The sequence below is a fragment of the Cyprinus carpio genome, chromosome B19 (assembly GCF_018340385.1).
Source record: "Cyprinus carpio isolate SPL01 chromosome B19, ASM1834038v1, whole genome shotgun sequence".
Lineage (NCBI taxonomy): Eukaryota > Metazoa > Chordata > Actinopteri > Cypriniformes > Cyprinidae > Cyprinus > Cyprinus carpio.
The window spans coordinates 2,082,706-2,226,884 of record NC_056615.1 but is presented as its reverse complement, the minus strand read 5'-3'; the positions used below and the strand labels follow the sequence as shown (position 1 = coordinate 2,226,884).

General features: G+C 38.6%; 5 protein-coding genes and 3 pseudogenes across 5 annotated transcripts in view; 4 read left to right on the top strand and 4 right to left on the bottom strand.

Annotated features, from left to right (window-relative positions):
• Positions 1-8,949: 8,949 nt before the first annotated feature.
• On the top strand, positions 8,950-10,370 carry LOC122140641 (annotated as a pseudogene).
• A 19,034-nt stretch (positions 10,371-29,404) lies between these two features.
• LOC109062755 lies at positions 29,405-32,815 on the top strand (annotated as a pseudogene).
• Positions 32,816-47,392: 14,577 nt separating this feature from the next.
• Positions 47,393-50,467, bottom strand: LOC122140639. The gene is made up of 5 exons (XM_042745028.1): positions 49,597-50,467; positions 48,891-49,081; positions 48,645-48,738; positions 47,972-48,171; positions 47,393-47,717 (listed from the first exon to the last, which is right to left on the bottom strand). Exons 1-5 carry the CDS (start codon positions 50,052-50,054, stop codon positions 47,686-47,688), a joined length of 975 nt encoding a protein of 324 aa, XP_042600962.1. The 5' UTR covers positions 50,055-50,467; the 3' UTR covers positions 47,393-47,685.
• A 20,821-nt stretch (positions 50,468-71,288) lies between these two features.
• On the bottom strand, positions 71,289-102,176 carry LOC109081335 (annotated as a pseudogene).
• An 8,673-nt stretch (positions 102,177-110,849) lies between these two features.
• On the top strand, positions 110,850-115,204 carry LOC109068498 (tripartite motif-containing protein 16-like). Its single transcript, XM_042745041.1, has 6 exons — positions 110,850-111,635; positions 111,807-111,902; positions 112,013-112,246; positions 112,340-112,490; positions 112,630-112,677; positions 113,306-115,204. Exons 1-6 carry the CDS (start codon positions 111,060-111,062, stop codon positions 113,830-113,832), a joined length of 1,632 nt encoding a protein of 543 aa, XP_042600975.1. The 5' UTR covers positions 110,850-111,059; the 3' UTR covers positions 113,833-115,204.
• Positions 115,205-125,021: 9,817 nt separating this feature from the next.
• LOC109098458 (sterile alpha motif domain-containing protein 3-like) lies at positions 125,022-127,235 on the bottom strand. The gene is made up of 5 exons (XM_019112049.2): positions 127,157-127,235; positions 126,169-126,355; positions 125,627-125,785; positions 125,366-125,453; positions 125,022-125,138 (listed from the first exon to the last, which is right to left on the bottom strand). Exons 2-5 carry the CDS (start codon positions 126,306-126,308, stop codon positions 125,022-125,024), a joined length of 504 nt encoding a protein of 167 aa, XP_018967594.2. The 5' UTR covers positions 126,309-126,355; positions 127,157-127,235.
• Positions 127,236-134,545: 7,310 nt separating this feature from the next.
• Positions 134,546-137,735, top strand: LOC109094659 (tripartite motif-containing protein 16-like). Its single transcript, XM_042745024.1, has 6 exons — positions 134,546-135,189; positions 135,362-135,457; positions 135,568-135,801; positions 135,895-136,042; positions 136,181-136,228; positions 136,976-137,735. Exons 1-6 carry the CDS (start codon positions 134,614-134,616, stop codon positions 137,494-137,496), a joined length of 1,623 nt encoding a protein of 540 aa, XP_042600958.1. The 5' UTR covers positions 134,546-134,613; the 3' UTR covers positions 137,497-137,735.
• Positions 137,736-143,619: 5,884 nt separating this feature from the next.
• LOC109063815 (splicing factor 3a, subunit 3) overlaps positions 143,620-144,179 on the bottom strand; it is a 7,078-nt gene continuing 6,518 nt past the window's right edge. The window contains exon 17 of the mRNA XM_042745025.1: positions 143,620-143,986. Coding sequence (XP_042600959.1) covers positions 143,909-143,986 — 78 coding nt within the window. The 3' untranslated portion in view covers positions 143,620-143,908. The remainder of the gene's footprint in view (positions 143,987-144,179) is intronic.

Below are 144,179 nucleotides of genomic sequence, written 5' to 3'. Positions count from 1 at the left end.
ATAAAAAATTATCTGTTCCTTGGCAGGTCTTAAAATTTGGAAAACAAAACATCAGGTGAATAACAACACATGACATATAACACTGTGTCATTGTTTATTTAACAAAAATAAAACCAACATGGAAAAGCCATGGGTAACGATCTAAGGACACCCTTCCTGTTAACATCGGAATAAAGAAGGTACAGTAAGTAACATTCAGGCACTGCTAATCAAATGTGTTTGATTAACTGATCATCAGCAAGTGTGAGCTCCTCTATAAAAGCAGAAGTTTTGGCAGTTTGCTGGTCCGGAGCCTTCAAGTGTGTGTTAACACAATGCCAAGAAGGAAAGACATCAGCAATGATCTTACAGAAGCAATTGTTGCTGCCATTAGTCTGGGAAGAGTATTACGGCCATTTCCAAAACAATGAACTCCATCTATCATTCCACAGTGAGGAAAAATATTCTCAAGTGGAAGACATTCAAAACAGACACCAATCCTCCCAATAGTTGACGTCCCAAGATCATATACCATGTAATGCTCAGAGAAATGGTAGACAGCCCCAAGAACTTTACCACAGACTCTACAGGTCTCATAAATAATAAAGTTCATGACAGTACAAATAGAAAAATATGGGACAAGTATGGCATGTCTCTCTAAAAAAAATATGGCAGCACAGTTTAGGTTTGCAAAGTTGCATCTGAAAAAACCATAAGCCTTCTAGAATAATGTCCTTTGAAAAGACGAAACCAAAGTGGAGATGTTTGGTCATAATGTACAGTGCCATGTTTTTTGAAAACCTAAAGAGCATATCAATCAGCACAAACATCTCATACCAAATGAAATGTTTGTTGTTGATTTTTTCTTCAAAAAAAACAAAACAAAATCAATGCTACTGATCAACCTTTACATCAGTTTGTCTGTTTTACAAATGTTTAGCCAATGAAAGGTATTATAAAAAGGGTTTGCCTCCTAACCCTAAGGTTGTGGGTTCGAGTCGGCAATACCATGAATGAGGTCCCCGGGTGTGTGTTCACGGTGTGTGTGCGTGTGTGTGTGTGTTCACTGCTGTGTGTGTGCACTTTGGATGGGTTAAATGCAGAGCACAAATTCTGAGTATGGGTCACGATACTTGGCTGTATGTCACTTCACTTCACTTCAAATAGCTTGTGACTAAATCTTTTTGGATTTACCCAAACTGCCAGTAAGATGTCATAACTCCACCCCCTGTATCTTGACTGAAGTTTCACAGCAGCTAAACAAAGTTTTGCAAGGGTAAATAAAGATTTTGTTGTTTGAATAAGAACAGCATTTACTTTACGCAAGAAACACTATGTCTATAAAGGCTCATATTTTGTGCATTTGAGGTCTGAGAAAGGGCTACCATTTGCCATCTAGTCATAGCCAATAGCCTACACTTAAATTGCCTGTGCATACACTCACCTAAAGGATTATTAGGAACACCTGTTCAATTTCTCATTAATGCAATTATATAATCAACCAATCACATGGCAGTTGCTTCAATGCATTTAGGGGTGTGGTCCTGGTCAAGACAATCTCCTGAACTCCAAACTGAATGTCAGAATGGGAAAGAAAGGTGATTTAAGCAATTTTGAGCATGGCATGGTTGTTGGCGCCAGACGGGCCGGTCTGAGTATTTAACAATCTGCTCAGTTACTGGGATTTTCACGCACAACCATTTCTAGGGTTTACAAAGAATGGTGTGAAAAGGGAAAAAAAATCCAGTATGCGGCAGTCCTGTGGGCGAAAATGCCTTGTTGATGCTAGAGGTCAGAGGAGAATGGGCCGACTGATTCAAGCTGATAGAAGAGCAACTTTGACTGAAATAACCACTCGTTTCAACCGAGGTATGCAGCAAAGAATTTGTGAAGCCACAACACGCACAACCTTGAGGCGGATGGGCTACAACAGCAGAAGACCCCACCGGGTACCACTCATCTCCACTACAAAGAGGAAAAAAGAGGCTACAATTTGCACGAGCTCACCAAAATTGGACAGTTGAAGACTGGAAAAATGTTGCCTGGTCTGATGAGTCTCGATTTCTGTTGAGACATTCAGATAATAGAGGCAGATTTTGGCGTAAACAGAATGAGAACATGGATCCATCATGCCTTGTTACCACTGTGCAGGCTAGTGGTGGTGGTGTAATGGTGTGGGGGATGTTTTCTTGGCACACTTTAGGCCCCTTAGTGCCAGAGCATTGAGCATTGTTTCTGACCATGTCCATCCCTTTATGACCACCATGTACCCATCCTCTGATGGCTACTTCCAGCAGGAAAATGCACCATGTCACAAAGCTCGAATCATTTCAAATTGGTTTCTTGAACATGACAATGAGTTCACTGTACCAAAATGGCCCCCACAGTCACCAGATCTCAACCCAATAGAGCATCTTTGGGATGTGGTGGAACGGGAGCTTCATGCCCTGGATGTGCATCCCACAAATCTCCATCAACTGCAAGATGCTATCCTATCAATATGGGCCAACATTTCTAAAGAATGCTTTCAGCACCTTGTTGAATCAATGCCACATATAATTAAGGCAGTTCTGAAGGCGAAAGGGGGTCAAACACAGTATTAGTATGGTGTTCCTAATAATCCTTTAGGTGAGTGAATAGTAGCATTTCATGTTTTATAAAATAAGATTTTGGCCAAACAGGAAAAACTGAGTGCCCATATAGCAACAACAAACTGTCAAGTCTTTTGACATCCTTGAAATGAGGAAACATTTGTAGTACATCAGCTCATCACTGCGGGCCGAGGAGAATCTGTAGTGGAATTTACGTTACAATTTACATCCTTTTATACAACACTCAAGAAAGGATTTGTTGCTGTGAATGTCATAGAAATGTAAATATAATCTAAGAGCTGTGTCAGCAAAACTATCATATGTTCCAAGGTGGGTATTCCCAGGGTCAGACAAAATAATTACATACAACTCTGCTTACCAGGAGTGAGTATAACATCTTCTGTCTGATTTGAGGAGGCACTAAACTCTGTCAGGTCTGAGAAGTCAGCAGAGTTCTTGGATGTTTCAGCAAATAGAAGTTCGGAAATACAATTTGTCTCTGAGTCAAGATACAAACTCTGAAAATATCTATAAAACAAAACAAATGTTCTTAAATGTCCTACCGCCATCAGTGTGGATGATAAAACACATTTCTTTGGTTGTTGCAAGTTTTGGAAAGACATCCTCATCCACCTCTATGCAGTGGTCATCTGTGACTTTCAATGTTATATTCTTTTGTATCAGAAACTTCTGCTGGACTACATCATAATATCAACATGTTATTTACAAAAGAAATTACAGAATTACTGTAACTTGCTCTTTATTAGCTGAATACTAAACTAAATTCAACTATAGCCAGTGCATATAAAACATAAGGCTGCATTACTGGATAAAAGATATTACCTTGAGTTTATGGAAGCTGAACAGGATGTTTCTTGAGCTGAGTCATCACTTCAATTTGACGGCAAAACACTCATTTTCAGAAACACAGCGAATGGAAAGATAGTTAGCTAATGTTAGCTCATTCACATCGACAACAAAAAAAAAAGAAAAGAAAAAGCCCACACTAAACACAAGCTCGGAAAAACAGAGAAACAATGAGTTACGTTCCACACCAAGTTCGCCACGATCATTGACAGTATATAACGTAACAGCTACGACAAAACTTGTTTCTGTCAGAAAATAATGAACATTTTGAAATAGTATCAACATTTAACTCCAGACGTGGTGTTAAAACACGCTCCTGAACACCAATTAATGAACTCCAAAATAAAACACAGCTGGAGGGTAGTATACCATTACATAAACCATAGTCAGAGTTACAAAATAATTTTCATACTTCTTTGCCTAACTCCTGATTTTTTTTAAATCCACAATAGTTTTCTCTAAGCTGGAAGCTACTGCTGGATTCTGGCAGATTCCCTTCCATAAAGATCCGGTCTGGCTCACTACCTTCATCATGGCTTATGGAAGATACTGTTTTCACCGCCTTCCATTTGGCATTTCATCAGCAGCCAAACACTTTCAGAAGCACTAAACACAGATGCTCGAGGGCCTGGAAGGTACTCTGTGCCACGCAGATGACATCCTGGTGTTCAGCGCTACACGCAAAGAACAAGATGCAAGACTTGTCCAAGTACTTAACCACCTAGAACAGAAAGCTTTGAAACTGAATGACAAATGTCAATTTGCAGTGCCTCAAGTTATGTTCTTAGGACATAACGTCAGTGCAGAGGGCATACGAGCTGACTCAGACAAAATTAAAGCTATACAAGAGATGCCAGAGCATAAAAATACTGCTGATGTCAAGAGATTCCTCTGCATGGTGTATTACACTGAAAAATGTTCACCCAACATCGCAGAGCTGACTGACCAATCAGAGACCTGCTTAAAGATGAAAACTTGAGAATTTGAAAAGAAGGCGCTAGCAATCACTTGGGCCAGGGGTGGAATGGCCATCGGGAGCACCGGGACATTTCCCGGTGGCCTGATGGTCATTCTGGCCTGCCGGCTGCCGCTGTGCAGTCAATCAGGCTGACGTGCAATAGCTGGTATGCAACCGCAAATTAATTGACGGACTGTAAATCTACGAATCAGGCGATCGCGGAGTGAAAATGACACCACCACATGACCCAACATCAGCGAAGCACTGCCTAGTTGGCTATTAGTGATGGGCATTTCCCTGGCCACAGACGCAGCAAGTTGATGCAAAATCCCAGACATGTTTGCCAGTAAGGTAGCAGGTCGGTCAGAATTACATAAAAAAATCACTAACGCTCTGAAACCTCACTTAAAAAAAAATGAACTGTTTGGTTCTCCATGGAAACAACCACGATTACAAGAATAGAAGTAAATAATAGAATAAATAACTAATATAACTACTTAGATAACTATCTAGATAATAAGTAAATATAAGTAAATATAACTCGCAAACCTGGAGAAGCAAAAGAAGATTGAGAAAAAGGCCATACCGAGATAAACTCAATAAAGATGCCAGGGACCGTTATTTGGAGAAATTGTCATCCATTCATAACATAGATCCATATGAGCTGACTGCATTAAGTTGGAGTGCTGACCCCGCATTGCTACCTTCATCCTCATACTGAGACATTGTAAATTATCTTGTTTATGGTATAAGCGCATATAACAGTGAACAATTTAAAAACTATAAATCTCTGGAAGCCCACGGACATTTCACCAATGACTGGGTACAGGGTTTATTTACATTCCGACTGAAGGACTGCGACAACACAGTAGTAACAGCAAAGGTATGTTTGCTGTAATGATGATGATGATGATGATGATAATGTCATGTTAACTGTTTATGACTGATTAAGGATGGTTTGTTTAGTTTTAGTTTGAACGTGTCAAATAAATTGTTACAAATAAATTGTTATACTATACTCTCTTTCATGAATTTGTTTCTTTATTGTATAAATTACACAAACCAATACCTAATCCAATAAAACATGTTTTTGCGTCACACAGCTCCAACCCAGGCCATCCGACGCCTCTTTGTTACGTCCACTACAAGCTGTCCATGTCCTTTCTTCAAACAGGGAAAACTAAAAAACCTTACCCCACTGTTTAGTTTGTGACCCGTTCTGTCATGAGACTTACTATTGCAGCCTATCACACAACAAGAACGTACCATTTTACCACAATTAAGACCAACACAATCCTCCCAATTGAACACACTAGCATTGATACCTTACAAATGGCGGCTATACCCATAATGCATTTCGTGTTCCACGAGTGTGACGTCACCTGACAATGAGCGATACGAATACGAACACTGGATCAGTGCATTCTTTTAAAGTGACAGTCTTTATATTAATCAAACAGCAACAACAAACAAATCACTCACTGCTCTTGATTGAAAAGCTTTTGGAACTTTAATAAAGATTTGTAGTCCAAAATGCAATGCTGTTTTACATTTGATTACTTTATTCAATTTCTGTACCTAAAAACTATGCTATACCTACCTAAAAAACCCTGAAAGTCAGTTTATTTTATTTGTAGCTTTACTCTATTGTATTTATTTGTGCTGTTGCTTGTAGTTAGAATATTCTTAATAATATGATAAAATATATATTTTTTGAACGTATCGTTTTTTCCATAAACATAGCACATACAACGGTAGCGAAACAGTGACTCTAAAACTGTGAAACAAACCTAACCGTGAAAAAGTTGAACTGTTCCACCCCTTATATTTACGTAATCATTTGGCAGACGGACGCTTTCATCCAAAGAGACTTACAATAGATACAAACTATTCTAAAAAAAAATACAAATATATATAATGATAGAAGTTTTAAAAGAGCATCTTTATGACAAACTAGCACACCAGATGCGTGTTTTGAATGAGAAACCAGAAACGCGCGCCTTAACGGAGTGGATCGGGAGAGTATTTTCAGCGTTTAACAATTTAGATTATTCCCTGCTCCTCGCACTACTATTATATTCTGCCAGAGAGGACTACAACTGCAATGTATCGTCACTTGGACTACTGTGGTACTGCTCTTTGACACACCTGTAATAAATTATTATGATTAAGTTACATGTGTCTATCTGTTACGTTTCTCTTATAGAATGCATTCTTTATATACTCACTCTTTATTGGTTGATTTGTTCTTTATAAAAATAAATAGAAAAATCAATGCAAAAGTTTTTTTTTTTTATTTATTTATTTAATTGCACAGTTACATGATGTGTGAGTTTTAAGTCTGATTTTCTATTCAGTTTAATGTACTTTATTGGCATAGTTTGTGTGTACATTAATGTACAGATGTGGGCCGGATCTGGGCCAACACTATGTTGCTGTCTGGTTTACCAAAGCATGTCACAAAATGAATAATTGTGATTATAGTAATATACAAGGCAATAATCTGAAATATTAAGATTCTGTATTCCCAGACAGCAATATACAGGTCCTTCTCAAAAAATTACCACCGTGCACAGGCGTGTGCTTTTGAACCAGAAACAGCGGCAGAAGCGCCTGACCTGGGCTACAGAGAAGCAGCACTGGACTGTTGCTCAGTGGTCCAAAGTACTTATTTCGGATGAAAGCAACTTTTGCATGTCATTCGGAAATCAAGGTGCCAGAGTCTGGAGGAAGACTGGGGAGAAGGAAATGCCAAAATGCCTGAAGTCCAGTGTCAAGTACCCACAGTCAGTGATGGTCTGGGGTGCCATGTCAGCTGCTGGTGTTGGTCCACTGTGTTTTATCAAGGGCAGGGTCAATGCAGCTAGCTATCAGGAGATTTTGGAGCACTTCATGCTTCCATCTGCTGAAAAGCTTTATGGAGATGAAGATTTCCGTTTTTCAGCACGACCTGGCACCTGCTCACAGTGCCAAAACCACTGGTAAATGGTTTACTGACCATGGTATTACTGTGCTCAATTGGCCTGCCAACTCTCCTGACCTGAACCCCATAGAGAATCTGTGGGATATTGTGAAGAGAAAGTTGAGAGACGCAAGACCCAACACTCTGGATGAGCTTAAGGCCGCTATCGAAGCATCCTGGGCCTCCATAACACCTCAGCAGTGCCACAGGCTGATTGCCTCCATGCCACGCCGCATTGAAGCAGTCATTTCTGCAAAAGGATTCCCGACCAAGTATTGAGTGCATAACTGAACATAATTATTTGAAGGTTGACTTTTTTGTATTAAAAACACTTTTCTTTTATTGGTCGGATGAAATATGCTAATTTTTTGAGATGCCAAAATCTTCAGTATTAAAACAATAAAAGACCTGAAATATTTCAGTTGGTGTGCAATGAATCTAAAATATATGTTTATCATAATTTTTATCATTACATTATGGAAAATAATGAACTTTTTCACAATATGCTAATTTTTTGAGAAGGACCTGTAGTGTTGGTCCAGATCCGGCCCACATCTGGCCCTCATGAAAACCAACAAACTGCTTGCTGTCTGGGTTGGGTCTGGGCTATATAAGGCTCAGGTGTGGCTCAGATTGGGAGATTCTGGTTTACTTAAGGCTGAGAATTGGCACCAATAATAAAACCTGTTTTGGCCCAGTTCAGGGTGATCAACTGGCTGAGATTCGGCCCGGTTATGGCCCATGTGTGGCCCTTGTCTGTAATCCAGTTCTGGGCCACTTCAGGGCCGTCATTCTTTGCGGCACTTGGACTGAGGGAAAAGTGATTGTGTGGCCCGGATCTGGGCCAGAAGACATTTGCTATGTGGGTCCATGCACACTGAGATTCTGTCTATGACTTCTGCGGCTCTCCTACAAAATCATGCATGTCACTGAAAAAACATTTGATCCCAGCAGACACACTCTCTAGTGCTCCACTCAAAGAACACCTGTCTGAAGCAGACCTGAAAAGAGAAGCTTGCTCAAATAAAGAGGGCTCAGGAAGAGGATGAAGTGTGCAGACAGGGAAGTTATCTTGTTCGCACAGGGTTGGAATGAAAAAAGAGTATTTCACCACACTTAGCATCATTTTGGCAACACATGACCTGCTCATCGCAGAGAGCTTGCTGATGAGAAATAGACTTGTGATACCTGGCAGAATACAAGAAGAAGTCCTAGAGAAGATACATCGGGCACATCGAGGCATCACTAAACTCTTGGCAAGAGCATACGTCAGTATGGTGTTCTGGTATAACAAAGAAAATCAAAGACAAAGTGAGTCAATGTGAAACTTGTGTCAAAAACAGCTTCAGTCACCCAGACCCCTGCTGACTACTCCTTTACCCTCCTGACCGTGACAGAGAGAGACAGCAGATCTTTAGCTTTCTAATATTCCTGAGTAATTTGGATGCAGTATTGGTTTTATTTTGTAAAGGTGTTTATCCCACTTTGTGTTCTCACTAACTCTAAATTAACTCTGTATGAGACTGACACCTAGTGGACATTTTAGGATGTGAGTTTACAGACTTTCAGACACACTTGTTTTGCACACGTCTCTCAAACACAGAACCAGGAAACTCAGTTCAGAGAAACTGAAACTGATCTGCTGTTGAGCTGTTGTTTGTGTGTCTGTATTGCTGTAGACAGTGAAATGGCTGAAGCCAGTGTTTTTTCAGTGGAACAGTTCAGCTGTCCAGTGTGTCTGGATCTCCTGAAGGATCCTGTGGCCATTCCCTGTGGACACAGTTACTGTATGAGCTGCATTACAGACTGCTGGTATCAAGAGGATCAGAAGAGAGTCTACAGCTGCCCTCAGTGCAGACAGACCTTCAGTCCAAGACCTGCTTTAGGAAAAAACAAACATGCTGGCTGAAGTGGTGGAGAAACTGAAGAGAAGACCAAAAACTAAAAGCTGCTGTTCCTGCTGGACCTGGAGACGTGGAGTGTGACATCTGTACTGGAAGAAAACACAAAGCTGTCAAGTCCTGTCTGGTGTGTCTGGAGTCTTACTGTCCAAACTCACTTTGAGCGTCATGAAGAGTTTCATTCAGGAAAGAGACACAAAGTGACTGATGCCACTGGACGACTGCAGCAGATGATCTGCCAGAAACATGAGAAGCTTTTGGAGCTTTTCTGTCGTACTGACCAGCGATGTGTTTGTGTACTTTGTATGACAGATGAACATAAAAACCATGAGACTGTATCAACTGCAGCAGAGAGGACAGAGAAAGAGGTATGAACTGAAACAACATTGATGTATTAATGCTGACACTTCAAGTGTTTCTCCTCACTGCAGTATCCAGCTGTATCATGAGTGCATCATGTGATCTACTCTCTCATTGGGAGTTACTACATGACACCTCTGTGCATTAGAGCATGAGCTGAACTTTACTCGCCTTTGTCACATCGCTCAAGATTTCCACTATAACTGTACATGCATCAGAGTTATTGTTTTTTCTGCAAACTGCACTCAGTTTGAACATCTATTTCTTCACATTAATTCTTAATTGCAGAATAATGATGATAGTAAACATATGCCCTCCTTCATATGTGAGGACTTCATGGAAACTAAATTCAATTAATGATTTTAAAACTCTGAGAAACACAGTAAAGATTTTTTTTTTTTTTAATCAAACAGGCAAAATTTTACATGATCTTGTGATAGTTTTGTGTAATATGTGAGGTTTGCTGTTTTTAATGTCTCCTCCAGAAACACTTGAAGGAGACACAGAGTGAAATCCAGCAGAGAATCCAGCAGAGACAGAAAGATCTTGAACAGCTGAGAGAGGCTGTGGAGTCTCATAAGGTGAGTTTGGAGAAGAAGAGAAGTTTGAGACTCAGTTTGACTCCTCTTTCAGTCCCACTGAAGCCGCTGTGAGGAAGCAGTAAGAGCTGATTGTGATGTGTGTCTAACAGCGCTCTGCACAGACAGCAGTGGAGGACAGTGAGAGGATCTTTACTGAGCTCATCCGCTCCATTGAGAGAGAAGCCGCTCTGAGGTGACACAGCGGATCAGAGATCAGGAGAAGACTGCAGTGAGTCGAGCTGAAGGACAAATGGAGCGACTGGAGCAGGAGATTGAAGATCTGAAGAAGAGAGAAACACTGAGCTGGAGCAGCTTTCACACACAGAAGATCACATCCATTTCCTGCAGGTGACAGAGATCTAGAAGAAAAAAGTAGTGCAGGTAATTGGGGGACAGTGTGAGATAATGAGGTCTTTGAGTCGTGTGTATTTTTATTCCTGCAGAGTCTCAGTGTCTCTCAGCTCCTCCTGAATCTACAGAAAACATCTCTGTCAGTTTTCCTCTTTTCTTTTGATGGTGTGAGAGAATCTGTCTGTCAGCTGAGACTCAAACTAGAGGATTTCTGCAAAGAGGAGATGAAAAAGATATCTGGTAAAATATTAGAGATTCATCTGCTCTCTGTAACGAGACAAACATCATCTCAATACTCATAAAGAAAATGTGAGAAATGTCTAAGGAATAGATACAGGTATGATTTTCTCTTCTCTCTGAATGTTTATATCTGTTATTTTCACAGTCACTCACAGTAACATTGTTCCAGAACCCAGAGAGGTGGACTCTCCACAATGTAAGTCACTAACAAACACAATGACACACACTATGATACTTTAACAAGAAAGTGTTAGTTTGAAGTTGACAGAACTGAAAAAAACATAAATTAATATACTATATCACATTCATTATGAATCATGTGCAGTGTAGGCAAAGACATAAAAAAATATTCCAGTTTAAATTGAATTATTAATTACTTCTTTAAATTTGTAGTCAGATTACTTTATCAATAATTTTTATAGTAGTTTAATAATTAATACTCATTTAATTGTAAGTTACTTTCTTAAAACCACTATGAACCAACATACAAATACATAATGTGATAATAATTGATACCCAATAGTTCATTTTGATACTTTAATACTTGCTGATCACCATAGCAACCAATAAAACAACAAATCCAAAACAATTTCTAAAAATACAACTTGATATGTTTTGTCCAAATATCTACAGCTTTCTGTGGTTTGTGTGTGAATTGTAGGCCTGCATGTGAATGTGTTTGCATTTGTGTTTATGTAAAAAACAATAAATGAACTCTGATAGATCAAACCAATTTTTTTAAATAAATAAATAAAAAAGCATAACTTTTACAACTCCTGATTACTGTTTTTGTTTGTTTTTCATCAGATTCGCATCAGTTCACTCTGTTCTCTTCAGACAGAGAGAGCTGTTTATAGATCCAAACACTGCATATAAACAGCTCTCTCTGTCTGAAGAGAACAGAAGTAGTCGTGACTTACACTGACACACCTCAGCCGTATCCTGATCATCCAGACAGATTTGATTATTACCATCAGGTGTGTGTGTAGAGAGAGTGTGAGTGGACGCTGTTACTGGGAGCTTGAGTGGAGTGGGAGTGATGTGTTTATATCAGTTGTCATATAAGAGCATCAGCAGGAAGGGAATCTGGTGATGAGTGTGTGTTTGGATGTAATGATCAGTCCTGGAGACTGGACCTGTCCTCGCTCTCTCTCGAGTTTCTCATTCTCGGCACAATAAACAAAGAGATTAAACTCCCTGTTTCCTCCAGCCTGCAGGAGAATAGGAGTGTATGTGGATCACAGAGCAGGAACTCTGTCCTTCTAACAGCGTTCTCTGACCACAATGAACCTCATCCACACCAGTCCTAGACCACATTCACTCCAGAACGCTGTATCCTGGGTTTATTGTTTGTGGATCAGTTCAGACTCTCTGATCTGACAACATAAATACAGACTGTGATTCTCTGTCAATATTGTGGCACAGTTTTGATTTACAAAATAAGAGCAGAGGGTCTAATTACAACAAGTATCGTTATAAAACACAGAAAAAACACTCAGCAAACACCAAGAATACTCTGGTGAACAGAAAAAACCAAACCACATACAGATGAACAAACAGGGCAGAAAAAAAATAAAAGGAATGAACCAAATGGGGAATTTAAATATGCAAGACAATGAGAGATAAAACTAGGCCACAGCTTGGACTGATCAGTCGACTAATTAGAAAACAATAGCAAACAAAAACACAGACTAAACGCAGGGACAAGAAACTAAACTCAAATGAACCAAAACAGACAATAGACTGGTCTCAATTCAGATGCTGTATCCTTCGAAGGCTTTATCTGAAGACCGACTGCATCACAGCAGCAGGAATTAAACTCGGGTCAAGGCTATTGACGCAGACACCATAGGATTTTTTAACAGAAAATTCAGATTTAAACTTACAAATAAAGTGCTGGGTTTCCACCTAATTGAACATTTAATGTTACAAAAACACTTAAATGTTGATATCTACTAAAATATCTAAATGTAGTTTAGTATGTACATAAACAGATCAAGGTGCACATATTTAGACAGGTTGTGTTGTGTTCAGACTGTGGTGAATATCACGTTTTTAAAAGTCCAGTACAAACATTAGTCACTCATCAACGGCAGCTGTCACACGTGCTAGACGACAAGAGTGATCCCTCAGCGTATGTCAGACTGACCATTTAACAACTCGTGTGGCCTGAAAAACTGTTTTAAGGATGCAGCACCTTCCAACTGGGATCACACAAGCAAATATTGTGACACTAATGTTGTTCGATCACATCTTTGATATGCTATACTGATATTGTATATCTAGGTACTAAATGACTTTAAAAGATTTTATAAATAGTTGGATACTATAACTGATGGGACCAACCAGAAAAAAAACTTTAAGCAACAGCTGCTAGAAGAATATTATGGCACCGGCGTTGTTTTGACTTTTATTTAACGTGAACATTTAGGAAAAATGCGGCTCTCTGATTGTACTGTAAAAAACGTCTGTCTGCAGGAGAATAGATGATTTGTCGTAGTAAGAAAATGTTGTTTTAAAGCTTGTGGCGTTGTAACTGTATCTGTTGATTCATTTCATGCCAAAAGCAACCTTTCTCCTGCTTTTTTGAGACATTATTTGTGTACCTTTGTTCAAATGACATAAATTATCTGTTTACACCATCCTCTTAACTGTTGGGCTAAGTGATGTGTATGTGTATGTGATGTTTATGTAACTGATGCTTAAAGTCCCAAATTACAAAACTAAAATACGTTGATGTTGTTCAGTTTCTATGTGCTCTATGAATTAATGCTTTTTGTATGTCGTCTTTTATATCAGTGTACTGACACACCCCAGCCGTATCCTGATCATCCAGACAGATTTGATCATTATCATCAGGTGTTGTGTAGAGAGAGTGTGAGTGGACGCTGTTACTGGGAGCTTGAGTGGAGTGGGAGTGATGTGTTTATATCAGTGTCATATAAGAGCATCAGCAGGAAGGGATCTGGTGATGAGTGTGTGTTTGGATGTAATGATCAGTCCTGGAGACTGTCCTGCTCTCTCTCTAGTTTCTCATTCTGGCACAATAACAAAGAGATTAAACTCCCTGTTTCCTCCAGCTGCAGGAGAATAGGAGTGTATGTGGATCACAGAGCAGGAACTCTGTCCTTCTACAGCGTCTCTGACACAATGAACCTCATCCACACAGTCCAGACCACATTCACTCAGACGCTGTATCCTGGGTTTATTGTTTGTGGATCAGTCAGACTCTCTGATCTGACAACATAAATACAGACTGTGATTCTCTGTCAATATTGTGTCACAGTTTGATTTACAAAATAAGAGCAGAGGGTCTAATTACAACCAGTCTCGTTATTAAAACACAGAAAAAACACTCAGCAACACCAAGAATACTCTGGTGAACAGAAAACCAAACCACATACAGATGAACAAAGGGAAAAAAAGGAATGAACCAAATGGGAATTTAAATATGCAAGACAATGAGAGATAAAACTAGGCACAGCTTGGACTGATCAGTCGACTAATTAGAAACAATAGCAAACAAAAACACAGACTAAACGCAGGACAAGAAACTAAACTCAAATGAACCAAAACAGACAATAACTGTGTCTCAATTCAGATGCTGTATCCTTCGAAGGCTTTATCTGAAGACCGACTGCATCACAGCAGCAGGAATTAAACTCGGGTCAAGGCTATTGACGCAGACACCATAGGATTTTTTAACAGAAAATTCAGATTTAAACTTACAAAAGAAAGTGCTGGGTTTCAACCTAATTGAACATTTAATGTTACAAAAACACTTAAATGTTGATATCTTACTAAAATATCTAATGTAGTTTATTATGTACATAAACAGATCAAGGTGCACATATTTAGACAGGTTGTGTTGTGTTCAGACTGTTGAATATCACGTTTTTAAAAGTCCAGTACAAACATTAGTCACTCATCAACGGCAGCTGTCACACGTGCTAGACGACAAGAGTGATCCTCCGTATGTCAGACTGACCCATTTAACAACTCGTGTGGCCTTGAAAAACTGTTTTAAGGATGCAGCACCTGAACTGGGACACAGCAAATATGTGACATAATGTTGTTGATCACATCTTTGATATGCTATACTTGATATTGTATATCAAGGTAATAACTGACTTTAAAAGATTTTATAAATAGTTGGATACTATAACTGATGTGACCAACCAGAAAAAAAACTTTAAGCAACAGCTGCTAGAAGAATATTATGGCAACGGCGTTGTTTTGACTTTTATTTAACTTTAACTGCTGCTCTCTGATGTACTGTAAGCGTCTTCTGCAGGAGAATAGCTGATTTGTCGTAGTAAGAAAATGTTGTTTTAAAGCTTGTGGCGTTGTAACTGTATCTGTTGATCATTTCATGCCAAAAAGCAACCTTTCTCCTGCTTTTTTGATGACATTATTTGTGTACTTTGTCAAATGACTAAATTATCTGTTACACCATCCTCTTAACTGTTGCTAAGTGATGTTTATGTTTATGTGATGTTTATGTAACTGATGCTTAAAGTCCCAAATTACAACTAAACGTTGATGTTGTTCAGTTTCTATGTGCTCTATGAATTAATGCTTTTTGTATGTCGTCTTCAGCTGTATTTGAAGAGCAACTGTGTGTGTTCAGATACTCTAGATTGTGTAAACACACACACACACACACACACACACACACACACACTCTAAGATGAACTCTCTCTGTGTTTTAGATACTCAGTCCAGGTAATCATGGTTTTGACCATACATCAGTTAATAAAATATTAGTTGTTTTTATCGCAACTCAAATATAATCATCTGAGTCAAATGAGAGTCAGTGAGTGTGATAAATATCAGAGTCACAGTACAGCAAACCTCAAATACAGCTGCAAGAAAAAGTATATGAAGGTCTTGAGATTTACTTGTAATTCTTCATAAATTGGTCTAATCTGTTTAAAGGAATATCAAAATTACATTTTCATGTCTCTATGGACTACTTGTGCAACTACTTCTGCGTTCTACTTAATACGGCTCAGGTGTTTCTAGTAACTCCTGCATACACACACAATTGCATACACATCTACATACAAACAGTTACACAGGAGATTATTAAAGCATCAGCAACGTGTACAAAAATGGACTGCTAAGGTGAACAGACTGTACAAGATACCACGAAGCAAGCAAAGTATGTGGCAGATGTGGAAAGAGACAAACTGAACAACTGTCCAGCGAGGGATGCTTTGTGTCAAAAGTGGAAGACAAAAGGTCACTCCGCAGCAGTTTGCAAAACAAAGAAAGAATGGATGAAATATATCAGAGTGATGAAACAGAGAGCATCAGGGAGAAATAATAACTCGTGACCCCTCTCCTTGGACTACCTGCCATAAAAGAGCTACAAATTCTGCACACAGTGAATATAATTCAGACATCATAGCCAAATTACAAAGACCTTTTCAGAAAAGTCTTCATAGGTCTTGGAATACTAGAAGGAGCTTACAAAATCAACTGAAAGGGTCAACCACTGCATTTGCTCTGTCTGTCCCCCGTGGAGTGCCCTTGCCCATGATGAACAAAGTCAAAGAGGAGCTAAAAAGAATGAAAGAACTGCAAGTCAAAGCACTCAGCGAAGAAGTGACAGAGTGGTGCTCAGGTGTGGTTATAGTACCAAAACTAAATGGCAAGATCTGAATCTGTGTTGATTTAACACATCTGAATAACAATATCTGAGAGAGACACATTCTTCCAGCAGTGGATGAAACACTGGCTAATCTGTCAGGTGCAACAGTTTTCTCTAAGCTGCACTTTAAATCTCAAACACACATTTCACCAAACACAATATTACACATTTAATTTGAACTTTTTAAACATTCTTGAGGATCACAAACAATTTGTCATCAGCAGAGTACGTGTCAAGGGCCTGAAAGTCCATCTCTTGCCCTGGTTTCATAAAACTCCATTCAAAGTCTGCTTTTACTGCGTATGCATGGAAGTGTGAATCATACGACACTGGTATTAAAAACTTGCCACACAGAAACCATACAGTATTGACATTTAAAATGTATTTAATTTGGAAAAACAGAGGAATTTCTTCTGCATGGACATAGTCAGCTATGAATACATCTTTTAAAGCATACTTCACATTGTCAACAATCACATTTGAAACACGCTGAATGTCGAAATCTTCATTTTCATGTATATTTGAAATAATTTTCTGTAGGTCTAATGGGAGCGATGACAACGGAGTCTCTATACTCCTACCTACTGCCATCTCAAACTCATCAAGGATATTGGTTTCATCTGGTGCCTCTCACTTAAGGTTTTGGAAATGTTAATGAAATTTCTACAGCTGCTAGCAACAGTCTTAAAATACTGATGCTTAGCCTTGAAACGCATGCACCAAAGTAAACGCAAAGGTCCAAACATTGATGTTAGTCTCGAGTAGTGTGTCAAAAAATGACACTTGGGTGTAACAACATCCCAAAAAAACGTCACTTAGCTGTGTCAGAAACTCAAAAACAAGTGTATCTAACATTGCTAGGTTTTCCCTTTTCACTCTTGGGGCAATCACAATGTCAACAATGTCACGACATAACAGGAAAACATTCCAGTGTTTACTATTGGGAGGAATACGGTGTGCCATTAAAATGGCAAAATCCTAAACAAAAACCACTTTTGTGAAGCAGACCCAGCAATTCCAGATTTGTGTAAAGTTCGCTCTGACAACTGCACTGGTTTGTTTTTCTTTGTCATTTTGACCAGTGGAGAGTTGCTGAAGTTCATCATTTAACTCTCGAATAGTAATGTGTTTTTCTTTGTGAGCCCAGCTCAGAACTAGTTTTATTATAAGAGGAATGACTCCCTCTAACAAATCGTGCATTATATCAGGCGGAAATGCCTGTGTCACGTCCAAATAGTTCAGCTCATTAAATGGTGAAGAATAGTTTATACCATACATTATTTGATCCTCTGTGGTTTCAATGCACGTTAGATGGTATTGATGTACCTCTGGGGTTCTTAAAACAAAATCACTCTCTCTGAATTTCTCTTTTATTTCTTTGTGGTTTGCCATACAATAGCGACAAACTTGAGCAGAGTTAAATGACATTATAAAACCAGCTAACATATGTGCTGAAAGATTGTCTGCTGAAAATGTTGCCAGTGCAGCATGAATAGTCTGCTCAATCCCACCTACAGTTACCACAACCCCTTCACTTTCAAGTTTTTTTTAAGATCGTCTAACATTGGTTTTAAGATGGTTGCTAAACCACAGCTTTTTACAAATGTTTGTCATACTAATAAAGCAAGATTCATGTGCTTCAGTTTTAAGCAATGTTTAAGGTTGCCTACTGTATAATAAAAAGCGCAAAGCTTGTGCTTGGTTTTCTTTGAACCTAGAGGGTTCACAACTTCAAATTCATCTTCGTAAAAATGAACACGTAAGGCGTGCGGATTAACTTTAAAGAAGGGATGTTCCTTGAAACATGTACCATCTGTGTAGTCACTTAAATAATCTGGATCTCGTTCTAGATAGTTGTTAGCCTGAATTTCATAAAATATGTCCTCATGTAAGCAATAGTTACTTAAAACCTCAGTGATGGCTACATATGAATATGTATGTAGGGTGGATAAGCCAAGTTGAAAACATAGTAAGCACTGAAGGCTGCAATTATCCCTTCTTCAACTCCTATTCCCCTGCACACCCTCCACACCATCCACTTTGACAAGGACTTGAACCCTCTTGGAGAAAGCCATTTTCCAGTCAGTTTCTACCAACTGTATGGTTGGGTATGGAGTATCTGCATCACACTGTGAAAAGAAAAGAAAGTGTTAACATCTATTAGTAAAACAATGTATCAGAGTATTACAAAGTAAGAATTTAACAAATAGTTTGATACTTCTCCCCATCTGATAAAGCTCTCAACTTTCTCTTTGTAGGGCAGCAGAATCAGTGCTGCATGAAAGTCAGAATCTACTGTAAAATAAAATAAATAAATAAGTCCTGGGCAACGATTACATTTTTAAAAAATTGCAATTAATTGCATTATTGTCTGTGTGATGCCCACTAAAGTGTTATCACATTTGTGGTAGTTTCTGTAATTTTATAATGAATGTTTTTGAATATTTGTTCAGGGGTAATTAACCTGGTTCCACCATCCATGCACTAAAATATGTTAAATAGAGGTCAGGAGAAATTGTGGAGTTTGCCAGCAGGGGTTAGTGTGGTGCTTATTGTGCTTCACGGGGCTTTACGTCAGTTTTGTCCGCTTTGCGGTTTTCCTCTTTCTGCTGAGCGAGATGAAAAACGGATGCAGAGTTTGCCCTGTCTCATTTATTTCTCCTGTTTCCATGTTGGTGGAATAGTAAATTAAGCTAAGTACCTGAAGTGTAATATGTTGACATTTCGCTGAATGTCCGCTAATAAGGCTGTGTTATTAATATGTGGACATACATGTACATATAGCAGTACCCGCATTTTCGCGCCTGTTAACGTCACCTGTTGCTACCAAAGTCACGTCGGACGGAGTTTTATTTTTAGCTCCTTGAACATTTTTGTAAAGTCTAAATACTTTTGAAATGTATGATATTGTGTAAAATGTTAAAAGCTTATGTTAAAAACTGAGTTTATGTAATGGTTAAAAGCTAATGTTAAAAACAAATGTGATATATTTTAAAAGTGGTTAAAAATAAGTTACAAATCTGTCAGCTCATGCATTTTGGGAAGAGTAAAAAGGACTTTAGCTGGAAATGGAAAATGCATTTAGGAACCATATGTAAGTGGTAACATGAGCTATGTTTTATATGTAAGTGAAAAGCTATGTTTTATTATTTATTATTTTATTAACTTACAAGGTAACAGTGGTTATTGTCATTTTGATTTATTTAATCACACAAAACTTATAACTCAGTTTTTGCTGAAAGATGAAAAAAGACAAATTGTATTTTATTTTGAAGTTGTGTTTATTTCATAGTGAACATTGAGTGTTTGTAACAGAGGAGGATTTAAATTGTAAATGTCTAATAAATCCTCTCTCCTCTTTCTGCTGAGTGAGATGAAAAACGGACGCAGAGTTTGCCCTGTCTCAGAGCATATAAGCTGTTTACGTGGTGCCAGCCGGTACCTGTAACAGTTTATTGGGGGCTCGTCCGGGATCACTCCCACCTTGTGGTCGGAAGCTGATCCAGTGATACTGCAACCTTGGACCAAAAGTGACCTGATGCAACCAGCGAGCTGCAGCCAGTGAAACAGATCTCCAGATACCATCAATGATGTCTACGGATGAAGAGGTTACCTGTAATGAATAAAGACTAATGATTGTGCCGTGCTGAAATCACCACTCATCAAGAACAGAGCGTGAACTGTGATCCTGGACTCTTGTGACCAAGTGCGAGGAATTGGGAAGCAGTATGGTGGATGGTGAGAGGAAAAGGTTGGTGTGGGCCATCAAAAAGACCCTTCTCACTCTCTCTATAGATTAACTGTTCCAGATTGCCAAGTCAGTGGGTCCAGTGCCAGGAATGGATGAGTCTCGCGTCAAGTCGACAGATGAGGAGGGTTGTTTTGAGTACATTTGCAGTTTCATGTCCAGTGAGCCTTTACTGCAGTTAGAGGATTCTGGGATGGCACATTTATTAAACTTAAGGGAGTTAATCGACATTTTAATCATCATTCAGGGTCGTGCTTCACAAGTTGCTGTAGCAATTGATGTATCGGGCAGTGGGGATGTAAGTAATGCTAATGATAATGCTAACCCAACTGATGATAGTGATACTACCGGTACTGGGATTACTAATACAACCCACATGGCACTATCTACGGCTAGTGACACACATGACACAGAGCTGCAGAAAATACTTACTAATTATGAGGAGCTGAGTAAGAAAATTATGCAGTGCAAACATACACCCACTCCACAGTCTGTACCTGTGTCATCTGTAAAGATAGGATGCACCACACAGAGTAGTAACGTAGCAGGCACCAGAGGTTTAAGTAAACACTCAACACCATTAACACATGACAAGTTGCTCTCCTTAAGAGAGTTGTCTTACCTTCATTGCAGGAAACTGAAGATCCAGGGGGGTCAGATTGGGGACCGGGGTCAGATCTCAGCTATAACAGTGTCTGTCGGCAGATGGAAGATGGTTTAAAGGAACAGTTCAGTGATGCAGAGGTTGTAAGACCCGTCCTCAAAGTCATCAAGCCAGGAACTTTTAAAGACATGTTGATGAATAAGGATGATCTAACTGTAGAGGAGCTAAAAGCCTTCCTCCACTCCCACCTGGGTGAGCAAAGTAACACCGAGCTGTTCCAGGAGCTCATTTGCACCAAACAAAAAGACAATGAGACACCCCAACAGTTCCTATACAGAGTCATAGGACTTAAGCAGAAGATCATGCTGGCCTCCAAACATGCTGACACCGATGTCAAGTACAGTGCAAGCACAGTGCAGGATGTGTTTCTCCACACCGTATATCAGGGCCTAGGTCATAAGCATGATGATGTCCGCAGAGAGCTGAAGCCATTGCTTGTGGACCCCAGGGTATCGGATGAGTTAATCTTAAAACAGATGAAGAAAGTGATGTGTGATGAAAGTGAAAGGCAGCGAAGGCTAGGTCCCGCCACCCGCCAAAGACTAACAAATGTGCACAGTGCTCAGTCTGAAGTTAATGCTGCACAGTGTCCTAGTGTAAAGGAGAAGGCGCCAAAAACAGATGTAATCCAACAGTTAACGGAGAAACTTGAACAGCTTACAAGTACAGTTGACATAAATTTTTTTTCCATATTTTGGTAGTGCACAAAAAAAATTTATCCTATCGTTTAACCCATTCAGTGATTAACTGTTTAGTAACAGACAATTATGATTTGTAAATTGTGCAGCCCTAATTCAATTGCTCTTCAGATGTCAAATTTCAGTTGGCTCTTGACTAATAAACCGTTTGAACTACAGGAATCCACTTGCTGGAGGTTGTTCAGAGTCTCACTTTTTTGTGCCCAAACTTCTCCTTACTCTTTCTTACCTCATCATCATGGACCAGAGGTGCACGCTCAGCTTTAAATTTGCGTTTGAGGGACTGGTGCCAAGTGTGCTAACACATGAGGGAATACAGTATAGTTCAGGGAAAACATCCAAGAGATGTTGACATGTCATTTTTGTGAACGCATATAAACAGAACCACCAATTTTTGTCAATTAAAATTGTTGATGTAAATTTATGACCATATCATTAACGGAACAATGGCCTTATGTAACTCTTATTTACACTGGTAAAGTCATTTCACATGATGTAAAGTCCATTGCTTGTAAATTATATAGCCATTCCCTTCAAGATCCTTTAGGAAAGGGAATTTCATGATAAGTGCTTTTGCCACCTGCACATATTCTGCATTGGTTGGATACCTGAAAGATTTAATTAAAACCAGCTGGCCTATTAGAAACTACTTTAAATGATAAAATTATCTTTAATTTGTATTACTTTTAAGTAACAAATACTTCAAATGCATGTCAACAAAGCTTTGCTTCATAGATATGCATTCAAAGTATTTATCTTGCTTTACAAGTTGCTGACTTACATTGTGTGTTCTATCACGGCTTCATGAAGAACTCTAATGATTCTGTGTCTTTCCTTAGAGGACTTCTGGCATGGTTCTTTGTTATCAAGCTTGGCCTGAAGATCTCTAGGAAATAGTGGAATGGCAAATCCAGAAGGCAGTCTACCACTAGTTGCATTTCTGCAGTGAGGATGGGGTAGTAGTTAAGAACTTGCATTAGTAGTAATACTGATGATTAGCCACTATGCTCAACATATATTTTTTGTAATAACAGCTGAATATAAACAGTGTGATGAACTGATGCATTTCTTGCAAGTCGACTAATTTACGTATAACTGATTACGTTGACACATTGTTCCAGCCCTACTTTACTGTATCATACAGTATATTATAAATATAAAAACTCCACATTTTGAATGTTTAGCACAGTATGTTAACTGAGTTTCTTTGTGTGTGCTGCTTGGCCACCCTGCTTTCTAAGATATCGGCATCAGGCATAAAAAATCAATATCTGTCGACCACTAAACATAAGACCAATGTAATACACAATACTCAATGTTATACTTACATTTCTGTAGTCGAAGTTTGTTGATAGGATTCTGCTGGCACTGTTTCTAGTGTTATTGTTACCACCTCCTTCATCTCGTGTACAAATTTGTTAAACTTGGCCTGTTTTTTAAAGGAGCCTTGAAAAATGAGATCATGTTCTCTGTGAGGCCATATTCTATTGTTTGCCCATCAACATCATTTTCTGAAAAAAAAAAAAAAATAAAAAAAATAAAAAAACTGAATGATCAGTGTGAGCTCGAGGTTTTAACATCAACAAAAAAATCAATGTATTTTTAAATTTACAAATATAAAAATAAAAATAAAATTAAAAAAAAAAAAAAAAAAAAAAAAAAAAAAAAAAAAAAACAACAACAACAACAAAAAAAACTTTTAGTCTATACGTATACACCAGGAGTTCTCACCCCTGACCGCCAGATCCATTTTCCTGCAGAGTTCAGCTCCAGTCCTAATCAAACACACCTGAACAAGTTAATCAAGGTCTTTAGGATCACTAAAAAGTTACAGGCAGGGGAGTTTGATCAAGGTTAGAGCTAAACTCTGCAGCAAAATGGATTTCATGGGCCAGAGTTAAGAACCTCTGGCATACACTCTCAGAAAAAGGTACAAAACTGTCACTGGGGCAGACAGGCGTTCACTCGCTCCTGGAGTGAACACAGGTAACGTAACGTTAGCGCAACTTAGAAAGAAAATTCTGGGAAAATTAATTTATAAATCTGTGGTAAAAGCTGCTTCACACAAAACGCGACAGGTTTGAACAGTTTCTCTGGCCGTTTCACTGCTACTTTAACATATAATTGGTAACTTATAAGTTATGCGAAAAGTTATATCTTAATTTCTGGATAAATAATTGTAATACTAACAATAAGCTTAAAATGTAATAACAATGGTTTGGTTTTTGTCTGTTCAGTGTTTTCGAAGAAAGGTTTCCCTCACGCGCCACAGGCCTAGCTAACGTTGCAGACGCAATATCAATTAAACATGAATTGAAAGGGAACCAACGGATTTTCGCAGTACTTAAAACTAAACTTACCTCTGAATTTCTGTGCTTCGTCTTCAGTGACATGTATTCCAGCTTCTTTTAGTTTTTCAAGAAACTACATCTCTTCTTTTTTGCGCGCATTAAATGCACCACGCGGGCTACAATCCCATTGGACGACACAAATTTAAAGATTGCCGGCAGCGAATATGCGTATTTGAAAGTACACAATATAAGTTTAAATAAATGTCAAATAATTTTGTCTACATTGTGCTTTTGCTAAGAAAAATGAGTAAGTTTTCTCTAACTCTAAATTAAAAGCAAAACTTAAAACAGCTCTTATATAAGTTTAAAATTAAAATAAAAAATACAGGCATACACTAATACATTTGCTTTATGTTTAAAAGTTATTATCTTGATGCTCTGCATAATCAATAAAATGCATGTGCTTGTGTACTGTTCAGAACTAGTCAGTGAAGATGGGTGGGCTCTTAAATATATTTGGTTATTTTGTGCATCTCTTCCAAATAACCAACATCTCATAAAAATGATTATCTTGATATGTTTTATTTTGGGTTACATTTTATATACTTTGAATTACTACTTTTGTCACACAAGTGATTGTACCTTTGTTTGGGGAGTAAATGGTCCAAACATGGGCCCTTTGACAGTTGGAAACATATTTGTACCTTTTTTTATCTTTAAATGAGTACCTTAAGGTGTAACTATGACCCACCGAGGGTACAAATTCACCATTTGTACCCTAAGTGTTCACAAACGGACCCCAACCGTACCCTTTTTCTGACAGTGTGGATGCTACTGCTGGATTCTGGCAGATTCCCTTCCATAAAGATCCGGTCCCGCTCACTACCTTCATCATGGCTTCTGGAAGATACTGTTTTCACCGCCTTCCATTTGGCATTTCATCAGCAGCCAAACACTTTCAGAAGCACTAAACACAGATGCTCGAGGGCCTGGAAGGTACTCTGTGCCACGCAGATGACATCCTGGTGTTCAGCGCTACACGCAAAAAGAACAAAACTTGTCCAAGTACTTAACCACCTAGAACAGAAAGGTTTGACACTGAAATACATACGTCAGTGCAGAGGGCATACGAGCTGACGCAGACAAAATTAAAGCTATACAAGAGATGCCAGAGCCTAAAAATACTGCTGATGTCAAGAGATTCCTCTGCATGGTGAATTACATTGGATTACATTGGTGTTGTTTTTTAGTAGTTTTTTTTTTGTGATCAACTTTAATTCAACAAAACAACATCCATTCAAACAGACAAGACAGGGAAGGGGTAGCAACCAGAGGTGTGGATTTGAGTCATGTGACTTGGACTCGAGTCAGACTCGAGTCATGAATTTGATGACTTCAGACTCGACTCGACAAAATGTACAAAGACTTGCAACTCGACTTGGACTTTAACATCAATGACTCATGACTTCACTTGGACTTGCGCCTTTTGACTCGAGAAGACTTGCTACTTCCCATGAAAACCTGGGGACAAATTTTTTTCACACGGCCGCGCCGCTCTCAGTGTATCTGCATCTGTGAAAAAAAATGTGCACCACCTGTATGCATGCAGAGAGCATGCGCGCTGCCTGCACAACCTCCAATCACTGTAGTCCCATGTTAGTTGATTCGACAGCATCTAAGCAGGCACATTGCAAGATAACCACTGAGGCGCAACAAGCAACAATGCGCCAGTTGGCAAAATGATACCAAAGATAGTTTCGTTTGGCTATAAAAATTATGAGGTAGTCGACAAAAAATGAGTTGCAATTTGCAAAACATGTGGGTCGAAGATTACAGACGGACCTGCCACAACGTCCAACTTTGTTTGACACCTGAAGTTGCACAAAGAAAGGTAAGTTTTGAAAGAATGCTAAGCACCTTATTGGATGTACCGTAACTTACTAGTTGCTGCATATTTACTGTATCAACAATGCATCATCAATGCATCAATTTTTGAACCCGGATTATATGAGGTACATGAGCGTAGCACACTCAGATGGAAAACCTCACCAACATCATGTCAACGTCCGTTTTAAAGTATTATTTCTACCTTGCTGCTAGACAGATAAACACAAATGTATATCTCAGTCTCTCCAACACACATGAGACAAAAACAGACTGATGCAAAATTTAATCCAATTCAGACGGTCAAGGTGTAATAATATGTAAATTTATTAAAAAGAATATAGAGAACAGAAACCACAAATCATAACTTGGAAATAAAGTTCTGGATAATAATAACAACCTTCAAATATAAAAAATGTAAATCCAATGTTAGTACATTTTTAATAACAATCCATTTATGATGGACTGAACCCAACCAGTATTAATCAAAATATTAATACAATTGTAATTAAAACATAAACAATTATTCTGTTCGAATCAAAAGTACCAAAATATTAAATATTAAAATATTAAAATATCAAAGTATCAGAGTATCAAAGTATCTGAATTTCAAGGTATCTGAATTTGAATAAAAACCTGTAAGAGTTCTAAGTCTGAGTCTAAGAGTTGTCGAGTGAAGCCAAAGAAGAGGAAGTGAGCTGAAAGGATAGAGAGACCAGAGTCTCAGAAAGTCAAAACAAAACCCCCTCTATTTTGCAGAGTCTATCTTATATACTCTTGTTCTAGACATAAGTCGTCATCTGGCTATCACTAATAACACCTGACCTTTAAAAATAGTCTAGTCAATGTCTCGATTTTGGACTTCTTCCTCTTTTAGATTCAAAGTATCATACTGATAATTCTAAGAAATATTGATACAAAAGAACAATACGTGCAGTTCAACTTCATATGCAAAACAGACTCATGTAAGGGAAACAGGTCAATTTAGCTCAAAGGGAATCATTTAAGATTTTAAAGGGAATTTGAACAGAATCACTGTTTCACGGCTGATCACTGAAACGGCCAGCGATTCACTGAACGAGCCGTATAACATCAAATCTGCGCTGGATTTTAATATCCAAAGTATAGTGAAAACACTATTAATTAGCACAGTAACAAGATCGGCAGTTTAAGACATTAACTTGTAAGCACAAAACACAAGATACTTCTCTTTTCAATATAAATAAGGCTTTATTAGATAAATCTAAGACATATAAACTAATCTAACACATAAGCACACGCACTCACACATTCACACAAGTTGCAGTAGGATAGAGAGTTAGGAAAGGATGAGTTTAAGAGAATGAAAATGTGAAATCCCAAGTTTACAGCAATACGTGAAATTGCATAGACATGAACAACCATTAATCACTTAATTAACCCTCGCACTGAGTTCCTCAATGAGGTTAAAATTATATTAGATAACACCAGTACAGATGTAAGTCTGGAGGTTACTTGCGTTGCCTGTTTAACGGGGTTCCCTTTGTTGTCGCTGAAAAGCGGGTTTCCCGAAGTTGCTGATTGGCTGGAAGTTCAGTAGTCGTTGAAGTGACGTCTTGGGAAGCCCGTGGTTGGGCGTTGGCTGAAGATGTGGAGTTGTGGGCTGGTTGTAGTTTCAGACAGGGCACTCGAGGTCAGACTCGGAGACACGGCGTTACAAAACTTAACTCAGAACACGAACTCTCAAACGGAAAAGAAAAGAAACTAAAGTAAAAGAACAGAAGTAAAGTTTGACGAGACTAGGTGGTGTTTCTTCTCATCGTGGCTAAGTAGCAGCAGGCGTGCAGGCCGAAGCACGCTGGAACGGCGCTCGAAGAACGCTAAAAGTGATGACAAAGCATGACTAAAAGCTTAAACTACAAGCAAAGCTAAAAGCAAAATTTGATGGTGTCCTGAGTATTTAAACTGGCATTTTGGCCACAACTCAAATGTTGTCTTGACCAATTAGATATTGTCTTTTCTCGTGGTGTTGCATTGTTTGTCCCACCCATTCATAAATCATATGTTATCTTATCAAGCACATGGTCCGAATTTTCCCGCTCTTGCAGAGTATAATTTGGACATGATTCCTATAACAAGAATATGATACATTTGACAAATAACTGATGGTCAGAAACGTTTCAAGCAAGAAGATTCGAACACACACATACTAAACATGAATATGATCCCTTAAGCTATTCAAGAGTTATTTAAAAAGACATACACAATAAGTGATTAGAAACATTATAATCAAATGTGTGGGTTCATGTATGATATGGAGTTAAGCAATGGACTGATATCCATTTAGAAGTCTTTTTTGAGTTCATTTTGGTGCATATATGCATTGGAAGGCATTCTCTGTGCCATTCTGGGGAGCAAGGATATGTCCTGTGAAGACCAGAGGGGTTAACAGGTCTCCTTAGGAATTTCAGTCTGGTTTTGCTAGGTTGGGGGAAGTCAATCCAACGATCTTGTTTACTCTCATGGCTTTACATGTGAGGGTCAGACTGTCCATTTCTTCGATTACTTGCCCCAAATTAGACAATCTCTTCTTCGAATTGAAATTGTCAATAATTGTTCTAATGGTGTGTTAATGTTGAAAGCTGTTCTGTGAAAGAGTTGGTTGGTTATCAGACTGTGGTGCTGGGAGTTGATTTACAACATCCTGCCTTTCTGTGGAATTCGGCTCATGTTTCAACCAGGCTCCCGATCGAATCTTTAATTTGTCTGGTTCACGCTACATATCCCCCCTTCGATCAGCAAGGTGTTTAGCTGAAGACATCGTCGATCGCTGGAGAAACAAAGGCAGAAGAAGCAGACAAACACAGCAAACAACAAGACAACACCTCCATGACAGTTACTGTACTGGTGCAGGCATCAGGTTATTTAGGTACACGTGGTTAAGTTTAATTAGTCCATGTAGTTTAGTACATTGAGGATAGTTTAGATCATTTTGGAAATTGTTGTTGTATTTTGATTCGCCAATCAAATTTGTGGATAACTTTGTTTGGTTCTTCTACAGTAGGTTGTCTTAATTTAAACGTTTACCGTTAATTTTCTAGTAACATCATTTGCAATGAAATGAGTTGACCTATCGTGCATGGAGCTCTCTGGCTTCCATTCAGTTTAGAGTGGCTGGCGGATATTAGGTGTGAGTCAATCCTAATATCAGACCTTCGACCCTTGCAGGGTGTCTAGGTGTTTCACCTACTCAGGAAAGAGGGGAAGGAGAAGGATAGGTCAGAGAAGAACAAAACAAAACAAACAAAACAAAGCTGCTGTGGGCTTTCCTAGCATGGCTTACAACTGCTGTTGAGCTAGGATGTCATGTGCAGCTAGTGTGTCATGTACCTTAACTTAGTGTCAGATGTTATAAGCTATTGTGAGGATGGCTGCATGTTTCTTCATGGAGGGTATATGTAACTTTGTTACACTAAAATTTGGACATTCTACCTGTGGGAAGAATATATTTGTTGAATGTGTTATCAGTAGATGTGGTTACCTCTGGGTGTAGGTAATGTTGTGTGTGTTAAAGGTGTAGTGTATGTGTGGTCAGATCTGTTTCAGTCTGTGTTGTCTCCCCCCTTTGCTTGTATGTCACTGAAGACTGGATGCAGTTGTTTACTCACCAACTCTGTGTTTTTGTATGAGACTGACACCTAGTGGACATTTTAGGATGTGAGTTTACAGACTTCCAGACACACTTGTTTTGCACACGTCTCTCAAACACAGAACCAGGAAACTCAGTTCAGAGAAACTGAAACTGATCTGCTGTTGAGCTGTTGTTTGTGTGTCTGTATTGCTGTAGACAGTGAAATGGCTGAAGCCAGTGTTTTTTCAGTGGAGCAGTTCAGCTGTCCAGTGTGTCTGGATCTCCTGAAGGATCCTGTGACCATTCCCTGTGGACACAGTTACTGTATGAGCTGCATTACAGACTGCTGGGATCAAGAGGATCAGAAGAGAGTCTACAGCTGCCCTCAGTGCAGACAGACCTTCAGTCCAAGACCTGCTTTAGGAAAAAACACCATGCTGGCTGAAGTGGTGGAGAAACTGAAGAAGACCAAACTAAAAGCTGCTGTTCCTGCTGGACCTGGAGACGTGGAGTGTGACATCTGTATTGGAAGAAAACACAAAGCTGTCAAGTCCTGTCTGGTGTGTCTGGAGTCTTACTGTCAAACTCACTTTGAGCGTCATGAAGAGTTTCATTCAGGAAAGAGACACAAAGTGACTGATGCCACTGGACGACTGCAGCAGATGATCTGCCAGAAACATGAGAAGCTTCTGGAGGTTTTCTGTCGTACTGACCAGCGATGTGTTTGCATGCTGTGTGCAATGGATGAACATAAAAACCATGAGACTGTATCAACTGCAGCAGAGAGGACAGAGAAAGAGGTATGAACTGAAACACATTGATGTATTAATGCTGACACTTCAAGTGTTTCTCCTCACTGCAGTATCCAGCTGTATCATGAGTGCATCATGTCATCTACTCTCTCATTGGGAGTTACTACATGACACCTCTGTGCATTAGAGCATGAGCTGAACTTTACTCGCCTTTGTCACATCGCTCAAGATTTCCACTATAACTGTACATGCATCAGAGTTATTGTTTTTTGCTGCAAACTGCACTCAGTTTGAACATTTATTTCTTCACATTAATTCTTGATTGCAGAATAATGATGGCAATAAACTTATATGCCTTCCTTCATATGTGAGGACTTCATGGAAATTAAATTAAATTAATGATCTTAAAACTCTGAGAAACATAAATAAGATTTTTATTTTTTTTAAATCAAACAGGCACAATTTTACATGATTTTGTGATAGTTTTGTGTTATATGTGAGGTTTGCTGTTTTTATTTTCTCCTGCAGAAACACTTGAAGGAGACACAGAGTGAAATCCAGCAGAGAATCCAGCAGAGACAGAAAGATCTTGAGCAGCTGAGAGAGGCTGTGGAGTCTCATAAGGTGAGTTTGGAGAAGAAGAGAAGTTTGAGACACAGTTTGACTCCTCTTTCAGTCCCACTGAAGCCGCTGTGAGGAAGCAGTAAGAGCTGATTGTGATGTGTGTCTAACAGCGCTCTGCACAGACAGCAGTGGAGGACAGTGAGAGGATGTTCACTGAGCTCATCCGCTCCATTGAGAGAAGCCGCTCTGAGGTGACACAGCGGATCAGAGATCAGGAGAAGACTGCAGTGAGTCGAGCTGAAGGACAAATGGAGCGACTGGAGCAGGAGATTGAAGATCTGAAGAAGAGAAACACTGAGCTGGAGCAAGCTTTCACACACAGAAGATCACATCCATTTCCTGCAGGTGACAGAGATCTAGAAGAAAAAGTAGTGCAGGTAATTGGGGACAGTGTGAGATAATGAGGTCTTTGAGTCGTGTGTATTTTTATTCCTGCAGAGTCTTCAGTGTCTCTCAGCTCCTCCTGAATCTACAGAAAACATCTCTGTCAGTTTCCTCTTTTCTTTTGATGGTGTGAGAGAATCTGTCTGTCAGCTGAGACTCAAACTAGAGGATTTCTGCAAAGAGGAGATGAAAAAGATATCTGGTAAAATATTAGAGATTCATCTGCTCTCTGTAACGAGACAAACATCATCTAATATCATAAAGAAAATGTGAGAAATGTCTAAGGAATAGATACAGGTATGATTTTCTCTCTGAGTGTTTATATCTGTTATTTTCACAGTCACTCACAGTAACATTGTTCCCAGAACCAGAGAGGACTTCCTACAATGTAAGTCACTAACAAACACAATGACACACACTATGATACTTTAACAAGAAAGTTTAGTTTGAAGTGACAGAACTGAAAAATAATATTATATTCACATTCATTATGAATTATGTGCAGTTACATTAAAGACATTAAAAGACATTAAAAAATACTCCAGTTTACATTTAATTATTAATTACTTTAAATTTGCAGTCAGATAACATTATTGAAATTTTTTATAGTAGTTTAATAATTAATACTCATTTAATTGTAAGGTACTTTCTTAAAACCATTATGAACCAACATACAAATACATAATGTGATAATAATGTGATACCCAATAGTTCATTTATACTTTAATACTTGCTGATCACCATAGCAACAATAAAACAACAAATCCAAAAAATTTCTAAAAATACAACTTGATATGTTTTGTCCAAATATCTACAGCTTTCTGTGCTTGTGTGTGAATTGTAGGCCTGCATGTGAATGTGTTTGCATTTGTGTTTATGTAAAAAACAATAAATTAACTCTGATAGATCAAAACAATCTTTAAAAATAAGTAAATAAGGATAGATAAGATATAAATGAGATAAATAAGATAGCATAACTTTTACAACTCCTGATTACTTTGTGTTTTTTTTTTTTGTTTGTTTTTCATCAGATTCGCATCAGTTCACTCTGGATCCAAACACTGCATATAAACACCTCTCTCTGTCTGAAGAGAACAGAGTAGTGACTTACACTCACACACCTCAGCCGTATCCTGATCATCCAGACAGATTTGATCGTTATCTTCAGGTGTTGTGTAGAGAGAGTGTGAGTGGACGCTGTTACTGGGAGCTTGAGTGGAGTGGGAGTGATGTGTTTATATCAGTGTCATATAAGAGCATCAGCAGGAAGGGATCTGGTTGTGAGTGTGTGTTTGGATGTAATGATCAGTCCTGGAGACTGTACTGCTTTCTCTCTAGTTTCTCATTCTGGCACAATAACAAAGAGATTAAACTCCCTGTTTCCTCCAGCTGCAGGAGAATAGGAGTGTATGTGGATCACAGAGCAGGAACTCTGTCCTTCTACAGCGTCTCTGACACAATGAACCTCATCCACACAGTCCAGACCACATTCACTCAGACGCTCTATCCTGGGTTTAGTGTTTACGGATCACTCAAACTCTCTGATCTGACAACATAAATACAGACTGTGATTCTCTGTCAATATTGTGGCACAGTTTGATTCACAAAATGAGAGCAGAGGGTCTAATTACAAGCAGTTTCGTTATTAACACACAGAAAAAACACTCAGCAACACCAAGAATACTCTGGAGAACAGAAAACCAAACCATATACACTGTACAAAATGAACCAAATGGATATTTAAATATGCAAGACAATGAGAGATAAAACTAGGCACAGCTTGGACTGATCAGTCGACTAATTAGAAACAATAGCAAACAAAAACACAGACTAAACGCAGGACAAGAAACTAAACTCAAATGAACCAAAACAGACAATAACTGTGTCTCAATTCAGATGCTGTATCCTTCGAAGGCTTTATCTGAAGACCGACTGCATCACAGCAGCGGGAATTAAACTCGGGTCGCTGTGAGCGCAGATGCGCTGCATGTCAAGGCTATTGACGCAGACACCATAGGATTTTTTAACAGAAAATTCAGATTTAAACTTACAAATAAAGTGCTGGGTTTCCACCTAATTGAACATTTAATGTTACAAAAACACTTAAATGTTGATATCTTACTAAAATATCTAATGTAGTTTATTATGTACATATGAAGATCAAGGTGCACATATTTAGACAGGTTGTGTTGTGTTCAGACTGTTGAATATCACTTTTTTAAAAGTCCAGTACAAACATTAGTCACTCATCAACGGCAGCTGTCACACGTGCTAGACGACAAGAGTGATCCTCCGTATGTCAGACTGACCCATTTAACAACTCGTGTGGCCTTGAAAAACTGTTTTAAGGATGCAGCACCTGAACTGGGACACAGCAAATATGTGACATAATGTTGTTGATCACATCTTTGATATACTATACTTGATATAGTATATCAAGGTAATAACTGACTTTAAAAGATTTTATAAATAGTTGGATACTATAACTGATGTGACCAGCCAGAAAAAAAACTTTAAGCAACAGCTGCTAGAAGAATATTATGGCAACGGCGTTGTTTTGACTTTTATTTAACTTTAACTGCTGCTCTCTGATGTACTGTAAGCGTCTTCTGCAGGAGAATAGCTGATTTGTCGTAGTAAGAAAATGTTGTTTTAAAAGCTTGTGACGTTGTAACTGTATCTGTTGATCATTTCATGCCAAAAGCAACCTTTCTCCTGCATTTTTTGATGACATTATTTGTGTACTTTGTCAAATAACTAAATTATCTGTTACACCATCCTCTTTACTGTTGCTAAGTGATGTTTATGTTTTTTGGCAGTTTACACTTTATACTTCCTGCTGGTGTTGCTGTTCTATCAGTAACTGATGCTTAAAGTCCCAAATTACAACTAAACGTTGATGTTGTTCAGTTTCTATGTGCTCTATGAATTAATGCTTTTTGTATGTCGTCTTCAGCTGTATTTGAAGAGTAACTGTGTGTGTTCAGATACTCTAGATTGTGTGAACACACACACACACACACACACACACACACACACTGAGATGAACTCTCTCTGTGTTTTAGATACTCAGTCCAGGTAATCATGGTTTTGACCATACATCAGTTAATAAAATATTAGTTGTTTTTATCGCAACTCAAATATAATCATCTGAGTCAAATGAGAGTCAGTGAGTGTGATAAATATCAGAGTCACAGTACAGCAAACCTCAAATACAGCTGCAAGAAAAAGTATGGAAGGTCTGGAGATTTACTTGTATTTCTGCATAAATTGATCTAATCTGTTTAAAGGAATATCAAAATTATAAATTTCATGTCTCTATGGACTACTTGCGCAACTACTTCTGCGTTCTACTTAATACGGCTCAGGTGTTTCTAGTAACTCCTGCATACACACACAATTGCATACACATCTACATACAGACAGTTACACAGGAGATTATTACAGCATCAGCAACGGACAGCTGCGAGAGACAGACACAGAGTGTGAGGGAGGCCTGGGAAGATAAAAACACAGAAAATTAAACAGAAATCAGCACCAAGTAAATATTTAAGATGGATACATTGTTCTCAATAACTTCACCTGAACATTTCGACTAAAGCGATTTTGGCAGCTGGCCAAATTATATTAGATGATTTGAGCGGGGATCAATGAAAAAAGTCAAGAATATCAAGTTAATCCACTGTATAGAGCAATACTCTAGAGGAATTAGTGGGCTAAAGTCAGTCACACCTCGACTTTCTTCCAAATAACACACATTTCATGCATAATATTATAAATACAGGCCTGTAGTTCCTGCACATTTTTGTTTTTCTGAATTATGTGAAATGGTTAATAAAAATAGGTAATACAAAACGATTATGTGGTCACCAAGATGAATTGGTTTAGTCTTGACTTCTGGTCGTGAGTGACAGTGTTGGGGGGGGGGGGATCTGTTGATTGTCGAGTGCCAAATAAACACAGAGATGGACAGGAAAAGGACAAAGCCATCAAGTGCCCAATTTAGAAAAAAAAAAAAAAAAAAGAAAAGAAGAAGAGGAGAAACGATGAAAAGATAAAGGTATGCAACTATGTTCTCTCTGTATGATTATTACGGTATCCATGTCATGAATGAAGGGCTAATGTTAATTGGTGTGTATAAGTTTGTTAGCATTTTTGCTATGATGCTTATACAACTGGATTCTCTTAGGTGTGTTTTTCAAATGTTCTAATGAAGGATTTGTGCAATTGAGAAATATAATTTTCTCTTTCACTTATGTTGTTATAATAAAATATAACTGTTTGTGCAGAATTTTTGTCCCCCGCTCGAAGCGGGTCTCCCCCAGGCTGTAATTCAGTGTAGAACCGCCACTGATCATGTGCACACTGGCTTTGTCTGAAGCAGACAGGAAAGAATATGACAAAGTTAAAGAAGCGTTCGAGAAACACTTTATTCACAGGCACAATGTTATCTTTGAGAGGGTTAAATTCAACAGAAGGTGCAAAGAACCGTGTGAGTCAGCAGAAATGTTTATTACTGCAGCTCATAAACTATCAGAAATTTGCCAGTGACTCAAGAGTAACATATTGTAGACACTGTATATCCTGTACTTACTGCTTATTGCCCTTTGGTTAGATGCTAACTGCATTTTGTTGCCAAGAAACTAACATTTCAAACGACAATAAAAATGAATCTAAAATAAAGAATAATAAGAGACAGACTGTTAGTTGGAAATAACACCCAAAAAAAACAACAAAAAATAAATTAAATAAATAAATAAAAAAACAAAGTGAAGAAAGAAAAACCCAGCAGACACTCATAACCTTACGAAACAAAAATATATGTGAATTTTGATATATGGGACTATATTTTTCAATATTCTGCAATGTATGCATGAACCATGTATAGCCATATAGTGATACATATAAAATATATATTTAGTAATAAGAAACAATACTGTAGTCTACTACATAGCTTCATTGAAACACTCATTCCTTTTTATTAACACATGGGTTTACATACAAAATTAAGTGTCTCATTAATACATTCCCAATATGCCTACAAAGGTCCGCAATTCTACACAGATTCAGGCAAATTAATGTCCACATTTAATCATTCAGCAGACACTTTTATCCAAAGCGACTTAAATGAGGACAACAGCAATCATACCAACAAAAGAGCAATGATATGTAAGTTATGTGATAAGTCTCGGTTACATAACACAGTACATGAAGCAAGTTTATATATATATATAGTACAAATGTATTTTCACAATACATTTAGTAGACATTACCAATATTATATTTATTATATATTACACACATATTTATAGTCATATATTACGGGATATAAACATACATATATGGATATTTATTACAAAATATATTTGTCAGATTTGGTTACATATAAATGTAACTTACATGTTCCCATATAGATGTTAATATACACACGTGGTCAGAAGTTGGTACCATGGTAAATATGATCAAAGAAAGCTGTGGAAATAAATCTGCATTGTTAACCCTGTTGATCTTTTATTTTAAACAATCACAAAAATCTATCCTTTCACTGGAGAATAAGAATTCAAAATGGGGGAAATATCATTATGAAATAAATGTTTTTTCTCTAACACACATTGGACACAATTAATGGTACCCTTTTATTCAATACTTTTTGAAACCTCCATTTGCCAAAATATTATAGGAGTTTTCTCCTGTAAAGCCTGATGAGTTTGGAGAACACCTGACGAGATCAGAGACCATTCCTTCATCCAGAATCTCTCCAGACCCTTAGATTCCCAGCAGGGCCGCATTAAGACCTCACTGGGCCCTGGGGCTATGACTTACTGCAGGGCCCCCATCACAATAATGATATATATATATATATATATATAGCTTAAAATAGTATTTTTATCCAATCAAAAATTTTGATGCATTGAAATTTCATAAATTTTACCAATTCCCATATCTCAAAAAAAAGTACAAATTAAAAAAATAATAAAAATACTAGCCTACCTAAAAACAAACTTAGTGAAGACAAGTAAACAGTGATGAAGAACACAGAAACTGACCTACAGACACTTAAAGCACTGAATAAGAAATATTATATTGTATAAAATAAATAGACAACAAATAGACTGAAAGTGATTCGGTCAAGAACAGTGAGTGATTTTCTTTCTAATGTTTAATTTACATTATTGGAACAAATGGCAACAGCAGCTATATTAGGCTGCCTTGGAGGAACAGTCCACCCAAAAATTAAAGTTATGTTGTTGTTGTTCTAAACCTGTATGAGTTTCCTTCTGCTGTTGAATTCAAACATATATATTTGGAACAATACTGGTAACCAGACAGTTTCTGTCCCCCATGACTTCCATAGTATGAAAAAAAAAGAAGAAAAAAAAACACCCTCTTGGAGTTAACAGGGACAAGAAACTTTCTGGTGGTTAAATTTCTGGGTGAACTATATCCCTTTAAAATCTCATCCTATGCCAGGATCTCATAATAGCCAACTAGTGCACATGCTTTATAATTTCCTATGCCAGGAACTATTAACGGTCATTTAAGTCACAAATGACTGTGTTGACGAGGAGACACGTAACTATGTGTATTCTAATGTTTCAACACAAGGCATGAAAAATAACTCTTAGTTTAGTCAGGCGCAGACGAGCAAGTGCACTCCACGCGTATCAGAAACCGTCTTAATGTGCACATTTGCCAAAATGAATTCTGCCTCACTGCATAATGTCCCTGAACAGTTAAATTAGTTTTTAAACCACAATGCTTAAAATGTGTTTAAATGAAAAGCTTACATCATGACGCGCAAAATGAATACTAGGCCTATAGAGTTGGCTCAAACACAAAAAGCAAGATATATCTATCAAGTTAATAATCAAACTAACCTAAAATCTGTGTGGATGATGACGCTGTGTTTTTATCTGCTCCATGTGTCCGGTCCATTTGCGGTTCCACAACTCCCACTCCATCATCAGCTTTAGTAGGCTAATATAAACTAGCTGTGGATTATAGTGACTAACTCATGTTTTCCCCTCTCTCCTCATTTTTTTCTCTGACTATTTATTTATTTATTTTTGAGTAGTTGACATTTTTACTTATCGAAAATTGTTCTTTGCATGACCATTTCTAGATTACACCAGAACAAATAAAGAGAGGTGAATGCAGACATTAGGCGCAGCGATCACCTGATAGATAGGCTACATGCACAGTTCGTTCAAAAGTAAAATATATAATAAATGCATTTGATTGGTAAAACAAACTCAAATGTGAAGTTTTAATCTCTAAAGGTAATGCATGGAATTTATGGAAAAGCTCCACTAAATAATAGCACTTAAAAAGTGAGGGGCGTGGTAGGGCTTTGGAGATCGGCGCTACTGATGTCCGTCAATCTACTCCACAGCCAATCACGAGCCCCCTCCTTGCTCGGGCCCCGGGGCTTCAGCCCTGCCTAGCCCAATGGTTAATGTGGCCCTGATTCCCAGCTCCATGTTGGTGGTGCTTCTCTTCAGTTCAGCACACTCCTTGTCTATAGGGTTCAGGTCAGAGGACTGGAATGGCCATAGCAGAAGCTTGGTTTTGTGCTCAGTGACCCATTTCTGTGTTGTTTTTAAGGTTTGTTTTTAGATTATTGTACAGTTGGAAGATCCAAACATGGTCCATTATAAGATTTCTAACAGAGTCAGTCACTTTTTGATTTTTTATCTGTTGGTATTTGATAGAATCAAAGATGCCATGTATCTAAACAAGATGTCCAGGACCTCCAGCAGAAATATAGGCCCACAACATCAAAAATACAGCTGTATATTTCATTTTACACACGGGATACTTTTTATCCCTGTGTTCACCAAACCCATCCTGAGTGTTTGCTGCTAAAAAGCTCATTTTTTAGTTACATCTGACCATAGAAGACAATTATCTTTTGCTGCACATCAGAAATATATTCTTTGGTTTTTCTCATTGTGATGGGTGATTAATTTGGAATTTGGCCTTTGTTTTGTTTTTCCACCTATTTATATTTCTGTGAAACATGAAGCCATGGCTGCATAATTTCATGTTCATAATCACACTGGTGGGCTCACAAATGTGAATATGAGTGGGAATATATTTCAGATATATTTTACTCATAAGAATTTCTAAGGGTACCAGTAATTGTGTCCAACATGTATTTGAGAAAAAAACAAAAGAAAAAAAAAAACCTTTATTTCATAATGATATTCCCCCCATTTTAAATTCTTATTCTGCAATGAAAGGTTAGATTTTTGTGATTTTCTAAATAAAAGATCAAAAGGATTAACAATGCACATTTATTTCCACAGCCTTCTTTGATCATATTTACCACGGTACCAACTTCTGACCACGTGTGTATAGTAGGGGTGGGCGATATAGCCTCAAAATTATATCACGATATTTCAAGAATATTTGCGATATTAATATTTATGACGATATACAAATAAATATGGAACAAGGTTGATTGCTGCAGGGAGGCAGCAGCATTTATTAGTGCAAACACAATGAAGGGCATTTTTCATCCTTTTCCAATGAGCTGCTGTCATTAATGACAGACGACCTAATTCAAGTGTAAATCTATTGTCATAAGGTGGCAGAAGCAGCATTTTAGTGTTGGGCAAGTTACTTAAAAAAAAGTATTTAGTTATAGTTACTAGTTACTTCTCACAAATAGTAACTGAGTTACATCATTATAAAAGTAACCAGGGAAAGTAATTGCGTTCTTTAAAAAAAAATTACCTATGTCAAATAACTTGGATGCCTCCAATATTAAATGTTAAATGAATGAAATGGACACTACATGGAACAAATTATTATTTTTAAACATTGTACACTAATACAAAACAGCAATTTAAAAAAATACTTAAAAAATAACACTGATGATTTTTTATTTTTATTTTGTGGCCATTTTTGAGACCCCCTTCTTGAATCAGACTTGCAAATAAATGTAACCTTGCTGAGCAGAAGGGCATTCTTTTAAAACATTAGAAAATATTACAGAGTTATAATAAATGTAGCCTATTAATAGAGCTGTTGTAATTATTATCATTATTATTGTCTTACTTTTCAATTTTATTTAACAGAACAACAGTAATATTACAATACTAACATTAATTATGAATGTTGATGGAGCTTTTATTTTGACGGAAGCCCGCAGGAAGTCCTCAGTTCTTCTTTTTGTTGACAGCAGCAGATTTATAAATTATTCTCATTACTAATTTGGGAAGATGCATGTATCACATTGTCACATGCCTGGAAAAAATTCATAAAAGTGTTGAGCAGCTGACGAGTAACACAGTTTCAGCGTAGATGTCCCTCCCGGTTTGAACTCTGAACCCTGGCTATCAGACAGCGTCGCGAGCTCCTGCAGCTGTTTGAATGCAATTCATGCGTGAATTAGAAAACATAACGTTCTGCAGCGGTTTTATATGCGGTTTTAAATAGGGGGGGGGGGGGGGGGGAGGTATGGGGTTACAGGATGTAATAGATCATGCGATCGACAGTCGATTGCTCATGCCTTGTTGTTGATGGCTGTTCTATTGTGAATACAGTGACTGAGTTACACTCTCGTGTCTGCCTTTTATTTGATGCTTATCCAGACACATAAACATGGTGTCAGAAGATGCCTAGCGCGTGTTCTTAAGTTTACGTTGTGCTGATTTCAACCTAAGGAGTTTATCGATTATGGAATGCAAACATGTTAACAGGTGTTACACCAAATTCTGTAACCATCGTATTCTGTGACCCTAGTAGGCGCTGTTGTCACTGTTTGGCTTGAACTCGATCAAACAGGAGAATTGGGAACGCAAACAGCGTACAGGTTCATGGCGCGCGTGCACACTGAATGAGCGCGTCTGTACAGTCTGGTCGCGTCAATATAACGTGCAACCTCCTCTACTGTATAGCAGCCTATCCAGGAAAGAATCTGGGTCTAATATGAACAGTACAGCTGTCACATTAAATTTTTTGGATTTATTTATTCATTTTCTTATACTTTTAAATGGATCAAAACCAACTTTTTAAATTTTTTAATAAAAAAAAAAAAATCCTCTACTTATGTTTTAGCCTTAAGTGTTATGTAAGCTAATGTAGATACTCCTGAATGTTTTTGAATATGTTTGTACAAATTCTTAACCACTTCTTAAATAAATAAAAATTAAAGTGACTGTGTGGAATGTTTATTTAGAAATGCTCGTTATTCAACAGACTTACTAAACCAATTAAAATGTCATGAGAATAAACACAATCCTGTTGTTGCAGAGTAGCCTATTTTTGCATTTTGTATGCAACTTAAATGTTTAACAAAGTTCATGAAGCTGATGTCACAAAAACAGGCTACTAATGTATTTAAAGGGGGCATCAGAATATGTGACCCCATTGTTATTTACAGTCCCCACGGGTAAATTCCATTTCAGGTAAACTTATCTGTCCTTCCAAACTTATTGTCCCTTTTTTTTTTTTTTTTTTTTTTTTGTGGTTTTACCACAAATACTATCTATAATCTATATACATACTCTACATACATGCATGCATACATATATATACACACACATGTATATATGTGTATATATATATATTTAACCAATGCTTTAATTTGCAATGAAATGCTTTATTTTTCAAACAATGTGAGGTAATATCAGTATATATATATTTAACCAATGCTTTAATTTGCAATGAAATGCTTTATTTTTCAAACAATGTGAGGTAATATCAGGTTAACAGTATACCTTTAACTAAACAAAAACTTAAACACTCATAATATTAAGGCAGGGGAGGTGGAGATTTAAATAGACACGCTGCACAGCTGTAGGCTTTCATGGGGTCAGGCTCTTGTAATAATGCTTCCAAGATATTTAGGGTGAATATCTGAGATACAGTAAAACATATAGCTAGCTGTGATACATATACTGTGTATATCCTCTGAAGAAAGATGTACCATGCATTAATGAGGCCTCAGAATGATCAGAGCACTGAGATGGACCCTCTTATTTTAAAATTAGCCAAGGTATAGATTGTTTTTGTTTTTTCCCTGTCTTACCTTGTTCCTCCATAGTATTCTTCTCCCCACAGTGTTGGCACAGCTCGCTAAGGTCAGTTGGTCACCATTGGACCCAAAAATATACATATTGAAATACAACACTAAAATGTATCAAGAACTATATGAAGAGTTTATCATTTAAATAATGTCTCAGTCATGGGAAAAAAATAAGTGGTTCCCATGAAAATAGTCTATGAATTGGAACATTTTGGAGAAATTTGCACAGTTATACGACAAAAAAAAAAAAAAAAAAAAAAATTCAATAAATGCTTGATCTGCATTTATTCTATTAATTTTCTGACTTATAAGGCGAAGGCTTTAACTGCTTCTTGTGTGATGTTAGCTTCATGAACAATTATAATCGTTGTTGCATTTTGAAACAAAAATAGGCTATTCTGCAAACAACTGCATTGTTTATTCTCATGATATTTTTAAGTTTAATAAGCCTGATGAGTAATAATCAGCATTTCAACAGAAACATTCCACACAGTCACCTTGTATTTTTTTAACAAACGGATAAGTAATTGTACAAGCAAATTTGTAGGAGATGGATAGTTTTGTTTTGAAGAAATATTTTTTTTTTCTCCTGTTTTGGAACAGACAGGAAGACAGGGAAGATGCCTGCATTTTTGTTCATTTTTATTTTGTTAGGCTATGATAGTGCTTAAAGTCAGCGCTGTTTTGTGCTTGTGATGTGGCATTTAGGTGAAAATGAGCGGAACGCTCCCACAATAAATGAAAATGAATTGTACTCCTTGTTGCTGACATTCATCTGTTGCATGTTGCTTCTCTCTGCTCCTTCACTGGGCCGTAGCAAAACTGAACAAAAATATAGGTGTCCTCCCTGTCTGTTCCAAAACAGGCGCCCATCTCATACAAAGCAATTTATGCATGCAATCAACACATTACCTTTTAAAACTGATACTATAATAATAATAATAATAATAATAATAATAATAATAATAAAGAGAAAAAGGAATTCTACTACAAGCATTGTCTCTCTTTACAGTTTACCTTTTAATACTGATAGAATAATAATAATAGTAACAACAGAAAAGGTAAAGAGACAAAAGCAAACAAAATGTTGTGTGTAAAAGTTTCTCGACTAGCTTTGAAACAATGACTGCATCCTCTCAACACACACAGCCATAATCTCTCAGGATGAGACTTTTAAAAGATGTACACGTGCAGAGAAGCCAATCCACTTCTCCAGTCAGTTATGAGCAGGAACCTGGAGTAAAGGAGAGAGAGCAACTGGACAGAGAGAAGAGAGACAATGCACAAAAACACAATTTCACACCATTATTTTTAAAATAGAAAGTACAAATATAAAACCTAAAAGTATTAGAAAATTAATAAACAAATGCCAGTTAAATATTATAAAAGCTGTAGTTCATATTAAAAGTTAGGGTTAGGTTTTTAGTGTATTTTTTTATTATTATTTATTTATAAAGTACACAGTGCATTTGGAGTACATCAAAGTCTTTCTGTGTGAAATTCACTTAGGCTATATATATATATATATATATATATACAGGTCCTTCTCAAAAAATTACCATATTGTGAAAAAGTTCATTATTTTCCATAATGTAATGCTAAAAATTAAACTTTCATATATTTTAGATTCATTGCACACCAATTGAAATATTTCAGGTCTTTTATTGTTTTAATACTGATGATTTTGGCATACAGCTCATGAAAACCCAAAATTCCTATCTCAAAAAATTAGCATATCATGAAAAGGTTCTCTAAACGAGCTATTAACCTAATCATCTGAATCAACTAATTAACTCTAAACACCTGCAAATGATTTCTGAGGCTTTTAAAAACTCCCAGCCTGGTTCATTTCTCAAAACCGCAATCATGGGTAAGACTGCCGACACCCTCAAGCGAGAGGGTAAGACACAGAAAGAAATTTCTGAACGAATAGGCTGTTCCCAGAGTGCTGTATCAAGGCACCTCAGTGGGAAGTCTGTGGGAAGGAAAAAGTGTGGCAAAAAACGCTGCACAACGAGAAGAGGTGACCGGACCCTGAGGAAGATTGTGGAGAAGGACCGATTCTAGACCTTGGGGGACCCGCGGAAGCAGTGGACTGAGTCTGGAGTAGAAACATCCAGAGCCACCGTGCACAGGCGTGTGCTTTTGAACCAGAAACAGCGGCAGAAGCGCCTGACCTGGGCTACAGAGAAGCAGCACTGGACTGTTGCTCAGTGGTCCAAAGTACTTTTTTCGGATGAAAGCAAATTTTGCATGTCATTCGGAAATCAAGGTGCCAGAGTCTGGAGGAAGACTGGGGAGAAGGAAATGCCAAAATGCCTGAAGTCCAGTGTCAAGTACCCACAGTCAGTGATGGTCTGGGGTGCCATGTCAGCTGCTGGTGTTGGTCCACTGTGTTTTATCAAGGGCAGGGTCAATGCAGCTAGCTATCAGGAGATTTTGGAGCACTTCATGCTTCCATCTGCTGAAAAGCTTTATGGAGATGAAGATTTCGTTTTTCAGCACGACCTGGCACCTGCTCACAGTGCCAAAACCACTGGTAAATGGTTTACTGACCATGGTATTACTGTTCTCAATTGGCCTGCCAACTCTCCTGACCTGAACCCCATAGAGAATCTGTGGGATATTGTGAAGAGAAAGTTGAGAGACGCAAGACCCAACACTCTGGATGAGCTTAAGGCCGCTATCGAAGCATCCTGGGCCTCCATAACACCTCAGCAGTGCCACAGGCTGATTGCCTCCATGCCACGCCGCATTGAAGCAGTCATTTCTGCAAAAGGATTCCCGACCAAGTATTGAGTGCATAACTGAACATAAATATTTGAAGGTTGACTTTTTTTGTATTAAAAACACTTTTCTTTTATTGGTCGGATGAAATATGCTAATTTTTTGAGATAGGAATTTTGGGTTTTCATGAGCTGTATGCCAAAATCATCAGTATTAAAACAATAAAAGACCTGAAATATTTCAGTTGGTGTGCAATGAATCTAAAATATATGAAAGTTTAATTTTTATCATTACATTATGGAAAATAATGAACTTTTTCACAATATGCTAATTTTTTGAGAAGGACCTGTATATGCATCTAGTTTTGTTTCCTTTCGTTACTTCTTTCACCATACAAACTGTGGCATAAGTCCTAAAACATTTTGTTATCAGAAGCATTCCAAAAACATTTAAATGTTAACCCTGCAAGAAAAGAATGTTAGTGAAATATGATTACTTCAAATTTACTTCGTAGTATTTGCGGTGGAACTTAATTAAATATAACCAGCATTTATAAGAATTATCTTGTAGCAAAAAACTTTCTGTAAATACATAAGCTATGGGTTCAAGAAGCCTGCAATAATCAAATGTTTCCCCCTTGTTTAGGGTGCACGTAATCTTAACCCAGTCCCATATCATGCCGAATATATGGGCCACAAACTACACCTTGATCAAAATGAGAAGCTTGTGATGTTCGGTGTAACGCACATTTTGGCAGTTGATGGCTACAGGAGCAAAATTATTGCCAATGCTACAATGCCGGTGAAAAACAACCTCGTAATTTATGAAGAAGTTTACAGGTGAGCATGCTTAGAGGAAGTAACAAGCAGTGATTGGTGACATTTTAAAAATGGGGACCAATTCTCACATTTAACTAGTTGCTTATTAGTTTGCATATTGGCTGTTTATTAGTACTTAAAAAGCACATACTAAATCATCATACTCCACGACCATAAACCACACCCATTAACACTACCCCATACCTAAACTTAACAACTACCTTACTAACTATTAATAAGCAGTAAATTAGGAGTCAAAAGTCATAGTTAATAGTGACTATGTGTTTGCCATACTGAAATGTTACCCAGTGAATATGCATTGCTGTCAACATAAAAAAAAAGCTAAAAATTGTCTTTGCATTTCTCAGAATTGTCATGTGCACATACAACAAATTTACATATTTTTATTTCAGACCTGCTGTAGTTAACTATGGCATGTGGGACCAGCTCAGGGTTGACCGTGGTAGGGAATTTTACATGTCCCTATACATGCAAGAGAAGCTGTCAAGACACAGACACAACCTCAGCAGACAACCATACCTCCAAACAGCTTTAACAATGGTGAGGTTTTTGCAATGCTGATAACAGTTATAAGACTACTACAACCAATATAAAAATATGTAATTAATAATACATATGTGCATTTCAAACTGGCAATTTATTTTCCTTATTAGTTCATACATTCTTCACTGTGTTTCATATAATATGAAACATTGTTTTTCAGAATCTTAGAAAGGATTTGGCCTGAAGTGAACAATTGGGTGAACTACCCATTGAAACAGGCCCTGGTGCACCTGCTAGACCAAGAAGTCATCAAGATGGAAGACAGTATGACTAAATTCTGCACTTCAAACTTGGCATATCAGTTAAGCCAAATTGGACTAAATAGAGTAGTGCAGGCATGGAATGCTCATAGGATCCCAGGTATGCTCTGAGGACTTTACAATATTTTTCTGAATAGGCACTTTAAAATCACGGCACATTCACTTTCAGGGCCCATTCACTTTGATAGCTGCTGTTTGCCATGCTTAATTGTTTTAGGCCGTAGAATACCCAAAGAACTTGCAGCAAGTGGATGTCCATCAAAAATTTCAGATGAGCTGCTGCCCAATGCCTCTGTTGTGGCAAATATATACGAGCGGGAGTTGGGATCGTCGCTGACTTGGATGTCTACCTTTGGAACGGACCCCTTTTCCTCTGAGGAGGACAGATGTCATGCAGAGCAGGACTTTGTAGAAAAGTATTCAGACATCTCTCTACTTTTCAATCAAGCAGTGAACAGTGAATATAGCCTTTTTCAGGATGCATTTCTTTACCTCATAAATGTAACCCAAAGATATGTATGAAAAGTGACATCAATTCTCTATTTTTTTTTTTTTAAGCAGTGAAGTCTTAATTAGGCAGTATTAATTAGGCATGTAGTAGACTTCTGCTGTGAAGTCTATAAAATCAGCCAGGGTATACAAATAATGGATTAAATTTATGTATGCATGTATTTAGCTGCCACCATGCCCAAATCTCAGTTGAATAAACAGACGTCTATTTTTGCCAAGAACTCTGTTGTTTTTAAAATTTCTTGTTCAAACTCTTCAATTCAAAGACATAAATATATTAAACATTTTGCTTCAGTTTGTATTTTGCAAAAAAAAAAAAAAAAAAAAAAAACAGTTGTGTAAAATTGTATTGGATAATACAATAAACAGATTGGATGCAAAACAAAATGAAATAACCATATGGAATGATGCACATCTAACTGTGCACTAGAACTGCATATCTTGAGATGAAGGACAAAGAAACAACAGTAAAACGCAATTGTGCAACGTTTGATAATACTAGTACATAGTATTAATCCAAGAGTATGTTTCTGAGTGCAGCCAATGCATCAGATAGGCCCATGAGTCTTTGTATGTTGTTGCCAGAATCACCAGCACGGCATTTTGGGCAGGAGGGAGAATTTGTTTGCCATTCATCAATGCTAATCCTGCAGCCAATAAAGCTTTGGCATCATGATGAAACCATGGGCTCGTTCATTGGACCTGCAAATTTGATTCAGTTTTAAATACTACAGTTACAGTATTTGAGAACTATTTGATACATTTGTGGAACACTGTTGTCTTTGTGGAAAGTGGTAAATCAATTGTATTCATAAAGTTTAGATTAGCACAAACAAATTATATATTTTTTTCTTATTACATAAAATGGTAGGTTCAGTCACTGCTTGATGATTTTACACAATTTAATAATATTTTAAAATATTATTTTGAAGAATAAAATATTAAATTATACAAACCTTTGCAGATTATACACGCAAAAGCATCTCTGACAGCTGTGGTTTCTGCATCTGTAAGGGATACTGTCGTCCTCCGATTGGAATTGGCAAATTCCATTAGCTCTTTCATCGTTGTGGACACTGCTTGCAGTCCCTGGGCTGCTGCCACAACCTCTTCAATAGTGTCCACAACCTCTTGGAGGCCAGTATCTTCTCTTCGACTGGAAAACATTTAAATCATACAAGGCAAAAATTATTACATTTGTTTTCAACAGATAGTGTATTCACAGTGAAAGTAAGCAGATACAATCATTTTAACTATACTTTGATCATTATAAACCTATTAAAGTCTCAAGGGCTTCATGCAGTCTAACTGTAATCCTATGTATTAACCTGTGACTTTAAATAACATGTTAAGTAAAGTATTCGTAATAAACAGAAAATATTATTACAACAATTACAAAAGTAATTGTTGTAATAAACAGAGTAATTAAGGTCCCAGTCTATCAACCCATCTGAATTTAGTGGCCCCAACTGAGCCCAAGTGATGCTGTGCATCTGCACTAGGACCTGAATTCTCAAATATACTTTTAAGAAAATACTGAATATGTAGCAAATTTAGTTGACAATCCATACAAATGTGATTTAAATTGTAATGAATTTAATTAATAATGAAATGCAGCAGTTTCTGTACCTCAGTCTCCTCCTTTTACTTTCTCGTAGCTGCAGGAATTCTTCCTGCAGCACAGCAAATACTTTCCGTGCATTCTGCTTCCAGTATGCTGATCCTGTATAGTAAATAATTTATAAAACAAAAGATTTGGAATAATTTCTAACATGATTATGAAGCATTTAAAACAAAGTATGCTGTATTTATATGTTGTGTTCTTGAGGTAGTGAAAATGCTGCTGTAATAAGAAATACAAAATGTTAATTATACCTCTGGTTCCTTCAGAATCCAGGATTTCCTTTCCTTGGCCATCAGTCAGGATCAGTGAGTCTTCTTGTCCAAGGGCCTCTTTAACTTTACTCAGAATACCCGAAACAGAAGACTCAAACTCAGAAAAACGCACCGTTAACGTTTTGCTGGTCTCCAACTTGCCATCATGAGGTTCAGCAATGAAAATATTCCTAAATAATTATAAAAACAAAGGCATTTTTACACATTTGATATTAGAATCCTCTTCCTGTACATTATGGCCTGGTTTCACAGACAGGGCTTATATTAAGCCGGGATTAGGCCTTAGTTCAATTAAGGCATTAAAGTAGCTTTTATAAATGTTCCGTATAAAAAAAAAAAAAAAAAAAAAAACATTACTGCTGAGCATCTTGAGACAAAACAATGGCACTGAAACATTTTAAGATATCTTAGCTTTCAAAACATCTCAAACAAACATTTTAGTCCGGGACTAGACTTAAACCTTGTCTATGAAACCAGGGGTATATTGTTTACATGCATGCAGCATTTTTATGTTTTTGGCAATTAACTTGTGTGACTGGATGACAAAGTAACTAATGCACTGAAAGCATGTAAAGTCTTCAATTGTTTTATATACTATTATACTGTGATGCTTAAATTATGTACTAGGTGTAACATATTCAGTTGTTTCAAGTTTTTACAAAGAGGAATTGTTTAATTTGGTTACCTTTGGAAAGTTTTTGGCATAGTTGCTCTTGGAACTGCAGAAGAACCAGTTGCAGAACCCGCTGCTGCACTGACTGGCTGGTGGAAGGAAAAGCGAGTAGGGTTGGGCGTTACAGGTGTATTAGGTGAACACTCCACGGTGATGCTCTCACCGTGCACCTCATAATGCCCCCTTACTGTGAGGTCAAGAAGACTGAAGTGGCCATCAGGCGCAGGAAACAGAGCCACATTGTTGTCATCAGTGATGTACAAACTGGGGCCATGGACCTTAAAGATATTTATTTTCAATATAAACAAGTTCAGGATATTTATCAGGCCACTGGAATTTATGGTGTAATTTAACAGATGGCATCCAATTGTTTTCAAAGACAGTGGGCCTCCCTTCTGACAGAACATCAAAATGGTGTATTCTGAACAAAAGTTTTGTAAAGAGCATAGTGATTTTTTTTTAATAGACATAGAGAGGTACCCTACACCGACAGACTCCGACCACGGTCTACAATCACCAAATTACCTAAACAAATGCTAACAGAGCCAACACACTGATCCGACGAAACCAGGCAAAGTGCCTTGGTCCGTGCAGTGTGAAATGGCATTTGTAGTTGAATCTACAGTAACTTTACCTGAAAGATCCTGCCGATCTTGTCAGTTGCAAGGTCATTTTCTTTTAAAGTGATTCGCTTGTTACCTCTGAAGAACACAAAACTTTCCATTGTGATTGATTGTCAGACAGTGATGGTCGCATGCGCTCTTTCATCAGTGTTGCCAGGTATATGGTTTCCCGCTTGAATGTTCCTCCTTCCCTCCCTGGAAGTGGAACGGAATATTTACCACCCAAAAACGCTAATTTTACTCCCCGGAAAGTTATTACATTTTTTAATTTATTTTTTTTAGAAGGGGAACACCACTGGAATTCAGTTGGGATAATGATGGCCGTTTTGTGGCTAGATTGATCAGCAATTGGAAGGGTGTTGTTATGCAGACTCGGCAACCCTGTTTCACAGCTACATCCGGGTCAGGCCAAATTGGATAACTAAATATCAAAATCAGATTTGTGGTGGAGGCGTTTTTCGTATTTCCCATTTTGAGCATGTAATCGAAAATAAAAAAAAAAAAAAAAAAAACAGTCATTATTTGTTTTTTAAATATTGTATTTGTAAACGAATAACAAGACCCACCTCCCGATCTAGTCCAACTCCTTACCACATCAGCCAAGGTCTGGCAGGCCATCCCCAGAGTGTCAGCCTGGGTTTTGGGGAAAATGAATCAAGGTTATACATTTCGGCTCACTCGAAGACCCCTGCAGTTCCGCGGCGTGGTTCCCACCTTGGTTCAGAGCAAAGACGCACACGTCCTACGCTTTGAGGTGATGAATTTACTGGTGAAAGAGGCCGTAAAAATGGTTCCCCCAGCTCAGAGCAAGTCAGGGTTTTACAGCCAATACTTCCTCCTCCCCAAGAAGGATGGCAGCCTCCAGCCCATCCTCAATCTCACCTCTTTTAGGAGCTTAGATGGAATAGGGTCTAGCATACATGTTGTTGGTTTAGATGATTTAACAACTTTATAAAATTCTTACTCTTCTATAGTAGAGCATGAGTGGAATTGTTCCTCAGGGGATCTATAGCGCACTATATCTGATGCGATACTGTAGCATGGTTACAATTTTATCTCTAATAGTATCGATCTTGGAATTAAAGTAGTTCATAAAGTCATTACTGCTGTGTTGTTGGGAAATGTCAATGCCTGTTGGTGCTTTATGTTTCATTAATTTAGCCACTGTATTGAATAAATACCTGGGGTTATGTTTGTTTTATTTTAAAAGAGACAAAAAGTAATCAGATCTAGCAGTTTTTAATGCTTTTCTGTAGGATAGGGTACTTTCCCGCCATGCAATACAAAATAGCTCTAGTTTTGTTTTCTGGTCTCTTTAGGGCATGAGTGTGCTCATTATAACACAGTGTCAAACTGTTTCCTTAACCCTCTGGAGTCGGCTAACACGGATACGCATTTTGAGGCAAATTCCCATGATAAGACTGAAAAGAACTTAAATTACACTTTCAGTTTTGATCATACTGATAAAAGCAATACATCAAACGAATCTGTAAAGGGTCTACTTTTAATTGTATACACACATGATATCAACAAAACTTTGTGCATTTATAAAATAAAGAAAACAAACAGAGTGCGCTGTCTGCAGCCTTGGTCTGCGGTGATCTTTATTTAGAAACGCGTCATTGAAATGAACTGTAACTCAGTGAATACTCAACACAGAGACATGAGAGATATATCTATAGAAAGCTGTCTACTTTTAAACTAAGCAAGTGCTACCAAACACAAATATTCTTTGATAAAGTAATCAACATGAAAACAACGCGATGCCCAGTCTTTCACATATCCCTTCATTATATCTAATACGACCACGCCCACGCGCCGAGCGCGCTATTGTTATTATAAGCATCCACGTGAAGCTCGCGGCAGGTAACCGCCCTCATCAGACTGCACTTCACATTTTTTAAATGTTACTGTTTGCTTCGCGCTGAGATGAATAAGACATAATTCACCTCAATAAGACTGCTGAGAGGAATAAGATTTGGATTACCTCAGAAAGAAGAACGAAGCGGCTTGATATTACTAATCTCAAATCATACAAAAAACAAATATTAATCTACTTGTATACGTTTTAATATAACTTGTACACATTTTACTAGTTAGACTTCTTCCAAACTAGAATTCCTGACTAAATGTATAATCAGGTGAAACATTATGAAGTTTCATTTACATCATCTCAATGTTTCACGATGCCAGGACGTTTTTTTTTTTTATGTTCTATAACATAGACAGCTCTGGTGTAAATATTTTGAATGTATTATACCCCGTCATTGGTGTTTGCCATCGTCTGTGGTAAAAAAAGTTTATCAAGTAAGCTGTAAATATCACTGACAACAAATGTGCTTTGTGGTAATTCTGTTCTTTTTTCCCTATAAATTACTAATAGTATCAGGGATCATCACAATAATGTTAATAATGCAGTTTATTTGCATAAACAGCATGCTTACTTTTTTTATTTCAGATAAATAATAACCTGTTGCAAAGCGAGCAAATGCAAATAAGCAGCCCACTCAGGAACCTGGAACACAGCTAAGACCAAGCAAGGCACACACTCCCATCTCTTCAAAATCTCTTCAAAAAAGTATGTCCTTCAGAGCACATAAACAATATACATTTTGGAAATGCCAGGTATGTGATGTTCATTTAAACATTTCAACATGACACATGAGCCTGCATTTATTTGATCCAAAATACAGAAAGTTGCATTTGCTAAAGCAATAATATTGTGAAATATTTTTACTATTTTAAATAACTGCTTTCTATTTGAATATATTTTAAAATTTAATTTATTCCTGTGATCAAAGCTAAATTTTCAGCATCATTACTCCAGTCTTACTCCAAGTGTAACAATATACACTATACCATTTATATATAAACTTATATATATAAATATTATATATATATATATATATATGTGTATATATATAAACTTTATTTAGCACACAAGTGATAAATACAATAATCATGTTAGAAACGATGCTGTTCTTTCAATTAATAAAAAAAATAATCTCTTCAAAATTAATAATAATAATAATAATAATAATAAATGTTTTTTTTTTTTGAGTAGCAAATCAGAATATTAGAATGATTTCTGAAGGATCATGTGACTGGAGTAATGATGCTAAAAATTCAGCTTTGAAAGTCAGCTTTGATTGTTCCTAATAAACTCTTTAACTGCAATCACAAGTGAATCTCAGGTTATTATTGGGGATAATTAAATATATTCTAAATAAACTACAAACATAAAAATATATACATTTATTTTGTCCTCACATTCTTTCTTGTAACTCTTCCCTCTCGGTCACATACCTGACTGAAAGGCTCATTATGCAGCTCATTATGCAGGCCTTTGTATTCTCAGGTGTGAATCACACAAATATTCATGATAGTTGACGCCTACTCGCATATATGCTTTTTTGAAACAAAAAGTGTCTTAGAAATTTTAAATCAATCTATTGTTTTCTGTGAGTGAGTAAACAAGATGATTTTCACATCATTTTGAAGCAAAAATTCTAGGCTACAAGCTCCAGGTTTTACAGTCTTGTGAACAAATTTTCTCTAGGTGTTTTATGACCTTATATCAGTGACTTCAAAATTGTAGTTTTTTTTACTAACCACGCATAAACATTGTTTTCTCAAAAACACAATCATGTACACACATGCTATTTGCATATTATTATAGCCCAGTTTGTACTGATAACAGTGTTATTAGACTTTAGCCATGTATCTATTTATAAGCAACTGAAAAAAGCACAAAAGTCAGGGGATGTCAAAACTTCTCCAGGCCCCCAAAACCCCCTAGACCTCAGAGAGAACCTAGGCGGCCACCAACCCCTATAGCGGTTATTTTTAGATAAAACCTATGCTCCCTTTCACCCTCCCATCTTTCCTCTGTAGTATCCATCTCTCTAGAGAATTTTTAGGCTGCATTAATTAGGTAAACCGGAACCGGGAACACTTCCCATAACACCGATGTACTTGCTACATCGTTAGAAGAATGGCATCTACGCTAATATTAGTCTGTTTCTCTTTTATTCCGAGGTCACCATAGCCACCAGATCCAGTCTGTATCCAGATCAGATGGTCACTGCAGTCACCCGGATCCAGTACGTTTCTAGCCCAGATGGTGGATCAGCACCTAGAAAGGACCTCTACAGCCCTGAAAGACAGCGGAGACCAGGACAACTAGATTAGCCCCAGATCCCCTGTAAAGAACTTGTCTCAGACTACCACCGGGACAAGACCATAGGAAACAGATGATTCTTCTGCACAATCTGACTTTGCTGCAGCCTGGAATTGAACTGCTGGTTTCGTCTGGCCAAAGGAGAACTGGCCCCCCCCTGAGCCTGGTTTCTCCCAAGGTTTTTTCTCCATTCTGTCACCGATGGAGTTTTGGTTCCTTGCCGCTGTCCCCTATGGCTTGCTTAGTTGGGGAGAATTCATTAACAGCGATATCGTTGACTTTATTGCAAATGATTGCACAGATACTATTTACACTGAACTGAGCTGAACGATGACATCACTGAATTCAATGATGAACTGCTTCAACTGTCATTTTGCATTATTTACAACCTGTTTTCCTAATTAATGTTGTTCAGTTGCTTTGACACAATCTGTTTTGTATAAAGCACTATGTAAATAAAGGTGACTTGACTTGACTCTAATTAGAGCAGTCTCAGTACTATGATACAGTCTAAGTCCTGACTGGAAATCCTCACAGATACCATTTTTCTCTTAAGAAGGAATATAATTGTGAGGATACTACTTTTTCTAGTATCTTGAACAAAAAATGGATATTTAAAATCGGTCTGTAATTAACTAGTTCTTTGGGGTCAAGTTGTGGATTTTTGATGAGAGTCTTAATAACAGCCAATTGAAGGTTTTGGGGACATATCCTTATGAGAATGATGAATTAATAGTCAGAAGAGGATCTATGACTTCTGGAAGCACCTCTTTAAGGAGCTGAGATGGAATAGGGTCTAACATACATGTTGTTGGTTTAGATGATTTCACAAGTCCATAAATTCTTCCTCTCCTATAGTAGAGAATGAGTGGAACTGTTCCTCAGAGGATCTATAGTGCACTGTCTGATGCGAGACTGTAGCTGCCGTCTGCATTGTTACAATTTTATCTCTAATAGTATCGATCTTAGAAGTAAAGTAGTTCATAAAATCATTACTGCTGTGCTGTTGGGAAATGTTAACACTTGTTGATGCTTTATTTTTAGTTAAATTAGCCACTGTATTGAATAAATACCTGGGCCCGTATTCATAAGGATTCTAAGAATCCTCTCAGAAAACTCTTTATTTAGCTTAAAAACTTTTACGTAGGAGTCTTAGCTTAAGAGCGATTCAGGACCGATCTGAGAGCAACTCTGAGTAAGGAAAAGACAAAAACTTTCATCTTAGTGAGGAGGCGGGGTTGACCCCGTTGCTATGTGTGACACAATCTTTTGAAGACTGTGATTGGTTGGTTGTCCAAGAAGGAAAAAAAGAGAGATTTTAAGTATAGGGTCTATTCTAATCCTTCACTTTGTATTTACATGCGTAATTTTTCCTATTTGACCATTCTCTCTCACACACACACGCACACACATTATGTGTGTGCATATAAATCCTTTTTTTTTTAATTTACCATGTTTTTATTTCCCTTAAACGTATTTGATTGGCTTAGAATGATAAAAATTGTTCCACTCTTTCCAATTGCACTGATTGCTGTCTATTTAAGTGGTGGTTTGAATGTTGATTTTAATGTATTAAACATGGAATCAAAATCAAAAAGGGCAAGAAAGCCCAACTGGACAGAGGAACAGTGTTTACTGTTAGCCCAGTTAGTGGATGAACACAAGGCCATTCTTAAAGGAAAATTTGGGCCGGGTGTCACAGCACGGGAAAAGAAGCAGACATGGGAGCATATAGCACAAACTATTAACGGTTCATTCCCCCTGCTTGTGTGCACCAGGGAAGATTGCTATATTCATAAATGCAGTTTTTTGAGCCTGCAAGGTGGAAATGTCCAGTGGAAACTAAATGAACTGCGACACAATAAGAGGTTCTGAAAGTGCTGTAATTGTTTGTGTGATCACTCTGCTTACAGAAGGTTGTGACAGACCCAAATCATCACTACTGCATTGTTGCATTTTCCCAGTTGCCAAATATCGTAATGTAGTGATTACTTTCAGTTCTGGCGCTATGGCATTTCTGCGCTGTGTCGGAGATGTTAGCGTGTCTCTAATAAGATCAGTCACAAACATGATCCCTGCACGATCTAATCTATAGCGTCTTATTAACTCCCTGTCATCCATTGTCTGCAACACATTTCTTCACCCTCTTCGTCTTTCTGCCATTTTCTCCTCTGCTAAAGAAACTCTTAAGCCTCTTAAAAGTCCTCGTCCGTGCTCCTAACAAGTTTGACCTTAAGACCTCTTTTAAGGGTTAAGATGCTTTCTGAATTACTTTTTTCTTTACTAGGATTTTTTCTTTAATTTTAAGAGTAAACGCCCACATTTCTAAGAATTTTCTTAGAATTTTGTCACTAGGAGCCACTTTTTGCATTAAGATTCTTTATGAATACGGGCCCTGAAGTTTTGTTTGTTTTCTTCTAAAAGAGATGAAAACTAATCAGATCTAGCAGTTTTTAATTATTTTCTGTAGGATAGGTTACTTTCCCACCAAGCAATACGAGATACCTCTAGTTTTGTTTTCCCCCAGCTGCACTCCATTTTCCGGGCTGCTCTCTTTAGGGTGTGAGTGTACTCATTATACCACGGTGTCAGTCTGTTTCCCTTAATCTTCCCTAAGCGTAAAGGAGCTCGCTTTGTGGTAGAAGTGATGGTTCTACTATACTTGTATCAAGGAGTAGAATTTACAGTTTTATCTATATGAAGTTTGCACAAGACTAAATAATGATCTGAGATATTATAGCTTGGCTGCATAATTTCAACACCATCAACATCAATTCCATGAGACATTATTAAATCTAGAGTATGATTTTGACAATGAGTAGGTCCTGAGACCTGTTGTCTAACCCCAATAGAGTTCAGGCCCCGTATTCACAAAACATTTTATCTTACCATTGAGAGTTCTCTTAAATAGCAGTAAAAGTTTTTAGCTAGGATTTTTTTTTCTTAAAACCTATTCACAAAGCTGCTGAGACAAAATTTTAATAAGGAATAGACAGAAGTCTTAAGCTAAAAGTAAGGGCGGGGTTGACCTCGTTGCTATGGATGATGTCAGCATACTTACTAACTATTTACACAGTGATTGGCTTATAGTCTCTGTCAGAGATTTATTCATAGAAATATTGTACAGCTCAATATTATGTTGCCATATTCAAATAAAGGTTTTAAAATAAAAATGTTAATTGCCACATTCAAATAAAGATTTTAAAATGTAGGCTAAGTGTCACTAATTAAACAAGTAGGCTTTATATTCAGCTGATTGACAGCCTCTTATATGTATGCGTCTCCTAAACAATTAGTCAATATGCATTAGGGCTGCCCTTGACTAAAGATTTTTCTGGTCGACTAGATATCGTTCATTTTAAGCATCAGTTGACTATTAGTCACACTTTTATTAATAACCAATATAAATCATAATAATGAGCCTTTAATTGCCTACATAGCCTAATAAGCACTCAAGCACATGCAAAAAAGGCTTGTAACAGCGCACCGGCAAATATAATAATTATGAATTTGTTAGGGAAAAACAGTAAGTAAACTGCATTAACGTTTTAATTTATTGTAACGTCGTAATTTATTGTTACTCTAGTGCTTTCTGTTCTCGGTTTAAGAGATGAAGCCTGCAACACTGACTCAACTCCACAGCATGTGTATGCATGTTTCATACGGATTATATAATATGAGAATATTTGTTTTCTGTTTGAATTGGTTCATTTAAAAGTTTCACTCTCTATAGATATATTTTTCACGTCTGTAATAAGACAAGCATACATGGAGTTTCAAAGTGACACGCTCAAGTTCACAGAGTCCAAGACGGCAGAAAGGGCATCATGTTTGCTTTAATTATTTTACAAAAGTGCAACATTTCATTGCTATTCTGAGTGCACACTAATAAATGTAGAGTCTTTACAGATACAAAAGATGCATCACTCTTATCTGTATGACCAAAATTGACAAAGTATTTTAAGAGCAAATGATCGCACCTGTGCCTCCATCTGTCATGCAGTAGCCCAAGCACACTACTGTTTAGCTTCCACACTCCGCTCAAACATGCACACCTTTTTTCTAGGCTAACATTAGATTGAGCTGCCATGTAAAGTTGCTACTACATACATATTTCAGATGATAAGCCACATTTGAGGTTGATGAATGTTAGGTAAGCATGTGGATGTCCTGCATTGTACTATTACCACAAAGACCAGCATATAAACAGCTTTTTAATTAGCAGAGTAGAATAATCATGGCTGATAGTAAGACATGCAAACATCCTGGTCTCCGCATCCTGGTCTCCGCTGTCTTTCAGGGCTGTAGAGGTCCTCTCTAGGTGCTGATCCACCATCTGGTCTGGATACTTACTGGATCCGGGTGACTGCAGTGACCATCTGATCCGAATACAGACTGGATCTGGTGGCTATGGTGACCTCGGAATAAGAGAGAAACAGACTAATATTATTGTAGATGCCATTCTTCTAACGATGTAGCAAGTACATTGGGTGTTATGAGAAGTGTTCCTGGTTCCAGTTGACCTAATTAATGCAGCCTAACAATAAACAGCCTTTTAATTAGCAGAGTAGAATAATCATGGCTGATAGTAAGAGATGCAAACATAAAAGAAAAGCAAACTGGACGCAAGAAAAGCTATATATTAAGGATATGAATCAAACATTTGGAGTTAGGATAACCTCCAAACCAAACCAACCCATTTTTTTTTCTAAACTGTTAATATTCAGAGGAAGATTGCTGGCAACAGCCATTTTAGGATATTTCAGATTTGGTCGTAGTGATTTAGTCCTCTTCACTACTCCTAACGTTTCACAGATTTAGGAGCTAATTTTAGCACTAAAATGTTTTGTGAAATACTCTTAGAGCAAAAATTTAGGAGTCCAAAATTTAGGACTGACACGCCCACTTTTTTTTAACATTTTCTCCTAAATCGTCAAGTTGGGAGCTTATTTTAGCTTTAAGATGTTTTGTGAATATGGGCCCAGAATGTCTATGAATGCTGATCCCAATGCAACTTTTTAATTATCAACATGGATATTAAAATCACCAACAATTAAAACTTTATCTGCAGCCAGCACTAGTCAAGTCATCTTTATTTATATAGCGCTTTAAACAAAAAAGATTGCGTCAAAGCAACTGAACAACATTAATTAGGAAAACAGTGTCAAACAGTGTCAATAAAGCAAAATTGTTATAAATTGAAGCAACACCTCCCCCTTTACCTTTCGGACGTGGCTCATGTTTATAACAGTAATCTTGGGGTGTAGACTCATTTAAAATAATGTAATCATCAGGTTTTAGCCAGGTTTCTGTCAAACCTAGCACATCTAGATTATGATCAGTGATCATATTATTTACAAAAAGTGCTTTCGTAGAAAGGGACCTGATATTCAATAAGCCAAGCTTTATCATTTGTTTATCCGTATTGCATCTGTTTTTTATTTGTTGAACCTCAATTAAATTGTTACTCTTAAATTGGTTTGGACGTTTTTTGTATTTTCTAGCCTGGGGAACAGACACAGTCTCTATAGTGTGATATCTAGGTGAAAGAGTCTCTATGTGCTGAGAATTAACTGACTTCTGTGACGTGAGGCAGCTAGCAGACGGTCGGGTTTAGCCAGTCTGTCTGCTTCCTGACCTGGGCCCCAGTTAGTCAAGTACAAACTCTAAGACTATGTGCCATATTTCTAGAAAGAAGAGTGGCACCACCCCAGGAGGGATGAAGACCATCTCTTTTCAACAGGTCAGGTCTGCCCCAGAAGCTTGTCCAATTGTCTATGAAACCTATGTTATTCTGCGGGCACTACTTAGACATCCAGTCATTGAGTGATGACAATCTGCTATGTATCTCATCACCACGGTAAGCAAGGAGGGGACCAGAGCATATTACAGTGTCTGACATCATGCTTGCAAGTTCACACACCTCTTTAATGTTATTTTTAGTGATCTCCGACTGGCGAAGTCGAACATCATTAGCACCGGCGTGAATAACAATCTTACTGTATTTATGTTTAGCATTAGCCAGCACTTTTAAATTTGCTAAGATGTCAGGCGCTTTGGCTACCGGTAAACATTGGACTATGGTGGCTGGTGTCTCTATTTTCACATTCCGTACAATAGAATCGGCAATAACTAGAGAACTTTTATCAGGTTTCACAGTGGGTGCATCAGAGTGGGGAGAACCTGTTTAATGTTTTGATCGGAATGGAAGAGCGGTGTTTTGACCCGCGACTATGCCGCCTCACAGTCACCCAGTTGTCCTGCTGCAAAGGCCCTGTTACCAGAACCGAACAATGTACAGTACTCCCTGAGCTAGACGCATCCAAAGCCGTATCTAGAGCCCTCACATTCTTACTGTCCTCAATTAAAGTTTGGATGCGTGTCTCTAATTCTGAAATCTTCTCTGTCAGCCTAACTATTCCCTGCATTTATCACATGTGAATCCCTCGTCACCGACAGAGATAGATAAACTATACATGTGGCAAGTAGTGCAAATAACAATAGCAGGAGAAGCCATTACTCACCGTGCTTGATGAAAGATTCTTACCACAGTTGTTTGATGAACTTGTGAAAACCGGAGAGAGAGAGAGGAGGAAAGAAAACAGCGATAGGCACGAATGGAAATGCTAATGACAAGCTAACGAGTGCTAACGCGATGCAGGTGCACTGCACTCGCGGATTTAAAAATAAAAGTAAACGATCAAATTAATCAGATTAGATTGATAGTTAATATCAGAAATATGGTGGGAATTAAGTTATATTTTATCACTATACAGTAGCCAGTACAAACATCACAGGGTATTTATCATTAACACTTGTTTCTCTTGACAATGTTATATGAAGCACCATTACTTCAAACGAGTTATACTTGAAGCCCACCCTCTGAGAAATACTGAAAACATTGTTATAAATTGAAGCAACACCTCCCCCTTTAACTTTTGGACGTGGCTCATGTTTATAACAACAATCTTGGGGGGTAGACTCATTTAAAATAATGTAATCATCAGGTTTAAGCCAGGTTTCTGACAAACAGAGCACATCTAGTTTATGATCAGTGATCATATCATTTACAAAAAGTGCTTTCGTACAAACTCTTACACTATGTGCCATATTTCTAGAAAGAAGAGCGGCACCACCCCAGGAGGGATGAAGACCATCTCTTATCAACAGGTCAGGTCTGCCCCAGAAACTCCTCCAATTGTCTATGAAACCTATGTTATTCTGCGGGCACCACTTAAACATCCAGCCATTGAGTGATGACAGTCTGCTATGTATCTTGTGGAGTCGTCTGCCGCTGATCTGAAGAAACACACTCAGTCTGGGGGTTTCATTTCCAGATGAAAATACTTTATTTCAAGGAGAATAAAGCCGAGAGATCTTTGCAAAGAATATCTCCCGATTCTTATGTGGCTTCTCCTTTTATATGCTTTTTGTTTATACAGGGTGAGGAGTGTTCGATATATTTCATAGAGTTTTCCTTATGTATACAATTTGATTCCTCCCTAGAGAGAAGGGGCCCCCAAGACTTGTTATGGTATGTTTCCAGATGTTTCTCATCTGAAGGTCTGGACTATTCTGCCAGGCAGGCTCTTTCTTTTTGCACACAGTAGGGCTGCACGATTAATCGCATGCATTTGTCATGCGTGTCTCATCAGTAAAGCTGGTTCCGTGATTAGCGGTAAATATCCGTCACCTGTTTTCAAATGCACCAGGAGTTCATACACAGAGCCGTAGTTCACTGACAAGCTACGCAATATCGTGTTCATAATCGAATGCGATTAATCTCAATTATGAACAGAATATTGCGTAGCTTGTCAGTGAACTACGGCTCTGTGTATTAACTGCCGCTCCCGTTTGAAAACAGGTGACAGACATTTACCGCTAATCACGGAACCGGCTTTACTGATGAGACACGCATGACAAATGCATGCGATTAATCGTGCAGCCCTAGCACACAGGCTATATGATTAAAATGCAATAATAACTGTATATATAAACAGCTAGATTCATCTTGATTATACTTGATTAATAAAAATCTTATTAATAAAAATCTTCCACAATCTCATCACCACGGTAAGCAGGGAGGGGACCAGAGCATATTACAGTGTCTGACATCATACTGGCAAGTTCACAAACCTCGGTAATGTTATTTTTAGTGATCTCCGACTGGCGAAGTCAACCATCATTATTGCCGGTGTGAATAACAATCTTACTGTATTGTCATTTAGCATTAGCCAGCACTTTTAAATTTGCTAAGATGTCAGGTGCTCTGGCTCCTGGTAAACATTGGACTATAGTGGCTGGTGTCTCTATTTTCACGTTCCGTACAATATAATCATCAATAACTAGAGCACTTTCATCAGGTTTCTCAGTGGCTGATCGAAACGGTAGAGTGGTGTTTTGACCCGCGACTATGCCGCCTCACAGTCACCCAGTTGCCCTGCTGCAGAGGCGCTGTTACCAGAACCGAACAATGTACAGGACTCCCTGAGCTAGTCTCATCCAAAGCGGTATCTAGAGCCCTCAAATTCTTACTGTCCTCAATTAAAGTTTGGATGTGTCTCTAATTCTGAAATCTTCTCGGTCAACTATTTTCCTGCATTTATCACATGTGAATTAGGGATCGACCGATATGCATTTTTCAGGGCCGATGCCGATACCGATTATTACAGATCAAGGAGACCGATAACCGATATTTTGAACCGATATGTGTCTAGTGTAAAAATGAAAATTAATGTCAAAATTAAGAATAAAAAGGTCTCTGACAAAGACTCTCTTTAAATTATTTTAACACATCTTTAATTCTGAGAAACTGTTCATAATAACAACATTAATATTAATAATAACAACAAACATAAAAAGTGCTGGGAGCATCCATCAGCAGCATTCTGTAAACTAAGTAAAACTTGCATCCATCAGCACCATCCTATAAACAAAGTAAAACTTAAAGCAAATTTAAACAGCGACAAATGAACAAATATTGGAAAATAAATGTAATCTCTCTCTCTCTCTCTCTCTCTTTCTCATATATATATATATATATATATATATATATATAGATATGTGTGTGTGTGTGTGTGTGTGTGTGTGTTATATTTAGCGTTTTATTTGCAACCCAGAATTGCATTAAAATCACACACAACCCATATTGTAATAGTGTTTTTTTTTTATTTTTGATGTGTAAAATGTTTGTTTGACTGTTTATCACGGCGATAATACTAGGAAGTATACAGGACAGCGTCATCCAGAAACGTGCAATGTGAGATTATTGACAATTTACGTTATTAGCATAGGGTTATTATTAGCAGGGTGCGATTTGTGAAATAAACAGAGGGGGGGATGCTTTTGAAAAATTGTATGAAATGTTTTTAATACGACGGAAATTGTATTTAGTGTGATCTCAGTTTAATAAAAAACATTGTAAGCCTAAGTTAGGCCTATTAATTGTAATGATTTAATGTCCACGGTTATTCAAACAACAAATTACATTGAGAAAGCGAGCAAAGAACACAACGGAGCTTTTTGAAACTCCGAATCAGTTAAAACCATTGCGTCGCAAAATGATTCACTGTTTCGATGCGCTTCAATCGGATCGCGTATCGCGAATCATTTGATTCAGATCTGGACGTCAGAGCGGGTTTGAATGATGTTTTTATCCCCACCGGGGATAAAAGTTATTCAGCAGAGGCAGGGATGCATAGACCAGAAGGGGGGAAATCCCCCCCATCAAATCGCATGCCCGGCTAATGGTTATTAGTCAAATGAGAGAGCGCGGCCGCGGAGATAACTAAATCAGGAATAGGGAGCTCGCGTCGCGTCAGGGCGTCAGAGCTCGCGCTTGATGCCCTTTCAGCTCTTCAAAATTGCATAATGGTAATTCTGAATCTGTATGATAAATTATTTTCAATTATTTTCATTCTTAGTCACAATCATGTTAGAATAAAGCAATATTTCTCCAAATATGCGCATTTTTTTTGACTAAGAGCCCTAACGGAACGGACGCTGTTCAGTGAAGCTATGTGAACAACACAAAAAAAAAAACCCGCAGCAGACGTGAGTGAATTCATTCGTGTTGATAATCTATTCACAATATAACGTTAAGTTGGCCGAATGGTGAGAGAAGTAGGTTTTAGTTTCACTATCTCAGCACTGATGTGATGATCCGTTAAAACATATCACTGCAATGACGGACATTGACCGGGAATTCACAGTATAATAACTGAACGGGGCTTGTCATCATAAATCGATTATATTTAGGTGTTTTGCAACTTCAGTGTAGTGATTTATTGCAACTTCAGGAACGTTTACTGCATTCTTACCTTCGAGAGATAACTTAAACCCCTTTCACACTGCACGTCGGACCCGGCAAATTGCCGGAACATTGCCGGGTCGACTTCTGTGTGAAAGCAAACCCGGATTGAACCCGGGTCGGGGACCTAGTAACATTGCCGGGTTCAGTCCCGAAACAAGTGCTGTGTGAACAAAAGCCAGATCTAATGCCATGTCGCAGTGATGACGCGCGTTATCGCGCGACTCTTTTACCGTGTTTGGAAGGCAGATCAACGTTCGCGATGAAACAAATATGTGCAAACTGTAGCGAAGCAGAGATCAGTTAGTTCCTTACTTTCCGCGCTGAAGCTGAGATTGTTCGCCAGCTTCATTGAAAGGTAACGTGCCTAGCGTTTTCGACTCGTACAATACACGTCACACCCTGATATCACGTGTCTTTACGGGACCTTTACGGGTTGTGTGTGAACCGGTGTGAACGCACGCACATATTCCGGGTAATCACTGGCAGTGTGAAAATGCAAAATCTAGCGACCCGGGTACAAATGCCGGGACACATTACCCGTGTATTTGCCGGAATCGCAGTGTGAAAGGGGCTTTATTGATGTGTGATGATGATCACTGAAGCAGCTCCTCTGCTTTCGAGCGGAACATTTTCCAGCCGCGCCAGCCGTATTGATTGGCCAGGCTCGTGACTCCCAACAAATCAGACGGACGATGGGCGGGGCTTAGTCTAGGCCACAGAGCGGTGCGCTCTGACTGAGGTGGCTGGATCAGTGCCAGATCGCGCATTTCAAAATAAAATGGTTTTATCGGCAAATCGGTTTTGAAAATGGCCGATGCCGATAACAATAAAAATGCTTAATATCGGCGCCGATAATCGGCCACGCCGATAATCGGTCGACCCCTAATGTGAATCCCTTGTCGCCGACAGAGAGAGATAAACGATACATTTGGAAAGCGGTGCAAACTACAATAGCAAGAGAAGCCATTAATGATTCTTACCACAATTGTTTGATGAACTTGTGAAAAAACGGAGCGAGAGAGAGAAAAAAAGAAGAAAAAAGAAAACGAAAACAGCAATAGGCACGAATGGAAATGCTATTGACAAGCTAACTGGCTAATGAATGCTAACACGCTGCAGGTGCGCTGCACTCGCGGATTTAGAATAAAAGTGAACGATCAAATTAATCAGATTATGTTGATAGATAATACCAGAAATATGGTGGGAATTAAGTTATATTTTATGACGATGATGAAATAAACAAAGAGTGATAGTAAGATAGAGATTCTACAGAAAAAGAAAGCTACACGGAGCTACGATCACAAACCTGCACAAACTCCAGTAGTGGCAGCAGTAGGGGACAGCAAGTGAATGTTAATGAGTGAGTCATTGAGATTCAACCGATTTATTCAAATGGCTGATTCATTCAATTAGTAAACACTGTCCATCGCTCAGAGACTCAAACCAGTGCTGTGATCGTTGTTTGGAACTATTCTTGTTGGTAAAGTTAAGCAAAAACAGGCAACATTGTGTCTAAAATGTAATTTACTTAATGCTAACTTTGTTAAACTTGTAGAAAATTATTATTAGATTTGTTATTGTGCTGATATCTGGAGGAAAAATGGCACTCTTTGTTTGATATAGATTAACTATATTAAATTATACAAATATAAATAAAACATATAGAGGCATTTTTGCCATCTACAATTTAGAATGCCTTGAATTTTGAGTTTTGATAGACTAATAAATCACGTGCTTGCACTCTCTGTGTGCGATTTCATGATACACTCAATAATGTAAGATAGCAAATCATTTCAACAACACTTACCATATTATCACAGAAGATATACTTTATATCGCACACCCCAGACTCGACTTAAAAAAAGTAAAAAATGAAATCATCTGTGGTTGTGCGCACACTTGTTTAGCAAAAGTGTTTTTTAGGAGTCTAAATTGCAAACGCTAGACCACTGACTCGTCAAACCTGCTTTCCTGCAGTCTGTGTTCTTCCAACTTTATTTTGTAGTAAGTAACGAATATGCTTCGAGGAAATGTAACGAAGTGAAAGTATGCATTTTAATTAGGAAATGTAGTGGAGTAAAAGAGAAAGCTGACAGAAGTATAAAAATTCAAGTAAAGTACAGATACTCACAAAAACATACCCAAGTACTGTAACAAAGTATTATTACTTCGTTACATTACACCACTAGCAATAAATACCATTTTGGTGCTCTTTAATGTGGTGTGATAGATCGCTGTAGCCACCTCAGATCAAGAAGATCCGCAAAGTGCATGTGAACTGATCATCTCTTTTGCTTCAGGCTACTACTACCTGTGCTTAATCAAACGCATAGCAAAATACCTGTTGACAGTTTTATTTTTGTTCTGGAGGCTGATGATCCCGTGCTCGGCTTAACTCAGGATCAGGAGCCCTCCGCAGGCTTAGCTCGGGAACAGGGCTGACACTGGAGCAAACTCTGGGGCCTGGGCCAACACTGGAGCGAACTCTGGGGCTGGGCCGACATTGGAGGGTGCTCTGGAGGAGCGGGCACTTGAGAGCACTCTGGAAGTTGCTTACGAGGAGTGGGCACTGGAGTGAGTTTAGGGGCTGGCAGGATTGCCACATTAACATCCGGTGGGCTTACCACATTAACGTCCAGTGGGCTTGCTATATGAATGGCCAGTGAACTTGACTCGGGACTGCCAGTGGAGGGGTTCGGGATCGGAGACTCTCCAGACACCGGATGACTGTCTCCTTCCAGTCGAGTTCGGTGGTGTCTGGGAGCTCAGCGGGATGATGGAACGTCAGTCCAATGCGGAACAGAATCATGAGGGTTTCCTCCTCGAGGGAGCTGGCGAGGGCAAGCGGCACAAACACCCTCACATAACTGACTGGGTCAGAGCTCGCCTGAGCTATGGTGATAAACATCGCTCGTTCCTCCATTTCAACAGAGAAACAAACCGGGAGAAAGAAACACTTGAAAAAAAAAAAAAAGCGGGGGGGGAGGGGGGGGGGTTTTCTGTAGGTGCCGCTTACTTTCTGTATTTGTCCGGTATTCTGTCATGGTTTTCTGTTACGGTGCGGGAATACGGGGCGAGGAACGAGGAGACTAGGAGACCAGTAGTACATCAACAAGGAATTTATTCACATCAGGGGGAATCACACATAGCACAAGGAGTAGACATTACCAATACCGGACGAACACTAACTGAAAGGACTGGGGCTTTTGAATATAGGATAACGAGGGACTAAGGAGACACACCTGGAAACAAAACAAACAGGGAACACCTGGAATGAAATCAATAAACAACATGAGGAGCAAACCACACTCAAAACATGGAACAGAGTCTGACACATACAGTGAGAGAGGTTCAAAGACACCAACAGAGGATACAGGGACAATACTCGACCAGAGACAATGGACAGATGAGGGCTATAAATACCAAACATTATGGGTCACATGACACAATCCAACCAATGAGAACCAAGACACATGACTTAAAATACAAGAGGGCAAAGAAACCACATGACTATACAGGAACCATGACTATGACAAAATAAAATACATGAGAACAATGAACATGAAACCAAACCCAAAACCCATGTTACACTTACTATCAGCTGTAGTCTGTTAATTTCCAGTCTGTTAATTAAAAGGCTGCTTATATGCATATCTGCTTATTGTTTATGAGATGCAGACATGTAAGAAGCTAGCAATTAGCTGAAAATAGATACTTGTTTAATTAGTGACACTTAGGCTACACTTGAAAAACTTTATTTGAATATGGCAACAATTTTATTTTAAAAACTTTATTCGAATATGGCAACATTTATATTTTAAAAACTTTATTTGAATATGAAAATTTGGTACCACTTTGGTAACACTTTAGTATTGGGACCAATTCTCACTATTAATTAGTTGCTTATTAGCTTGCCTATTTCTAGCATATTGGCTGTTTATTAGTGCTTATAAAGCAATATTCTGCATGACCATATTCTACATCCACAATCCTACCCAATACCTAAACTTAACAACTACATTACTAACTATTAATAAGCAGCAAATAAGTTTATTGAGCGAAAAGTCGTAGTAAATGGTTTGTGAATAGAGAGAATTGGACCTTAAAATAAAGTGTGACCAAATCTTTATTTGAATATGGCAACATGATACCTCGTTCTACAATATGTGTATGATTAACTGACTGACAGAGACCCTTCCCCTCTTAGCCAATCACTGTGGGCATAGTTAATAAGCTTGATAACATCATCCATAGCAACAAGCTCAACCCTGCACTTTCTCTTAGCTTAAGCTTCTTTTAGCTTCTTCCAATTCCTTAGTAAAAGTTGCTCTCAACAGCTTTATAAATAGGTTTTTACCTATACGAATAGGAAAGTCTTACCTAAGAACTTTTACTGCTATTTAAGCCACAGGAACTTTCCCCAGAAACTTGGGACTTTGGGCCGGTACTCCGTGTGTTTCCATCGCAGGAACCAGGATCTAAATAAAGTTTGGGGTAAAAATGTGCCCCTCAGAAAGTGCCTGCTCACGAGGTAGTACTTTTTCAAAGGTCCAGAACTTTTGGGGGTGGGACTTGAGCACTAAACATGCTGATTGGCTGAGTTCACACATTGTATTTCAACCACCATATCTGCATTTTTTTTTTTTTTAAATATTACTGTTGTTGTGTCATGAAATGTAGTTTTCAAAATATTTCAGGCGAGAATGTAGTTGTTTAAAACTCAAATCTGCAGTTTATTTATAAAGATAGCACCTATTTGAAAATGTGCTTCGCCGATTTCGGAGACGTGAGCTCCACACGATCACCGGGTGCTCAGTGCTCATGTTTCCCGACGGAGCAGCCTCAACTCAGCTAGTCCTTCTGACGCTGGCTCTGATGTCTCTGTAGTGGTTAATCATAAGATATCATTTCTTTTGGGTAAATCTAACAGGTAATCTTTGGTCTTTATTCTATTAATCTATTAATATGCTAAAATGAAAAGAGGCAATACAATACTGTTTGATTTAATATTTTGTTTCATTGTAATATACTGTATGTACGTTCCCTCAACTACGTCTGTGGCTATTAATATTTTTTAAATGAAAAAGAAAAGAGGCAGTGGTGTTTTCATCATATTTCATCTTATTGTAAATACAGTGAGGAAAATTACAGTAGCCAAGGCGAGCTGACTGACTCGGATTACCAGACTTCCCAGACAGCAAGCAGTGTCGGCCCAGATCCGGCCCACATCTGCCCTACATGGATTTCACATGGGGCAGATATGGGCTGTATCTGGGCCAAAATTACGTTGCTGTCTGGGTTGCGTCCGTGGGAGTTCACACTCCCGAGTCGAACTTGCGAAGTCTGAACTACAGAGGATGCAAGTCCGAAATTTGTGTACTTGGTTATTGAGAAACGCGCGCAGACCTAAACCAACAAACTATTTAAAGCTGCTTTTCCACTGAAATTATCTACAACTATTTGTCCCAGAGATGTTTTTCCCAGGAACTTTTTCCCCCAGACCTGTTCCTGTCTGCGTTTCCATCGTGGCCTAAAGTACCGAGAAGATTAGGTATGATATCAAACACCACTGCCTCTTTTCTTTTTCATTTAAAATAATAATAGCCACAGAAATGTAGTTGAGGGAACGTACATACATTACTATGATACAAAATATTATATCAAACAGTATTGTATTGCTTAATTTTCATTTAAGCAGATTAATAGAATAAAGATTAATGTTAGATTTACCCAAAACAAATTATATCTTATGTTTAACCACTACAGAGACATCAGAGCCAGCTGCAGAAGGACTAGACGAGTTGAGCACTGAGCGCCCGGTGATCGTGTGGAGCTCACGTCTCTGAAATCGGCAAAGCACATTTTCAAATAGGCGCAGTCTTTCTAAATAAACCGCATATATGAGTTTTAAACAACTACATTCTCGCCTGAAATACCTTGAGAACTACATTTCATGACACAATAACAGTAATATTTTAAAAATGTATGCGAATATGGTGGTTGAAATACAATGCTGCGTGAACTCAACCAATCAGCATGTTCAGCGCCCAAGTTCTGCCCCCAAAAGTTCCGGACCTTTGAAAAAGTACAACCTTGTGAGCAGGGACTTTCTCAGGGGCAAATTTTTACCCGGAACTTTATTTAGATCCTGGTTCCTGCAGTGGGAACTCACAGAGTACCAGGCCAAAGTTCCTGCGGTGGAAACAAGGCTTTAGATGAACACTTATGCTAAGATAAAATGTTTTGTGAATACAGCCCCTTATGTCCTGTCAGCTGATGTATGTGCAAAACCATCAGCGAGTATCTAAACTGAGAATATAGAGTGTCTGAACACATTCTCTTCAAATAAAGTTGAAGTAGTCATAAAAAAGCATTAATTTCCAAACAATTGTAAGTATTCTCAAGTCATTTTGATAGAGTGATACAACAGCTAAACCTTTTTTAACAATTAAATATATATATATATATATATATATATATATATATATATATATATATATATATATATATATATATATATATATATATATATATAAAAAAAGATTTATATCATTAATCCTCAGAAAAATACTCACTCACATACAGTATATTGATGCAATTTGTATTATTGTCCATGGCTACATGCACACAGTCAGTAATTGGTAAGAAAAGCCTGAGGATCTGACTCAATGACAATAAAAGAATTTTGTTACCTTGAGATACCATAACATCTCACTGTTGCTGATTTATCATGCAGCTCAAAGATGCAGTATCACATTATTTGTATAACCATTGTATCAATTATTTTGTTAAATCAGAAAGTTTTGCTGTTCCCCAAACATTAAACCCAGGATAGAGCGGCTGAGTGAATGTGGTCTGGACTGTGTGGATGAGGTTCATTGTGTCAGAGACGCTGTAGAAGGACAGAGTTCCTGCTCTGTGATCCACATACACTCCTATTCTCCTGCAGCTGGGGGGAACAGGGAGTTCAATAGTTTGGTTGTTGTGAGAGAATGAGAATTTGCAGGAACAGCAGAACAAACTCCAGGACTGATCATTAGATCCAAACCAACACTCATTTAAAGATCCCTTCCTGCTGATGCTCTTATATGACACTGATATATACACACCATCACTTCCTCTCCACTCAACCTCCCAGTAACAACGTCCACTCACACTCTCTCTACACAACACCTGAAGGCATCCATCAAATCTGTCCGGATGATCAGGATACGGCTGAGGTTTGTAAGTGCAAGTCACCACTCTGTTCCCCTCAGACAGACGGAGGAGATTATACACAGTGTTTGGATCCAGAGTGAACTGTTGGGAATCTGTTGAAGAAAAATAAGAGTTATGAATTTTAAACTGGACAGAGGATTGTGAATTTAAATTGTCCTAATTCTGAGGGTTTTCTATAACCACTTTCTTGTCTCAACTTAACTTTCATTTAAATTGAAGACAAAAGCCCCAAAAATAAACTCAAGAGTTTAGAGGACGTCATGTTTATGTTCTGAGGACTTTATGTTGATGTTTATTTCTGCTTTCTTTGGTTCCTGTGTTTCCTCTCTGTTTAGTTCCTGTCATAGATATGTTTAGGTATGCCTTGCCCAAATACCCACACTTGTGTTCTTTGCACTTGACCACTTGACTACTTATATGATGTATTTTCTGTATTTGCCCAAGTGTTCAAGTGAGCATGAAGACCACAAGTGTGTGTAGAACTTTTCATTACCTGATGGGACACACTTGTAGTGTTGTAAAAATGCAAGTGTTTACATAGTTTTATTTTATTTTTAAATACTTTTCATTTTAAAATCAACTTCTGGATGTCTGTTCAGTAGTCCCTATAACATGACAATTTTAATTTGTGGTGCTTCTAATTAAGTGAAAAAAAGCAGTTGCAAATGTTGTACAAAATAAATATCACCACTACTCATCTTTGCACCAATAAAACATAAAACACTGTTTTTTTACCAAATTATATGTAATATCTAATTATTATATTAATATTCAACTTACATTGGAAAGGTTTCCATGTTCCATGTTTCCATGTTAAAAGTCTCACAATTTATTTCCACAACATGATGCATGATGGGATACACTAAGCCTTGAATACTGTTTCGGAGCGGTATTCAAGATAGTGTGGATTTAGTGTGCGTTAAGGGCACTGTGCTTTGGCGTTTTTAAGAACTGGGACAGTCTTCCGTACTTACTTCCTGTCATGCATATGCACTCTCAAGTGGCCAAGACTGCAAGTGTGGGTATTTGGAAAACCGAAAACTGAAAACTGCTGCCTTTGGAGGACGCATTCCAAGGCTGGAAGACATTAAGGCATGTCCTAATTCAGTGTTAGTTTCAGTTCCTGTCTCCTGAGATGACTTCATCTGACTGATTTTTGAAGGCAGCACAAATGTATCCTTCGCTGCCTTCGATATCTCACAATCCTGTGCATTCCATTCTGTGATAGTTAAGATCAAAAATAAAGATGGTGTCTGAGAGTTACAGTCGGTGGTCAGTTTGTGTGTTAATGTACATTTTTGATAAACGTTTTCCACTTTTGATGTAATTTCTAGCGAGAAAGTACTATTGCAGTAATTAAATATTCACTTAGTTATCACCAAAGCTCTCTATATTTTGCTGTAGATCATTAAACCATTATGCTGCCTCCGAAGTCTTTCCAAAATCAGTTTCTTTAGGTGCCTTCATGCGTAAATGCTGCCTGCATGTCATTGCCTGATAGGGCAGTGAGGCAACAAGTCAGCTGCCTAAGTTTTCAGATGCAGCCGTAGACCGCACCAGACACGTCAATGTGTCCACCATCTTGGAATGGTTAAAGTGTCGTCACTCACAATAAGCGCAGCCTTCGCTTGTAAAAACCAAGAAAATTTAAATTCCAGAAGAAATGGAATAAACTTTCACAGGTATAAGTAAATGTTCTTTTGTGTGTGTGTGAGAGAGAAAGCTCAGTAGTCTGTGTTGTTTATGTGATTAAAGTATTGTAATTTTAAGTGAACCTGCTGCAATGCAAGACAAATTTCAGACTCAGTCTGACAATAAAGTGTATCGTATCGTTATAAGGCATATATACATATACATATCTATGCTTCCACTTTTCTTGGTTGTCTTAGTTACAGATTATGCACTTGTTTGTCGCCTTGGCATTAACATGCAACCTTTATCCGGATGTTGTCCACATACACATTGAAAAGACAAGTGAAGAAGACAACGCACTTCTGATCGGAATTTATCTGATTAGCATGTCCTGGTCCAGAGGTGATCGAGGACACATTGTGATCGGATGTCAGTGTAATGTAAACGCAATCCAGCTATTGTGTCTGCATTCGCAGGTCAATGTCACGCAAAACCCCGCCCCCTCTCTCCCTTACGGTCAGAAGAACACCAGGGCATGGTGCGCTAGTGAGACTTGCACACTTATTTTGATCTGTAAAATGTCCCACGACTGAAAATACTTTTCAAAAGAAAACCCACCATTTCAGGTCAACTGAAGGCCATCCTCTGTAGACTTGTTTGAATATTGTGCAGGAAAGACAGATCTGATCATTATCCTAGTCCAGTGATGTTGCCAAGTGTAAATGCGCTGTGTCCTGATTGACTGATGGTGATCGCATGTTAATGCCAAGTGTAAATGGAGCCTATGATTTGCATCTGTGTCTTTGTTTAGTTCCTTCATTGTCTTGTGCATACACTCACTGGCCACTTTATTAGGTACACCTGTTCAACTGCTTGTTATGCATGCAAAAGGGAAGTCGTGGCCTAGTGGTTAGAGAGTTTGACTCCTAACCCTTAGGTTGTGGGTTCGAGTCTCGGGCCGGCAATACCATGACTGAGGTGACCTTGAGCAAGGCACCAAACCCCCAACTGCTCCCCGGGCGCCGCAGCATAAATGGCTGCCCACTGCTCCGGGTTAAATGCAGAGCATGAATTCTGAGTATGGGTCACCGTACTTGGCTGTGTGTCACATCACTTTCACTGTCAAATATCTAATCATATAATAGCATGGCAGTGTCCAACCACGCATTATTATGGATTCTGGATCTATCACAAAAATCTATCCCATTACTCCAGTTAAGTTTGTCAGATCACAATTGTGTCCATCTATAGAACTGAACTAAAAATAAATCTTTTACTGATGATGTTACAAAGATGTTTTGATTTTACCATATGGAATGTGTTTATGGATTAATCTGCTGATATTGATAAGCTTAATGGTGTAGTTTGTTCTTGGGCAACTTTGATTCTCTCATCCTGACTAAGTTGTTAAGATATAACAAAATAGTAAGCCATGGGTGAATAAGCATCTTAAGTGTTTGTTCATTAACAAAAGATCTGCATTTTATCAGGGAGTCTTGCTTGAAGTTAAAAATGAACAGAAATTGATCAGACTTGAAATTAAGGGCCAGATTTGCACCGGCAACCTGCACCAGCGCAAATCGTCTTTTGGTGTTAAAATAGTACTGTCAGGATGTACTAAAGACGAACAGTGAAGAACTAGTGCTAAAAAGGCATGGACACAGTCTTCTTTTCAGCTCTTTAAAAATTAATCTTCCTGTCGCATTCTGGATTAATTGTAAAGGTTTGATAGAACTGGCAGGAAGACCTGCCAAGACAGCATTGCAATAGTCCTGCCTGGACAGAACAAGAGCTTGAACGAGGAGTTGTGAAGCATGTTCCGAAAGAAAGGGCCTGATCTTCTTGATGTTGAATAAAGCAAATCTGCAGGACTGGGTAGTTTTAGCAATGTGTTCAGAGAAAGTCAGCTGATCATCAATCATAACTCAGATCATAAATCAGAAACAAGGTTTCTGGCTGTTTTTGAGGAAGTTACAGTTGATGTGCCTAACTGGATGGTGAAATTGTGATGAAACGATGGGATTGATGCAACCACAAGCAGCTCTGTCTTGGCAAGTTTGAGTTGAAGATGATGGTCCTTCATCCAGCAAGAAATATCTGTTAGACAAGCTGAGATGCAAGCAGCTATTGTCGGATCATCAGGATAAAATGAGAGGTAGAGTTGAGTGTCATCAGCATAGCAGTGATATGAAAAGCCATGTGTCTGAATGACAACTTAGTCCATGTAGACGGAGAAGAGAAGTGGTCCAAGAACTAAGCCCTGAGGAACCCCAGTAGTTAGATGCTGCGACTTGGACACTTCACCTCTCCAAGAAAACCTTGAAGGACCTATCTGAGACGTAAGATTCAAACCACTGGAGTGCGGTTCCTGAGATGCCCTTTGCCAAATGGGGTTGACAGGAGGATCTGGTGGTTAACCGTGTCAAAAGCAGTGGATGGATCCAGCAAGAAAAGTATTGAGTGTTAATGATAAATCCCCTGTGATGTTTGCACTGGCTACTGTATACAGGCCACCAGGGCACCATACAGACGTTATTAAAGAATGTGCTGAATTTATATTCGAGTTAGTGCTGGCTGCAGATAAAGTTTTAATTGTTGGTAATTTTAATATCCTTGTTGAAAATGAAAAAGATGCATTGGGATCAGCATTCATAGACATTCTGAACTCTATTGGGGTTAGACAACACGATTCAGGACCTACTCATTGTCAAAATCATACTCTAGATTTAATACTGTCACATGGAATTGATGTTGATGGTGTTGAAATTATGCAGCCAAGCAATGATATCTCAGATCATTAATTAGTTTTGTGCAAACTTCATATAGCTAAAACTGTAAATTCTACTTCTTGATATGGTAGAACCATCACTTCTTCCACAAAAGACTGCTTTGTAAGTAATCTTCCTGATGTTTCCCAATTCCTTAGCATATCCAAAACCTCAGAACAACTTGATGATGTAACAGAAACTATGGACTCTCTCTTTTCTAGCATTTTAAATACAGTTGCTCCTTTATGCTTAAAGGGTTAGTTAAGCCAAAAATGAAAATTATGTCATTAATGACTCACCCTCATGTCGTTCCAAACCCGTAAGACCTCCGTTCATCTTCGGAACACAGTTTAAGATATTTTAGATTTAGTCCGAGAGCTTTATGAACCTCCATTGAAAATGTATGTACGGTATACTGTCCACGTCCAGAAAGGTAATAAAAACATCATCAAAGTAGTCCATGTGACATCAGAGGGTCCGTTAGAATTTATTGAAGCATCGAAAATACATTTTGCTCCAAAAATAACAAATATTACGACTTTGTTCATCATTTTCTTCTCTTCCGGGTCTGTTATGAGCGCGTTCACAACACTGCAGTGACGCCACTGACATATGACGCTGCTGATGTGTTTTCTTTGTTATTGGGCGCACCAGAGAACAAGTCAGCAGCGTTGTACATCAACAGTCACAGCAGTCGCATTCACAACAGACCCGGAAAACAAATCTAGAGGTATTTCGTATTGCTTGTCGGCAAAGTAACCTATCCTACAGAAAACCATTTAAAACTGCTAGATCTTCTTTTAAAAGAAAACAAACATGACCCCAGGTATTTATTCAATACAGTGGCTAAATTAACAAAAAATAAAGCATCAACAAGTGTTGACATTTCCCAACAGCACAGCAGTAGTGACTTTATGAACTACTTTACTTCTAAAGTCGATACTATTAGAGATAAAATTGTAACCATGCAGCCATCAGCTACAGTATCACATCAGACAGTGCACTATAGATCCCCTGAGGAACAGTTCCACCCATTCTCTACTATAGGAGAGGAAGAATTGTATAAACTTGTTAAATCATCTAAACCAACAACATGTATGTTAGACCCTCTTCCATCTAAGCTCTTAAAAGAGATGCTTCCAGAAGTCATAGATCCTCTTCTGACTATTATTAATTTATCATTGTCATTAGGACATGTCCCCAAAACCTTCAAACTGGCTGTTATTAAGCCTCTCATCAAAAAAACACAACTTGACCCCAAAGAACTAGTTAATTACAGACCAATCTCGAATCTCCCTTTTCTTTTCTGAGAAAAATGGTATCTGTGAGGATTTCCAGTCAGGATTTAGACCATATCATAGTACTGAGACTGCTCTAATTAGAGTTACAAATGACCTGCTCTTACCATCTGATCGTGGTTGTACAGTCGTGGCCAAAAGTTTTGAGAATTACATAAATATTGGAAATTGGAAAAGTTGCTGCTTAAGTTTTTATAATAGCAATTTGCATATACTCCAGAATGTTATGAAGAGTGATCAGATGAATTTCATAGTCCTTCTTTGCCATGGAAATTAACTTAATCCCAAAAAAACCTTTCCACTGCATTTCATTGCTGTCATTAAAGGACCTGCTGAGATCATTTCAGTAATCATCTTGTTAACTCAGGTGAGAATGTTGACGAGCACAAGGCTGGAGATCATTATGTCAGGCTGATTGGGTTAGAATGGCAGACTTGACATGTTAAAAGGAGGGTGATGCTTGAAATCATTGTTCTTCCATTGTTAACCATGGTGACCTGCAAAGAAACGCGTGCAGCCATGACTGCGTTGCATAAAAATGGCTTCACAGGCAAGGATATTGTGGCTACTAAGATTGCACCTAAATAAACAATTTATAGGTTCATCAAGAACTTCAAGGAAAGAGGTTCAATTCTTGTAAAAGAAAGAAGGCTTCAGGGCGTCCAAGAAAGTCCAGTAAGCGCCAGGATCGTCTCCTAAAGAGGATTCAGCTGCGGGATCGGAGTGCCACCAGTGTAGAGCTTGCTCAGGAATGGCAGCAGGCAGGTGTGAGCGCATCTGCATGCACAGTGAGGCGAAGACTTTTGGAAGATGGCCTGGTGTCAAGAAGGGCAGCAAAGAAGCCACTTCTCCAACAAAAAAAAACATCAGGGACAGATTGATCTTCTGCAGAAAGTATAGTGAATGGACTGCTGAGGACTGGGGCAAAGTCATATTCTCTGATGAAGCCCCTTTCCGATTGTTTGGGGCATCTGGAAAAAGGCTTGTCCGGAGAAGAAAAGGTGAGCGCTACCATCAGTCCTGTGTCATGCCAACAGTAAAGCATCCTGACACCATTCATGTGTGGGGTTGCTTCTCATCCAAGGGAGTGGGCTCACTCACAATTCTGTCCAAAAACACAGCCATGAATAAAGAATGGTACCAAAACACCCTCCAACAGCAACTTCTTCCAACAATCCAACAACAGTTTGGTGAAGAACAATGCATTTTCCAGCACGATGGAGCACCGTGCCATAAGGCAAAAGTGATAACTAAGTGGCTCGGGGACCAGAATGTTGAAATTTTGGGTCCATGGCCTGGAAACTCCCCAGATCTTAATCCAATTGAGAACTTGTGGTCAATCCTCAAGAGGCGGGTGGACAAACAAAAACCCACTAATTCTGACAGACAAACTCCAAGAAGTTATTATGAAAGAATGGGTTGCTATCAGTCAGGATTTGGCCCAGAAGTTGATTGAGAGCATGCCCAGTCGAATTGCAGAGGTCCTGAAAAAAAGGGCCAACACTGCAAATACTGACTCTTTGCATAAATGTCATGTAATTGTCGATAAAAGCCTTTGAAACGTATGAAGTGCTTGTAATTATATTTCAGTACATCAAAGAAACAACTAAAACAAAGATCTAAAAGCAGTTTAGCAGCAAACTTTTTGAAATCTAATATTTATGTAATTCTCAAAACTTTTGGCCACGACTGTATCTCTCTATTAGTGCTATTGGATCTTAGTGCTGTGTTCGACACTATTGACCACAACATTCTTTTGCATAGACTAGAAAACTTTGTCGGCATTAATGGAAGTGCATAAGCATGGTTTAAATCATACTTATATGACCTCCATCAATTCGTAGCAGTGAATGAAGAGGTATCATATCAATCACAAGTGCAGTATGGAGTACCTCAAGGCTCAGTACTAGGGCCGTTACTCTTAACGCTTTTACATGTTACCCTTGGGAGATATCATCAGGAAACACGGTGTTAGCTTTCACTGTTATGCTGATGATACTCAGCTCTATATTTCTTCATGGCCTGGCAAAACAAGCCAATTTGAAAACTAGCGGAATGCATAGTCTATATAAAAAACTGGATGACGAGTAATTTCTTACTGCTAAATTCTGTTAATTATAGGACCTATAAACTCTGCATGTAATAACCTAGAACACGGTCTAAGACTTGATGGCTGCTCTGTCAATTCTTCGTCATCAGTTAGGAACCTAGGTGTGCTATTTGATAGCAATCTTTCCTTAGAAAGCCACTATTCTAGCATTTGTAAAACTGCATTTTTCCATCTCAAAAATATATCTAATTTACGACCTATGCTCTCAATGTCAAATGCAGAAATGTTAATCCGTGCGTTTATGACCTCAAGGTTCGATTATTGTAATGCTTTGCTGGGTGGTTGTTCTGCACACTTAATAAACAAACTCCAGCTGGTTCAAAATGCAGCAGCTAGAGTTCTTACTAGAACCAGGAAGTATGACCATATTAGCCCGGTTCTGTCAACACTGCACTGGCTACCTATTAAACATTGTATAGATTTTAAAATCTTGCTTATTACTTATAAAGCCCTGAATGGTTTAGCAACTCAGTATTTGAATGAGCTCTTGTTACATTATAGTTCTCCACGTCCACTGCGTTCTCAAAACTCAACTGTGGGTGGCAGATCCTTTTCCTATTCAGTGCCTAAATTCTGGAATAACCTACCTAACATTGTTCGGGAGGCAGACACACTCTTGCAGTTTAAATCTAGATTAAAGACCCATCTCTTTAACCTGGCTGACACATAACACACTAATACGCTTCTAATATCCAAATCCGATAAAGTTTTTTTAGGCTGCATTAATTAGGTAAACCGGAACCAGTAACACTTCCCATAACACCCAATGTACTTGCTACATCGTTAGAAGAATGGCATCTACGCTAATATTAGTCTGTTTCTCTCTTATTCCAAGGTCACCCTAGCCACCAGATCCAGTCTGTATCCAGATCAGATGGTCACTGCAGTCACCCAGATCCAGTACGTATCCAGACTAGATGGTGGACCAGCACCTAGAAAGGACCTCTACAGCCCTGAAAGACAGTGGAGACCAGGACAACTAGATGAGCCCCAGATACAGATGCCCTGTAAAGACCTTGTCTCAGACGACCACCGGGACAAGACCACAGGAACCAGTTGAGTCCTCTGCACAATGTGACTCTGCTGCAGCCTGGAATTGAACTGCTGGTTTCGTCTGGCCAAAGGAGAACTGCCCCCCCGACGGAGCCTGGTTTCTCCCAAGGTTTTTTCTCCATTCTGTCACCGATGGAGTTTTGGTTCCTTGCCGCTGTCGCCTCTGGCTTGCTTAGTTGGGGACACTTCATTTACAGCGATATCGTTGACTTGATTGCAAATTATTGCAAAGATACTATTTAAACTGAACTGAGCTGGATAATGACATAACTGAATTCAATGATGAACTGCCTTTAACTGTCATTTTGCATTGTTTACACACTGTTTTCCTAATTAATGTTGTTAAGTTGCTTTGACACAATCTGTTTTGTTTAAAGCGCTATATAAATAAAGGTGACTTGACTTGACTTGACTATTGAAGATTTGGAATCCGCTCTTGCTAGTCTTAGGGCTTCAACAAATGAGAGCACAGCAGTCTCGGCTGAATTTCCACTTCTGAAACCAGACTGGTTGCTGTCGAGTAGATTGTTCTGTGTGAGATAGGCAGAGACTTGGTTGAACACAGCTCGTTTAAGTATTTAGCAATGAAAGGAAGAAGGGAAACTGGTCTGTAGTTCTCTAAAAGAGATGGGTTAAGGGTAGGTTTCTTAAGTTGTGGGGTTATACAAGCCTGTCTGAATGCTGAGGGAAAAACCCCAGTGTGAAGGGATGTCAAGTCGAGTCAAGTCACCTTTATTTATATAGCGCTTTAAACAAAAAAGATTGCATCAAAGCAACTGAACAACGTTAATTAGGAAAACAGTGTGTCAATAATGCAAAATGACAGTTAAAGGCAGTTCATCATTGAATTCAGTGATGTCATCATGCAGCTCAGTTCAGTTTAAATAGTATCAGTGCAATAATTTGCAATCAAGTCAACGATATCGCTGTAAATGAAGTGTCCCCAACTAAGCAAGGCAGAGGCGACAGCGGCAAGGAACCAAAACTCCATCGGTGACAGAATGGAGAAAAAAACCTTGGGAGAAACCAGGCTCAGTTGGGGGGCCAGTTCTCCTCTGACCAGACGAAACCAGCAGTTCAATTCCAGGCTGCAGCAAAGTCAGATTGTGCATAAGAATCATCTGTTTCCTATGGTCTTGTCCCGGTGGTCGTCTGAGACAAGGTCTTTACAGGGGATCTGTCTCTGGGGCTCTAGTTGTCCTGGTCTTCGCTGTCTTTCAGGGCTGTAGAGGTCCTTTCTAGGTGCTGATCCACCATCTGGGTTGGATACATACTGGATCCGGGTGACTGCAGTGACCCTCTGACTTGGATACAGACTGGATCTGGTGGCTACGGTGACCTTGGAATAAGAGAGAAACAGACTAATATTAGCGCAGATGCCATTCTTCTAACAATGTAGCAAGTACATTGGGTGTTATGGGAAGTGTTCTCGGTTCCGGTTTACCTAATTAATGCAGCCTAAAAATCCTTTACCGGATTTGGATATTAGAAGTGTATTAGTATGTAATGTGTAAGCCAGGTTAAAGAGAACAGTCTTTAATCTAGATTTAAACTGCAAGAGTGTGTCTGCCTCCCGAACAATGTTAGGTAGGTTATTCCAGAGTTTGGGCGCTAAATAGGAGAAGGATCTGCCGCCCGCAGTTGACTTTGATATTCTAGGTATTATCAAATTGCCAGAGTTTTGAGAATGTAGCGGACGTGGAGGACTATAATGTAACAAGAGCTTGTTCAGATACTGAGGTGCTAAACCATTCAGGGCTTTATAAGTAATAAGCAAGATTTTAAAATCTATACAGTGTTTCATAGGGAGCCAGTGCAGTGTTGACAGGACCGGCCTAATATGATCATACTTCCTGGTTCTAGTAAGAACTCTAGCTGCTGCATTTTGGACTAACTGGAGTTTGTTTACTAAGCGTGCAGAACAACCACCAAATAGAGCATTACAATAGTCTAACCTTGAGGTCATAAACGCATTGATAAACATTTCTGCATTTGACATTGAGAGCATAGGCCGTAATTCAGATATATTTTTGACATGGAAAAATGCAGTTTTACAAATGCTAGAAATGTGGCTTTCTAAGGAAAGGTTGCTATCAAATAGCACACCTAGGTTCCTAACTGATGACGAAGAATTGACAGCAGCCATCAAATCTTAGACAGCGTTCTAGGTCATTACATGACGAGCTTTTAGGTCCTATAATTAACACCTCTGTTTTTTCAGAATATAGCAGTAAGAAATTACTCGTCATCCAGTTTTTTATATCGACTATGCATTCTGTTAGTTTTTCAAATTGGTATGTTTCGCCGGGCCACGAAGAAATATAGAGCTGAGTATCATTAGCATAACAGTGAAAGCTAACACCGTGTTTCCTGATGATATTTCCCAAGGGTAACATGTAAAGCGTGAAGAGTAACAGCCCTATTACTGAGTCTTGAGGTACTCCATACTGCACTTGTGAACGATATGATACCTCTTCATTCACTGCTACGAATTGATGGCGGTCATATAAGTACGATTTAAACCATGCTAATGCACTTCCATTAAATGCCAACAAAGTGTTCTAACCTATGCAAAAGAATAGTTTGGTCAATAGTGTCGAACGCAGCACTAAGATCCAATAGCACTAATAGAGAGATACAACCACGATCAGATGATAAGAGCAGGTCATTTGTAACTCTAAGGAAAGGAGTCTCAGTACTATGATACGGTCTAAATCCTGACTGGAAATCCTCACAGATGCCATTTTTCTCTAAGAAGGAATATAATTGTGAGGATACTACCTTTTCTAGTATCTTGGACAGAAAAGGGAGATTCGAGATCGGTCTATAATTAACTAGTTCTTTGGGGTCAAGTTGTGTTTTTTTGATGAGAGGCTTAATAATAGCCAGTTTGAAGGTTTTCGGGACATATCCTAATAATGAGGAGTTAATAATAGTCAGAAGAGGATCTATGACTTCTGGAAGCATCTCTTTTATGAGCTTAGATGGAATAGGGTCTAACATACATGTTGTTGGTTTAGATGATTTAACAAGTTTATACAATTCTTCCTCTCCTATAGTAGACAATGAGTGGAACTGTTCCTCAGGGGATCTATAGTGCACTATCTGATGTGATACTGTAGCTGATGGCTGCATGGTTACAATTTTATCTCTAATAGTATCGACTTTAGAAGTAAAGTAGTTCATAAAGTCATTACTGCTGAGATGTTGGGAAATGTCAACACTTGTTGATGCTTTAATTTTTGGTTAATTTAGCCACTGTATTGAATAAATACCTGGGGTTATGTTTGTTTTCTTCTAAAAGAGACGAAAAGTAATCAGATTTAGCAGTTTTTAATGCTTTTCTGTAAGATAGGTTACTTTCCCTCCAAGCAATACGAAATACCTCTAGTTTTGTTTTCCTCCAGCTGCGCTCCATTTTCCTGGCTGCTCTCTTTAGGGTGCGAGTGTTCTGATTATACCATGGTGTCAGACTGTTTTCCTTAACCTTCCTTAAGCGTAAAGGAGCAACTGTATTTAAAATGCTAGAAAAGAGAGAGTCCATAGTTTCTGTTACGTGATCAAGTTGTTCTGAGGTTTTGGATATGCTAAGGAATTGGGATACATCAGGAAGATTACTTACAAAGCAGTCTTTTGTGATGTTATTCTGCGGGCACCACTTAGACATCCAGCCATTGAGTGATGACAATCTGCTTTGTATCTCATCACCACGGTAAGCAGGGAGGGGACCAGAGCATATTACAGTGTCTGACATCATGCTTGCAAGTTCACACACCTCTTTAATATTATTTTTAGTAATCTCCGACTGGCGGAGTCGAACATCATTAGCGCCGGCGTGAATAACAATCTTACTGTATTTACGTTTAGCATTAGCCAGCACTTATAAATTTGCTAAGATGTCAGGCGCTCTGGCTCCTGGTAAACATTGGACTATGGTGGCTGGTGTCTCTATTTTCACATTCCGTACAATAGAATCGCCAATAACTAGAGCACTTTCATCAGGTTTCTCAGTTGGTGCATCACTGAGTGGGGAAAACCTGTTTAATATTTTGATCGGACCAGAAGAGTGGTGTTTAGACCCACGACTATGCCGCCTCACAGTCACCCAGTTGCCCTGCTGCAAAGGCCCTGTTACCGGAACCGAACAATGTACAGGACTCCCTAAACTAGACGCATCCAAAGCGTTATCTAGAGCCCTCACATTCTTACTGTCCTCAATTAAAGTTTGGATGCGTGTCTCTAATTCTGAAATCTTCTCTGTCAGCCTAACTATTTCCCTGCATTTATCACATGTGAATCCCTCGTCACCGACAGACGTGTTAATGATGTGAGTGAGTGCAGGTACAACTGCAGGAGAAATGGCTTGAAGGAGTAGATGGAATAGGATCAAGTGGACAAGTAGTAGGATGATTAGAAAGGATGAGTTAGGAGACTTCTGCCTCAGAGAGGGAAGAGAAAGATGTGAATGAGTGTATGTTTACTGGTAAGATGTGCTTGACAGATTGTCGTGTGGAAAATTGTGCACTGATGGTTTTAATTTTATTAATGAAGACAGTGGCAAAGTCGTCAGCTGTTAGAGTTGATGAATGAGGAGAAGGAGGAGGACAAAAGAGGGAGGAACAAATTGTTAATGTTGTTATGATACTTTGTCCTTTTAGCAGTGGAGACATTTGCAGAGAAGGAAGAGAGGAATGACTGATACACATTAAGACCATTGACATGGTCAAGACGATCTGCTGAAGTTCAAACCGAGCATCAGAATGGGGAAGAAGTGTGATTTAAATGTTTGAAATTTGATTTGACTTCTGAGAATTTCAGAAACTGCTAACTGGGATTTCCAGGCACAACCATCCCTAGGGTCTACTGAGAAAGGTCCAAAAAAGAGAAAATATCAAGTGAGTGGCAGTTCTGTGGGCAAAAATACCAAAGGTCAGAGGAGAATGGCTGGACTTATTCGAGCTAGAGCTAGAAATAACTCAACTTAACGACTTAAACTTGAGGCACAGATGCTCTGTACTGTATGTCAGAGCGCTGCCCAAAAGGCTATTGCGCTCACCACAAGATTACTTTTTTAATAACCTATTAATAATAATGAATGTCAAAACTGATCATGTTTTCTTTGACTTCCAAGAAATAAACCTTCAAGATGAATAATCTTAATGTGTATAATTATGTTTGTTAATGACTTACATCGTAGGAAGTCCTCTCTGGTCCTGGGAACAATGTTACTCTGAGTGACTGTGGAAATAACAGATAGATTTCCCTAAGATTTGCTATGATATTATGATGTTTGCCTAATTACAGAGAGCAGATGAATCTTTAATATTTTACCAGATATCTTTTTCATCTCCTCTTTGCAGAAATCCTCAAGTTTGTGTCTCAGCTGACAGAGAGATTCTCTCACACCATCAAAAGAAAAGAGTAAACTGACAGAGATGTTTTCTGTAGATTCAGGAGGAGCTGAGAGAGACTGAAGACTCTACAGGAATAACAATTAATAAACCAGAAAATAAAATAAATAAAAAATCTGCTAAGAACTGTAAATGCAAACATTATGTCTACTACATACAGTACAGTATCTCAATAAATTAGAATGTCATGGAGTTAATTAATTTATTTTAGTAATTCGACTCAAATTGTGAAACTTGTGTATTAAATAAATTCAGTGCACACCGACTGGAGTAGTTTAAATCTTTGTTTCTTTTAATTGTAATGATTTTGGCTCACATTTAACAAAAACAAGCTCAATTTAGAATACTTCATAAGACCAATAATAATAATAAAAAAATAATAAAAAAAATTATACATACATACATATATATATATATATATATAAACTTTTTTATATATATATATATATATATATATAAACTTTTTTAGTGAATTGTTGGCCTTCTGGAAAGTATGTTCATTTACTCTACATGTACTCAATTACTGCCTCAATTCAGCGAGGCATGGAGGTGATCAGTTTTTGGCACTGCTGAGGTGGTATGGAAGCCCAGGTTTCTTTGACAGTGGCCTTCAGGTCATCTGCATTTCTTGGTCTCTTGTTTCTCATTTTCCTCTTGACAATACCCCATAGATTTTTTATGGGGTTCAGGTCAGGTGAGTTTGCTGGCCAGTCAAGCACACCAACACGATGGTCATTTAACCAACTTTTTCATGCTTTTGGCAGTGTGGGCAGGTGCCAAATCTTGCTGGAAAATGAAATCAGCCTCTTCAAAAAGCTGGACAGCAGAAGGAAGAATGAAGTGCTCAAAAATTTCTTGGTAAACGGGAGCAGTGACTTTGGTTTTCAAAAAACACAATGGACCAAAACCAGCAGATTTATTGCATCTTAATAAATAAGAATGTCGTGGAAAAGTTCATTTCTTTCAGTAATTCAACTCAAATTGTGAAACTTGTGTATTAAATAAATTCAATACACTTTTAATTGTAATGATTTTGTCTCACATTTAACAAAAACCTCAACAAATTAGAATATGGTGACACGTCAATCAGCTAATTAACTCAAAACACCTCCAAAGGTTTCCTGAGCCTTTAAAATGGTCTCTCAGTTTGGTTCACTAGGCTACACAATCATGGGGAAGACTGCTGATCTGACAGTTGTCCAGAAGACAATTATTGACACCCTTCACAAGGAGGGTAAGCCACAAACATTCATTGCAAAAGAAGCTGGCTGTTCACAGAGTGCTGTATCTAAGCATGTTAACAGAAAGTTGAGTGGAAGGAAACAGTATGAAAGGAAAAGATGACAACCGCAGACAACCGCAGCCTTATGAGGATTGTCAAGCAAAATCAACTCAAGAATTTGAGTGAACTTCACAAGGAATGGACTGAGGCTGGGGTAAAGGCATCAAGAGCCACCACACACAGACGTGTCAAGGAATTTGGCTACGGTTGTTGAATTCCTCTTGTTAAGCCACTCCTGAAACACTGACAACGTCAGAGGCGTCTTACCTGGGCTAAGGAGAAGAAGAACTGGACTGTTGCCCCACTGGGGCAAAGTCCTCTTTTCAGATGAGAGCAAGTTTTGTATTTCATTTGGAAACCAAGGTCCTAGAGTCTGGAGGAAGGGTGGAGAAGCTCATAGCCAAAGTCCAGTGTTAAGTTTCCACAGTCTGTGATGATTTGGGAAGCAATGTCATCTGCTGGTGTTGGTCCATTGTGTTTTTTGAAAACCAAAGTCACTGCAACCGTTTACCAAGAAATTTTGGAGCACTTCATTCTTCCTTCTGCTGACCAGCTTTTTGAAGATGCTGGTTTCATTTTCCAGCAGGATTTGGCACCTGCCCACACCAGCCCGTACCATCCCTTCTGCCCCTTGGTTATCTGATGTTCTACGCGAACATCATTCTAAGCTTAGAGCTGCTAAATAAGGATGTGGCGCAAATCCAAAAATACTACTGACCTCAACGTGCATGAGTCACTCGTCTCTTCCTTCTCTTCTAATGTCTCCACTGCTAAAAGGACATACTACCATAACAAAATTAACAATTTGTCTAACTCTCGCATGCTTTTTAAAACATTTTCCTCACTCCTTTGTCCTCCTCCTCCCCCTCCTGCATCAACTCTAATAGCTGACGACTTTGCCTCGTTTTTCATTAATAAAATTAAAAACATCAGTGCATAATTTTCCACACCAAAATCCATCAAGAACATCCTGCCAAAAAAAAAACAATCAACAACATCCTCCTCACCACCCTATGAAGAAGAATCCAAAAAACTCATCCTTTCTAATCATCCTACTACTTGTCTGCTTGATCCTATTCCATCTCATCTCCTTCAAGCCATTTCTCCTGCAGTTGTACCTGCACTCACTCACATCATTAACATATCCCTCCACACTGGTGTTTTTCCCTCAACATTTAGACAGGCTCGTATAACTCGACTACTTAAGAAACCCACCCTCAACCCATCTCTTTTAGAGAACTACAGTTTCCCTTCTTCCTTTCATTGCAAAAACAATTAAACAAGCTGTTTTCAACCAAGTCTCTGCCTTTCTCACACAGAACAACCTCCTTGACAGCAACCAATCTGGCTTCAGAAGTGGAGAATGAGACTGTCTTGCTCTCAGTTGTTGAAGCCCTAAGACTGGCAAGAGCTGAAAACAAATCTGCAATACTTATCTTGCTTGATCTATCTGCTGCTTTTGACAAAGTTAACCACCAGATCCTCCTATCAACTCTATTGGCAAAGGGCATCTCAGGAACCGCACTCCAGTGATTTGAGTCTTACCTCTCAGATATGTCCTTCAAAGTATCTTGGAGAGGTGAGGTATCCAAGTAACTACTGGGGTGCCTCAGTGCTCAGTTCTTGGACCACTTCTCTTCTCTGTCTACATGGCATCATTAGGTACTGTCATTTTAGAAACATGGCTTTTCATACCACTGCTATGCTGATGACACTCAACTCTACCTCTCATTCCATCCTGATGATCTGACGGTAGCTGCTCGCATCTCAGCATGTCTAACAGAAATTTCTTGCTAGATGAAGGACCATCACCTTCAACTCAACCTTGCCAAGACAGAACTGCTTGTGGTTCCAGCAAACCCATCGTTTAATCACAAATTCACCATCCAGTTAGGCACATCAACCATAACTCCTTCAAAAACAGCCCGAAACCTTGGAGTAATGATTGATGATCAGCTGACTTTCTTAGACCACAATGCTAAAACTGTCCGGTCCTGCAGATTTGCTTTATTCAACATCAAGAAGATCAGGCCTTTTCTTTCAGAACATGCTGCACAACTTCTTGTTCAAGCTCTTGTTCTGTCCAGGCTGGACTATTGCAATGCTCTCTTGGCAGGTCTTCCAGCCAGTTCTATCAAACCTTTAGAATTAATCCAGTAAGTGGCAGCAAGATTAATTTTTAATGAGCTGAAAAGAATGCATGTCACACCTCTGTTTATCAATTTGCACTGGCTACCAATAGCTGCTTGCATAAAATTCAAGGCATTGATGTTTGCCTACAAAACCACCACTGGCTCTGCACCCCTTTTCCTAAATTCATTGCTTCAGACTTATGTGCCCTCTAGAAGCTTGCGTTCTACAAGTGAACGTCGCTTGATTGTGCCATCCCAAAGAAGCACAAAGTCACTTTTACGGACTTTAAATTAAATGTTCCCTCCTGGTGGAATAACCTGCCCAACTCAGTCCGAGCAGCTGAGTCCTTAGCCTACTTCAAGAATCGGCTAAAAACACATTTCTTCCATCTTTATTTGACCGTCTAACTTTAGCACTCACTATTCTAATTCTATTCTTTAAAAAAAGCTTTTTAATCTTTTTGTATTCTGTCGGTTTTCTTGTCATTTATTATACAATTAACAATAGCAAAAAAGACCTAACACTAGCTTGCTCTATTCTGTTTCTATTCTATCTGTTTTCTATTTATTTATTATATTATTTAAAAGCCTTTGCTACGTGTACTGTGTTAAGCTAACTGAGACTTGTTATAGCACTTGTATATCATTGCTCTTTTGTTGATTTTGATTGCTTCCATTGTCCTCATTTGTTAGTCACTTTGGATAAAAGAATCTGCTAAATGACTAAATGTAAATGTAAATGGACAGGAGGAGAGTTCAGCTTCACTGAAGACGCGTGATCGACAAACTTTAAACTCCTGATTTCAAGTTATGCTGCGCTTTATGCATTTGCCCACTGTCATATTCATGTAATTTCCATTGTGTGCTGTATGTAAAATAAGTGTTCCCTAGAATTTATTTGAAAAAAAATAAAAATAATTAAAGCTACAAGCAGCAATGAAAGGGTCCTTGCACCCGGGCTCACCACCACCCGGTGGCCATAGGAGAACAGCGAACGTGTGGCAATATGCTTATAAAATAGTAAATATTTGTGCCAAATTTCCTGCTGCCAAAAGGTGGCGCGATATACGGGTATTGACGATAACCATGATAATCAAAGCAACAATTATCGATATCGTGTTAATTTAGTGTGTGACGATAAACCGCATTATATATATATATATATTAGCGATAACCGCAATATATATATATATATTATATATAACCGCATATATATATATATATATATATATTAGCCAATATTCCATCGCCACTATTGTGCCTTAACACTGACACGTCACACAGAGGAAGACGCAGCGCTCGCAGCTATTCCGAGGAGAGCCGTGTTTCTTTTTTCATTATTTTACTAGTCATAGAATGAGAAACATTATATTAACCTGTTAACAGCGGTTTTCTGTGTTCATATATTTAAGTAAAGGGTGATTATTTTAAAAAGTACCGCATTTTCTTTAGTGGTCTTATTTTTGTATTTGAAATCAATACAGCCTGTGCGTAGTAATACTCCATTTCTTTGTTCAAATCTATTAAGAGTTACATGATTGAAACTGATCTTGAAAAACAGAGAGACCACATTGCTACATTTAATGCACTTTACATGTTATGCACTTAATGTCATGGCACTTGTACCATGTACTTAATGCCTCATCTGCGGTCATTCTTCAGTAAGGTTCATTAGTTAACATTAGTTAATTACAGTACATTAGTTAACATATATAAATAACATAAATAATAATGAATATTTCCACGGCATTTATTAATCTTAGTTTGTGTTAATTTCAGCATTTACTAATGCATTATTAAAATCACAAGTTGTGTTTGTAAACATTAATGCACTGTGAACTAACATGAACAATGAATGACTCTTTTATTAACATTAACAAAGATGAATAAATCGTGTAATAAATGTATTGTTCATTGTTCATTCATGTTAATTAATACATCAATGTTGACAAATGACATCTTATCGTAAAGTGTTACCATTAATATTTATTCATCATACTGTTGAACTTGACAGTATTTTCTCTCTTGTTATTTCATAGGAGCGTCAAAGAAGACGGAGAAAGCCAGAGTCTTGTGCCCTGCGTTTATCATAATCCTTACGGTTGTTGGGTGAAAAGAAAAACTCAATAAACAAAGTAAAAAAATAATTTGACTGATATCTTTTCCTCCCCAAGGTTTCTATGGATAACACGATATATTGATATCTTGAATTCTTATGGCCAAAATAACCTTGATATGAAAAATCTAATTTTGTGACAGCCCTACTATGATTATAACTGAATATTGGCATGTAGATGTCTTCAGGCCAGGACTGTTACCAAACATGTGAAGTTTAGGGCAGATCGGACATTGCATGTTTAAGTTAGTATAAAACAAGTAATTTCCTGTTGCCAGCAGGTGGTGCTATGACTGTAAATCACTATGGCATTTAGATGTATTCAGGCCAGGACTCTTATAAAAGTGTGACGTTTGAGGCAGATTGGGCATTGTATGCGTGAGTTATAACAACTTCCTGTTTCATAGTATTAATAGCATGCTTTAGCACTTAGTAAGTTTTGCTAGCATGTTTTAGTATGTTTCTAGCATGTTGCCAGTGTTTTAAGCACTTCCTGATGCTTTTTATTATGTTGCTAGGAGTCCATAACAGTGTTAATCATGTCACTTCCTGTTGCCAGCAGGTGGTGCTATGACCATAATTGAATACGGGCATGTAGGTGTGTTCAGAACAGGACTCTTATCAAACTTGTTAAATTTACATTTACATTGAATCATTTAGCAGACGCTTTTATCCAAAGCGACTTACAAATTTGGGGCAGATTGGACACTGCATGCCTGAGTTACAGTAACGTCCTGTTTCACTGCATTAATAGCATGCTTTAGCACTTAGCTAAGTGTTGCTAGCATGTATTTAGCATGTTGCCAGTGTATTTAGCACTTGCTGACACTTTTTAATATGTTCCTAGGAGTCCATAACAGTGTTAACCATGTCACTTCATGTTACCAGCAGGTGGCGCCATGACTATAACTGAATTTGGGCATGGGCGTTTGTTCAGGACATAACACCTATCACACGTGTGAAGTTTGGGGCAGATCGGACATTGCTTGCCTGAATTATAACAACTTCCTGTTTCATAGTATTAATAGCATGCTTTAGCACTTAGTAAGTGTTGCTAGCATGTTTGAGAATATTTCTAGCATGTTAAGCACACAATGGCATATTTTACTGTGTTGCTACTAGTGCATAACAGTGTAAAAAAATGTCACTTCCTGTTGTCAGCAGGTGGCACTATGACTATAATTGAATTTGGGCATGGGTGTTTGTTCAGAGCAGGACACCTATCAAACATGTGATGTTTGGGGCAGATCGGACATTGCTTGCCTGAGTTACAGCAACTTCCTGTTTCATGGCGAAACATCAAATTTGTCAGGCCGCCAGGGACACGCCCCTTGCCGAAAACTCAAAATCTTCGCAATTTAACGTCACAAAGGTCTTATGATGACCCTCACCAAATTTGAAGATGATCCGATTAAAACTGTAGGAGGAGTTCATCAAAGTACGAGGCATGGAAATGGCAATAACTGCACAAACATCGTACAAGTAAAACAAAATAACGTACTTCCTGTAGGGTTTTGGATTTTGTACCAAGAGATTTTTTTGTAGGTAATGGTGTGCTACATGTGTGTACCGATTTTCATGCATGCACGTAAAACATAGCTCGAAGCGCACTCCATTGAAATATTACAGGTGGCGCTATTGAGCCATTTTGCCACACCCACTTCTGAAACCTATATCAGATTTTCACCAGTTCTGATGCGTGTGCAAAGCTTCGTGAGTTTTGGAACATGTTTAGGCCCTCAAAAATGTGATTCACTTTGGAGAAGGAGAACACCTGCAAAGGTTTCCTGAGCCTTCAAAATGGTCTCTCAGTTTCACTAGGCTACACAATCATGGGGAAGACTGCTGATCTAACAGTCGTCCAAAAGACAATCATTGACACCCTTCACAAGGAGGGTAAGCCACAAACATTCATTGCCAAAGAAGCTGGCTGTTCAGGGAATGCTGTATCCAAGCATGTTAACAGAAAGTTGAGTGGAAGGAAAAAGTGTGGAAGAAAAAGATGCACAACCAACCGAGAGAACCACAGCCTTATGAAGATCGTCAAGCAAAATCGGTTCAAGAATTTGAGTGAACTTCAGAAGGAATGGACTGAGGCTGGGGTCAAGGCATCAAGAGCCACCACACACAGACGTGTCAAGGAATTTGGCTACAGTTGTCGTATTCCTCTTGTTGAATTCCTCTTGTTAAGCCACTCCTGAAGCACAGACAATGTCAGAGGCATCTTACCTGGGCTAAGGAGAAGAATAACTGGACTGGACAGTGGTCCAAAGTCCTCTTTTCAGATGAGAGCAAGTTTTGTATTTCATTTGGAAACCAAGGTCCTAGAGTCTGGAGGAAGGGCGGAGAAGCTCATAGCCCAAGTTGCTAGAAGTCCAGTGTTAAGTTTCCACAGTCTGTGATGATTTGGGGTGCAATGTCATCTGCTGGTGCTGGTCCACTGTGTTTTTTGAAAACCAAAGTCACTGCACCCGTTTACCAAGAAATTTTGGAGCACTTCATTATTCCTTCTTCTGACCAGCTTTTTGAAGATGCTGATTTCATTTTCCAGCAGGATTTGGCACATGCCCACACTGCCAAAAGCACCAAAAGTTGGTTAAATGACCATGGTGTTGGTGTGCTTGACTGGCCAGCAAACTCACCAGACCTGAACCCCATAGAGAATCTATGGGGTATTGTCAAGAGGAAAATGAGAAACAAGAGACCAAAAAAATGCAGATGAGCTGAAGGCCACTGTCAAAGAAAGTTGGGCTTCCATACCACCTCAGCAGTGGCACAAACTGATCACCTCCATGCCACGCCGAACTGAGGCAGTAATTAAAGCAAAAGGAGCCCCTACCAAGTATTGAGTACATGTACAGTAAATGAACCTACTTTCCAGAAGGCCAACAATTCACTAAAAATGTTTTTTTTTTATTGGTCTTATGAAGAATTCCAATTTGTTGGGTTTTTGTTAAATGTGAGCCAAAATCATCACAATTAAAAGAACCAAAGACTTAAACTACTTCAGCCTGTGTGCACTAAATTTATTTAATACACTATAAATTTGAGTTGAATTACTGAAATCAACTTTTCCACGACATTCTAATTTATTGAGATGCACCTGTATAAGTATGATTATTTTACACTATTTTTAATCCATTTTCAAATGATTATATGATATATATATATATATATCATATAACATTTAAAATGCTATTTAAAAAAAAAAAAACTTGTATAAAAACAGATTATCATACGTCTACTTCAAATTTATTTTGAGAGAATTATTACTTTTATGGATTGGTTATTATTTAGTGCTATTGATAGTTTTCATGTAACGTCACACCCTTATAGGAACGTCCACTTAGACGGTGAAACGAAGCTTTGCTCCACTGACTGAAAGTTATTTTTACGCAGATTACCCACTAGGCCTATGTAAAATATAGGTTGGCAGGTCTGCAGTGTGGTTCAAATAATCTGTCAGTTCATTAAAGACTGTAAATTTAGTCCAACGTAATAACAGCAGATATCCCCCCCCCCAAAGATCTCTGTTACCTGCAGGAAATGGATGTGATCTTCTGTGTGTGAAAGCTGCTCCAGCTCAGTGTTTCTCTTCTTCAGATCTTCAATCTCCTGCTCCAGTCGCTCCATTTGTCCTTCAGCTCGACTCACTGCAGTCTTCTCCTGATCTCTGATCCGCTGTGTCACCTCAGAGCGGCTTCTCTCAATGGAGCGGATGAGCTCAGTAAAGATCCTCTCACTGTCCTCCACTGCTGTCTGTGCAGAGCGCTGTTAGACACACATCACAATCAGCTCTTACTGCTTCCCTCACAGCGGCTTCAGTGGGACTGAAAGAGGAGCAAACTGAGTCTCAAACTTCTCTTCTCCAAACTCACCTTTTTTTTTTAACTGTTTATTTTCATATTTTCTTCTTACCATATACAGAAAAAAGTACAAAAGAACTTGTAAAAAAAAAATAAAAAAAATAATAATAACCTTCAATCCATATTGATACATGTCATTGCTTGCCAATCACATCCAAAATAATCTTTAAGGGGAAACCAATCATTTACAAAAGTATCCAGAGTTCCATCCAGTACATTATGCCGTCTTTCGTATGGTAACAGTGCCAAGAGTTTTTCACACCAAAGCGTTACAGTAGGAGGGTGTTGTTCAATCCAAACATGAAGTATGGAAAGGCGAGCAGCATAAAGCATTATAGACGTTGTTTTTGTTTCCGGTACACAGTTGTTTACACCAAGGATACACAATCTGGGATCCAGTGGTACTTTAAATCCCAAAAGATCTTTCAATTTCCTGAACAACCGAAGACCAGAATGATGCAATTAAAGGACAGGTCCATATTAAGTGGAAATAAGTTCCAGTTTCCCTTTTACACTTCAAACAAAATTTTGTACATGTGTCATATCTACTTCGAGTTAAAGGAGTCACATGCAGCTTGTTAATAATTTTATATTGTACTTCATATGATTTGTTCGATTTGGTAATTTGTCTTGCATGATCTAATACTTTGCTCCATATCTGGTCTTCCAGTATAACACCAAAATCAAGTTCCCAACTTTGTTTAATATTTATTGAACCTTTATTATTTGCTGTAACTTGGTCATAAATATATGTAATTGTTTTACTTTTCAGTGCAGCTGCCTTTAATAAAATGCTATCAAGCACATTCATTTTCCCACCTTGTTTATAATATTCGATAGAACTAAGGTAACTTCTCATTTGTAAATATCGAAAGAAGTGGACTTGGGAAATATTAAACTCATACTGTAATTGTTGGAAAAACTTAAGAACATCGTCTGCGTAAACATCTAATATTCTTGTGATACCAGCTTCTCTCCACTCATTAAAACCAGCATCGATACAGGTATGTCTAAAATCTGGATTATTAGCAATAGGAGCCAACAATGAGTATTTGCCATGCCCAAAATATTTACGAACAGCATTGAGAGATTTACAGATATTTTTCAATATATAATTTTTCTTAATCTTGGTATATATTTTTGTGAAACATATAAACGGAAGGTGTTCTAATTGAACCCTATCCAAACCTATACCTTCCAAATCTGGAAAGCAAAAAAGACTTTTTTTTAATCCACTCTGACATAAATTTTAGTTGTGCAGCCCAATGATAAAATTTAAAATTTGGGATGCCAAGTCCTCCTTTTTTAATTGGTAGTTGAAGCTTTCGAAATTCCATCCTTGGCCTTTTGTTATTCCACACAAATACTCCTACCGCACTGTGTATTTTTGTAAATATTTTGGATGGAATATAAATAGGCAGCATTTGGATAATATACAACAGGCGAGGGAGAACATTCATCTTGATTATGGCTATGCGGTCCAATAAAGATAATGAAAGATTAGTCCATCTTAGAAGGTCAGTTTTTATTTTTGCTATTACAGGTAAAAGATTATGTTTTATCAGATTTGAATGATCTGTACTAAAATATATACCAAGATATTTAAATCCTTTTGTGGTCACTTTAAAAGGTTGATAGCTTAATGAGCTTATTCGATCGCCAAGCGCCAAGCGGGAAAGCTAAGGATTTTTCGTAGTTTATTTTATATCCTGAAAACTTACTGAAGTTTTTCAATCATTTTTATTTAGTAAAGGGATAGATTTGTTAGGATTCTTCAAAAATAGAAGTACATCATCGGCATAAAGTGATATCTTGTGGGAACTGCTCTCTGTTTCAATGCCCTCTATCTCCTCACTCATTCTTATTGATACCGCCAATGGCTCAATAACCAAGTTAAATAAGAGGGGGGACAAAGGGCATCCTTGTTTTGTTCCTCTTTCCAACGAGAATGCCTCAGATATAGTTCCATTAATCAAAAGAGCTGCCTGGGGATTTGTATACAATAATTTAATCCAGTTAATGAAACTTTCATTAAATGAAAATTCTTTTAAAACTCTAAATAAATACTTCCATTCAACGCGATCAAAAGCTTTTTCTGCGTCCAATGCAATGACCACTGCCTTTTCTTTTTTATATGCTACATACTGTAATATCCCAAGCAGTCGTCTTACATTGGCGCTAGACTGACGCATCTTAATGAAGCCTGTTTGATCGCTAGAGACTAATTTATGTATCACATTATTTAATCGCATTGCCAAGACACTTGCTAAAATCTTTGAATCTGTATTTTGAATTGATAATGGTCTATATAATGCAGGATTTTCTTCTTTCTTTTGGTATTAATGAAATAATAGATTGCTGCATTGTCTTTGGCAATTTCTTCTCATCATAAGCATACTGAAACATTCTTGTAAGTAAAGGAGCTAAGATGTCCACAAAGGTTTTGTAGACCTCTGCTGGAAAACCATCTGGACCACATGCTTTTCCATTCTTTAGAGAATTTATTGTCTTTTTCACATCATCGACTGTAATTTTAGCACCAAGTGACAGATTATCAAGTTTAGGTAACTTAAGCTTCTGAAAAAACAAAGTCATATCCCTTTCATTATCTGTATTCTCAGATTTGTACAAATCTCCAAAGAATCCTTTAAACACGTTTGTTATTTCCCGTGATGTATAAACCAATTTACCACTTTCATCTCTTATTTTGGATATTGCAGACTTACGTTTTTTAATATTAATTAAGCTTGCTAAATATTTTGCAGATCTATGACTATCATACTGTTTATACTTTTGTAAAAATAATTCTCTTTCTGTTTTTTGAATTTCCAATGAATTGAGTGCAGTTTTCGCAGCCATAACCTGATCCCAGCTTTCAACGGAAAGACTATGCTTATGTTTAGTCTCAGCCTCTTGTAATTTTGACTCTAGTCTTTTTTGTTCATAAATAATTTTCTTTTTCTTAGCAACACAGTATGAAATCATCAAGCCTCGAAGATAGGCTTTTGTTGTTTCCCATACATTTGCCGGATCAGTATCATCGTTATCATTAATTTCTAGAAAATGCATTAAATTTGTTTTAGTTTTGTTACAGAAATTAAAATCAGATAATATTGATCTATTACACTGCCATATATTTTTATTCTTGTATAAACAATTAAATGCAACCTCAATTTTAATTGGGGCATGATCCGACAAATGTATATTTCCAATGGTGCTTTGTTTTATTAATTCCAAAATAACCATAAAAAAAATCAAAAAAAAAATAAATTCTTGTATATGTTTTATGAGGATTTGAAAAAAAAGTATAGTCCTTCTCTCCAGGGTGCATATGTCTCCATACGTCAACTAAATCAACCTCATCAACCATTTGTTGCAGAGCTCGCTTTATCTAAAGTATTATTCATTACACAATTCCAATCTCCACCAACAATCATATAAGGACAGTGATACTTAAACAGTAAATCAGTCAGTTTAGTAAAGAATGTAGGATCGAGGTCAGGGGCAGCATATACATTTAGGATAGTGACTTTCTCTCCATATAAAACCCCATGCAACAAAACATAGCAACCTCTTTCATCAATTTCAACATGATTGATATTAATGGGCAATTTTTTATGCACCAGTATCGCCACCCCTCTGCTTTTACTATTAAATGAGGAAGAGTACACATGTCCAACCCAGTCTTTTCTAATTTTTTTATGTTCATTTTCGGTCAAATGTGTCTCCTACAACATTGCAACTGAAACATTCTCCTTTCTCAGAAATGTAATTATCCTATTCCGTTTGACTGGATTTTTACACCCTTTAATATTAAATGAACAAAAATTTACTGGTAAAGCCATTACATCATAGGCATAAAATATCTAATAATTTCCCCAATATGCAAAGTATTATACACAACAATAATGATGGATCCCCTTTGGTATTTAACAAAAAAAAAAAAAAAAAAAAAAAAAAAAAAAAACCCAAAATATTGGCCATAATACCAGACCACACAAGGCTGGTATTAGCCATATTTAAACCTTACCCAGAGTGGTCTTGTCTGCTTTAATAACAGAGATAAATAAAAAGAAAATCGCTCCTATATTTTTAGTTCATACACAGACATTCATGTAAAAAAAAAAAAAAAAAAAAAAAAAAACACATACCTACAGAAGGCTGCTAGGCCTCTTTGAGCGACCATTAGAGACGCAATACATGTCAGAGTTATGAAGTCATGGAGGAGGCGCTAGATTTATCCAAGTCATCGAGACATTTCTGCGCGTCTAAAGGAGTCTCGAATCGCTTTCGTACTCCCATGAAGTCGACAGAAAGTATAGCGGGAAATATCATTGCATACCTTATTCCAGCAGCGTATAATTTACTTTTTACCGGAACAAACAGTTGACGCTTCTTCTGCACCGCAGCGCTGAAATCTTGATAGATGAACGCTCTGGTGTCTTTGTAGAGTAGTGTCCCCTTCTCCCGGGCAAGTTTCATCACCTTTGCCTTGTGCAGATAATTCCCGAACTTGGCGATGATCGGCCTTGGTCTTTTACCAGCAGCAGTAGCAGCAGAAACGTGGGTAGGAATGCGATGCGCTCTCTCGATGTGCAGGTTGTCCCGTGGCAGATTCAACGTCTCCATCAGAAATTGTTGAACAAACGCCACAGGGTCGCTCCTCTCTTCACCCTCCGATATTCCGAAAATAACCACGTTGTTCTGTCGGCTTTTGTTCTCCATATATTCAGCCTTTGCTTCCAACACTTCCACTCGTTTGGCCAAAACCTGCACCTTACTGTCAGTACTTTCCAGGTTATCCTCAGCAGCGCTCACACGCATTTGCACTTCAGCGATCTGTTCATTTAGTGCATTCATCGAACCATTCATTTGCATCATCTGTTGCTCCACTGCTGTGAGTCTCTGCAGAAGTTCATTTTGGTTTAGATGGAGTCTTTCCCACAACGTTTCCATTGTGATCGGATTTTCCCCCTGCCATTATTGCAGTGTTTTGCCGTAACAGGTGCGCGCACTTCAGTCTTGATTAATTAGGTCACCAAACTACTTGATTTTATCTTAGTTGTCCACAATAAACGCACCAGTTTTTAGCTTTATGCAGTGGTCGCTCTTTTATTGTGCCATATCTGCACTCAAGAGTCGAAAGGAGCTTATATTATAAAGTTTAAAGCAGACAAGGGCTGCGCTGCTACACACACACGTCTGCCCTCGCAGCCATCTTAATGTGACAAACTCACCTTATGAGACTCCACAGCCTCTCTCAGCTGCTCAAGATCTTTCTGTCTCTGCTGGATTCTCTGCTGGATTTCACTTTGTGTCTCGTTCAAGTGTTTCTGGAGGAGAAATTAAAAACAACAAATCTCACAGTATTAAATACACTCTTAAAAATAAAGGTGCTTAAAAGTTTCTTTACAGCGATGCCATAGAAAAAACATTTTTTGTTCCACAAAGAACCATTCAGTCAAAGGATAAAGAAACATCTCTTTCTTGCCTTTTTAAAATCTGAAGAACCTTCTTTCGCCACAAAGAACCTGTTGTGAAACAGAAAGGTTCTTCAGAAGAAAAAAGTTTTTTTTTTTTTTTTTTTTTTTTTTTTTAATGGAACAATTTAGACAATAAAGGTTCTTCTATGGCATCGTGAAGCACCTTTATTTTTAAGTGCAAAGCTATCACAAGATAATGTAAAATTTTGTCTGTTTAATTAGAAAAAAAAGGGGCATATGTTTGCTATCATCATTATTCTTGATGCAACTGATGCATGTACAGTTATAGTAGAAATCTTGAGCGATGTGACAAAGGTGAGTAAAGTTCAGCTCATGCTCTAATGCACAGAGGTGTCATGTAGTAACTCCCAATGTGAGAGTAGATCACATGATGCACTCATGATACAGCTGGATACTGCAGTGAGGAGAAACACTTGAAGTGTCAGCATTAATACATCAGTGTGTTTCAGTTCATACCTCTTTTTCTGTCCTCTCTGCTGCAGTTGATACAGTCTCATGGTTTTTATGTTCATCCATTGCACACAGCATGCAAACACATTGCTGGTCAGTACGACAGAAAACCTCCAGAAGCTTCTCATGTTTCTGGCAGATCATCTGCTGCAGTCGTCCAGTGGCATCAATCACTTTGTGTCTCTTTCCTGAACGAAACTCTTCATGACGCTCAAAGTGAGTTTGACAGTAAGACTCCAGACACACCAGACAGGACTTGACAGCTTTGTGTTTTCTTCCAGTACAGATGTCACACTCCACGTCTCCAGGTCCAGCAGGAACAGCAGCTTTTAGTTTGGTCTTCTTCAGTTTCTCCACCACTTCAGCCAGCATGGTGGTTTTTTCCTAAAGCAGGTCTTGGACTGAAGGTCTGTCTGCACTGAGGGCAGCTGTAGACTCTCTTCTGATCCTCTTGATCCCAGCAGTCTGTAATGCAGCTCATACAGTAACTGTGTACACAATGTATAGTAACAGGATCCTTTCAGGAGATCCAGACACACTGGACAGCTGAACTGCTCCACTGAAAAAACACTGGCTTCAGCCATTTCACTGTCTACAGGAATACAGACACACAAACAACAGCTCAACAGCAGATCAGTTTCAGTTTCCTGGTTCTGTGTTTGAGAGACGTGTGCAAAACAGGCGTGTCAGTACATACTAAAATGTCCACTAGGTGTCAGTCTCATACAGAAACACAGAGTTGGTGAGTAAACAACTGCATCCAAATTACTCAGGGTTATTAGAAAGCTAAATGGAGGAGGGGGTTTTTTAGGGTTGGAGCTAAACTCTGCGTGACAGTGGCTCTCCAAGACCAGAGCTGCTCTGACATTCTGAAAAGTGTCATGTTAAATAATTAGTAACACTTTACTAACTGATCATTTTCTGCTGTGGTATAAAATGAAGAATAGTGCTCTCTGAAATAAAAGGATTTTCATGCAGGATAACACAATATCCCATGCTGCATAAATACCATTGTGCTAAACAGTTTGAAAATGTGTTTCTACAGCCACTGTGCAGGTTTCTCTTTGTGAGGTTTGGTTAGTAATGACTGAAACGCAGCTTTACACACAACTGTCAGTCTGCATGGAGAGGATCTTGAGACTCCAGTAGCTTCAAACACCAGTCTGCTGCTCAGCAGTGACCTTTTTACAGCTGGTATTATTGTGTTATTCTATGGTATTACTCAATACAATTGTGTTATTCTATGTTATTTACTCAATATGGTATTATCTTACTTCTAATATTATGCATAATTATGTAAGAAAGCAATATACTGATTAATATGCTGAGTTATTCCCAAATACTGGATGTCATAAAGAGGGTCGGATGTATAAAGGCCCTCCCATTGGGCAGTACTAGTAGTGTTGAACAGGATTGGACACATAAAAGACCTCCCACTGGGAGGTCCTGGTTATATTCCACTAAGTTGTATCTGTGAACTAAACTAACCTCTGAAATGCACCTGTGAGCTACAATAACCCAGTGAACTTTGGGTGATTTCCAAATGCTGACATCAGTAGTAAACAGACTTGGGGGGGATGTCTCACGTGACCATAGCCAACCAATAGGGGAGAGATTGTTGATTTGGCCGAATTCCACCATTAAGAAAAATATAGTGATAAGGGGTGGAAAAACGGGCAGGCAGGCAGTGCCAATTAAAAACCGGAACTACCTAATAAGGTATAGAGATAAAGGTATAAAACGAGTGCACGGGCAGACAGAAAATTCAGATGCGGTGCCCGTCATCTCGGCTTTGTTGCTTTGAGTAATAAAGTCTATATTCCGACATGTGGAACTCCGTCTCCCGAGTCCTTATTAATCTGACTGAAGAAATTCATTATCAGCCCCGAGACACGACAGTATGACAATACATTTAATTTGTTTGACAGAAACTTTCCTTAATAAATCTTTATCTGACCAAGATCTTCTGTGCTCTAAGTCACTCACAAATCTTTTGACAGTTCAATAATCTCTATTTGCTTTTCACAAAATATTGTTTGTTTTGATGTCTTTTGCAAGACATTGCATTTTTTCATACTTTTCATCTTCAGAAAGATCTTTTTTCCTCACCGTATTTTTTCCTCACCGTATTTTATCTTCAATAATGAACTCGATATAGCGTAGCTTCTCAGTGAACTACGGCTCTGTGTATTAAGTGCAGCTCCATTTGAAAGCAGGTGATGGGGATTTACCGCTAATCATGGAACCGGCTTTACTGACGAGATGCACATGATCATATCATTCGATATATTGTCCAGCCCTACCATATTTCATGAGAACTGTGACTTGCTTAATAATTTGGAACAACCTCTTTAAGTAGGGCTTCCATTTAGCTAAGAAGACCTGGCAAACTGTTGAACAACATGGAAGGCCGTTTCAGCATAAAAATGTTCCAGCGTTACTCGTCATAATTATATTTTTACTAGTAATAATTAAATTAAAGAGCTCTATAATTTAATTTGTACTAGTAACAATTACAATTATAGAGCTCTGTAATTCAATTTTTACTAGTAACAATTATGATTGTAGAGCTCTCTAGTTCGGTTTTTACTAGTAACAATAACAATTATAGAGCTCTACAATTAAATTTGTACTAGTAACAATTAAAATTACAGAGCTCTATAATTCAATTTTTACTAGTAACAATTATGATTATAGAACTCTCTAATTCAATTGTTACTAGTAACAATTCCAATTAGAGAGCTCTACAATTGATTTATTACAAGTCATATGTCTCCATTGACTTCCATTCATTTTTTAATTATAGAGCTCTGTAATTCAATTGTTACTAGTAACAATTGGGATTATAGAGCTCTCTAATTGAATTCTTACTAGTAACAATTACAATTGAATTCTTACTAGTAACAATTTGATTATAGAGCTCTATAATTGAATTACAGAGCTCTCTAATTGAATTGTTACTTGTAACAATTATGATTAGAGATCATAATTGTTACTGTAAAAAGTTGGCTGTAAAAAATAAAATAAAAATAAAAAAACCTGGCGAGCCATATTCTTTATCGCCTACAGATTAAAATGAAGCAATAAATTCAATATAATCTTATAAAACCAAATTAAATTCTTGCAAGGTAAAAACGGCGTTAATGATATTAAGAATATTATTTTAAATTACTTTTGAAAGTACCTTCAAAACTTCTGCATGGCGCGGGTTACTGACGTCATCACCACCGCAAGTTTATGTCTTGATTTATTAATAATCAAAAACAAATTACAACTGTTTTTCGAGAATACAAACGTCTCTTAGCATCGCACTAGCTGTTCTTAAGTTAAAGTCAAAAGTTGTATTTGTTAACATTGTTCTTGTTCACTTCACAGTGCATAAACTAAACAATGAACAGCTGGAATTTTATTAAATAACAAAGTTTAATAAATACTGTATCAAATGTATTGCTCATAGTTAATGTTAGTTAACACATCAATGTCAACAAATGAAACCTTATTGTAAAGTGTTACCCTAAAAACTGTTTTGCCTGATAGAGAAAAATATATAGTTGACAAAACCACTAAATAATCAAATTTAAAAATTAGTCAGAAGTTTAGTAACCTTATGTTACCTGACATTAACCAATTAAGCAAACAGACAGCTTTATCCACTAAAACATTTATTTCGCTTTCAGTTTCAGTCGCCAATTCAAGTAAAAGATAGATAGATGGATGGATAGATGGATAGATAGATAGATAGATAGATAGATAGATAGATAGATAGATAGATAGATAGATAGATAGATAGATAGATAGATAGATAGATAGATAGATAGATAGATAAACCACTCATTCATTCATTCATTCATTCTGTAGTAGCAGTCCACAGAACAGAATCCAGCAAACTCTTTGTCTGAATAGAAAGCTGTGAAGACCCCCTTCTTTCCAAGACCACAGTATCTACAGCCACTCTGTATGTCTTCCTCACATCTGGACTGACAGACTTCCAGTCAATGATACCTACACAAGAGAAAAAAAAAACGAATGTTGAGAGATTCAAACAAGAAGTATCCAATAAGTAGAATAAAATATAAAATAAAAAAGACTTTAAGTGTTGTCACTAGCGGAAGCACAAGTGTCTGAGAGTGCAAGTCTGCAGCCTGACCCCTCTCTATTATATTATATTAGAACTGTATTGCTGACTCTGCACTGAGACCGTCATTTTTGTTACCAAAAGGACCAAAAATGAAGTACATATGCTTCCTGTGCATGTTTTCTAAAAGAATGGAATCACAAGAAAAGTTGACTGGCACTCATCTATACCACAGGTTATACTAATTTTTGGTTAATGTGCATGTACAACTCCAACATGTTGGATTAACTTCAAAAGAGTGAATGTCCTTCGAGTGCACTTTGGGCAACGGTAGAGTTGAGGCATGAGGATCTAATACAAAAGACTAATCATTCAGAGTAAAGTTACTGGCAGTGCTTGTCTCCATCTTCTGATGTTCACAATGTGCCTCTGAAGGAAAGTCAGTGTCTTTCTCAGGTGTGTTGGATATGCAATGTTGAAAGCAAAATACATCCAGAAGGCTGGTATGAAGGCTTCATCAAGGCTGGTGCACTGACACACGTCTATTCCATCTTCTGTCACCACACTGAGCCCTCCTCCTATGATTGCCATTTTACAGTCAGTATCCATCAGCTGTATGGTAGGAAAGGGTGTAGCAGCCCCCCACATAAAAAAAATAAAAAAAAAAAAAAAAATAATAAAAAATAAAAAAAAAAAAAAAAAAGATTTTTTTTTTTTTTTTTTTTTTTTTTTTTTCAAATTCATCAGATTCTGTTCCATCCTCTTTGGCTCAGACAGAGTAGCTACATACAGTGCAGAACTGCAAAAACTATTAGAAGCTAATGTACTGTATAAGGGTCACAATATTCGATGCATTTCATGTTCTTGTAAACACTGATAAATCTTACATTGTTTTCCAAAACTATTGCTTTAAATTTTTAACAGATGGGCTAAAAGGGTACAGAAGAATAACATATTACATTAAAAGATTTGAAACAAGATATTTCACAGTTTTTTTTACTATACTCACTCCAGCAGGTGTCCTTAAGTATGGGTGTTTTTTGAGGACATCCTCCACAGACATTCCTTCCATGCTTTCTCCATGTCTCCGAAGAATGTTCCTGCCGTGTGGTCTTTGACAGTCCAGGTGTCTGGAGGTGTTTTCCGATACTCACTTTGTAGCACATTCACATGGGCCTCAACAGACACTGAATCCTCCCCAACACAAGTTTCCTTCACCAGAACAACAGAAACAGATCATGCTTAGACCGTTACAGATAATGACAACTAAGACAGATATGCGAAACATCTAAATACTTATTGAACAAGGTGCTTTAGATATAAAAAAAAATAAATAAAAAATAAAAACATTGAACTGCATAAACATTAAGATGATGGTCTGGCAGTGAAAAAGTGGAGTATATACAAAAAAAATTTAAATATCTGTAGTATCTTCCTTACATTGACCTGCACTCAGTGAAAATGTAAAATTAATTAGCAGTGCAAAAATAAATTATTCATATGGCACTGTGCTTACATATGCTACACTAGCTGGCTTTTGACACAAACCTGCAAGTGGTGCACGTTCTGCTTTACATTACGGTTTAGGGATGTGTCAGGTGTGCTAAAAACACTGATTTGGCTGTTTGTTTTATTTATTATACCTACAGGATGTATTGCAGAAAAAGGACGCAGATACAAACTACCGACTCTGAGGGCTTCACCTTCGATGCAGATGCGCTCATTGTTTTGTCTCACTGTACATATGTCTGTCAACAACAATAAACTATGATAAAATTATGATCGTATTGTAACAAGCTATCGTAATATACATATTGGTGGTATATAAAGTATAGAAAAAAAGTATGATGAATAATTACACCACGTCTTATCGCTGTCACCTTCTCGTCTAAAGGAAATTACGTAAATGTATATTTACCACTGATTGGCCAACACAGTAAAACTCCTTTCACCAATGAGAAACCTTTCGGCACGCCCATTGCTCCAGGTTGCAGCTACCCCTGTCTCTCCTAATGTGGGACACTGAAAAGTCTATGATAAAAGTCCAAAATCTATGATAATGATGATAGTAATAGTAATGATAATAATAATAATGATATTGATAATAATAATGATCATAATAATAAAAGGTCTGAAAAGGCCAAAGTCTATGACAAAGGCCAAAATCTATGATAATGATGATAGTAATAATAATGATAATGAAAATCGTCTAGTAATTCTCTTGGTTATGGATGGATTGATTGAAAATTGAACATCATCAGACAAATAATACAATATGATGTTTTTATGCATTTATTACAAAGACATTAGCCAACTATTTTCATAGGCTAGGTTATTATATATAATATATTTTTATATATGAAAGAGTTAAAATGCACAGTCAGAATTCCTCACTGTTCTCTTGTTCATTTTACTTAACAACAAACACATGCAACCACAACAGGCATAAGCTTATTTGAAGGCAAAATATTAAATATTGCAACCTGGAGAAAAAAAGAAGAAGAAAAAAAAAAAAACTTGAAAAAAACTTTAGGCTAGATTTAACCTCGAGTCACCATTTATAAAAAAGTTTAAGACTATTTGGCCTAATGTTTTCTATTTAACTAAACAACAAACACAATCATTCTATTATTGCATAACAACACTGTAAATATTTAAAATTAATTTATACTCCTTAATATCAAGTTTGTCAAAACACTTTGGGTGGCTTTCACACAAGGTCCCTCCTTTCTGATGATTGCTACAGTCTCATATGACATGATTAATATGTTACCTAAGTCTGTAAAATATTTCAGGATACTTTAGAACCACGCTACAGGGCTTTTATTTTGAAACGCACTTTTAATGATATTAAGAATTAACATTTCAACTAGTAACAACTAAATTGTTGATATCAAGAATTCACATTTTTACTAGTAACAAAGTAATTATTGATATCATCAAAGGCAGTTGATATCTGAAATTGTCCTTGCAAACTAGTGAAAATAGAATTACTGATATCTTAAATAACATTTTAACTAGTAAAAATACTTTTACAGATATGTAGAAATGCCTTTTTAACATGTAAGAATAGCTATGGTAATTAGATCATGAATATTAATGAGATTTCAGACACTCCTCCTTTTAGCGTCAGCATTGGCCAAAGATGGCGGAAGAACATCCATGCGCAGAAACTGTTCCTCTTTTATTTATTTGCTTTGTCATTGAAACGTGAAAATTATGTTATGGCTGGATTCATTTTTCTTTATTTATTGTTAATTGTAAAAAATTTTTAAAAAAAGTAAGTTTATGCTGTTTCTTTTTATTGGCCACCATTCCTTCGGCTAATTAAAGGAAAAATGAACAAGGCATTAATTTAGTTTTAAAAATAACTTCATGTCGTTTTTTCAGGTGTTTATTTTTGGTTTTATTACACTTTCTTCTAATACATCAACTAAAAAATACAACTAAAAGGAAAAATATAACAGATAATAATGCATCATACAAACGGTTTACTGGACTTTGTTTTTTTTTTTTTTTATAATATCGTTGGCTACATGAATGAGTCGTGTCCTAATAGGCATTATTTTTATATAACATCTTGTCCAGTTCTTGAAGCATCGGTGGACAAGATGAATGATAAAGTCTATTGAACCTCTTTCTCATGTCTGTCTCAGCCATTTCAATGTTAACCCTCTTGGGCTTGGATTTCACCAGAGCGTCACAGGTTGCCATTGGAGTCCTCTTCCAGATGTTAGAGACCTTGCTCAACTAAATAATCCATAATATAAAGCCTGAATGAAACCAATCCATCACCTTTCCCCTCAGCTTCTTCTGCAAGGCAGTGGTCAATCTTGAAGGTGTGTTTGGGGTTGTTATCATGTTGGAATACTTCCCTGGCTGCGGCCCAGTCTCCGAAGGGAGGGGATCATGCTCTGCTTCAGTATGTCACAGTACATGTTGGCATTCATGTTCCCTCAATGAACCTGATCTCCCCAGTGCCTGACGCACTCATGCAGCCCCATGACTCTCCCACCACCATGCTTGACTGTAGACAAGACACATTGTCTTTGTTCTCCCCACCTGGTTGCCGCCACATGCTTGACACCATCTGAACCAAATAAGTTTATCTTGGTCTCATTAGACCACAGGACATGGTTCCAGTAATCTATGTCCTTAGTCTTCTTTTCTTCAGCAAACTGTTTTACGGGCTTTCTTGTGCATCATCTTAAGAAGAGGTTTCCTTCTGGGATGACAGCCATGCAGACCAATCTGATGCAGTCTGAGCACTGACAGGCTGTCAGAAATGCATTTCTTACTAGTTACAATTCTAAATGCACATATCAGCTTTGTATTTCTTACTAGTAGAAATATAATTTTTGATATCAACAATGACATTTTTACTAGTAGAAATGTAAATTCTTGATATCAAGAATTAATTGTCACTAGTTGAAATGTTAATTCTTGATAAATCAACAATTTAATTGTTATTAGTGACAATGTTTATTTCTGATGTCTGAAAATGTATTTTCTGATATCAATATAATTTCTGATATCTAAAATATATTTCTTACTAGTAACAATCACATTCATGATATCAGAAATGAACATTGTCACTAGTGACAATTAAATTGTTGATATCAAGAATAGACGTCTGTACTAGTAACCATGTGATTACTGATATCAAAAATAAAGGTTGTTACTAGTAAGAAAGCAATTCTTGATATCAACAATTAAATTTGAATGGCAGCCTATGGTGACATTTAACTAGTGAAAATACAATTGTTGATATCAAAAATAGCAATTGTTACTAGTAGAAATCTAAATCCTGATATCAAGAATAAACATTTTAACTAGTGAAAATTGAATTGTTGATATCAAGAATACATATCCTGCGAATGAATAAAAGTCAATTCGGCTTGCCATAAGCTTCACTGTATTGAACATTCTGAGGAGCTGGTTGGGGACAGTGATGATGACATTTACGTAGTTGAGTGCATTAGCACGGTGCACATGAAAGGAAAGAAATGGTTTGTTTCCCTGCAATTTCATGACAAGTCACTGCGTTGTCAGTTAGATTCAGGAGCAACATGCAATGTGATGAACTACAAGGACAAAGTAAAGGTGGCACCACACACACCACTCCGTCCTAGTAGCGTCAAACTATGGCTGTACCCTAAAAACCCTAAAAACTCTCCTGCCTTTAGCTTTCTATTAACCCTGAGTAATTTGGATGCAGTATTATTTGTAAAGGTGTTTATCCCACTTTGTTTTTTCACTAACTCTGAGTTTCGGTATGAGACTGACACCTAGTGGACATTTTAGGATGTGAGTTTACAGACTTCCAGACACACTTGTTTTGCACACGTCTCTCAAACACAGAACCAGGAAACTCAGTTCAGAGAAACTGAAACTGATCTGCTGTTGAGCTGTTGTTTGTGTGTCTGTATTGCTGTAGACAGTGAAATGGCTGAAGCCAGTGTTTTTTCAGTGGAGCAGTTCAGCTGTCCAGTGTGTCTGGATCTCCTGAAGGATCCTGTGACTATACATTGTGGACACAGTTACTGTATGAGCTGCATTACAGACTGCTGGGATCAAGAGGATCAGAAGAGAGTCTACAGCTGCCCTCAGTGCAGACAGACCTTCAGTCCAAGACCTGCTTTAGGAAAAAACAACATGCTGGCTGAAGTGGTGGAGAAACTGAAGAAGACCAAACTAAAAGCTGCTGTTCCTGCTGGACCTGGAGACGTGGAGTGTGACATCTGTACTGGAAGAAAACACAAAGCTGTCAAGTCCTGTCTGGTGTGTCTGGAATCTTACTGTCAAACTCACTTTGAGCGTCATGAAGAGTTTCATTCAGGAAAGAGACACAAAGTGATTGATGCCACTGGACGACTGCAGCAGATGATCTGTCAGAAACATGAGAAGCTTCTGGAGGTTTTCTGTCGTACTGACCAGCAATGTGTTTGCATGCTGTGTGCAATGGATGAACATAAAAACCATGAGACTGTATCAACTGCAGCAGAGAGGACAGAGAAAGAGGTATGAACTGAAACACATTGATGTATGGAAACTAAATTCAATTAAAGATATTAAAACTCTGAAAAACACTGTAAAGAACATTTTTTTTTTATCAAACAGGCAAAATTTTACATGATTTTGTGATAGTTTTGTGTAATATGTGAGGTTTGTTGTTTTTAATTTCTCCTCCAGAAACACTTGAAGGAGACACAGAGTGAAATCCAGCAGAGAATCCAGCAGAGACAGAAAGATCTTGAGCAGCTGAGAGAGGCTGTGGAGTCTCATAAGGTGAGTTTGGAGAAGAAGAGAAGTTTGAGACTCAGTTTGACTCCTCTTTCAGTCCCACTGAAGCCGCTGTGAGGAAGCAGTAAGAGCTGATTGTGATGTGTGTCTAACAGCGCTCTGCACAGACAGCAGTGGAGGACAGTGAGAGGATCTTTACTGAGCTCATCCGCTCCATTGAGAGAAGCCGCTCTGAGGTGACACAGCGGATCAGAGATCAGGAGAAGACTGCAGTGAGTCGAGCTGAAGGACAAATGGAGCGACTGGAGCAGGAGATTGAAGATCTGAAGAAGAGAAACACTGAGCTGGAGCAGCTTTCACACACAGAAGATCACATCCATTTCCTGCAGGTGACAGAGATCTAGAAGAAAAAGTAGTGCAGGTAATTGGGGACAGTGTGAGATAATGAGGTCTTTGAGTCATGTGTATTTTTATTCCTGCAGAGTCTTCAGTGTCTCTCAGCTCCTCCTGAATCTACAGAAAACATCTCTGTCAGTTTCCTCTTTTCTTTTGATGGTGTGAGAGAATCTGTCTGTCAGCTGAGACTCAAACTGGAGGATGATTTCTGCAAAGAGGAGATGAAAAAGATATCTGGTAAAATATTAGAGAATCATCTGCTCTCTGTAACGAGACAAAACATCATCTAATATCATAAAGAAAATGTGAGAAATGTCTAAGGAATAGATACAGGTATGATTTTCTCTCTGAGTGTTTATATCTGTTATTTTCACAGTCACTCACAGTAACATTGTTCCCAGAACCAGAGAGGACTTCCTACAATGTAAGTCACTAACAAACACAATGACACACACTATGATACTTTAACAAGAAAGTTTAGTTTGAAGTGACAGAACTGATAGAAAATATTATATTCACATTCATTATGAATCATGTGCAGTGTAGGCTAAGACATTAAAAAAATTCCAGTTTAAATTGAATTATTAATTACTTCTTTAAATTTGTAGTCAGATTAGTTTATCGATAATTTTTATAGTAGTTTAATAATTAATACTCATTTAATTGTAAGTTACTTTCTTAAAACCACTATGAACCAACATACAAATACATAATGTGATAATAATGTGATACTCAATAGTTCATTTATACTTTAATACTTGCTGATCACCATAGCAACAATAAAACAACAAATCCAAAAAATTTCTAAAAATACAACTTGATATGTTTGTCTGTTTTGTCCAAATATCTACAGCTTTCTGTGCTTGTGTGTTAATTGTAGGCCTACATGTGAATGTGTTCGCATTTGTGTTTATGTAAAAAACAATAAATGAACTCTGATAGATCAAAACAATCTTTAAAATAAATAAATAAGGATAGACAAGATATAAATAAGATAGACAGCTTAACTTTTACAACTCCTGTTTACTTTGTGTTTTTTTTTTTTTCATCAGATTCGCATCAGTTCACTCTGGATCCAAACACTGCATATAAACACCTCTCTCTGTCTGAAGAGAACAGAGTAGTGACTTATACTCACACACCTCAGCCGTATCCTGATCATCCAGACAGATTTGATGTTCATGATCAGGTGTTGTGTAGAGAGAGTGTGAGTGGACACTGTTACTGGGAGCTTGAGTGGAGTGGGGGTGGTGTGTATATATCAGTGTCATATAAGAGCATCAGCAGGAAGGGATCTGGTAATCAGTGTGCATTTGGATGTAATGATCAGTCGTGGAGACTGTCCTGCTCTCCCTCTAGTTTCTCATTCTGGCACAATAACAAAGAGACTGAACTCCCTGTTCCCTCCAGCTGCAGGAGAATAGGAGTGTATGTGGATCACAGAGCAGGAACTCTGTCCTTCTACAGCGTCTCTGACACAATGAACCTCATCCACACAGTCCAGACCACATTCACTCAGACGCTCTATCCTGGGTTTTATGTTTGGGGTTCAGTCAGACTCTCTGATCTGACAACATAAATACAGACTGTGATTCTCTGTCAATATTGTGTCACAGTTTGATTTACAAAATGAGAGCAGAGGGTCTAATTACAAGCAGTTTCGTTATTAACACACAGAAAAAACACTCAGCAACACCAAGAATACTCTGGAGAACAGAAAACCAAACCACATACAGATGAACAAAGGAAAAAAAAAGAAATGAACCAAATGGGAATTTAAATATGCAAGACAATGAGAGATAAAACTAGGCACAGCTTGGACTGATCAGTCGACTAATTAGAAACAATAGCAAACAAAAAACACAGACTAAACGCAGGACAAGAAACTAAACTCAAATGAACCAAAACAGACAATAACTGTGTCTCAATTCAGATGCTGTATCCTTCGAAGGCTTTATCTGAAGACCGACTGCATCACAGCAGCGGGAATTAAACTCGGGTCGCTGTGAGCGCAGATGCGCTGCATGTCAAGGCTATTGGTGCAGACACCATAGGATTTTTTAACAGAAAATTCAGATTTAAACTTACAAAAGTAAGTGCTGGGTTTCCACCTAAATGAACATTTCATGTTACAAAAACACTTAAATGTTGATATCTTACTAAAATATCTAATGTAGTTCATTATGTACATAAACAGATCAAGGTGCACATATTTAGACAGGTTGTGTTGTGTTCAGACTGTTGAATATCACTTTTTTAAAAGTCCAGTACAAACATTAGTCACTCATCAACGGCAGCTGTCACACTTGCTAGACAACAAGAGTGATCCTCCGTATGTCAGACTGACCCATTTAACAACTCGTGTGGCCTTGAAGAACTGTTTTAAGGATGCAGCACCTGAACTTGGACACAGCAAATATGTGACATAATGTTGTTGATCACATCTTTGATATGCTATACTTGATATTGTATATCATGGTAATAACTGACTTTAAAATAATTTATAAATAGTTGGATACTATAACTGATGTGACCAGCCAGAAAAAAAAAAAAAAAAAACTTTAAGCAACAGCTGCTAGAAGAATATTATGGCAACGGCGTTCTTTTGACTTTTATTTAACTTTAACTGCTGCTCTCTGATGTACTGTAAGCGTCTTCTGCAGGAGAATAGCTGATTTGTCGTAGTAAGAAAATGTTGTTTTAAAGCTTGTGGCGTTGTAACTGTATCTGTTGATCATTTCATGCCAAAAGCAACCTTTCTCCTGCTTTTTTGATGACATTATTTGTGTACTTTGTCAAATGACTAAATTATCTGTTACACCATCCTCTTAACTGTTGCTAAGTGATGTTTATGTTTTTTGGCAGTTTACACTTTATACTTCCTGCTGGTGTTGCTGTTCTATCAGTAACTGATGCTTAAAGTCCCAAATTACAACTAAACGTTGATGTTGTTCAGTTTCTATGTGCTCTATGAATTAATGCTTGCTGAAGTTTTTTTTAATGCTCTATGAAGGTGCTTTGTGTAGAAAGTGGAAGACAAAATGTCACTCCGCAGCAGTTTGCAAAACAAAGAAAGAATGGATGAAATATATCAGAGTGATGAAACAGAGAGCATAGAGACTGTGTTCTTGGGAGTTGTAACGTCAGAGAACTCGACTGATGTCTGGCAAAAGCCCATCGCAGTGAACAGTGAACAAATTCTTTTCAAGCTAGACACTGGAGCTGCCATTTGTACTCAAAGAGGAGCCACGGTGTTCTCGACCAGCCTACGAAAAAGATGTGTGGCCCTCGCAACACACCAATACAGCTGAGAGGACAGTTTGAAGCATCACTTCATCATCAGGGAGAAATAATAACTCGTGACCCCTCTCCTTGGACTACCTGCCATAAAAGAGCTAAAATTTCTGCACACAGTGAATATAATTCAGACATCATAGCCAAATTACAAAGACCTTCTCAGAAAAGTCTTCACAGATCTTGGAATACTAGAAGAAGCTTACAAAATCAACTGAAAGGGTCAACCATTGCATTTGCTCTGTCTGTCTCCCGTGGAGTGCCCTTGCCCATGATGAACAAAGTCAAAGAGGAGCTAAAAAGAATGAAAGAACTGCGAGTCAAAGCACCCATCGAAGAAGTGACAGAGTGGTGCTCAGGTGTGGTTATAGTACCAAAACTAAATGGCAAGATCTGAATCTGTGTTGATTTAACACATCTGAATAACAATATCTGCAGAGAGAGACACATTCTTCCAGCAGTGGATGAAACACTGGCTAATCTGTCAGGTGCAACAGTTTTCTCTAAGCTGCACTGTCAGAAAAAATCAGAGGTACAATGGCTTGTCACTGGGGCAGTACCCTCAAAGGTACACCCATTGTACCTTTTCAAAGGCAAATATGTACCTCTGTGGACTAACACAATATTACACATTTAATTTGAACTTTTTAAACATTCTTGAGGATCACAAACAATTTGTCATCAGCAGAGTACGTGTCAAGGGCCTGAAAGTGTCACGGTTCATGAATTCACTGATTTCTTCGTGTCCCGTGTATTGTTGTTCTGTGCGTGAATGAGTGTGTGAGTGGGCGTGACTGCTCGTTTCGGCTGATCAGCACGCCAGCTGATCTCATTCACCTCACCAGCTGCTGCCAATTCACTCAACTATAAGGACTGACCGCACTCTCCTCTCTTTGTCAGATCGTTGTTTGGATGTTCACAGGTCGTGTCGTCGTGTATTGTTCCAGTCATGTTCCAGATTCTAGTTCCTGTTCGGTGTCCTGTGATGTTCGTCTCGTCTTGTCTGGAGATCCACCGTCACCTGTCTTCACCAGCACGCTGACCACCTAGTCCCTGCACCACCAGCCCACCCGAGCTCCATTACCACTTTGTGTTTGTTTTCTCTAATAAAGAGCCCTTGCATCATTGCTTCCGCCTCTTGTGTCTTGACAGAACGATCTGACAAAACGATGGAAGCAGCAAGCGGATCCTCTTCGTCTTTGGAGGAATTCATCAGGTCCAGTATCTTACGGATGGATGCACAGGAGAGGAACATGATGGAGTCGGGTCGGGCTATTCAAGCTCTTGTGGTGCAGGTGTCCGAGCTCACCCAGCAAATGCAACATCTACGAGCTCCCACTGCGCTGCCCACACCGGCCGTTCCTCCCGTACCACCACCGAGCGTCTCCCAGTCGGAGCCCCGCCTACCGGTTCCTGAATCATACAACGGTGAGCCGAACTATTGCAGAGCATTCCTGACACGTTGTTCGATGCATTTCTCTCTGCAGCCCAGGACTTTTGCCACGGAACAGAGTAAGGTGGCATTTGCGCTCACGCTACTGACTGGGAGGGCAGCACTATGGGGGACGGCGGTGTGGGAAAACCAAAATCCATGCTGTGCCTCGTTTCAGACACTCGCCGCCGAGATGAGAAGAGTGTTTGACCATGCGGTCGCGGGAAGAGAAGCAGCACGGATCCTCGCGGACCTCAAGCAAGGCGGAAGATCGGTATCAGACTACTCTATCGAGTTCCGGACTTTGGCGGCCAAGTGTCAGTGGAACGAGGAGGCGCAGTGGGATATGTTCCTGCAAGGGCTGGCTGACCGCGTCCTGAGAGAGATCTACGCTGGATTTACCTACTACACTCAATGGATTAATTGAACTGGCACTTCGCGTGGATTCCCGACTCTCGCGAATCGAACGACTGAAGGTACCCACTCAGTTCTCTGGAGCAGCAGAGACCAGGCGATCCAGCGCCGCGGATGCGGTCAGCCCCGTCTACGATCCCGAGCCCATGCAGGTCGGGCGAGCTCGGCTTTCCCGGGAGGAGAAGGAGAGGCGGAGGTCCCAGGGCCTTTGTCTGTACTGTGGGACGGCAGGACATTTCGCTTATGACTGCCCGGTAAAAGGGGCGAGCCCGGCAGTAAATCTGAGGCTACTGTCGGGTGGGATCTCCGCTTAGAAGACCTCATCAACATCTACACTCCTCCCGGTAAGACTAAGGTGGTCAGCCAACACTCACAACTGTCGGGCACTTGTGGACTCCGGGGCAGAAGGGAACTTCATGGACTATACGTTTGCACACAAGATTCACGTTCCCCTGTTACCTCTCACTCGCACCATTGCTGTTCACGCCCTTAATGGCCAAGCACTACCTAACATTTCATTCACCACTGGACCCATTGCCCTCATCGTATCTGGCAACCACACGGAAACTACTTCATTCTACATTCTGGACTCCCCCTCGCACCCATTGTTTTAGGACACCCCTGGCTCATCAAACACAACCCTAGGATTGACTGGCAGCAAGGATCAGTGTTGGAATGGAGCAGTAAATGTCATGAGTCCTGTCTGGTGTCTGCCTGTTCGTCTGTTTCTGTTTCTGTGTTTCAGGAGAAAGCAGTGGATTTGTCAAACGTGCCTACGGAGTATCAGGACCTGAAGGAAGTGTTCAGTAAGTCTCGAGCTGCTTCTCTCCCTCCGCATCGTCCCTATGACTGTGCCATAGAGTTATTGCCAGGTACGTCTCCGCCTAAGGGCAAGTTATATTCACTTTCGGTTCCAGAAAGAGAGGCTATGGAGAAATATATTTCTGATTCTCTAGCAGCGAGGTTCATTCGTCCTTCCTCTTCTCCAGCGGGGGCGGGGTTCTTTTTTGTGGGGAAGAAGGACGGATCCCTGCGACCTTGTATTGACTACCGGGGGTTGAACAACATCACGGTAAAGAATACTTATCCTTTGCCGTTGATGTCTTCAGCCTTCGAGAGGTTGCAGAGAGCGTCGATCTTCACTAAATTGGACTAACGAAATGCTTATCATTTGGTCCGCATCAGGAAGGGAGATGAATGGAAGACTGCTTTTAACACCCCCAGAGGGCACTTTGAATACTTGGTCATGCCTTTCGGCTTGTCCAACTCCCCAGCGGTCTTCCAGGCACTTGTCAACGACGTGCTGCGAGATATGGTCGATCAGTTCATATATGTCTACCTGGATGACATATTGATTTTTTCTTCTTCTCTCCAGGAACACGTGCAGCACGTTCGACGAGTACTTCAGAGGCTGCTAGAGAATGGGCTTTTTGTCAAGGTGGAGAAATGCGCTTTTCATGCACAGTCTGTTCCTTTTTTAGGGTACATCGTGTCGTCTGAAGGAATACGTATGGATCCTGAGAAGGTTAAGGCTGTGGTGGATTGGCCAAGTCCAGATTCCCGTAAGGCCCTACAGAGGTTTCTGGGGTTCGCCAATTTCTACCGGCATTTCATTCGCAATTTCAGCCAACTAGCCTCGCCTCTGACCGCCTTGACCTCCCCTAGAACTACGTTCAGGTGGTCAGACGCAGCTGAAGCTGCGTTTGCCAAACTGAAGGGCCGCTTTGTTTCAGCCCCCATCTTAATTACCCCTGATCCATCACGTCAGTTCGTGGTGGAGGTCAATGCGTCAGAGGTGGGGGTAGGTGCAGTGCTATCGCAACATTCTTCTGCAGACGACAGAATGCATCCGTGCGCGTTTTTGTCTCACCGTTTGTCCTCTGCCGAACGTAATTATGATATTGGTAACAGAGAGTTGTTGGCAGTCAAGTTAGCATTGGAAGAATGGCACCACTGGTTAGAAGGGTCGGGGGTACCTTTTATCGTTTGGACCGATCATAAGAATCTGGAATACATTAGAACCGCTAAAAGATTGAACTCCAGGCAGGCTCGGTGGGCACTTTTTTTCGGACGTTTTGACTTTACTCTCTCGTACCGCCCGGGCTCCAAGAACATCAAGCCCGATTCATTATCACGCATTTTTGACCGTTCCGATCGCCCGTCTACTCCCGAGTGCATTTTTCCGGAGACCCTAATTATCTCCACACTCTCATGGGAGGTTGAATCGAAGGTCAAGATGGCCTTACAAGGGGTAACGCCTCCGGTCGACTGTCCACCGAACCGTTTATTTGTGCCAGAGGGATTACGGTCCAGCGTTATTCAGTGGGGGCATTGTTCCAATGTGGCTTCTCATCCAGGAGTCAGTTGCACTACATCTTTAGTCAAGCAATGATTTTGGTGGCCACGTATGACTCGCGATGTTCACAGTTTTGTTTTGGCTTGCTCAGTTTGTGCCACTGGTAAGACTTCCAATCAACCCCCAGATGGGCTCCTTCAACCGCTGCCGATCCCTTCGAGACCCTGGTCCCATATCGCACTAGATTTTGTCACCGCCCTCCCACCCTCTCAGGGGAACACGGTAGTTTTGACCGTGGTGGACCGGTTCTCGAAGGCGGTCCATTTCATTCCCTTGCCCAAATGACCCTCAGCCAAGGAGACAGCATTAATAGTCGTTGACCACGTCTTTCGGTTACATGGCCTCCCGACAGACGTGGTTTCCGACAGAGGACCTCAATTTGTGTCCAAAATTTGCCAAGAGTTTTGTAGATTACTGGGGGCGACTGTTAGTTTGTCCTCTGGGTTTCATCCCCAGAGCAATGGCCAGACTGAGAGAGCCAACCAGGATTTGGAGAGAACGTTGCGATGTCTGGTTTCCAAGAATCCTTCCTCATGGAGTCAACAACTGCCAATGGTGGAGTACGCCCACAATTCGTTACCAGTATAATCTACGGGCCTATCTCCGTTTGAGTGTAGTCTAGGTTACCAGCCACCAATTTTTCCTAGTCTGGAATCTGAAGTCACGGTTCCCTCTGCTCACGCTTTCATCCAGAGGTGTCATCGCACTTGGACTAGAGCCCGCGAGACTCTACTCCAAGCGGGAGCGCGCACCAAGGCCAAAGCCGATCGCCACCGGTCTAGGCCTCCCGTATACGTCGTTGGTCAAAAAGTGTGGCTTTCTACCAAGAACATCCCTCTGCGCTCCGTCTCTAATAAACTTGCTCCCAAATTTATCGGCCCGTTCATTGTAACCAAGATCCTTAGCCCGGTGGCAGTCCGCCTCAAACTCCCTCCAGTGTACAGGAGGATTCATTCCGCCTTCCATGTTTCCAAAATAAAACCTGTGTTTCACTCCCATATTAATCCGCTTGTCCCGGTCCCCCCCCCCCCCCCCCCCCTCGTCTCATAGATGGGGAACCTACATATTCGGTGAATCGTATTCTGGACTCAAGGCGGAGGGGACGCGGATTCCAGTACTTGGTGGACTAGGAAGGTTACGGTCCAGAGGAGAGAAGTTGGGTTCCTGCTAGAGACATCCTGGATCACTCCCTTATTGATGATTACAATCGACAGGTAAGGGACGCCAGGAGGCGTTCTTAGGAGAGGGGGTACTGTCACGGTTCATGAATTCACTGATTTCTTCGTGTCCCGTGTATTGTTGTTCTGTGCGTGAATGAGTGTGTGAGTGGGCGTGACTGCACGTTTCGGCTGATCAGCACGCCAGCTGATCTCATTCACCTCACCAGTTGCTGCCAATTCACTCAACTATAAGGACTCACCGCACTCTCCTCTCTTTGTCAGATCGTTGTTTGGATGTTCACAGGTCGTGTCGTCGTGTATTGTTCCAGTCATGTTCCAGATTCTAGTTCCTGTTCGGTGTCCTGTGATGTTCGTCTCATTTTCCAGTCAGTTTCTACCAACTTTTTAACATCTATTAGTAAAACAATGCAACATCTGTCAGAAATGCATAACTGGACATGTATCAGAGTATTACAAAGTAAGAAATTAACAAATAGTTTCATACTTCTCCCCATCTGATAAAGCTCTCAACTTTCTCTTTGTGGGGCAGCAGAATCAGTGCTGCACGAAAGTCAGAATCTACTGTAAAATAAAATAAATAAATTAGTCCTGGGCAATTATAAAAAAAATTTAAAATCGCAATTAATTGCATTATTGTCTGCGATTAATCGCAATTAATCAAATTATGCACAAAAGTCGTGGGGAAGTTGTGGCTTAGTGGTAAGAGAGTTTGACTCCTAACCCTAAGGTTGTGGGTTCGAGTCTCGGGCCAGCAATACCACGACTGAGGTGCCCTTGAGCAAGGCACTGAACCCCCAACTGCTCCCCGGGCGCCGCAGCAGTAAATAGCTGCCCACTGCTCCGGGTGTGTGTTCACGGTGTGTGTGTGTGTGTTCACTGCTGTGTGTGTGCACTTTGGATGGGTTAAATGCAGAGCACGGATTCTGAGTATGGGTCACATATGTACAAAATTGTGATAACATTTGGTTTGCAAACACTTTAAACAAACAAGTTGCTTTTTACAGCAAATAGTAACAATTAAAATTTTTATTGTAGCCAAAATCTCAACTAATAACATTAATGTAATTAAATTAAATATAAAACAAACCATCTGTCACTGCCAGGACATTAACGCTTTTATTGTAAATATTTTATAGTTTGTTATAGAAAAACAAGTTATGCTCAGAATCCAGAGCCTCGATCATAACATTACAACAGACACCTTCCTATTAGAGACCTGCATGATTGCGGGACCCATCGCAGCAGAGTGCAGCGCGGGACAACACATGCTTCTCTGCTGTCTTCACGTGCCATTGTAAATTTCCAACTCATAAAGTCATGATTACGAGCTTATTGCATTATTTTCTGTTAAAAAATAACAGTGTAAAAAAAGAATAAAATAACGCTTCATATTAATTAATTTATGATCTTTTTGAAGCAACAAAGTTGTAGTTGAATGGATTGTCAATGAAGGGACTGAAAGCTCTCAGATTTCTTTTAAAATATCTTAATTTGTGTTTTGAAGATTAACAAAAGTCTATCGGGTTCGGAACAACATAATTGTTGACTTTATATTGTGTAATAAAGTAACTGATGACTTTTTTTGTGAACTTGTAATTAGCTTGTAATTACATCATTTATTCTTATTTTATTATTGTTTACTTTAATAAGAGTTTGAGAATGTTTTACTCTGCATTAGACTAGACTAGTACACTTATATAAGATGTTAGTCATATGCCCCACTGCTAGATCAGTTTCTCATGGAGATACTGTATGGACCCCAAGCACAAATTTTCAACAAATATATTTGTTAAGCACCTATACTTTTAATTAACAAAACTATCAGCCCTTAAAAAAAGCTCAGAAATCGATTAGCACAAAACCACTATGTTTTATATCAATACCTGGTAGATCTTCTGCAAGCATCTCTTCTCTTGCTTCTTTGTAGACTTTGGCCAATGGAGCATTTCTTTGAACAAGCTCAAGCACCCTTGGCACAATACTGGTAGCCGTCCTTGAAGCGCTGGCTTAAACTGACAGTTGATGAATGCATTCGGTCAACTTCATCACACAGCTGAAAACTGACAAAAAGAGAAAGTTAATCATTCACTTTAACTAAAACAACAACAAAAAACATTCTAATATTCTTTGTTGCCTCTTTCATTGCCATTTCCCTTTAGTTATATCACTGTATAAATATTACTAAGCTTAAATGACCATATATTTATATGTATATAGATTTAGAAAATTTCTATATTTTTACAATAGAGTTAAAACTGTAAATGATCATTTTAGCATACTGTTTGGTTTATATTGACATTCAAAATTTATTTTAAGTTGAGAACTGATTTAAAATCTGTGATGTCACTGACCCCTGAGGGTGTTTTTAAGAAAGGGTACTTCTTAAGTATATCCTCCACAGTCATTCCATCTCTTATCTCCCATCTTCGCCACGTAAAGGTTCGCTGCATTCGGTCTTTGACCACCAAGGTGTCTGGTCGCACCTTGCTGTACTGGATATGCAGCACATTCACATGACCCTCAATGGATGATGCATCCTCACCAATGACAGCAATTGCCTATTGGATCAAATTTAAAAGCCCATAATAATAATAATAATAATAATAATAATAATAAATATAGCTGCAGGCAGCGGTTACCGGGGTCCAAGCACTTTAAGATGTTCTTGGCCAACCTGGATGTATGACTGACAGTAAAACATCCAATATAGAGAATAGGCTCACTGACACACACACACACACTGAAATGAATTATTAAACTAGTTTATTAATACTCAATAAGCATGCTTACAAACACATACATGCACACACATTTAGTTGCAGATTTAATAATGTCTTAGCATGAATCCATAGGCAAACTTATGAACAGTACTTTTTTAGGACATTTAATGAGCCTATTATTGGTCTTCCGCTACCATCTAGTGGTTATAATTGCAATTTCTCATACAACACTGTGTTTTTAACCATTATAGTGTTAGTTTTTGCCCAATTTTTGCAAATTTTGCATGCTAGTTTAGAATGAAGTTATGCATCATTTGCCACAGTTTTGACAAGTTATGGGCTTTCTTTTAGGATTTATAGGCCTTTGGGTCCACTATGTAAATAACATATTATAAAATGTCCAGTTTATAGTTGTACAAATACAAATGTTTAAGAAGATTTTTATTCGTCACATACACAATTATATAGAGCATATATAACCAGCAGTGAAATGTGAGTAACGTTTTTCTTTTTATAATTATTGACCTAGAGACTCTAGAGAATAGTACTGCACCGATTTTATTGATTTTGAGTTAAAAACTGACGACTAGTTCACAAAAGTAAGTTATAAATTAATCTCAAATACTTAAAGAACAGTGTAAACTTTATAGTCACCTACACAATTTGTATATGATATCAATAAAAACATGTGGTCAGATTATATTTGTAAGGATCATTATTAACGTTTCCATAGACATCAGCGTGTATTTTACAAACTGTAAATGTATGGTTTTGCTGCTACTTATGTGTATCTAAATGTCTGAAAACTAAAATAAGCATTATATGGTTGAAAACACCGAATATTTGTGATAATGACAAGCGTTCTGCACATCCGATCTGGCTCCGTGCCAGGCAAAGCGCGAAAGCGGATTTAAATTCACACTGAAAGTTGACGTGACACACTGAAAGTTCTAATCACACCAGTGTGATCGTATGCTTCAGGTACCAGGCCAGGACTGATCGCACCAGTGTGATCGTATGCTTCAGGTATCAGGCCAGGACTGATCGCACCAGTGTGATTGTACGCGTTAAAGGGTTGATACTGCAGAAAAGCAAAATACTGTAATGTTAGGTTTTTTTTAGCCTGTCATTCAGACCTAAAAGACACTGATGAAATTGTGACTATTTTAACTGAGGACCATAAAACATTTTTCCATATTTTGGTAGTGCACAAGAAAAATGTATCCTATCATTTAACCCATTCAGTGATTAACTGTTTAGTAACAGACAATTATGATTTGGAAATAGTGCAGCCCTAATTCAATTGCTCTTCAGATGTCAAATTTCAGTTGGCTCTTGACTAATAAACTGTTTGAACTACAGGAATCCACTTCAGAGTCTCACTTTTTTGTGCCCAAACTTCTCCTTACTCTTTCTTACCTCATCATCATGGACCAGAGGTGCATGCTCAGCTTTAAATTTGCGTTTGAGGGACTGGTGCCAAGTGTGCTAACACATGAGGGAATTCAGTATAGTTCAGGGAAAACATCCAAGAGATTTTGACATGTCATTTTTGTGAACGCATATAAACAGAACCACCAATTTTTGTCAATTAAAATTGTTGATGTAAACCATATTTAAGACAATATCAATAACGGAACAATGGCCTTATGTAACTCTTATTTACATTGGTAAAATCATTTCACATGATGTAAAGTCCATTGCTTGTAACTTACATAGCCATTCCCTTCAAGATCCTTTAGGAAAGGGTATTTCACGATAAGTGCTTTTGCCACCTGCACATATTCTGCATTGGTTGGATACCTGAAAGATTTAATTAAAACCAGCTGGCCCATTAGAAACTACTTTAAATGATAAAATTATCTTTAATTTGTATTATTTTTAAGTAACAAATACTTCAAATGCATGTCAACAAAGCATTGCTTCATAGATATGCATTCAAAGTATTTATCTTGCTTTACAAGTTGCTGACTTACATTGTGTGTTCTATCATGGCTTCATGAAGAACTCTAATGATTCTGTGTCTATCCTTAGAGGACTTCTGGCATGGTTCTTTGTTATCAAGCTTGGCCTGAAGATCTCTAGGAAATAGTGGAATGGCAAATCCAGAAGGCAGTCTACCACTAGTTGCATTTCTGCAGTGAGGATGGGGTAGTAGTTAAGAACTTGCATTAGTAGTAACACTGATGATTAGCCACTATGCTCAACATATATTTTTTGTAATAACAGCTGAATATAAACAGTGTGATGAATTGATGCATTTCTTGCAAGTCGACTAATTTACATAACTGATTACATTGTTCCAGCCCTACTTTATTGTATCATACAGTATATTATAAATATAAAAACTCCACATTTTAAATGTTTAGCACAGTATGTTAACTGAGTTTCTTTGTGTGTGCTGCTTGGCCACCCTGCTTTCTAAGATATCGGCATCAGGCATAAAAAAATCTATATCAGTTGACTATAAAACAAAGGACCAATATAATAAATACACAGTACTCAATGTTATACTTACATTTCTGTAGTCGAAGTTTGTTGATAGGATTCTGCTGGCACGGTTTCTAGTGTTATTGTTACCACCTCCTTCATTTCGTGTACAAATTTGTTAAACTTGGCCTGTTTTTTAAAGGAGCCTTGAAATAAATATGAGATCATGTTCTCTGTGAGGCCACATTCTATTGTTTCCCCATCCACATCATTTTCTGAAAAAAATAAAATAAAAAAACTGAATGATCAGTGTGAGCTCGAGGTTTTAACATCAACAAAAAAATCTATGTATTTTTCAATGGACATTTATCAGTATAAAAATTGCTTTAACAAAAAAAAAAAAAAAAAAACAACAAGAAAAAAAACTTTTACTCTATACGTATACACCAGGGGTTCTCACCCTGACCGCCAGATCCATTTTCCTGCAGAGTTCAGCTCCAGTCCTAATCAAACACACCTGAACTAGTTAATCAAGGTATTTAGGATCACTACAAAGTTACAAACAGGGGAGTTTGATCAAGGTTGGAGCTAAACTCTGCAGGAAAATGGATCTCTCGGGCCAGAGTTAAGAACCTCTGGCATACACTCTCAGAAAAAGGTACAAAACTGTCACTGGGGCAGACAGGCGTTCGCTCGCGCCTGGAGTGAACACAGGTAACGTAACGTTAGCGCAACTTCTGGGAAAATGAATTTATAAATCTGTGGTAAAACCTGATTCACACAAAACGCGACAGGTTTGAACAGTTTCTCTGGCCGTTTCACTGCTGTTTTGTCAGCGTCTGGGTAACTTATAAGTTATGCGAAAAGTTATATCTTAATTTCTGGATAAATAATTGTAATAATAACAATAAGCTTAAAATGTAATAACAATGGTTTGGTTTTTGTCTGGTCAGTGTTTTCGAAGAAAGGTTTCCCTCACGCGCCACAGGCCTAGCTAACGTTACAGACGCAATATCCATTAAACATGAATCGAAAGTGAACCAACGGATTTTCGCAGTACTTAAAACTAAACTTACCTCTGAATTTCTGTGCTTCGTCTTCAGTGACAAGTATTCCAGCTTCTTTTAGTTTTCAAGAAACTAAATCTCTTCTTTTTTGCGCGCATTAAATGCACTGCGCGGGCTACAATCCCATTGGACGACACAAATTTAAAGATTGCCGGCAGCGAATATGCATACTTGAAAGTACACCATATAAGTTTAAATAAACATCAAATAATTGTGTCTACATTGTGCTTTTGCTAAGAAAAATGAGTAAGTTTTCTCTAACTCTAAATTAAAAGCAAAACTTAAAACAGCTCTTATATAAGTTTAAAATTAAAATAAAAAATACAGGCATACACTAATACATTTGCTTTATGTTTAAAAGTTATTATCTTGATGCTCTGCATAATCAATAAAAGCATGTGCTTGTGTACTGTTCAGAACTAGTCAGTGAAGATGTGTGGGCTCTTAAATATATTTGGTTATTTTGTGCATCTCTTCCAAATAACCAACAACTCATGAAAATGATTATCTTGATATGTTTTATTTAAGGTGTAACTATTACCCACCGAGGGTACAAATTCACCATTTGTACCCTAAGTGTTCACAAACGGACCCCAACTGTACCCTTTTTCTGACAGTGTGGATGCTACTACTGGATTCTGGCAGATTCCCTTCCATAAAGATTACATTGGTGTTGTTTTTTGTAGTTTTTTTTTTGTGATCAACTTTAATTCAACAAAACAACATCCATTCAAACAGACAAAACAGGGAAGGGGTAGCAGACACATCAATATTTTTACAATCAGAAAGAAGAAGAAGAAGAAGAAGAAGAAAAATAGTCCAAAATGTCAGAAGAAAAACATTGCCATGCATCAGTGGTACTAGGTTTAGCCTCGTTCATTCGTGCTGTTGTACATTCACATGTCACTATTTTAAGGAGGCTTTGAATCCAAAATGTTTTTGCACACATGTGCGGGGTAAAGCAGTTTTGTATTATTGTCTTCTTTGCAGCTGTTAAACCAGCAAACAACATTCTCTTCTTTAATGAACTTATACAGGAGTTAGAATCGTCACCGAGAAGACATAAACTTGGATTAGACGTGTAATCAAGAAAACTGTTGTTTTTTGTTTTATTGCGTGTTTTGTTGTAAATGCTTAGGTTGTCTAGTGTTATTATGTCTTACTGTTCTGTATTTGATGTTTGGCACACACACATACACACACATCCATTCACACACACATACACAACCACACACGTACAAATTCATACTTTACAAACATGTTAGAATAGAAATGCAACTCAAATTCATAACCTGCAACATCTGTGGCGTTAGCTCTCAGACAAAAAATTAAATAAATAAAAAATTAATTAAAATAAAATTCTATTACTTATTTGGATAGTCTACGAGCAGATATATGTTTACTTCAAGAAACACACCTTCCAGATTAAAAACAAAACACCCTAAGATCAGCAACTTATAATTTAAAACAAAGAGGAGTATGTATCTTGATAAGCAAATAAATCTAATTTGTTCATAATACAACTATTTCAGACCCAGAAGGATGCTTTATTGTCATAAACATAATCAATTAAAAATAACCCGGTAACAATTGCCAACAAATTCAGATGAGGCTTCTTTTTTTCACACTTTTGTTTCTTCCATTTTAAATTTCTCCAACTGCCTGGTAATTATAGGAGGCGATTTTAATTGGCGTAATTGACCCATCACTTGACAGATCCTCAAGCAATAAACAACACTGGCAATCCACTGACACAATAATACAGTTCATGAGAGATTTTGGCCTCGGCGATGGTTGGAGGCTACAACATCCACCTAACAAAGAATACACATTTTACTCGCTGGTTCATCATAGCTACTCCCGCATCGACTTTTTCCTAACTAGTAACTCAATCATACCAAATATCTCTGAATACAAAATCCACCCCATCAGCATCAGTGACCACGCTCCAATAACACTCATATGGAATCCAGCTCATTTACATAAATACACCAGTAGATGGCGCTTATCTCTCCTTAAATACCCCGAGTTTGACAGTTTTCTTAAAAGAGAGTGGACATCCTTCCTAGAAATAAATGACTCTTCAACTTCAGGCAAAGCAGTACTATGAGGTAAAATCATATTATTCTCCGTCCATAAAAAGAAAATAGAAAAACAAGAAGAAATCAGACTAGAAGGAAAAATAAAAGAACTTGAAGTATTACATGCAAATAACCCAAACAGAAGTAATATATAATGAACTAAGAAAATAAAAAATCCTGCTAAATGAAATCATCAATAAAACTCAATTTCTAATTGAAACAAATCCAGGAAATATTTGGCCAATCAAATTAATCCAACTCTCTACAAGAAATAAATACAATATTCTGAAACTTCTTTGCTAAACTTTATTCATCTGATAATAACACAAGACAAGAGGATATTAATTCATTTTTCAATAATATTCAACTCCCAAAACTTAACACAGAACAAATCAGCGCACTGGACAAACCAATCACAGAAAAAGAACTTCATATGGCCCTGAGACGAATGCCTGACAACAAAGCACCAGGACCGATGGCTTCTAGAAACACTTCTGGTTTATTTTATTTTTATTTTATTTAACAAACAAAAGGATACTCCTCGTAGCTTTTGCCATCATCAAAAAAACTATCTTCTTGAACTGGAAATCCTGTAACACTATTTACATAACAACATCTCCTTAGAACATTTTTCACCTCCTTACAACTAACACTCCAGATCAGACCTCATTCAGCTCTTACAAAACTGACCTAATTATTTATTTACTTACATATAATTATACATATTTATACAAGGTTTTAGTAATACTATGAGAGTTTTCAATATTATTTTCATTATTATTATTATCATTATAATGTCATAGAAACATTGAGCAGTAATAAGATGATGTTGATGGGATGATATTTTGTATACGGATGGTAACGGTTTAATGACGATCATAACACTAAATATATATACTTAAAATATATAATTATAACTAAATCAAATCTGCACCCAACACATACCACACATGTTTTTAATGCACCGCACCCTTCTTTTAATGCACCACCTGAGCTTAGGCATACATACAGGTATACATATAGAGCACGCTATGTACGTTGAAGGAAGGCCTGCCCGACAAATCTAAGGCCTGTCCCTCTGACCTCTACTACAATGCTCTCTATTCCAGTTGGTCTCTGGAACTGCCAGTCCGCTGTCAACAAAGCAGACTTCATTTCTTCTATTGCTACTCATTCCGGTCTCAGCCTCATGGCACTGACTGAGACTTGGATCAAACCTGAGGACACTGCCACTCCCGCAGCCCTCTCTACTAATTTCACTTGTTCCCACACCCCTCGAACGACTGGGAGGGGTGGAGGTACTGGTCTCCTTATATCGAAAGATTGGAAATTTGATCTTCAACTACCACCTACAGGTAACAGTTCATTTGAATCACATGCTGTTACTGTAACCCACCCTGTTAAAATCCACTTCGTGGTCATTTACCGTCCCCCAGGTCAATTGGGAAACTTCTTGGAGGAGTTGGACGTGCTGCTATCAAACTATCCTGAAGATGGTACACCTCTGATACTGCTTGGTGACTTCAACATCCACCTAGATAAACCCCAGGCTGCTGACTTCAACACTCTGCTCGCCTCATTTGATCTCAAGCGAGTGTCTACTACAGCGACTCACAAATCAGGCAACCAACTGGACCTCATCTACACTGTTGCTCAATGGACAACACTTTAGTTGCTCCACTGCACACCTCAGACCACTTCCTCATTACTGCTAACCTAGGACTTACTCCTGAAGCGGCACACGCTCCAACTCGGGTCACCTTTCAACGGAACCTACGCTCACTCTCTCCATCTCGCCCATACACTAAATTTCAAAAATCAATAAACTCAACCTACCACATTTTGTATCAGGACACTAACAGTGCTATGGACACTTTTTGCTCCACTCTAACCTCTTGCTTGGACAACTTTTGCCCACTGTCGTCTAGACCAGCACGCACCACCCCATCTGCCCCCTGGCTGTCCGATGTATTCCGTGAACATCGCTCTAAACTCAGGGCTGCAGAGAGGAAATGGCATAAATCAAGAAAATCTACCGACCTCAGTGTGTATCAGTCTCTCCTCTCTTCCTTCTCCGCAAACGTCTTCACTGCTAAAACATCATATTACCACGACAAAATTAACAACTGTTGTGACGCTCAGACACTCTTCAAAACCTTCTCTTCTCTTCTTAATTCGCCTCCGCCTCCTCCTCCATCGACTCTTACAGCTGACGACTTTGCAGTTTTCTTCACAAATAAGACAAGAACCATCAGTGACCAATTCTCCACACCGCAGACTGAGGATAACTTCACAACGACTAATGCTCACTCTTTCTCCTCCTTCTCTCCACTCTCAGAGACGGACGTTTCCAAACTTATACTGTCCAGTTATCCTACTACTTGCCCACTGGATCCGATCCCCACTCACCTCTTTCAAGCGATTTCTTCTTCAGTCATACCTTCACTTACTTACATTATCAACTCCTCTCTTCACTCTGGAACATTTCCCTCAGCATTTAAGCAGGCTCGGATAAGCCAACTGCTGAAGAAACCATCTCTAAATCCAGCACTTCTAGAAAACTACAGACCGGTATCCCTTCTTCCATTCATTGCAAAGACACTTGAACGAGCTGTGTTCAACCAGCTCTCTATGTTTCTTGTACAGAACAACCTCCTGGACAGCAACCAATCTGGCTTCAAAAGTGGCCACTCAACTGAGACTGCCCTGCTCTTGGTTACTGAAGCCCTGCGACTGGCAAGAGCAGCTTCAAAATCCTCAGTACTCATTTTGCTGGACCTGTCTGCTGCTTTTGACACCGTTAATTACCAGATTCTCCTGTCCACCCTCAGAAAGATGGGCATCTCTGGAACCGCACTCCAGTGGCTTAACTCCTACCTTTCTGATAGATCCTTAATGGTGTCTTGGAGGGGTGAAGTTTCTAAGTCACAACAACTTGCTACTGGGGTTCCTCAAGGCTCAGTACTTGGACCACTTCTCTTCTCCATCTACATGACTTCATTAGGATCTGTCATTCAGAAGCATGGCTTTTCCTATCACTGCTACGCTGATGACACTCAACTCTACTTCTCATTCCAACCAGATGACCCGACGGTAGTTGTTCGCATTTCAGCCTGTCTGAGTGACATTTCTAGCTGGATGAATGACCATCACCTTCAGCTCAACCTTACTAAGACTGAACTGCTGGTGGTTCCAGCTAACCCATCGTTTCATCACAACTTCTCTATACTGCTGGGTTCATCAACCATAACTCCTTCCAGGACAGCCAGAAACCTAGGAGTTGTGATGGATCATCAGTTAAGCTTCACAGAACATATTGCTACAACGACCCGGTCCTGCAGATTTGCCTTATACAACATTAGGAAGATTAGACCCTTCCTGTCAGAGCAAGCCACCCAACTTCTTGTCCAAGCTCATGTTCTCTCCAGACTGGACTATTGTAATGCTCTCCTGGCGGGCCTTCCTGCATGTACTATCAAGCCTCTACAACTAATCCAGAATGCAGCAGTGAGGGTGTAAGGCTCCAGCCTCTAGTTGCTGCCCATGTAATGACTCTCCCAACCATTAGTTGGCGCTGTCACTCATGAGGTGTAATGACTCTCCCATCCACTAGGTGGCCCAGCCATTGTAGAACTCTCTGGGTCATCACTAATTAGGAATTGATTTCTACCACCTGCTGGTCATTATCTTGTTGGTGTTCTGCCTATTTAAGTGTGCCTCTTCTTTAGACTTGTGTTCAATCTTGAGCTAACCTATCGGGTGTAATCCTTGCCTAGAAAGTCAAGTTTGTTAAACTTCTGGTTTTGTTACTGTTCTTCTTTTGTTTTGTATTTTCACTGAGGAAGCACGGCTTCTCTTATGTTGTTCTTTGGGAACTTGGAGCCTACAGTAAAACCCTTTTGTTTGATTGACAAAGCCTGCTTGTTATCCTTCTGCTCTTGGGTCCAACGGATATCTATCACTCACCATAGCCCAGTGGTAAACAGGGAGCTCAGTTGACTAGAAGTCCTGAGTTCGATTCCAGCTTCAGACACCCTTTACAGAGGGTTGTCTTCAATGAGCCAAAAACAGCTCATGTTACTCCTCTCCTCATCAGGTTACACTGGCTACCAGTAGCCGTTCGCATCAAATTCAAGGTACTGATGCTTACCTACAAAACGACCACTGGCACGGCGCCAACTTACCTAAACTCACTAGTTCAATCTTATGCACCCTCCAGAAGTTTGCACTCTGCAAGTGAACGACGTCTTGTGGTGCCATCCCAAAGAGGTTCAAAATCACTCTCACTGACTTTTTCCTGGACTGCGCCCAGCTGGTGGAATGACCTCCCAATCTCAATTCGAACAGCTGAGTCTTTACTCATTTTCAAAAAACATCTAAAGACTCATCTTTTTCGCCTGCACTTAACCAACTAATACTAGTACTTACCTTTTCTTTTTCTTGTCTATAATATTCATTAAAAAAAAAAACCCTGGCTACGTGTTCTGTACTAGACTAACTGAGACTTGTCATAGCACTTGTATACCGTTGTTGTTCTCTTGTTGATCTGATTGTTTCTACTGTTCTCATTTGTAAGTCGCTTTGGATAAAAGCATCTGCTAAATGATTAAATGTAAAATGTAAATGTAATCTTACTGTGAATGAAAAAATAAAAAACATGAACACAGACACAGAAGCTAAGATAGGTGTGGTATGTGTTGGGTTTATGTCATTATTACATTATTATTATTACTATTGTTATTACATTATTATTATTATTATTACTTTTATTATTATTGAAATTACTGTTGCCGTCATCACAAGGTATTATTATCATCACAATATTTATTATTATTATTATTATTATTACGTTAATGAATGTTAGTACTACTTAATACTGCTATTATTATTCAGATTGTCATTGCTGATTATTTTCATTGCTGTTCTATTGCTGTTTTTGTGTTTTGTGTTCACCGTATGTTGTATGTTTTGCACTCTTAATATGGTGTTCTGGTATAACAAAAAAAAAAATCAAAGATAAAGTGAGTCAATGTGAAACTTGTGTCAAAAACAGCTTCAGTCACCCAGACCCCTGCTGACTACTCCTTTACCCTCCTGACCATGACAGAGAGAGACAGCAGATCTTTAGCTTTCTAATAATCCTGAGTAATTTGGATGCAGTATTATTTGTAAAGGTGTTTATCCCACTTTGTTTTTTCATTAAATCTGAGTTTCTGTTTGAGACTGACACCTAGTGGACATATTAGTATGTGAGTTAACAGACTTCCAGACACACTTGTTTTGCACACGTCTCTCAAACAGAACCAGGAAACTCAGTGAAAGGAAACTGAAACTGATCTGCTGTTGAGCTGTTGTTTGTGTGTCTGTATTGCTGTAGACAGTGAAATGGCTGAAGCCAGTGTTTTTTCAGTTGAGCAGTTCAGCTGTCCAGTGTGTCTGGATCTCCTGAAGGATCCTGTGACTATACATTGTGGACACAGTTACTGTATGAGCTGCATTACAGACTGCTGGGATCAAGAGGATCAGAAGAGAGTCTACAGCTGCCCTCAGTGCAGACAGACCTTCAGTCCAAGACCTGCTTTAGGAAAAAACACCATGCTGGCTGAAGTGGTGGAGAAACTGAAGAAGACCAAACTAAAAGCTGCTGTTCCTGCTGGACCTGGAGACGTGGAGTGTGACATCTGTACTGGAAGAAAACACAAAGCTGTCAAGTTCTGTCTGGTGTGTCTGGAGTCTTACTGTCAAACTCACTTTGAGCGTCATGAAGAGTTTCACTCAGGAAAGAGACACAAAGTGATTGATGCCATTGGACGACTGCAGCAGATGATCTGCCAGAAACATGAGAAGCTTCTGGAGGTTTTCTGTCGTACTGACCAGCAATGTGTTTGCATGCTGTGTGCAATAGATGAACATAAAAACCATGAGACTGTATCAACTGCAGCAGAGAGGACAGAGAAAGAGGTATGAACTAAAACACATTGATGTATTAATGCTGACACTTCAAGTGTAAACACTGTAAAGAATATTTTTAATCATAATCAACAATATTTTAATCAAACAGGCGAAATTTTACATGATCTTGTGATAGTTTTGTGTAATATGTGAGGTTTGTTGTTTTTAATTTCTCCTCCAGAAACACTTGAAGGAGACACAGAGTGAAATCCAGCAGAGAATCCAGCAGAGACAGAAAGATCTTGAGCAGCTGAGAGAGGCTGTGGAGTCTCATAAGGTGAGTTTGGAGAAGAAGAGAAGTTTGAGACTCAGTTTGACTCCTCTTTCAGTCCCACTGAAGCCGCTGTGAGGAAGCAGTAAGAGCTGATTGTGATGTGTGTCTAACAGCGCTCTGCACAGACAGCAGTGGAGGACAGTGAGAGGATCTTTACTGAGCTCATCCGCTCCATTGAGAGAAGCCGCTCTGAGGTGACACAGCGGATCAGAGATCAGGAGAAGACTGCAGTGAGTCGAGCTGAAGGACAAATGGAGCGACTGGAGCAGGAGATTGAAGATCTGAAGAAGAGAAACACTGAGCTGGAGCAGCTTTCACACACAGAAGATCACATCCATTTCCTGCAGGTGACAGGGATCTAGAAGAAAAAGTAGTGCAGGTAATTGGGGACAGTGTGAGATAATGAGGTCTTTGAGTCGTGTGTATTTTTATTCCTGCAGAGTCTTCAGTGTCTCTCAGCTCCTCCTGAATCTACAGAAAACATCTCTGTCAGTTTCCTCTTTTCTTTTGATGGTGTGAGAGAATCTGTCTGTCAGCTGAGACTCAAACTGGAGGATTTCTGCAAAGAGGAGATGAAAAAGATATCTGGTAAAATATTAGAGATTCATCTGCTCTCTGTAACGAAACAAACATCATCTAATATCATAAAGAAAATGTGAGAAATGTCTAAGGAATAGATACAGGTATGATTTTCTCTCTGAATGTTTATATCTGTTATTTTCACAGTCACTCACAGTAACATTGTTCCCAGAACCAGAGAGGACTTCCTACAATGTAAGTCACTAACAAACACAATGACACACACTTTTAGTTCTGTTTGGCAGAAGTGATAGATACATTCATACTGCTGTTTACTTTGAATTACTATTTTTTTTCTCTAAGGTTGTAATCAGATTACTTTATTAATAATATTAAATACTAATTTAATAATTAACACTCATTTAACAAACCAACATATAAATAAGAAATGTGATGTCCAACAGTTCATCCATCACCACAGCAGCGTTACAACCAATCCTGTACATTTCTAAAAATACAACTTGATATGTTTGTCTGTTCTGTCCATATATCTACAGCTTTCTGTGCTTGAGTGTGAATCGTAGGCCTACATGTGAATGTGTTTGCATTTGTGTTTATGTAAAAAAAAAAAAAAATATTTTTTACAAAAAGTACAAAAAAATATTTTTGATAAAAGCACTTTTTTTTCAATCTGGGCAAAGAGTTTTTACAGTTCAGTTACACAAAAAGATTAAAAAAGGGATTTGGCTTAAATTTGAAAGAAAGTTGGGATAAACATGAAAGTAAGTTGAGAGAAGGGAAATCTGGACACGAAACACTCCAGATGCAAACTTTCAATGTGAGAATAACAGTTTTTGAAGTGAATTCATGAACATCATGCCACAACTCTGATAGATCAAAACAATCTTTAAAAATAAATAAATGAGGATAGATAAGATATAAATAAGATAGAAGTTTAACTTTTACAACTCCTGATTACTGTTTTTGTTTGTTTTTCATCAGATTCGCATCAGTTCACTCTGGATCCAAACACTGCACATAAACACCTCTCTCTGTCTGAAGAGAACAGAGTAGTGACTTACACTCACACACCTCAGCCGTATCCTGATCATCCAGACAGATTTGATCGTTATTATCAGGTGTTGTGTAGAGAGAGTGTGAGTGGACGCTGTTACTGGGAGCTTGAGTGGAGTGGGAGTGATGTGTATATAGTGTCATATAAGAGCATCAGCAGGAAGGGATCTGGTTGTGAGTGTCTGTTTGGATATAATGATCAGTCCTGGAGACTGTCCTGCTCTCCCTCTAGTTTCTCATTCCGACACAATAACAAAGAGACTGAACTCCCTGTTTCCTCCAGCTGCAGGAGAATAGGAGTGTATGTGGATCACAGAGCAGGAACTCTGTCCTTCTACAGCGTCTCTGACACAATGAACCTCATCCACACAGTCCAGACCACATTCACTCAGACGCTCTATCCTGGGTTTTATGTTTGGGGTCGTCAATCATCAGCAAAACTATTATAACGATCTAGATTATAGAAAGATCTACACATTGTACTGTTATATGGTAAATCTGAATATTTATATTTTATGTGTATTCATTCACCATGAATTTTTATCCAAAGTAGCTCACAAAAGAGAAACAGTGAAATACTGTAGGTCTTTTATTTTCTAATCTTTAAAGGGGTCATGACATGAGAAATCAAATTTGCATCTTTTGGCATATAAGAGATCTTCGTATCATTAAAACACCCTGCAAGTTTCATAGCTTTAAACGTCCTGCTCATTAAAGGGGTCATATGATGTTGCTAAAAAGAACATTATTTTGTGTATTTGGTGTAATGAAGTGTGTCTATGAGGTTAAAGGTCCACATACTGTACATTATTGTTTCTCCTCTATGCCCCGCCTTCTGAAACGTGTGGATTTTTACAAAGCTCATTGTTCTGAAAAGCGAGGTGTGCTCTGATTGGCCAGCTATCCAGTGCGTTGTGATTGGCTGAATACCTCAAGCGTGTGATGGAAATGTTACACCCCTTAACACACTGTGACACCATGTGTCCCGGCATGACGAGACAAAACCAATAAAACCCATTACGAACAAGACATTTATTGCATCCAGTGGGGACATAATCACGGATTATAATGACTTATACTGTCTTTTTACGCGTTGCGTATCGAGCAGCATAAACATACAACTATGTCTGCATTTGTGATCAGAGAAAATTACTCTACAGTTCATAAAACTCGCGTTTGAATCATCAGTGGCATATCCTTTAAATATAAAAACGTATTTACATTCTGTGAGTTAGAACAGCCGGCAGATCAGGAAACAGTCCTCCATAAAATGTACTGCACACATCTGAATATTTGGGTTGAACTGTTCTGAAACAGTGTTGTAAATACAACTTAACCACTGATTTCTAGTTGTGTCCTCTTTTTGAAGACCAAATAAAGTAGTTTCACTTTCACAACAAAACACATCATGTCCACAACATGGTGCCGGCGGCAACAGTGAGAATAAAAGTTATGCTTTCTTACTTTGCGTGAACATTTGGGCGGCGATATGCAAATTTTCCCACATAGTGATGTAGACATGTTCATGTTTAAACGAGGCGTTTAGGAGGGCGTGGACGAGTCTTAACTTTTATAAAGAATATCTCTACTGGGTTTGAGACTTTAGTCTTTGCAACTTTAGGAATCTCATCTATTCACGAACAGCTTGTAACATTTCAAAGAGAAAGGAAAACGTCTCAGGTTACGCATGTAACCATGGTTCCCTGAGAATAGGGAACGAGATGCTGCGTCCTCTAGAGGGCGCTATGGGAACGCTGTCGGCGTTGCCGGTGTCTGAAGCATGAATGAAAAAATGACAATGAACTTGACATTGGCAGGCGGAAGCCTATGACGTAAGCTAATGAGCGACTGCGGATATAAAAACGCACTTGTAGAACACATCACCCTCTTTTTTGTCTGAGGAGACACGGCATGATGCCGAAGCATGGCACAGAGATGCAGCGTCTCGTTCCCTATTCTCAGGGAACCATGGTTACATGCGTAACCTGAGATGTTCCCTTTCGAAAGGGAACTCCACGCTGTGTCCTCTAGAGGGCGCTATGGGAACGGTATACCAACGCTGCCATGCTGAGGGAACAGTGCCTAGGTAACCATTTCCCAAAGTCAGGACTTGAGGAACAGCATCCCTACCAGCGAAACCGCTAGCTTTACGGCAGGCTCAAGCTCCAAACATCATAGACTAGCTCACCCGCAGAGTCTGGAGCTCTAAGAGTGGAGGTCTCAGCATAACGACTCTCTAAAGCGAGAGGAGACCTAGCTACACTAAATCCAGAGGCAGTTAGTGAGGCTCAAAAAATAGCCTACACACCTTTTACTGCCTAGGCAGAGCTCTGGGGAGCGGAGGCTTCAGCAGAATGACTCTCTAAAACGAGAGGAAACCTACAACGCTCAACCCTGGTAGGGGAGCTCTTAAGAGTGGAGGTCTCAGCATAACGACTCCCTAAAGCGAGAGACCTGGCTACACTCAGCACCAGAGGCAGTAAGCGAGGCTCAAAAAAGAGCCTACAAACTCATATCACTGCCCCTGACGGAGCTCTAAAGAGTGAAGGCTTCAGCAGGATGACTCTCTTAAACGAGAGGAAGCCTAACACTCAACCCTCCTAAAGAAGCCCTTAAGAGTGGAGGCCTCAGCATGAACGACTCTCTAGAACAAGAGGAGACCTGACTACACTCAGCACTAAAGACAGTTAGTGAGGCTCCCCAAAGAAAAGGGGCCTACCTACAAAAAGTACTGTCCAAGCGGAGCTATGGAGAGTGGAGGCTTCAGCAGAATGACTCTCTTAAATGAGAGGAAACCTACACACTCAATCCTAGTTTGAGCTCTTAATAGTGGAGGCCTCAGGATAACGACTCTCTAAAACGAGAGGACACCTAGCCACACTCAGCATCAAAGGCAGTTAGTGAGGCTCAGTAGAAGAGTCTACACCCCTATACTGCCTAGGCGGAGCTCTGGGGAGCGGAGGATTCAGCAGAATGACTCTCTAAATGAGAGGAAACCTAACAACGCTCAACCCTGGCAGGGGAGCTCTTAAGAGTGGAGTCTCAGTATAACAACTCTCTAAAGCGAGAGGAGACCTGGCTACACTCAGCGCCGGAGGCAGTAAGCGAGGCTCAAAGAAAGAGCCTACAAACTCAATCACTGCTCATGATGGAGCTCTTAACAGCGAAGGCTTCAGCAGGATGACACTCTAAAACGAGAGGAAGCAAAGCACTCAACCCTCTTAGAGAAGCTCTTAAGAGTGGAGGCCTCAGCATGACGACCCTCAGGAGCGAGAGGAGGCCTGACAACACTCAGAGCGAAACACAGTTAGTGAGGCTCACAAAGAAAAAGGAGCCTACAAACCAATAGTGCTGTCTAAGCGGAGCTATGGAGAGCGGAGGCTTCAGCAGGATAACAATCTTAAACGAGAGGAAGCCTACCAACACCCAACCTAGTTGAGGAGCTCTTAAGAGTGGAGGTCTCAACGTAACATCTCTCTAAACGAGAGAGGACCTGACTACTCAATGCAAGACGCAGTTAGTGAGGCTCACCTAGAGCCTACATACTAATAGTTCTGTCTAAGCGGCTCCACAGAGCTCCATTGAGAGAACCAGGAACTGTGATCTCAGCCTAGCCCCCTCAAGAACCACTGATCAGGGAGGCTCACAGAGAGCCTCACAACCTGGGCTGAGAAGATGAGGAGGCTCAGAGGAGGCTCAAACAAGAGCCTAACAACTCAAAAAAACTTTTTTTTTTTTTTTTTTTTTAAGTCGGGAGCCTCCTTCACCAATAATGTACAGTCGTGGCCAAAAGTTTTGAGAATTACATAAATATTGGAAAAGTTGCTGCTTAAGTTTTTATAATAGCAATTTGCATATACTCCAGAACGTTATGAAGAGTGATCAGATGAATTGCATAGTCCTTCTTTGCCATGAAAATTAACTTAATCCCAAAAAAAACCTTTCCACTGCATTTCATTGCTGTCATTAAAGGACCTGCTGAGACCATTTCAGTAATCATCTTGTTAACTCAGGTGAGAATGTTGACGAGCACAAGGCTAAAGATCATTATGTCAGGCTGATTGGGTTAGAATGGCAGACTTGACATGTTAAAAGGAGGGTGATGCTTGAAATCATTGTTCTTCCATTGTTAACCATGGTGACCTGCAAAGAAACGCGTGCAACCATCATTGCGTTGCATAAAAATGGCTTCACAGGCAAGGATATTGTGGCTACTAAGATTGCACCTAAATCAACAATTTATAGGTTCATCAAGAACTTCAAGGAAAGAGGTTCAATTCTTGTAAAGAAGGCTTCAGGGCGTCCAAGAAAGTCCAGCAAGTTCCAGGATTGTCTCCTAAAGAGGATTCAGCTGTGGGATCGGAGTGCCACCAGTGCAGAGCTTGCTCAGGAATGGCAGCAGGCAGGTGTGAGCGCATCTGCACGCACAGTGAGGCGAAGACTTTTGGAAGATGGCCTGGTGTCAAGAAGGGCAGCAAAGAAGCCACTTCTCTCCAAAAAAAAACATCAGGGACAGATTGATCTTCTGCAGAAAGCATAGTGAATGGACTGCTGAGGACTGGGGCAAAGTCATATTCTCCGATGAAGCCCCTTTCCGATTGTTTGGGGCATCTGGAAAAAGGCTTGTCCGGAGAAGAAAAGGTGAGCGCTACCATCAGTCCTGTGTCATGCCAACAGTAAAGCATCCTGACACCATTCATGTGTGGGGTTGCTTCTCATCCAAGGGAGTGGGCTCACTCACAATTCTGCCCAAAAAACACAGCCATGACTAAAGAATGGTACCAAAACACCCTCCAACAGCAACTTCTTCCAACAATCCAACAACAGTTTGGTGAAGAACAATGCATTTTCCAGCACGATGGAGCACTGTGCCATAAGGCAAAAGTGATAACTAAGTGGCTCGGGGACCAGAATGTTGAAATTTAGGGTCCATGGCCTGGAAACTCCCCAGATCTTAATCCAATTGAGAACTTGTGGTCAATCCTCAAGAGGCGGGTGGACAAACAAAAACCCACTAATTCTGACAAACTCCAAGAAGTTATTATGAAAGAATGGGTTGCTATCAGTCAGGATTTGGCCCAGAAGTTGATTGAGAGCATGCCCAGTCAAATTGCAGAGGTCCTGAAAAAGAAAGGCCAACACTGCAAATACTGACTCTTTGCATAAATTTGATGTAATTGTCGATAAAAGCCTTTGAAACGTATGAAGTGCTTGTAATTATATTTCAGTACATCACAGAAACAACTGAAACAAAGATCTAAAAGCAGTTTAGCAGCAAACTTTTTGAAAACTAATATTTATGTAATTCTCAAAATTTTTGGCCACGACTGTAGATAACCCACATTATACACCGTTCCTATTCTATAAATCTATAACAAAAGGAATTCTGGAAGAAAAAAGCATGCCACGTCAGATTCCACATCTCACCCGAAATGCGGGTGAGAGGCGCTAAATTTTCAAAAGAATCAGGCATTCTCAATGCAATCACCTCTCGCAGCGTGGCTATCTCCCCTGAGAGCCGTACATTCTGATCAAACACTTAATTCCCTCAAGAATCAGGCGAGAACAGAAACCGCCGCGAATGCATCGCATTAAGCTTGTTCAACTCCACCGAGAGGCGAACGCGCTCATGCAAACGCTGGCAAAAACTCGAGTACAGACCTCTGCTCTAGTACGAATGCAACAGTGAGCGCATCCTACTCCCTCGTGAGTCAAACGCACATGCTTAGTACACAAGGCTTGAAGACAAAAAAGAGGGTGATGTGTTCTACAAGTGCCCTTTTATATCCGCAGTCGCTCATTAGCTTACGTCATAGGCTTCCGCCTGCCAATGTCAAGTTCACTGTCGTTTTTTCATTCATGCTTCAGACACCGGCAACGCTGACAGCGTTCCCATAGCGCCCTCTAGAGGACGCAGCGTGGAGTTCCCTTTCAAAAGGGATCTTGAAATTGCATCATATGACCCCTTTAAACAAAGCATTTATTTAATCAAGCTCCAAAAACAGGTGGTTTTGGAACCAAGAGACAAGATGATGTCACACAGGCACAAAGATTTGCATAAATCCCACCTCCAGAGTAAAACACTCACATGTGAGAGCGAGGGGCTTTGATACTGTTTCCTGTCCAATGTAGACTACAGTTGAACTTCTGTCACTGACAGTAAGATCAATTATACAATACTATATCTGAGCTAATACTTTCTCATCAGATTAATCTAATATATATATATATATATATATATATATATATATATATATATATATATATATATATATATATATATTTTTTTTTTTTTATCTCGATGATGATCCAAAGAAATTGGGTGCATCTAGACTAAATTCAGTCAAAGCTATAAAACTCAATTATTATGCAGATGTGACACTGTTTTTGTTTTTTCCTTCTTTCTTTCAATACATTTGCAGTTATCACATCTGATTTTTCTGTCATTATGATGTATGGTGTGTAGATTGATATGAATGAAAAATAAAGGATTTTAGCATTAGACTGCAACATAAAATGTTGGGAAAATGAAGGGTTCTGAATATATATTTAGTACAGTGACAGATGCCTACTGAAGTAAAACCATCTCACTATTTGATTTTATTGTACAGCAGGTTTAAAAAGTCTCCAGACTGGTTAAAAACAGCATGATTTTTTACACAATGTACTAAAATTTATTGATTAATGAAAGTCTCTGTCTCATAATTATTCATATTTTAATACAAATGTACATGATCATTCTCAAAGACAAATCAAATTCCTCACAAACTGTGGGAAAGACGAGGACTAAACTCTTTCAGATTTCTGCTTCAGTATTTACACTGTGAGTGTTTTGTGTGTTCAGAGATCTTGTTTGTTGTGCTACAGAAGCCCCTGTCGCTTCAGATCCTCATAAGTCTTCTTGTTGACCACGTTTCCACTGGAGTCTTCATATTCCTCCTGCAAGATAAAATATATAGATATTTTCTTTCTTTCTGAACTCATAAACATCCAGTCTGAAGATTTTTCCCGCTTGAAAACTTCACTAATCACTAATCTCTCTCCAAAAGGAACAAATCAAGCCTCCAAAGCAGAGTTTTAACAGCTGATGAACGTTGGTTAAAGCAGATGCTTCAGTCAGAGCAGAGCTGTA

What these genes read in the sequence shown, in the direction of transcription:
- LOC122140639 (XM_042745028.1), bottom strand. Translation starts at nt 50,054, where the DNA reads ATGTCTATTAAAAAAAAATCACTATGCTCTTTACAAAACTTTTGTTCA. An exon ending in AGTAAAAGGAGGAGACTGAG is followed by an intron (nt 48,172 to 48,644) that starts GTACAGAAACTG and finishes AATGTTTTCCAG; the next exon opens with TCGAAGAGAAGATACTGGCC. An exon ending in TGCGTGTATAATCTGCAAAG is followed by an intron (nt 47,718 to 47,971) that starts GTTTGTATAATT and finishes TCAAATTTGCAG; the next exon opens with GTCCAATGAACGAGCCCATG.
- LOC109068498 (XM_042745041.1), top strand. Translation starts at nt 111,060, where the DNA reads ATGGCTGAAGCCAGTGTTTTTTCAGTGGAGCAGTTCAGCTGTCCAGTG. An exon ending in CAGAGAGGACAGAGAAAGAG is followed by an intron (nt 111,636 to 111,806) that starts GTATGAACTGAA and finishes TTTCTCCTCCAG; the next exon opens with AAACACTTGAAGGAGACACA. An exon ending in CAGAGAGGACTTCCTACAAT is followed by an intron (nt 112,678 to 113,305) that starts GTAAGTCACTAA and finishes TTTTTTCATCAG; the next exon opens with ATTCGCATCAGTTCACTCTG.
- LOC109098458 (XM_019112049.2), bottom strand. Translation starts at nt 126,308, where the DNA reads ATGATCTCATATTTATTTCAAGGCTCCTTTAAAAAACAGGCCAAGTTT. An exon ending in CAAACTTCGACTACAGAAAT is followed by an intron (nt 125,786 to 126,168) that starts GTAAGTATAACA and finishes TCCTCACTGCAG; the next exon opens with AAATGCAACTAGTGGTAGAC. An exon ending in GCCATGATAGAACACACAAT is followed by an intron (nt 125,454 to 125,626) that starts GTAAGTCAGCAA and finishes TAAATCTTTCAG; the next exon opens with GTATCCAACCAATGCAGAAT.
- LOC109094659 (XM_042745024.1), top strand. Translation starts at nt 134,614, where the DNA reads ATGGCTGAAGCCAGTGTTTTTTCAGTTGAGCAGTTCAGCTGTCCAGTG. An exon ending in AGGCTGTGGAGTCTCATAAG is followed by an intron (nt 135,458 to 135,567) that starts GTGAGTTTGGAG and finishes TGTGTCTAACAG; the next exon opens with CGCTCTGCACAGACAGCAGT. An exon ending in ATCACATCCATTTCCTGCAG is followed by an intron (nt 135,802 to 135,894) that starts GTGACAGGGATC and finishes TTATTCCTGCAG; the next exon opens with AGTCTTCAGTGTCTCTCAGC.